At 42.2% G+C, this 144,179-nt stretch overlaps 1 protein-coding gene across 1 annotated transcript; it reads right to left on the minus strand.

Moving 5' to 3' along the window:
- Positions 1 to 1,026: 1,026 nt before the first annotated feature.
- On the minus strand, positions 1,027 to 121,212 carry LOC126092718 (orexin receptor type 2-like). The gene is made up of 7 exons (XM_049908441.1): positions 121,162 to 121,212; positions 109,610 to 109,757; positions 72,300 to 72,576; positions 69,610 to 69,756; positions 62,570 to 62,682; positions 33,819 to 33,885; positions 1,027 to 1,330 (listed from the first exon to the last, which is right to left on the minus strand). Exons 1-7 carry the CDS (start codon positions 121,210 to 121,212, stop codon positions 1,027 to 1,029), a joined length of 1,107 nt encoding a protein of 368 aa, XP_049764398.1.
- Positions 121,213 to 144,179: the final 22,967 nt, after the last annotated feature.

Below are 144,179 nucleotides of genomic sequence, written 5' to 3' on the forward strand. Positions count from 1 at the left end.
TAGCACGGAGACAGCACTAAAATAACTGGGCAGTCGACATCACAGGATACAAACAATTTCACAAACACTTAGACAAAGAAGGCGACCAGTGTTGAAAGCAGTGGCTGTGCAACCACAAGTATGAACCACGAGTTGAGACACACACCGCCAACCTATAAGTGATCAGCAAGCAAATACACGTCGTCTAGTAAGACGACCAACCGATGATCAACCAAGACCATCCCCAGTCAAGCCATGTGTGCCGGTAACGGTCGGGCGAGTCATGGCTACCAGAACCTCACAGCTGCTCCAACCCGACCGAACTTCTGCCACGTCCAAACTGTCCGACTGCCAGGTCCGAACCCCACTGCAGGTGCGTTCCAGCTGACTACATTCCCCGGTCCGAACTGCACTGCTGGCGCGCTCCAACTACCTGGACGACACATGACGACCAGGAAGCAATAGCAGTCCAACAAAGATAATACGGCAGGGCCTATAGCGATATGCGCTGCTGCTGCCGCTCACGGACAGGCAAGGCAGCAACTCAGTGACACCAGTAATTGAAAACTAACATCACGAGGCGGCAGTACGGTAAAAACAGGGTGTTAAATAAGATATGGCACGAACACGAACCACGCACGGCTCGCTATTTAAGGACTGCACACTGAAATTCGCTTTAAATTTCGAGCTTCTCTGAAACTTTTCCTATCTTGAGGATTGGGTTTTTTTAAATTTAATACGTTAAACCGTAATAAGGAAATATAAAATGCAAGCAGAGAGACTGATGACATCGGTCTAGTCCCTTAACCCTGAACCAATCAACAAAAATCACTAAGGACGATTCCCAGTTACTCCAGGAAAAAAAAATCGTTTGGTATCAAAGGTATCTCTGTATCAGTGCGACAACTCGCTCTCACGTTTTGTCCAGCCCACACTATGCAGTGTCACTGCCAGTGTGCGGTGGTGACGTCTTGACTCGCGTACGTCACTGGAATCGCCGGCGAGCATGTAGCGGCAATTAACAGAGCTGCCACGTGCTCTCCCCATTCATCCCGCGGGGTCACTCTGCCGCAGGCGGCCGCTTCTTGCCGTTCTGCCGCGCCCTGTCCCGTGCTCTGGCTGTGCCACTCTCCGGCCCAGCAGAGCCGGCTTACGGTCGTTAAATTTAACTGCTGCCCCGCCCTGCCGATCCGCCCACGCGCATAACGCCGCTGCCGCCGCCGCCGACGCCGCCGCCTCCGCCTTCTCTCTGCTTCCGGATTTTATTTGGACGCCGCCGCGCGCTGCCGTTGTTTTATTTCCGGCTATTCGGCGCGTACGCAGCGCGATGTATCCGACGCGTGGGGCGTACCTGTGCCGTACACCGTGAATAATGGCGCAGCGTCTCCTAACGCCGGTGGCAGCAACGTTACAACCCGTCGTGTAATTCGTTACGCCGTCCGTCCAATCATTCATTAAAACAAAGTCTGACGCCGTAGTAAAGTCACGCGTTGTAGCCGGAGAAATATGAGATATTAATGAAAATTTACACTGAGTGAGCAAATCTCAGGCGCAGGTGAAGACACGTTGTGCTGCCGTGTGTCCTACTCCATACGACTGTGATCCATTTGCTGGCAAGAAACTCGCACACAGTCTTCACTTTGTGGGCTGGATCATTGTAGTGCACGAGCGACCAGGAAACTGCCTCTCGGTGTTCGGCGAATCCGATGAATTCTCACCCACAGATGATGGCAGACTCAAAAAACCTCTTGTTCTCTCACTGTTCCACCGCCGATTTCTGACAAGTGTCGGACATTTACTGTTACACTCACGCTCAGGACACAGTCTGCAGTGAAGCTAGCACTTTGAGCTTCTCTACAGCTACTGTTGAAACTTCAAGGATCGTAACGCCACACCCCGCTGCGAGCTAACATTGCAGTTTGGAATTTCACACAGGCAGTTATAACGGAACTGGGACACTCTGTTTATGTAACTGGATAACTACTGGAACGATATGTTAATTGTGATGTCACGGCCAGACACCACACTTGCTAGGTGGTAGCTTTTAAATCGGCCGCGGTCCATTAGTATACGTCGGACCCGCGTGTCGCCACTATCAGTGATTGCAGACCGAGCGCCGCCACACGGCAGGTCTAGAGAGACTTCCTAGGACTCGCCCCAGTTGTACAGCCGACTTTGCTAGAGATGGAACTGACACATAGCGCTCTCATTTGCCGAGACGATAGTTAGCATAGCCTTCAGCTACGTCAATTGCTACGACCTAGCAAGGCGCCATTTATCTTTTGCTGGTTATCTTATAAAGCCTGTACCGTCAGACCTATGTTCTCCAATTATGGAATAAAGTTAAGTATTCTACCAGTTACCTCCTGTTTGCTAGTCTTATTTCTCTGACCTGTTCCAGACCTCACGACCGTTTGCGTGAGCTTGAACAGCGTGCATTTCGGCCTCCTCAAGAAACACGGTGTTGGCACTTATGTCAACACCTCATTAATTACAAAATATTTCATGTTATTAAAGATGTATGGCCAGAGACTCTCTCTATCGGACCACGCGTCTAGAAGCGTCCAAGGTGCTCCTCCAGGCGGGTGCAAAACGAATGTCCGCAACGCAAAATAATAAACGCTAAAATGAAGATTTGGCCCGGTCTGACTACCCCCTGTAGCAGATCTTAGGATCTCTTAATTCTGTAAATTATAGTATAAACATAAATGAATGATGAAGGCAACTAATCATACTAAATGATAAACGTTTTTCCTGCTTATATATTTATTGTAGATCAAAAAACCTTTATATTACAAAGTTTACATTTACTAAGAAAAATTACTAATCAATTGCCTACCTCTGCCCCGTATTATGACTGCATGGGCTAATATCAATAACGCGAAATGACTGACATCATCTACGGGCCAAATACTAGAAGACACTACTTTGAAAGATGATCTGCGGTGTTATGGAACCTCAGTGGAAATAAACTAACGTGATCACAGCTGTTGAGCTTTTATAGCCCTAAGCAATTTGCAGTATCACCGTATGTACTGCGTCCGGTCATGGTTCTCGTACTGGTCTGCGACGATGGAAGAACTCTAGCCACAAATAAACTCTTTCGAACACTAGGACCGCAGAAGGCGGTCCTCTGACTAATATACTATGCTCTAGTACTGTCTTCTCCTCTCTGTGTTCTACAGACGAGAAACGCAAACTCCCAGCCACAAGGACGAAGTTCAGATAACGTCTCAACGTAAGTATAGCCAGAGGAAGTGCTCTCCATTACTGAACGCTGCGTACTCTACGACGACTCCCAATCCGGAGGAGAAGTCCAGAATCGTATAGATTCGCAAGAGTACAGCACCTAACTGTTATAACTATAAATTCTTCTGAGAGCAAAGACAGCAAGTCAGTCGATACCAACAACGCTCGAGCGACTGTCACCCACGTGCGCTCACAACGGAAGACCTCGTCTCTCCACCGCTGGCCTCCCAGCAAGGCTCGGCTCGGCTCTCGTAATTCCGAAAAACGAATCATATTCCCGAAAGCACGGAATATTCTCCCTCTATACAGATTCTTCCGAACGCCGACCAACCATATTTTAGTCTTTTGTCGTCCAGCACGGAAAGATTGCGAGGAAAAACCTATACTCGTACAATGGTACGCTTCTGAGTAAAAATCCTTCGAAATAACCCAGCCTGTGTGGTTTCCGAGGTGCCGCTTCTTCGTCCCTCTCACCTGCGTCCCAAGATTTGCAGAGTTCAGAAGTGTTATCCAGTTATACTTCCGGCCCTACTACAATAGCGGCCGATAGCGGCAGGTCGCCCCTGTATTGTGTCTTCGTGCTCAGGTTGTAAGCGTACTGTCATATCGCTGACTTAGTTGTGCAGTAACTTTGCGGGCAGCCGCGTCTGCAGAGTAGAGCGCGGGACACGGAACTGTTATGTTGCGTTGCGTGTAGCTCTGCATGTGAGAGGTATTGTTAGTATGGAAGTTGAAGTGGTGCTACAAGTGCTATTACAATAAAGTGATAAAATAAGCAAATGATTCAGACCAAAGTGCGTCAATAAGTAATTTAAAAATGAGCAGTGCTGCTGATAACGTATTTGTGTATCCTCTCGTTGCGTGTCGTACCATACAGTACCAATCATCTGCGCCGTGTTCGATCCCCGAGAATGAACTAATGTCAATCAGTAACACTATTTACCACAAAAGAGAGTATTTAAGTGCCAGTGTCTTGTAGCGAGCGTATGAACGTGCGTTCGATTATCGCGTTCTGCATCATCAGTAATCAGCCGCGCCGCGACGGTTACGCGCATGCTTGTACAACTGAGAACTGTGAACTGTAAATTTAACTTTGTGAACAGTGTTAAGATTTATTACTAGTGTCAAGGAGAACTGGTACCAGATATCTGTGTATGCGTGACGAGCTTAAGAACTTCCGTGCGATCGTTCGGCTTCCGCATTATCAACAACCACCCGCGTTTTGTCGGTTACGCGTACTCTCGTCCAAGTGATATTGTGGACAGATAATCATCAAGATTGTTAATTGGGATAAACATTTACGACTTAGAGTGTAAACACTGCAACCTGTGATTTCTTATCGTCTCAGAATATAGTTGTTCATACCAGATGTAGAACAGTGTTGTGCTTTGACGTTGAGTGGGTCCTCTAACTTGCTTGCATATTACATACATAATTTCAGGCAAGCCAGCAGCAGTGTGGAGCAGAGCAATACGACTGCCGCGGGATTACCAGGTACGTGGTGTGGATAGGGCGCACGGTCAAGAATAGCAGAAGTGGAGAAAACCGTTTTAGGTACCCAACTCCCATTAGTACTCCCGGACATGTTACATGGCGACCGTGACAGGACCTGCAATTTCGGATAAGAAGTGCCGTATAATTAGCTTGGAGTGTGAACTAATTGCGTATAAACAGTGATTGTTAGTTTATATTATTGAGTGACGTCACGTGAACTGTGGGATGCGTACGTCAAAGAGCTTGTGACACAGTGTATATACTCGTCCTGTCCTTGCCAGTGCAAAGAACTAGTGCTACAAAGTAAACATACTCCGCGGTGGTGCCCTTTTGACGACGCTAGCGGCATCTATGTGCGAAAGGGAACAGTTATTTGGCAGCCATTACGAAGACGACGCTAGTGGCACCTATGGGCAAAAGTGAAAACTTTTTGGCAGCCGTCACCGTATACGACGTAAGCGTCGCCTAGGAGCGACACAGCAAATATTACCACGCTTTGCAGAGAGGTTGCAGTTCTGACAGCCGGACGGCGTCAACTGAGTCGGCGCTACGCAACAGTCGCGACTACGGAGCCAGCAGACAACGCAAAGTTAAGTCGCGCATCACAATGTTACCTCACGCAACTGACGCAATGACAGTAATTAACTGGCAGTGCAGATTGCGTTCTATAACTACGTTATTACAAACAGTAACAGTTGAAATACTTTTGTTCACAAAATTGCAAACCATAATTTCTTTGCCGATCATACAGTAAAGTAAATGTCACTGCCAGATCCTGTATACTTAGTGGTCTAAATTTTTACCAACAGTTGATACAACTGCAGAACTATATCTACGTTAGCTTATATTTCTTTTTTTTTACGTGATCTTATATGTTATGTGTGCTTCTGAGCACGAATTATAGCATTGAGTGCATACGGCGTTGTAGTTTGGTTGTGGCTATTGCCATTCATTCTGTGCTACGAGTGTGGTGATTTGTTTATTGCACGCTTGAATGACTTATCTGTGGTTCAATACGGCAAATAATGAGGTTGGTGCAAGTGCAGTAGACAGAGAGGTGAAAGTAGACTCTGTAGGCGAAAGTAATCAGGTGGCAACGGAAATAGAAGCAAGGAGTAGTGAAGTGTCGGATGCCGGGTTAGGGGACAGTAGTCTATCAACACAGATGGGAAGTCCTAATGCAATGTCGTCACCAATCATGGAGACGCCTAGACGGGATGAGTGTAAACTTAGGCCTGACCTGTCCATCGTTGACATGCTCAAAACTTTAATGCAAGATAACAAACAATTAAGGCAAGATATTAAGCGATCAGTAGAGCATGAGTACAAATAATTAAGGGAAGATATTAAAGATGAGTACAAACAATTAAGGGAAGATATTAAACGATCTATAGTGCATGATTACAAACAAGTAAGGGAAGACATTAAGCGATAATTAGAGCAGATAAACGAAGGACTCAGTGAAAAGACCGACGAAACTAATGAGGCTCTAAAAAAGCGGGCTAAATCAAGTCATCAAAGGATAAATGAAGTTATCATTGAACTTGAGCAGAACGTTGCAGGCAAAAATAATCGTTTTGAAATAGTAGAATCGGATGTTGAAGAAGTGAAGGAAGAACTTACGAAAAGGGTTGAAGTTTACGACGAGCCTTTCGAACTACTATCGATGCTAATCAGTACCAACTACTTTGGGATTATATCGAGTAAACAGGGATGCAGTTTCTAGTCAACTCATGGATGTTTTGCCGAACTCAAAGATATATTAATAAGTTCTATGTCAATACCCGTTAAATGTCCATCTTTTAGTGTTCTTGTATGTAATACGTATTTTCACAGAACCCAGTTGTTCTAATTTTCCTAGTGTTAGATTCGAAGTATCGATTCTGATTAAGTAAGAGTATTATCACAACTTGGGGACTTATTCACATATTATTCCCAGCTGCAGGTTGTCAGTGGCAGGCCTGATTTATTTCACTTTTAGACGTGAGCACTGCAAGCACAACATAGACGATCATCACACCTACACACGCCATATGTACAACCACAATCGGAGTAGCGTTGGGTCATTTAAGGTGTAACAATGAGGTGTCAAATTTATTTTTTTTTTACTCTAGGGAGGTCATTTCCTCAAAGATACTGTAACAAATCTCATATTTAACATGACTAATTATCTCTTTTAATCAACAATACCGCAAAGAGAGCGTGCACATACTGTGGCATCTGCAGCTCGCTAGCTAAATAGTAATATGGCCGATTTCTGCAGAAAACACTCTGTTAGGTTTAGGTTCTAATCTCGCTAGAGAGATAAACATATCTTTTACTTCTTCTTTTAGAGAACTATAAGCTTCCAGACTGAAAACCATTAAGGAAATCTTAATTTCACCACATTTCATAAAAAAAATGGTTCAACTGCCTCTTAGCACTATAGGACTTAACATCCGAGGTCATCAGTCCCCTAGAACTTAGAACTACTTAAACCTAACTACCCTACGGACAACACACACATCCATGTCTGAGGCAGGATTCGAACCTACGACAGTAGGTACTTCAATAATTGTCACTCTGTATATTGTAGAGTTTCTAGTAAGCCTTCCTTTATATGGTTCTGAATTCAGTCACTAGATTGAAACAACTTCAAGGAAACTTCAGGTTTTCCTAGTTACACTATCCTCCATTTACAACACCCCCCCCCCCCCCCTATGCTTGAACGTTACACTCACCTTTTGCGAGCTGCAGAACACAAAATGTTAGTTTTCGTAATGTTGAAAATATTAACCCGGCGGCGGACGCGTGGCGGCATACAGTGCCGCCAATTTTGTTTTCGTTCAATGATTACTTCAGCGCGCCGAGCACACAACAGTGGTGCTAGATATGCTTCGATTGTTTAGTCACACGCCAAACTGCATTACTGCGCCGTCATTATACCCACCATAACAGCTGTTACTCACCTGTGAAGTGGACGACTGCACCGAGAAGGCACTGTGTACCGCACGCGCCCGGTAATGTAAGTACATGTAGCCGTACCACTATCGACTGTTTTGATGATTAGAAGCTTTATTAACATGCCTTTGGTATTAGAATTATTTTATTGTCTCCCAGGTCCGCACACAGGAAAGGACTAACACCAGAAGAAATTGAGCGTCTTCTTCTGCAATCATCTGACGAAGAAGATTATGCAGATTTCTCTGACAGCGATGAGGAAGCAGAAATAATTGAAACTGCAGATCATTCCAGCGAATCTGAGCAGTCATCCGTTGACGGGAATGAAGTGAAAGGAATGTCACATGATGACTGCCATTTTTATTTTGGTAAGGACCAAGAAACTTTGTGGATAAATAATTCGTTAGCACTACTAGGGAAACCAAAACGTAAGAATATAATCAAAGTCCTACCTGGCCCGAAACGCAATGGTAGAGAAGCTAAAACTGAAACTGAAAGTTTTCTCAATTTGTTTGATCCTGAGATAATTGATTATGTCGTTGCAAACACAAACAAGTACATAAATAACAAGAGATCATCTGTGAATTACTCAAGGGCTAGAAATTGCAAAACTACTTCTGCTTCTGAAATAACGGCTCTTTTAGGAGCACTGTATCTCATTGCTGTACAAAAAGGAGGACGCACAAATGTATTAGAACTGTGGACATTAAGTGGAACAGGAATGATTATTCTAAGGGCAGTATTTAGCTACAAGCGCTTTCTGTCCTTGCTCCGCTCACTCAGGTTTGACAATACGTCTACAAGAAAAGAACGACTAGCAACTGATAAACTTGTTGCCATCCGCAATCTCCACTCAGCATTTCTGAACAGCTGCAGAAATAACTACAGTCCAGGGGAGTTCACAACCATTTCGCGGACGTTGTGGTTTTGTTCAGTGCATTCCTAAGTATGGATTGAAGTTGTATGCATCGTGCGATAGCAAGACATTTTATACTTTTAATTTTGAAGTATTCCGCGGCAGACAGAATCCTGGCCCATATGTTGCGTCTAACCAGCCAATGGATATTGTGAAGAGATTGGTTGAGCCAACCAAGGGAACTCACAGGAATGTAACTACGGTCAACTACTACAGTAGTTACCCTGTAGCCCAGCATCTTTTAGAAAATGGGCTAACGTTCATTGCAACATTGAAAAAGAACAAGAAGGAAATTCCTCCGGAATTTTCGCCCAACAGATCGCGAGAAATTGGAAATTGTCTTTTCGGATTTCAAGTTGACTTCTGTCTTTTTTCGTGCCAAACAAAATGGAACAAGGCTGTGCTTTTCCTGTCGTCAATGCATGCAACTGCTGAAATCGACACCGCTACAGGCAAGTCTGTTGTAAATTAGGACTACAATGCAACAGAAGGTGGAGTAGGTACTGTGGATTATATGTGTACATCGTACTCTACACAAAGGACCACAAGAAGATTGCCCTTAGCATTGGTTTTTTGTTATCTGGATATTGCTGGGATAAATTCCCAGGTCTTGGTTTTTTGCAAACAATCCAGAGAAAAGATTCAGAAGAAGAACCTACCTAACAAACCTGGCCTTGGCTCTGATGGAGTGTCATTTGAAAGAAAGAGCTCAGCTCTCTACTCTACCACGAGATAATCAAGGATTTCTGTCACCTCATCAATCAATTCCCGCCAATCACGATAAGACTGTAAGAAGGTGTGGGAGGTGCCACCTTTGTGGTGGTAAAAAAAAATAAAACTACTGTCACTTGCAATAGCTGGAAAAGAATCGTTTGCAAGGAACATTGCCACAATGTTGTCACATGTAATGATTACAGAGCTTCTCCGGAGGAAGAAAGTGTGTGATTCTTGATATGTATTTACTGATTACATTATTCTTTATTATTACTGCAAAGTTTTTATACATATTACACGTTTTTGTAAAACTTGCCTTAACAATGCTAAAAATCGAATCATATCTGTGGTTATAATTTATTTAGAATTTGTTTTTAAAGTAGCGCTTAGGAAATATCCTAGTAACGTATGTCAGATATTCTGTAACAATTTTAATTTTCCCGTGGACCTTGGATATATGTATACAGATCATATTAAAAGTTGCTGTTAAGGGTGATGTTATAAACAATAAATAATTAATTCCACCAAAAAATTAAAAGAAACTCCTTTTTTATGTATTTAAATGTAGCGCCCGCTGACGCAACAATCTTAAGGGCGCGTGCCGCAAGGTTAAACAAACGTAAACGAACACCATTCTCTATCGTTTCGATTAACGACGTGATTGCTAATTAGTGGCACATAACAATGTATTAATTTAATTATCATAAAAGATACAGTGGGGTTTCATGCGGCACCTTTTCTGCTGCTCAGTAAGAACAAAGAATCTTCATATAGTGATAATATGCACTGTAGGTACTTTACATACAAGATGTTAGAATTGTAAGAGCAGACGTTGTGATCATTGGTACCGACTTCAGTGTGTTACTTGTTTCTTCTGAGTGTAACATTCGTCCCACAAATGTGTCACATAATTTACTACCTGATGTTTTCTGCACTGTCGTAATTGCACCACTACGTGGACTACTCCTGTCAGTCTAGACTGACCGTTATGCATCCACGTGTCAATATTTCGACACGTGAACTTCTGCCCAGGGGAAAATAAGCATTAATGACTTGGTCTTCCCACATGTTCTTGGATGTACTAACAAACCTAAAAACATACTACTCCTAAGACGTATGACTATTATCCTGTAAATGAAGTAGATTCTAATGTCATGTTGTTCAGTACACTGTTCTCAGTCACCAAAAACAAAATAATTCCCTAACACCCTGTACATAAAGCATTACAACTTTTGGATTATTTGACGATTTATTTTAAATTTAAAAGAGTATATCTGTAACCAGGCGATATACCATCAGATCTCCGGTAAAACAGCATCCACAATGTCCCAAAGAAAGCAAGACCCGTCAAGTGCGAAAATTGTTGGACGCTTAGCTTAAAAGGTCATACAGCCAACTTGTTGACAAGAATAATATACAGGAGTATGGGAAAGAAAATTGAAGATCTGTTACATTAGGATCAGTATGGCTTTAGGAAACGTAGAGGCACCAAGAGGCAGTTCTGACATTGTGGTTGACAATGGAAGCAAGACAGAAGAAACATCAAGACACCTTCAGAGGATTTGTCGAGCCGAAACAGCGTTCAACGCTGTCATATGGTTCATGATATTTTGAAGTTCTGATTAAAAAAGGAGGAAGCTATAGGAAAAGACGGATATACTATGCGTATAAGAACCTAGATTGAACAATAATAATGGAAGACCAATAATGTAGTGATCGGATTAAAATCTGGTTAAGCAATGGTGTTGCCCCTTGCCCCTGCTGTTCAATCTATACATAGAACAAGCGACGACGGAAGTAAGCAGATACTGGGACTAAAATACAAGGTGAAAGGACATCAATGACGTGATTCGCTGACAACATTGCTACCCTCAGTGAAAGCGAAGAAGAATTACGGGCTCTGTTAAATGAACGAACAGTCTAATGATACTGAATATGGACTGAGAGTAAGTCGAAGAAAGACGAAAGTAGTGAGAAGTACCGGAAATGAGAAAAAACGCGAAAGTTTTCAGAATTTCGGATCACAAAGTAGATGAAGTTAAATAATTCTGCTATGTTACGAAGTTCTGCTACATAGGCAGCAAAATAACCCATGACGGACGAAGCAAGATGGATGTAAAAACCAGACTAGAACTGGAAAAAGGGCATTCCTCGCCAAGAGAAGTTCGCTAGTACAAACATGTTCTTATTTTGATGAATAAATTTCTGAGAATTTACGTATGTGTGAAAACCGAAACACAAGAGAATCAAAGCTTTAATGATGTGGAGCTATAGGTGAATGTCGAAAACTAGGTGGACGATTAGGTAAAGAACTAGGGAGATCTCCGCAGAATCGGCGAGCAAAGGATGAGAGAGTCAGTGATAGATACATTTGTTTTTGCATGACATTTATAACTTGAGGTTAATTCATGTCATTGGTATTTTACTGAATGCTACTTGTATATACATAAAATCTCTGTGCCTTGATGGAACTTCATGCAAACTTCACCGTTGGAGGGAAGCTGTCTAGGAAAGACCCGTTTCCATGTCCTGGCTTCTTACAGTTTTAATCAATCAAGAAGTATCACAACAGCAACCACCGTATTCTAAATCCATACACTGTACCAGTATGACGATACTATAGCAACGGCGCGTGATACTTGTAACGAAGGTTGTACACGAATAGAATTTGTTGTGTCCCATTTCCTTTACTGAGAATTTCATTGAAGCCTACCACCGATCTTTTCATAAATATATTTAATGTTTGTACGAAATGTTCGAAGTATGCTAGCAGTATTCATAGTTGTGTCTTCAAGAGCTAAACGTTCACCGTTTAACTGAGTGTGAGTTGCCTTTCTTCAGTGTAGGTTAAGAAAATGGGAGCACTTCTTAAGTAATAACACTCCTTACAGTATATTATTTATCGATGACGATTTCCTAAACACAAAGAACGGTGTCGGTTTTTTGGGGAACTATGGAATCCTGTCTCTTTACTAAGAAATGGAACGTACTTTTATTATGGGTGATAAAATAGACTCGTAGCCGGTTGCTGCCGCTCGTTGTATTCCCCTTCAATTACCAGCGACTGCTCGGAGGAAGGAACTCAAATTGAATAATCCACTTCCCCGGCGATTCCAATCTCATAAGATCTCTTCGCTGGTATCACTTGAGTTGTCAGTGTTCCGGAAATAGGGCACGGTTTATTTGAAACGACGACATTTCAGTTCTCAAGTAGCAAACACTGAGACAGCTATCCGAAACTAAGTTTTAGAGTTTTTGTCGTTTCATTAACGGAAACTCGCAGCACATAAAACAGACTTCAGAATATGAATTTCGTTACAAGGAACACGCCATTCTTCGACTAGCCAACAAGCACGTTGAATTCTATTGCAGCGTCGAATGATTCCCGAAGCAGTTTTACGTTACTTACTTAAAAGAGCTCCCCAAACACGACGCATTTTAGAGCTCTTTCACCAAGAGCGATACAGGTTTATTATAGCACACATGTTTTACGGAGATAAGTACGTCTCACCTGACGTGTTGCGTTCACATTTAGACTACACTCCTGGAAATTCAAATAAGAACACCGTGAATTCATTGTCCCAGGAAGGGGAAACTTTATTGACACATTCCTGGGGTCAGATACATCACATGATCACACTGACAGAACCACAGGCACATAGACACAGGCAACAGAGCATGCACAATGTCGGCACTAGTACAGTATATATCCACCTTTCGCAGCAATGCAGGCTGCTATTCTCCCATGGAGACGATCGTAGAGATGCTGGATGTAGTCCTGTGGAACGGCTTGCCATGCCATTTCCACCTGGCGCCTCAGTTGGACCAGCGTTCGTGCTGGACGTGCAGACCGCGTGAGACGACGCTTCATCCAGTCCCAAACATGCTCAATGGGGGACAGATCCGGAGATCTTGCTGGCCAGGGTAGTTGACTTACACCTTCTAGAGCACGTTGGGTGGCACGGGATACATGCGGACGTGCATTGTCCTGTTGGAACAGCAAGTTCCCTTGCCGGCCTAGGAATGGTGGAACGATGGGTTCGATGACGGTTTGGATGTACCGTGCACTACTCAGTGTCCCCTCGACGATCACCAGTGGTGTACGGCCAGTGTAGGAGATCGCTCCCCACACCATGATGCCGGGTGTTGGCCCTGTGTGCCTCGGTCGTATGCAGTCCTGATTGTGGCGCTCACCTGCACGGCGCCAAACACGCATACGACCATCATTGGCACCAAGGCAGAAGCGACTCTCATCGCTGAAGACGACACGTCTCCATTCGTCCCTCCATTCACGCCTGTCGTGACACCACTGGAGGCGGGCTGCACGATGTTGGGGCGTGAGCGGAAGACGGCCTAACGGTGTGCGGGACCGTAGCCCAGCTTCATGGAGACGGTTGCGAATGATCCTCGCCGATACCCCAGGAGCAACAGTGTCCCTAATTTGCTGGGAAGTGGCGGTGCGGTCCCCTACGGCACTGCGTAGGATCCTACGGTCTTGGCGTGCATCCGTGCGTCGCTGCGGTCCGGTCCCAGGTCGACGGGCACGTGCACCTTCCGCCGACCACTGGCGACAACATCGATGTACTGTGGAGACCTCACGCCCCACGTGTTGAGCAATTCGGCGGTACGTCCACCCGGCCTCCCGCATGCCCACTATACGCCCTCGCTCAAAGTCCGTCAACTGCACATACGGTTCACGTCCACGCTGTCGCGGCATGCTACCAGTGTTAAAGACTGCGATGGAGCTCCGTATGCCACGGCAAACTGGCTGACACTGACGGCGGCGGTGCACAAATGCTGCGCAGCTAGCGCCATTCGACGGCCAACACCGCGGTTCCTGGTGTGTCCGCTGTGCCGTGCGTGTGATCATTGCTTGTACAGCCCTCTCGCAGTGTCCGGAGCAAGTATGGTGGGTCTGACACACCGGTGTCAATGTGTTCTTTTTTCCATTTCCAGGAGTGTATTTTCGTTAGCGTACTGCATCCAAAGACCGCTTGATTATTTACGGGCTATGATAGGGGAGATGAGTAGATCAGCCATAGTAACCCCAGTAACAAGGAGGAGTTGTGCGAGATAAAAGGAAGATGGTAGTGGTGTTTCTATATCTGAAAGATGACGCCTATTCAAATTTCGCGCCAGTCGTGCAAATCAGGCAGGCTTTAAATGATATCATGAGCGTTTCTTCTCTTTGAGACTAGACGTTGTGAGTTGATGTTGGTAAAGAATGCCTTTAAGACCACGAAGACGCCATTATTGAACGAGGTCATGTAATAGCGTTACGAGAAGCTGGCTGTTCCTATCACGATATTGCAGGAACTTAGGAACTTAGCCACTGCACACGATTTCTGGCAGCGGTGGTCACGGGAAGAAACGACTGCTTGGCACTACCGACAGGGAATACCTTCGTGTACGGAGCGGCGCATTGTTGCGTCTGCAACAGCCATTCTTGTAGCCAGAATGAGATTTTCACTCTGCAGCGGAGTGTGCGCTGATATGAAACTTCCTGGCAGATTAAAACTGTGTGCTGACAGAGACTCGAACTCGGGACCTTAGCCTTTAGCGGGCAAATGCTCTACCAACTGAGCTACCCAAGCACGACTCATGCCCCGTGTGGTGTCACCGCCAGACACCACACTTGCTACGTGGTAGCCTTTAAATCAGCCGCGGTCCGCTAGTATACGTCGGACCCGCGTGTCGCCACTGTCAGTGATTGCAGACCGAGCGCCGTCACACGGCAGGTCTAGAGAGACGTCCTAGCACTCGCCCCAGTTGTACAGCCGACTTTGCTAGCGAAGCTACACTGATAAATGCGCTCTCATTTGCCGAGACGATAGTTAGCATAGCCTTCAGCTACGTCATTTGCTACGACCTAGCAAGGCGCCATTTATCTTTTGCTGGTTATCTTATAAAGCCTGTACCGTCAGACCGATGTTCACCAATTATGGAATAAAGTTAAGTATTACATCAACTACGTACTTTAATTGCTATATCAATTACATTGTAATGTTCCAGACCTCACGCCAGCCTGCCTGAGCTAAGCGCGTGCATTTCGGCCTCCTCTAGCAACACAATACCCCGCCCTCACAGCTTTACTTCTGTCAGTACCTCGCCTCCTACCTGCCAAACGTTACAGAAGCTCTCCTGCGAAACTTGCAGAACTAGCACTCCTGAAAGAAACGATATTGCGGAGACATGGCTTAGCCACAGCCTTCGCAATATCCTTTCTTTCAGGAGTGCTAGTTCTGCAGGGTTCGCAGGAGAGCATCTGTAAAGTTTGGAAGGTAGGAGGCGAGGTACTGGTAGAAGTAAAGCTGTGAGGACGGCTCGTGAGTCGTGCTTGGGCAGCTCAGTTGGTAGAGCACTTGCCCGCGAAAGGCAAAGGTCCTGAGTCTCGGTCAGGCGCACAGTTTTAATCTGACAGGAAGTTTCAATTCTTGTAGCATTTCGAATCGAAGTGACACAATTAATCGTTACAAATCGGTTACTTCAAGGACAGCTCCGATCCAGAAGACTTGAAGCGTACATTCCATTGACCCCAAACCAGCGCTATTTGTGACTTCAGTGGTGTCAATGGAGATCTCATTGGAGGGCGTAGTGGAGGTGTGTTACGTTTTCTGATGAAAGACGGTTCTGCTTCGGTGCCATTGATTCCCGTATGTTGTTTAGTAGTAGGCCTGTCTGTTTGCGGCCTAGACACACTGCACCTATACCTGGAGTTCTGGTCTGCGATGCGGTTTCGTTCACGGCAGGAGCGCTCTCGTGGCTATCCCGCGCACCCTCACTGCAAATTTGTAGGTCAGTTTGGTGATTCGACTTGTTGTAATATCTTTCATGAACACCATTCCAATGTGTGTTTACCATCAGGATTACTCTGGGTCGCATACAGCTGTTGGAACCCAACACGGTGTAGAATGTGTCATCATGTCGCCTTGCCATCTCGACCACCAGATCTGTCTCCAGTCGAGCACGTACGGAACCTCATTGGACGACAACTCCAGCATCATCTACAGTCCGCATTAATCCCAGCACGGCCAAGTGCAAGGCATGGAACTTATCCCACAAACTGATACCTGCCATTCGTACGAGACAATAAATACACTTCCGCTTGTTTTTATTGAACATTCTGGCTGTTACACAGGTTACTAACGTACCGGCATTTCACATCTGCAAGGGTAGTCTGTCACAAACTCTCCATTTTCAGATGAGTCAGCTTCCTTTGAACCGTGGCTTCCAAAGTAATTGTTCAATCGTCAGCTGAGCTATATTTTGATACGGTGTTAATTTATGCTGAAGACTTTATTGTGTGGTCAAATGATTCTAAATATGAAAGGGAGATGATTATATTGTGTAGGATTTTTATGGATTTAGGTCAAATTGGTGAGATACTGAATGGACGTGGTTAGCATGAGAACGGGAGTGTTATAAATGTAATAATTTTTTATCATAATTTCGTGAAAATAAAATTTTTATGGAGTATTGTGGTTGTGGACATCAAAGGGTTGCACCGAGAAAAATTGAATGTGCAATTGTATTTTATGTGGATAACGAGTATGGAACGTAATCAGATATCCTGTAACGATGTTTTAAGTCATAGTATTTAGATTATCGACTTGCAGATGTTTTAGATGTTGAAATTGTTTCAGCTATTTATATATATTTTAATTCTACTTGAGGACAACAAAAATATTTACAAATCAGGTTTTAGGTTTCACAGGTAATGACCCTCTTCAAGCCTGACCGTGAGTACAAACATTACGTTAGTCATATCGAATCACCATTTTTTGATTTGTTAATATTTTTGTGATCCTCTACTAGAATAAAAATATATAGACATTTTCTATAATCATTGAGAATACTGAGTAATGGAATACTTCTAAATAGTTCTTAAAACCAATTTTTGCACTGCTTTTGATACCAGGTTTGATGTGATTAGCTCATGGAAGCTGAAAACCGATTATTTAATTGTAACAAAAGATGCTCCTGGCTGTCAATATAAGTTCACAATGTCAGGCACAATGTCTAGAAAGGAAACAGAAAGTTAAATTGTGTATCATGTGTGGACAGCTGATTGTGCAAGCACGTTTAATGTCTTTGGCATGAAGTGAATCAGTTTCATGCAATCTTATGTTGTAGTCGAAAGTATGTGTCAAATTTAATATTTGAAAATAAGTAATATATAAAATATTGGTCCAGTGCTGCTATCTATGACTGTTGAAAACATTAGATACATGATAACTATATCACAAGGTATACATTTAAGATATTCTGCATAGCAAAGTCCGAGATCTGCGTGTCTCTACATCCAACCGTCTGTAATATCCAGTTATATCTTGACAAAATATATACTCGGTTTACTTTATGAGACGGAAATATACGTTATCGTTTTACAGTTAGATGATATAATGAGAAGACTAGAAAAGGGGAATCATTATATAGGCGCAGCTGTACGTAAAGAAAATGGCAGAACTGTAGCTCATGTACGAAAGAGAACACTCGCAGCACACTTGTACAGTCAATACTGGAATATTGCTGACGTGTTCGGGCTATGTATTTGTCCTTAATAACTATGAGTGTATACAGAATAGAGTGAAGCAAATGGTCACAGCTTCGTTTGACTGGCAGGAGAGAGTAACAGGATTGCTGAAAGAACTTAGCTGGCCGCCACTGGAAGGAACACATTGTACAGTTCCTTAGAAATTGCTTCGAAAGTTCCATGAACCAGTTTTAACGCTAAAACAACGAACATTTTACAGTACTCGACACATAGATCCCATACGGATCACTAAATAAAGTTAGGCTTATAAAAGTCTGTAACTGTTCATCCATAACTCAATTCTTTTTTCTTCCAAGTAAGTTACGTAACTGTACAATACTTTTATTTATGGATGAGTGCGAACCAGTCAAAAATAATGGCTCTGAGCACTATGGGACTTAACTGCTGTGGTCATCAGTCCCCTAGAACTTAGAACTACTTAAACCTAACTAACGTAAGGACATCACACACACCCATGCCCGAGGAGGATTCGAACCTGCCACCGTAGCGGTCGCGCGGTTCCAGACTGTAGCGCCTAGAACCGTTCGGCCACTCCGGCCGGCGAACTAGTCACAGTCTCCAGTATAAATTAAGATAAAATGGTTTTACAGGCTGCGACGTAGCCTTGAGAAAAAGCAGTGGTTTTGAAAGTAAAGACCTCGTTTCTTTATTTTCCGTTTGATAACAAAAATTGTCGTCAGACGCTACGTGGTGGCCCTCTTCTGATGTTTAAAACACAATCTCGTAAAGAGATGTAAAGTAATGCTTTGCTTTATATTTATAGACGATGCAGTGATATGTGGTTAGTGAGTATAGCTGTCGACAACCACTGAGTACCATATTGGGAGTAGATGTGCAATTAATCTCTATCACATTTCAGTGCGATTGTCTACTTTGGTTAAGAGGTCCAAAGATTTGAAATATGGATTTAGTGACTGACAGCTGTCAGCTGCTCAGTTCTTTGTTTTCCAATTAATTACCTAATTAACTTAATACGCAGTACTTCTCGGTTGCTACAGTTATTCCTCCTACTTACATTTCAGTTTTTGTTAGCTGTCACTAAATTACTTTCTTTCCTAATTCGCTATCTTCTTTCTACGCCACCATGATCTGTTTTTTGTGTATTTCAAACAATTTTGCATTCGTGGTATACAATATTAGCTGAAACGAAGAAATTTCATTTATGATACAATTGGAAAACAAAGTAGTGCTTCAATATTACAACTAATGTAATTCATAAACATTTATTTGAGGTTAAAGAGATAACAGACATTAAAATACATCTGTTGATATGTTGAATTATAACGACACTTCAGCGTAATTTCCCCAGATTGTATTTGTTCGATTTTGTGGGTGAAAAATGATCGTTCAATTGACTCAACATCGTTACAGAAAAGTAATAACTACACCATCAGCTTTAAACATAAAATTAATTTTTACATAAGAAGGTTACACAGTTCAACCACACATTAAATCTGATCCACCACAGACACTGAACAACAACTATGTCACTATTGATATTAATACATTAACAGTACGAAAAGTTTCTATAAACTGTCAAACAGTGTCAGACTGTTTAGCAAAGATAACTCTTTTGGTTATCATACATGATTCATTCATTATCTTTCGACAGGTTAAGCTGTAGTGTGAAAAATATTGTTAAAGAAGAGTAATAATAATATGATAATTTAATAACAAGTCTGTATAAAATTCTTACCATTGATGTTTGAAGATAAGGAAATCCTGCCTAGCGCACGATCGGTTTGAAGAGAAATTAGCTCGAAAATATTTTTATCAGTTATAAATTTTACAACAGCTCAGCACATACATTGTACACCGTAAACAGGAGTGTACGTTATAGAATATGAGAAATGTACACATTCTTTACTTACGATAGTGCTAATAATAAAAATAAATTTAACGTCTTTGAAAGACGTAGTTCTGATGAATAACGTATTTACATATAAAAATATTGATTGTTCGTAAAACTAAACATTAAATTTTTTTCATTGTTTGCACATAAATTCTTAGCGATATTTCGATCAAACGACAACTACTGAGATAAGTATTCCAATTGCATGATTTATTTCAATCAGTACGCAGAGATAGTTCTGCAACCATATTCTTTTCTTGAATACTTTTATTTATTAATACAATAAACAACATCTGAGATTCAGTGCAAGCACTTCCGGAAAATAAATTTTTCAAACACACACGCACACACACATATCAGTCCTTTCCAAATAGTGATTTCTCCCCATATCCTCTCGTCTTTCAAGTCTCATTTAGTTTCCAGTCTATTCTGATGCCGTTCTTATGGCACATTTGAAAAATAGCATAGCTCTGCAAAGCAGTTTAACACTGGTGATCATGGTTTATTAAAAAGTATATACTCATTTCCACTCTGTGACAAATTTGGCAGTCAGCAGGTTACTAAATAGTAACTTATACTGCTAAGGTATCTGTCAATCTTCACTTTGCGTAACCAAGACGGGATGATTTTAGTTTTGGTCACGTCTTCTGAAGAAAATACTGTACTGAGGTAGATAGCATAATGGACTAACACTCTGCCGCAGACTCGTTCCTTGTTAGTGAGTAACCAATTTTATATGGATTCAAGACATCGTCGTGAAAAATCGTCCTATTAATTTCCAATCCGTCGAGAAGATTTCTAAGCTAAACACTGCAAGAACTCTCTGTGCTTTGAATCATTAATATTCCTTTTACTAATTGTTTTAATTTACAGCACATTACTCACCGACCCAATTCGAACTTGTCACGTTAGATGTCAACATCAACGAATGTATCTGATAGGATATGTCACGAACGATGTTAACTATCAGTTACAACCTTTTGTGAACCCCTGGACACCTCAACGTTTCTGTTCTCCTTGGCTGAGAGAGAATCAGAATACTGATTCGTTTTTGTTTCCGATAAAATAATGTAAGTCACTATTTTGTTAGAAACACATTTGCTTTATATTGCATTGTTAACACGAGGCGTGTTTGATATGGTATAGTAACGCACACAAAAGACGTTTGCTTTCATGTTTGTTACTTTTAGGATACATGCAGTGTTTACAAGCAGTCCACTTGTGTAGCAAACACAAATTTTACCACCGTTTCATAAACTCAAAGCACACAAATCAGTAACTAGAAATGCTGCTACTGCATATTCCATTTCTCAAACACAAAGTGGACAAGAAACTTCAAAAAGTAAAAATTATAAGGAATTTGTTGATGTATTAGTATTAGACGTAACAATAACTACGGATTTGATTTATCTAACACAATTTAAAAAAAGGGTTAAAATCATATCCTGGAGACTATCTCTAATAGTTTTCCTAGCGACACAGAACTTAAACATCACAACTGAGTATAGTGACTCCCACTGCTAACAGTACTTTCGTTCAGTGTTCTTGGAAATCAAGAATTTTTCAGGAAAACGTGTAAGAATGTAGAATGTGGAAGCTGGTAATGAGGAGGGTCCGGGAGCTGTGGTTCAAAAATGCTGTCGCTAACGGGCAGTGAAAGCTAAAGTTTAGCGCTTAAGTCCCAGTCCGGCACACCCATTTAATTTGCCTGAAAATTTCGAGGATGTAGTATGCTTCTACACTGTTTCACTATTTATCGTACCACGTCTTAGTACTTAGTTAATAATTAAATTTAAGAAGTTTACTGTTCTGAACACCGTCTGAGGCTTAGCTTTTAATGGATATTATACTATCCCGAGTGAAAGTGGAGAAGAATTACATGATCTGCCGAACAGAATGAACAGTCTAATGAGTACAGAGTATCGATTGAGAGTAAATCGCAGTAAGAGGAAGGTAATGAGAAGTAGCAGAAATGAGAACAGCGAAAAACATAACATCAGGATTGATGGTCACAAAGTCAATGAAGTTAAGGAATTCTGCTATCTAGGCAGTAAAATAACTAATGACGGACGGAGCAAGGAGGACATCGAAAGCCGACTAGCAATAGCAAAATGGGCATTCCTGGCCAAGAGAAGTCTACCAATAACAAATATCGGCCTTAATTTGAAGACGAAATTTCTGAGAATGTTCGTCTGGAGTACAGCATTGTATGGTAGTCAAACATGGACGTGGGAAAACCGGAACAGAAGAGAATCGAAGCATTTGAGATGTGGTGCTACAGACGAATGTTGAAAATTAGGTGGACTGATAAAGTAAGGAATGAAGAGGTTCTGCGCAGAATCGGAGAGGAAAGGAATATAAGAGAACACTGATAAGGAGAAGAGACAGGATGATAGGACATCTGTTAAGACATCAGGGAATGACTTCCGTTGTACTATAGGGAGCTGTAGAGAGCAAAAAGTCTAGAGGAAGAGAGAGATTGAAATACATCCGGTAAATAACTGAGGACGTAGGCTGCAAGTCCTACTCTGAGATAAAGAGGTTAGCAAAGGAGAGGAATTCGTGGCGGACCGTATCAACCAGTGACAAGAGTGATGACACAAAAAAATGCTTTTCTAAATACATATATTGAGCTAAGGACACTGTAACTTACCAAATTGTTCATTTGGTAGCCTACATCATATAAAATTTCTACTGAAATGGAAACCTAACTTGGAAACTATAATTTTTTAGAGTATGGTATTGTAGGCGACTTGCCTACAACAAATAATTTCATAGCCGTCCGGTATAATGAGTTAACGAAGTAATATTTATTAGTGAAAACTCACAATGAGAAGAAACTAAAACAACAGAGAAGTAACAAAAACTAGGAGATCCTATAGTCTTACGGCAAAGATAAAAAACAACACATGACCAAAAAAAAAAAACTCTCGCGCACTTTTGATCTCACTTTGCACCAGACATGAAAAATATCACTGCCACACAGCCCCCCCCCCCCCCCCCCCCATTAAAGTGCGGAGTCCCAGGGATATCTTGATACTTGAATTTTATGCGACGTCCAGCTCTGGTGTGCGTCGGGTGTCTCGGGGGCGGTGACGTTGTTGTTTGTGGTGGTGATTCACCTGTCTCGGACGATGTACTGAGCGGTGTTTGGGTATGCTCTGCGTCCATCAAGTGTTGATGCACAGGCGTGGTGTCAGAGGTCGGAGAGGGTAAAACCCATGCTGGCTTGACACGTTCAATCGATATCTTTGTCGGAACACCATTGTACATTATGTCCACGGTATGCTTATTTCTACTCAGCACCTGAAATGGGCCCGTATATGGTGGTTGTAAAGGCGATTTGACTGAGTCTGTTGGCAACATTACGTGAGAGCAATTGTACAAGTCTTTGTGTACAAACACCTTACGGTTACCATGGCGAGATAGTGGCAGGCAACGTATATTTGTGCAGTGACGTTTTAGCTGCTGCACCAAGTGTGTGAGGCCCTCTGATCCAGGTAGTAAGGTTGGTACTAAATAATCTGCAGGAATCCGTAGCGGCTCGCCGTAAACCATCTCGGCAACTGATGCACCAATATCGGGTTTGTGAGCTGTCCGCAGGCCTAACAACACTAATGGTAATGCTTCCGTCCATCTCTCTTGATGACACATCAACGCTGCTTTGAGTGTTCTGTGCCATCGTTCGACCATACCATTACTGGCAGGGTGATAGTCAGTCGTGTGGTGGCGTTGGAAACAGCACATTTTGGATAGCTCGAGGAACAACGTAGATTCTAACTGACGTCCTTGGTCAGTTGTGACATGAGGGGGGCATCCAAAACGGGCAACCCACGTACACAGAAACGTCTTAGCAGTAGTTTCGGCTGAAATATCGACTATTGGAGTTGCTTCTGCCCATCTTGTGCACCTATCTATGGCCGTAAACAAATATCTGTAACCCTCTGACTGTAAGAGAGGTCCAATCAGGTCCACGTGAACGTGTACGAATCTAGCAGAGGTACCTTGAAAATCTCCAATATCAGCACGCACATGTCGTCCTACTTTGTTGACAAGGAATGCAGGAACGTACCCAAAGGCGCGCGTCTCTTTTCCTAGAAGGCCACACATAGCGGTCTGTCAGCAGCTTTATTGTAGCGTTGGCTCCTGGGTGCGATAGTGTGTGGACACTGTCGAATGCCGTCTTGCTCAATATTTCTGAAATGAATGGTCTTGGTCTGCCTTGAGAAAAGTCGCACCACAGCTTCCGCTTGGAGTTAGGCACCAGAATTTGCTCGAACTTCAGACCTGTAGACGGGTCGTTTAACAGCTGTCGTAGCTCTGCATCCTTGGTCTGTTCCACTGCAAGTTTATCATAGTCTATAATTTCTGAAATCCCGCAAATACGTGAAAAATAGTCAGCCACTAAATTTTCTGCGCCTCTTAAATGGCGTGTATCTGTCGTGAACCGACTTATGAACTCAATATAACGGAACTGTCTTGGTGAGCATTTATCACTGGTGTTTTTAAAAGCCGATGTTATGGGTTTGTGGTCTGTAAACACAGTCACTGGTCTAGCCTCTATTTGTGGGCGGAAGTATCGAATTGCTTCGTAGATCGCGAACAATTCTCTGTCATACGCGCTCCACTTCTATTGTGCAGTCTGTAACTTTTTAGAGAAAAACCGTAGTGGTTGCCATTGCCCTTCTACACGCTGGTGCAGCGCCGCCCCTATTGCTGACTGGCTCGCGTCTACAACAATAGCTAGCTCTGCGTAGTAAACTGGGTGAGTGAGCAACACTGCTTTGCTGAGGCTTCCTTGAAGATCATTAAATGCTTTGTCCATTTCTTGTGTCCACTTAACTATTCGTCGACCTTTGGCGTCGTGTCCCTTGAGTGCATCAGTGAGTGGTGCTTGCACCGCAGCCGTTGCTGTTAGGTGACGTCTATAAAAATTTATTAATCCCATGTATCGTCGTAGCTCTTGGTAGTTTGTCGGTTTCGGAAGGGCCTGTATCGCCGCGATCTTCTCTGGCAGAGGCAATATACCTCCTGATGACACAGTATGGCCGAGGGAAGTGACTTGGTTCTTGTGCATGACGCGTTTATTTTCGTTTAAAACGACTCCGTAGTCAGATAGACGCTTGCGAAGTTGACACAGATGCTGTTCATGTGTTTGACTATCCGGAGAGAAAACCAAAATCTCATCAAGATAAGCAAAGTAAAATGTTAATCCCTTTATCACCTCGTCGATAAATCGCTGCCAAGTCTGTGCTGCGTTCTTAAGGCCAAAAGGCATAAATAAAAACTCGAATAATCCAAATGGTGTAATCACTGCTGTTTTATGAACATCTCTTGGAGCCACCGGTATCTGGTTGTATGCTTTCTTGCAATCGAGGACGCTAAAATTTTTCGCGCCGGCCAAAGCACATGTGAAGTCCTGTATAATAGGTACTGGGTATCTATCTGGAATGGTTTTAGCTGCTGCACCCAGTGTGTGAGGCCCTCTGACTCCAGATCAGAAGGTTGCGTGTTCAGATCACGTCGGAGTCACCAATTATGTAGGCGACTTGCCTACAACAAATAATTGCATAGCCGTCCGGTATAATGAGTTAACGAAGTAATATTTATTCGTGAAAACTCACAATGAGAAGAAACTAAAAACAACAGAGAAGTAACAAAAACTAGAAGATCCTATGGTCTTACGGCAAAGATAGAAAACAACACATGACCAAAAAAAAAAAAAACTCTCGCGCACTTTTGATCTCACTTTGCACCAGACATGAAAAATATCACTGCCACAGTATATTTCACAAAACCTTCTATTCTTATGTCTTTGACATGGAATTTGTGTTCGATAACAATTTTTAGCGCTTGTCAATTTTTGAATGAGGTATCTGGGATGGTTACGAAGCCTTTCGCAATTGAGTCCTTGGATAAAAACTTCTCGTTTGCCATGTCACATTCGAATAACGTCCCAAGCTTTCGGTGACTGCCTCCATCAACATCGCCAGGGACTAAGTGAAGGGTATGAATAAATATTGGTAGCATTAAGCGAAATATGTAGAGTTCTGAAACTGCGGTGAAAGTATTTTATATCTTATAAACACTGGAATGGTACTGAGCTCTGGATCAACTATAGGTAATGGTATTTGCATAAAAATGGATGCGTGTGTGTGTGTGTGTGTGTGTGTGTGTGTGTGTGTGTGGGTGGGTGTGTGTCTGTGTCTGTGTCTGTGTCTGTGTGGTTTCCAATATAGCTCTGGAATTCCTAGAGCAATTTCAACAAATCTTCGTACACACAAGACAGTATTTCAGAAGAAAATTATAGGAATTCTTATTTGTGAGGGTTGGGGAGGCAAAATGGTAACATGTAACCACAGCTCTGGCGCAGTTGGAACAATTTCAATCGAACACGCTTTGTACTAGTGACTAATTGGAAGCAAACTAAAATTTTCAAGGGTGTACAGGAGGTGATGTGTAAAAATTATCAGTGTCGTTAAATATTTGAAGATAATAACTGCTTCTAAAAAATGCCGCATTTACATAATCATTTCACAAATCGCGAAATGAAGTAAAACGAACGTGCGTAATGCACCTAAATACAGCAGATGGTTTCTCAACCTAATAACGACTTGCTGTTATGGAAGTATCAGTGCTGTATTAGAAACGCTCTATTTCCTGAATTGCCACTTGCATGACATTAAGCAGTATGTGTCCTCGGGGTCTTTCATAGAGGCATGTCTGAATAAAATCTTCTCGGTTTTTTACTCGAATTGACGCGGCTTGAAAACGGAGAAGATTTTATTAATTAATCAGTACGCTTTTCAGAATTTCACTGCACATTTGAGCGTGAGATGAAAAGAATCTGCCTGAAACTGTATGCTGGAATGGAACTCGAACTGGGACTCCTACCTTTGAAAATAAAATTGGGTTTCAGCATTCCGTCGTAAACGAGATTACCGAGCACAATGTCCGATGGGAGAAGGAAGTAGACCGTGACTCTTTGATTGCAGCCATGTGGTTAAGTGACTTAGTCGAACTACGGAAACCACGGAGAACCTGAATCGGCACGGCCTTACGGTGATTTGAAACACGCTTCTCCCAAAGCACAATCCAGTGAGCAAACTACGGAGCCACCTAGTATGGAGTTCATTTTTGTTACCCTTGCAAGGCCACACTCTACCATTTAGTTTTATTGATGATTACTAAATATGCGTCATATATACGCGGTACAAGTAATAATACATAGTAATAAATTCCCATGAAGAAAATTACAGGAGCATAAAACGCATAGGAGGCATAAATAAACAACAAAAATTGATGTCATCCTCTCAAATGCAAGTCCTGCGTCTTGCCCACCCAGGCACCTCTATCCATCTTGTGTTTCATGGAAAATTCTTTAGTGACAGATATACTCAGACCTGTCTCACTGCTCGTCTTACAGCTTCAGTCCCTTGGTGTCCCTCCATTACGTACACCACTGAAGTTCTCACACACGCCTTCGTAGAAATCGAAAGGTAACAGCCGCCTCCCGTATTGTCATGTCGATTCTTCGCAGGTGAGTAATTTTTATTTAATAGTAACAGACAGATTATTTACTACTGCTCTTTAGTGAAATACGTGCGTTAAACAGCCACAAGTTGAAACGATGTAACAGAGGAGAGTTTGAACTCGAATTCTCATATGTATATTCAGTAACCATGCCCTTGTTCCTTGTCTACAAGAAGAAAGAAGAAACTGAATGGAGACAAATATCTTTTTATTTGGGCCAAAGTTGGCAAAGCTTGTACATCACATGCTGATACAGTACCGAACAAACACTGAACATGGGAAAGGGAAGGCGGCTCTAGTCTTATGAACCACTTCAGAGGATCGTGGTAAAGCAAAGAAGGAAGAGTGGAATTTTTCTGTCGATGACAAGGCCGTTAGGGAAGGAGGACAAGCTCGAATTGGAGAAGATTGAAGAAGGAAACTGGCAGCTTCCTTTCAAGGAAACAACGCCAGTATTCAATTTAAACTATTGGAGAAACCATGGAAACGTACTATGAGTTCTTATGAAATATGCGACTCCAGTAATGTTTCATATATGAATGGAATGTCAACAAGTGCTATGTAGCACCCTCACATGCCGATCTGACGTACATATGGGGTAGTGCTGGTTAACTAACGAATTTGGTTCGCTGACAAGTAAAAATTTCTAACTAAGGTACTAACTACAACTAAACTGACTGGCCATTGTGACATGTTCGTGATGTGGCATCATTAGTACGCAGGATGAAGGTGCATGTGGTCAGCACTAGAAACTACATCCGTTTGGCAACCTAAGTGAGTGGTAGTTGATCTCGAGTGGTCGCTATCCAAGTGTTTCGATCGGATTCACTCCCAGGTGGGAGAAAACCCTGACTGCGACCTAACGAGCTCTTGACACCCAAAGGGAACATGGCGGTTAGCTGTGAAGCCCCAGTCCTACAGAACAGCAACGAGCTTGTGCACACTGCGACTTTGCCGGGGCCCAAGCGAAATACAGGTCCCCGTAACAAACGTGTGACGTAAGGCTAATTACCTTGCCCTTCATACTTCGCGAACTCTCGGGTCCCTGGAGGGCCCAAGGGAAATCAATATGGCAACGAAAAATGCCCAGTAAAGGTCCTACCTTTGTCGTATGTTATCGAGCGCCATCATGCATTTAAATGTTCAGTCAGGAATTGCTAAATTTGTTTGAAATAGTTAGCCGTTCCTCGACAATTGCTGCTAGCATTAGTAAGACTTGCAGCGTCACGCGCTATGACGCACGCGACGCAGCCTGTCTTTTTTGTGGACCTCAATCTTTGAGACCTATGCCCATCAGCGAGATACCGCACTGTTATGCTTGCCGTGCACGTATCTCTCTGTCAATAGGCGAAGTAGTGTCGGTCATCCTTGGCTATGTCCACTAACCTGAGCGAAGTTCATTCGCCCTGTCTTTCGGACAGCACACCGATCAGGCATGCACTTCCAGTGCTCTAGTCGGAAAGCCGTTCCCCTGACGGCTATCGGTTTTACAGACGTTGAACCCGCTATTTCTCATTCAGGTAGCTTCTCAGTTCGCATCACAAGAGTGACCCCGTGTCCTCCGAATCGCAGTCAGAGGCGCTGACCACTGAGCTACGGAAGGGGACCTATGCATTGCCTTCGGTTATTGTCGGTACTTCCGTAGGGGCGAAGAAGAAGTCGCAGGCTCGACACAGGAAACAGAGAAGCTAGTAATTTGACGGGAGCAGATGCATTGCACTCCGAAATGTTAATTTTGAAACTTTCGTGCAATACTGTGAAGAAAGGCAAGAGGCGCTCATTTGATGAAAAACGTAGGAATAGACTATCATGCTGTGTACTGAGATATGCTTCACATACCACATAGGGAATCACTTTCTGTGGAAGAGCTACTCCGTTTGTAATCGAGAGTTGAATTATGTTTAGTTACGCTAAAATTGGGAATTTGGAAAAAGAGAAATCTATGACTCAATTTGCCTGAAGAAAGGAATCGAAGAGAGAGAGAGAGAGCAAGTTATGGCTGGGGTAGGCAGATTCAACATCGTGTAGTCTGGATTAGTATTGCGCAGTTAGAGGATAAACTGCCATGGATACCTGCTTAAAACCAGTCTTTGGGCTTAAGACCACAACAACAACGTACCAAACATTCTGGCTAAATACCTTATAGATAAGTGCCACACTACAAAGCCGAAGCTCTGGGCTTCTGCCTGAAGTCAATTCTATGAGTTTTTCCTGTCGTTTGTCCCTTTCTTCATATTTGGAAATTATTTTGGAGTGAAAAGAGTTTAATGCATAAAAAATTCCCGGACTTCTTGTCAGGTCAGTACAGGGCAAAACTTTGAGCTTTGAAAGTTTACTTGCGTCGTCTTAATCAGAGGCAGCTGGCTTCCTAAACTGCTGCTGTGGTGACCTTATGTAGACCACAGAAGGCTTCTGATTGGTCGGTAATTACATATTGCTGTCGCAGATGGTGTCAACGTCTGCGCTGGCGGCGCCACCGCTCCAGTAGCGAAGAATGTCTCTTTTCCTTCTCTGCATCGAGTACTCGCTTGCATTGAAGCGGCTCAAGTTCTTCCCGCACATTATTATTCCCACAGTCACTTTAATTAGAGAATCCCATATGTAGAACCATGGACCAAAACTTTTGTTTCGTCCAATAATATTTTTGTATTTTTTTTTCATAAACCTGTGGTCAGCAACTGCAGATTTGCCCAATTCTCGATTTTTAATATGTCGTTGATTTTCTACACAGCGGACAGGAATGGTACGGATGGACAGACCGATCCTGATGCAGAAACTGTCCTTAACTCGGTGTTGCATCTCCTTTATCTTGTTAGGAGGTCGGAAAATAGTTCATATGTTGTCTTTCTAGGACCATCTATTTTTCTGAATGTAGCGCCATAGAAAGGAAGGAATACAATCAATAGCTCATCACGTGACTGTTGAATATTTTCACGTTTTCTCTTCTTGAAGAATGCTGGCATCATATGACATAAACCACAGCCATTTCTTCTGTAGACGTACTTCATAGGAACGGCCATGGTTCACGTCTTATGAAATCAGCATTGTCCAAGAAGAGAAAACGTAAAAATCTTGAACAGTCACGTGATGAGCCACCGATTATATTCCTTTCTACGGCACTACATTCAGCAAAATATGGAGAGACATGGGAAGACGAAGTATAAGACCTATTTTCTGACCTAAGAAGGTAAAGGAGATTGTACGTCCTCTTAAGAACAATCTCAGCCTCAGGATCCTTGGGATTTACTTGTATAAAATCCCTTGTTACTGCGGTAGCAATTGCATCGGCCATCCCATCCGCATCGTTTTTGGTCACAGTGCAGAATATCAACGGAATATTAAAAATCAGGAACTGGAGAAACCTGCAGTTGCTAACCACAGGATTATGAGCAAATAAAAAATACTGACGAAATAAAAGATTTTTCCCATACTCCTTCGTACTGAAATTCTTAAAGAGGCTATAGAAATAAGAAAGTGCGAGGAGAACGTCAACCATCACAAAGGATATGGTATTTTGCGGCACATAGAAGCGAGTTCTCGATGCAGAAAGAAGCAGCGACATTCTTCGCAATGTTTGTGCTACTACGGGAGCCGTCGCACCACCAGAGCAGACGTTGACACGATCTGCGACAGCATTACGTAATTACCGACCAACTAGAAGCCGTCTATGGGCTATATACGGTTACCACAGCAGCAATTTAGTCAGTTGCTCCTAACTATGGAGGTGCTCCTGAAAAGTTTGAGGTTCCACCCTCGACTAATGCGGCAAGGAGTCCGAGAGTGCTTTATTCATCAGTACCGTCGTGGAAAACCTCGTTCTCAAAATGGTTTTATGACCAAAATGAAGAGGTGAGCTCGTCTCTGTTTGCTGAGGCGAGAGATTTAAAAGGGATACTATTTTTAAACGTAGTTTACTTGCAAACGGTACATTTCGGAACATAGGTTTGTTGTAAGACTTCATTTACTAAGTCCCCTCTACAGCCTTACAAAACTGATTTTTTTTTCCATGTCTTTCGTCTCAGTAGCACTGACATAAAATTCTGCTGCAATCGAGACGGACCAAATAAAAAAGTCACACAATTTGCTCAGTACTGAAGTTGTCGAACTACCGTCCGGGGGCAGCACGCCTCGGATAAGCAACCTTAGGATCTGTAAAACATCGTGTATGGTTTAACTGAAAGGTTGCGAATGTGTAGCAAGTGGATTCTCATTACCAAGCGACCTGGAGCAGCGTTAATGAAGTGCTCACCTAATCGCATTACGTTTGCAGACCTCCTACATGGCCTTGTGTCGCAATTTTACCGACCAAGAATGTCCAGAAGATATACTGGTGATGAGCCATGTCGGAAACGCCTCATTAATATTTTTGTAACAAGTGGATTCTTATTATTTAGCGACCAGTGTGCTCAGTTCAACAGGTACTTACGCCACAAGCACTTAAAGGGTTAAGTACAGTGTCGAATGTGATCATGAGTGCCACCTTAATTCAGCCAACCCAATTTCTTGTAAGTTTTGTAAGATGGCAAGAACTATGCCCCTTACATGAAGTCATTGAAGATCACCTAACTCACGTTGAGCGAACAGTAGGGCTGAACAAAAATGACTGACCAGGCACAATTCATCTTGTAGAGGGTATAGTATGGACGTATTGGAATAATTAATGTCGGGTGATGGTTTTAAAGTAATTCACACGACATGAAAACTTTGTAGAAATGCGTCGATTTACTGGAGGCTAGTTTATCCCAGGGAAGTATTCGAGTCACTGTGGCCGGCCGGCTGAGGAGTGGCGAAGGGAAGCGACAATAGGCAGCTTAGGGCGGCTCAAGCTCTGAGAAAGCGCTAACAGGGCGTGGCTTCCAGCTGCCTTAAGATGAGTGACAGTGAGTGGGTGGTTGACCCCATGCTGGTGTACTGGAAAGCAGACAGAGAACTTGTACGCCTGTTGATAAATGTCCGTCATCCCGTTTTCAGTGAAACATGCGAGAAAGCCGCGCAAAGCTACAGTGGAGCGGTCAACACAGGTCAAAATATGCGTGCTCGCGACTATAGCAACTTCACACTGAATTTACGGTCCGCAGAGTCTGAAGTAAATCAGGTGAAGAGCGACAGAATGAAATACGCTGGCCTCCGATGGGAATGTAGGGTCAAGGAATCTGAAGTACTCTCCTGGGAGTCAGAATTCCAGAAAAATTTGTGTGTTGTGCAGACGCTAACCTTGATGGATGGCCTGGGAGGAGCTAAATAGCAGAAGTTGAGAGGAAGGGAAATTTTGTGGGAATTTGTTCACTTCCCAGAGCAGGCATTGGTCGGCGCTGGGAAGCGACGCATAATTAACGCGACTTGCGCTGCAATTGGCGTAAGTGATTTTGCTGGAGGTGAAACCGAGGCAAAGAGCGGACTGGGAGAAGTCTCTGTAGTAGTCTTCCGTTCCCAGCTTGCCTAGAGTGCGGACATGGCGTTCTTTACTCAGGTTGCCTCAGAGAGAGCGAGCATCTCTGCAGTTTAGGAATTAGCAAACGGAACGATTGAGCTTGGAGATAGAAAGTTTTCGTTCAGCTATGTACTGAGCAAGATAGCTATAAGTGAATAGACGACCGCAGCCTTGCAGTACCACGAGGTCGGTCGACGTCCACATAACAACGCCGCACCGCCATACTGAATTCGGTGATATTGCGCCCGCTCCGACCACTGATTAATTTATTGGATCACGTCGGCAAAGTTTCCACGAGGGTTTCGTGGGCCGTACATTGTAGATTCTTCTCGCACATCGCATTACGCCTGGGTCAGTCGATAGGACTTACTTTTGATTTATCGTGCTTTACTCCACGCAAACGCAATTCATTACGACTGCCTGTTAGAGGAGTCATGTAATGTGATGATTGAAGGTCGTGAGTTAAAATAAATCTGTGCTAATTGACTGCATCTGTTTTAATCAAGTAGTTGAAATCCCAAGTCACTTTCTTAATTAATTTTATGTTCAACATTTGCATCTAGTGTTCAATAGCTGAATATAACATCAATGTGTACCCCTTTTTAATTAAAAGGTATCAATTCTGAATCAATTAATGTCAACACTGCCACCGCAGTTCAATCAGGAGTCACAGGGCCTTATTACTTTTTTTGCGTTATCCGACATTGCAGCAGTTTTGCACTCTCTGTTGATCTGTTAGTCAATTACCTGGGGTGAACACACACCAAAACCAGATAAGTGACGGGTGGGGTGTTACAGTTTCTATCCACGGCGATAAATTTCTTTCAACTAGGTTGACGCCCGCCTGCTCTACAGCGCAGGTGAGTGGGCGCCGCCCCCCCGGCGCTACTCGTACTGCACGGAGCCGGCGGAGGCGGAGGTGGCCCAGGTGAAGCGGTGCGGGTGCTGGAGAGGCGGCCGGTCGGCGGCGCACGCGCCCCAGCTCTGCAGCACGACGCGCCGCGCCGGGGGGTGTCAGGCGGCCGGCCGGTACAGCGAGCGCATCTCGAGGCCGGAGCCGGTGGCCGAGGGGCACGCCGTCGCCGTCGCCGCCACCGACGCCGAGACGCGGAGGCGGGCGCCGCCGCGGCGCAGCACCAGCGGCGCGGGCGCCGGCGAGTAGCGGCCGCCGCCGCCGTACGCGCACTTCCAGAACAGCCGCCGGAACTCCAGCCGGAACTTGCCTGCAACACGGACCGCGGTTCGCTACAGTCTCGCGCACTTGTCGACATTCGACGTTTAACCCTAGCAATACCGAGGCATTTTCCAGAAGATACATTACCAAGAGTTTGGGGAGCGGGGTATTTTATCCCCACCCCAAAAATAAATTAAAAAATAATTGTTGTTAAATTACACTGAGGTGACAGAAGCCATAGCGCATCTCCTAATATCAAAATGTAGACTTTCACGGCCTGAAATGTCATGTCCAGAAGCTCTCCTGCGAACCTAGCAGAACTAGCACTCCTGAAAGAAAGGATACTGCGGAGACATGGCTTAGCCACAGCCTGGGGGATGTTTCCAGGAGAGTTTCTGTAAAGTTTGGAAGGTAGGAGACGAGATACTGGCAGAAGTAAAGCTGTGAGTACCGGCCGTGAGTCGTGCTTCGGTAGCACAGTTGGTAGAGCACTTGCCCGCGAAAGGCAAAGGTCCCGAGTTCGAGTCTCGGTCAGGCACACAGTTTTAATCTGCCAGGAAGTTTCATATCAGGGCACACTCCGCTGCAGAGTGAAAATCTCATTCTGGAATTCTGTGTTGTTTCCCAACGTTTCGTCCCCGTCTGCGGGAGACATCTTCAAGGGGGTCGGTAGCTCGATGGAAGGTCCAACACACCCACTGGCTCGCTACTGACTGCCGCTAAATTCCGTGTCCACGCGCTGTTGCGGAGCATGCTTTCCAGCCAGGTAACCGTCATATTCGTTTCGAGGAGACGCAAGTACTAGCGGCCACAAGCGGATATTATGAAAGGCTCTACAGGGAGGCAATCGAAATCGGTAAATACCCTAATAATTTCAATCGAAAGGAGGAGGGCGTGAAATTAAACGGTATATGGATGCCGGTGTTGAAGAAGATGTGTACCAGCCGTCCACTACTGGGTGATGGCAACGGCGATCGACGGCAGCGGACAGCGGCCAATTGCACTGACGTTTCCAAAACACGTGACGTCACGCCGCGGCGCGGACCCTGCATGTAGCGGCAGTCAGTAGCGAGCCAGTGGGTGTGGTGCACCTTCCATCGGGCTACAGACCCCCTTGAAGATATCTCCCGCAGACGGGGACGAAACGTTGGGAAACAACACAGAATTCATCAACCGACCACGGTGTAATAGCCCTGATAATTATAACGGATATGATCTCCTAATATCGTGTCGCACCTCGTTTTGCCAGGTATAGTGCAGCAACTCGACGTCACACGGACTGAACATGTCGTTGCAAGTCCCCTGCAGAAATATCGAGCCACGCTGCCTCTACAGCCGTTCATAAGTACGAACGTGTTCCCGGGGCAGGATTTTGGGCACGAACTGACCTCTCGAATACGTTCCGTAAATGTTCGATGGGATTCATGCCGGGTAGTTTGGATGGCCAAATCATTTCCTGGAATCGTTCAGAATGTTCTTCAAAATAGCTGTAAACGACTGTGACCCGCTGACATGGCTTGCTGTCATGAGGTCCATGAATGGCTGCAAACGGTTCCCACGTAGCTGAAAATAACGATTGCCATTCAGTAGTCGGTTCTGTTGGGACTGAGGACCCAGTCCATTCCATGTAAACGCATTGTGGAGCTACCACCAGCTTGCACAATGTCTTGGTTACAACTTGGATCCCTGGCCACACTCGAAACGTACCATCACCTGAAATCTGGGCTCAGCCGCGTGGGATTAGCCGAGCGGTCTTGGGCGCTGCAGTCATGGGCTGTGCGGCTGGTCCCGGCGGAGTTTCGGATCCTCCCTCGGGCATGGGTGTGTGTGTTTGTCCTTAGGATAATTTAGGTTAAGTAGTGTGTAAACTTAGGGTCTGATGACCTTAACAGTTAAGTCCCATAAGATTTCACACACATTTGAAAAATCTGGGCTCATCTGACTAGGCCACGGTTTTCCAGTCGTCTAGGGTCCAACCGATACGGTCACGAGCTCAGGAGCGGCGCTGAAGACGATGTCGTGCTGATAGCAAAGGCACTCGCGTCGGTCACAAGTTGCCATAGCCCATTACCGCCAAATTTCGTCGCACTGTCCCAACTAATACGTTCGTCGCACGTTCCACATAGATTCCTGCGGTTATTTCACGCAGTATTGCCTGTCGTTTAGCACTGATAACTATACGGGAACACCGCTGCTCTCAGTTTCTCACCGAACGAGGTGACGCTGTGATTAGCACTCTGCTCTCGCATTCGGGAGGACGACGGTTCAATCCCGCGCTCGGCCATCCTGATTTAGGTTTTCTGTGATTTCCCTAAATCGCTTCAGGCAAATATCGGGATGGTTCCTTTGACAGGGCACGGCCGACTTATTTCCCCATCCTTCAATAATCCCATGAGACCGATGACCTCACTGTTTGGTCCCTTCCCCCCAAATCAACCCAAGCCAACCTTCTCCATTTTTAAGGGAATGCCGTCGGCCACTGTGTTTTTCGTGGTGAGAGGTAACGCATGAAATTCGTTTTTTTTTTTTTCGGCACACTCTTGACACTGCGGATCTCGGAATATTGAATTCCCTAACTATTTCCGAAATGGAAAGTCCCATGCATCTAATTCAAACTACAATTCCGCGTTCAAATTCTGTTCATTCCAGTCGTGCGGCCATAATAACGTCGGAAACTTTTTCGAACGAGTCACCTGACTACAAATGACAGCTCCACCAATCAACTGCCCTTTTATTCCTTGTGTACGTGATATTACCGCCATCGGCGTATGAGTATATCGCTATTCCGTGACTTTTGTCAACTCGGTGTATATTAATAACATACATTTTAAAGAGCTACTGATCTGTATGTTTGGTCCAGAATCTGAAAATACCTTTCAACACATTCTTAAAATTCGAAACATTTTTCATGACCTACTTCATGAGCAACGTAAATATTTTTTTTTTAAAATGTAAACTCAGTTCCTTGTTGTTAACATGTAGTCGTAACATACTTTTAAAGAGAAATTGATATGTAAGTAGGGCCCTCAACCTGGAAGATTGATCTGAATACAACATTCATTGCGGAAAGTTAGATTTCCTATGGAGAGCTAAATTTTGGCGTTGAGTTTAAACGAAAATTTTAAAATATAAAGCAACTAGCTAGATTACAATATTTTCAGACGTAGACATAAAGTACCCCCCCACCCCCCAATCCCACCTTGGTATTGCGAGAGTTAAGGCGCAGTGCACAAGTTGTCTGGCGACGGCGCAGCACCGACGTCACGGCACCGACGTCGCGTCGGCAAAGTGCACTGCATAGGTCTGCGAGGAAAAGTGAGTCGAAATTGCTGCTGAATAGAATATGCTGCCTAAAGCAGACCGAGACAGTCATGATTTCGATGTTTTACGACTCGTAGATGTTCAACAGTCAAGAAGTTATTGGACATTTCCAGTGTCGTTGAAAAAGGAGAAGAAATATTATCATATAAAACATCCGTTCCGACTACTTTTACTATATTGGCCGGATATGTAAAAAGAGTTTCTATATTATGACAGATAAAGTGAAGAACATCATTCAGAGCAAATCATGTAACTGCTTGCTGCCAAATGCGATAAAATTTATAACGATTACTACACAAATCATTTATCCAGAGGGACTGAGATATTCCATTTCAAACCCCTCCATAAGAAAGTTGATAGGAGAGATGACAATAACTACCGACCTGTTCCACTGCTGACATCATTCTCCAAAGTTTTTGAGAAGCTGGTGTGTTCCAATATAGTAACTCACCTGAGCAACAATAATAAAGTCAGCAAATCACAGTGAGAATTTCAGAAGAGTTGTTCTACTGAGAATGCTAGTTACATTTGCACTCACGAAATTTTACAAGCATTAAATAAGTAAATAGTGCCAGTTGGTATTTTTGCGATCTATCTAACACATTTGACTATGAAAATCACAATATTCTCCTCGATAAATTACAGTTTTATGGGATTGTTCTGTCTAGCCAACCAGTGGAAAATGCCATATCTGACAAAAAAATGCAGAAAGTTATACTTACTAATTCAACCAATGAAGTCGGGGGCACTATTCTGACTCGAGAGAAATCACGTAATGAGTTTACCATGGCTCACGCTTAGGTCTACTATTGTTCCTCATATGTGTAAACGATCTTCCATCTAACATACAACAAGCAGAACTCGTTCTTTTTACACATGCCCCAAGTATTGTAATTAATCGAAGCAGACATGCAGAAACAGAAGAAATTGTAAACAGTGTTATTAAAAGTATCCTTGACGATTTTCTGCGAATGGTCTCGCCCAGAATTTTGAAAAAAAGAAAAAAACGACATACTCCATTCCGCTCTTCTAGAGGTACTACACCAATCATAAGTGTAACACAGTGTGAGGAAATAACAAATAGGGTGGAATCTTCAAAATACTTAGATGTTCACATTGAATAGAATTTAAATTGGAAAAAAGCACATTCCGGAGATCCTAAAATAGCTCAGTGCAGCCACATTTGCACTTAGAATAAATGAAAATCTTAGGGAGAGACAAATCAGTAAGTTGACATATTTTTCATATTTTCATTCAAAAGTGACTTGTGATATAATGTACTGGGGGCACTCATCTTGAAGAAAGGTTTTCATTGCTCAGAGACATGCTGTAAGAGTAATATCTGATACACGATTATCTTCTAGAGATCGTTTAAGGAGAATGGCATTACGACTACTGTTTCACAGTATATTTATTCCGTCATGAAGTTTGTTGTAATTAATCCACTGCAGACAAAAGTAATAACGATGTACATAATTACAATACCATAAGGAAAAATGACATTCATTACTCCACACTAAGATTGTCTTTAACAAAAAAGGGGTGCGCAGTGTTGCAACAAAGTTTACAAAGAGAGATAAAATCTCCGACAGATATAAAAGTAAAAATTGAAAACAAACTTAAAAACCTTCTGCTTGACAACCCATTTTCATCTACAGAAGAATTTCTATTATTTTAATGTTGTGGGTAGGAAACACTAACTCACATCTCGTATTTTATAAGAAATTAAATGTTCAGCATACAGAAATATTTAAGAAATTAAGTTTTGTATGTAAAGTGACGCATTTCACATCATTACGAATTATCACGCAAATGATCCATGATACATACACAAAGATAACACACTAACTACGCAATGTGGAACAAGTCCAACTGTGTCGGCGGGCTGGACGATAAACACATAAAGAATGATAGTACCTGGATGTTCGGGACGCTATAACATCCACTATATATATATACATTTTTTATTACGAGTGGAATATGAACTTGTGGATAATATTCATTTAATTATGTAATTATTTCTTAAAAAGATGATAATTATGTAAAACAGAGATAATATTGGTCTCACATTCTTTGTTAATCTATGTCATTCTTTTCTTTTGTTTTGTACCCTTTTGTCGTCTTCTTCTGATGTACATCGCCGACGCAAGATGCGAATCGATTTGAGGTCTGTTAAATGAAAAACGTTTAATGTAAAATTATTGCACTTTTATGTTCATTTGCTGGTAAAAACAAATAGAGCCAAATGCGTTAAAACTATTTATGATTAATTATTGAAAAATCACTCTATCTTTTAATTATAATTTTGTATTAATTGTTTTATCATATCTGCAAGAAGCGCAGCCATTGTTAGTTGCAATTATATAGCAACTTTGTCTGTACTTCTAGTTGAAAATGGCATGGATTTGTGTTAAACTAATTTGTAAAAAAATTTATAATTTTTTTTATTGGTGGCATCAATTTAAATGATTAACTATTTATTGGGAAAAGGAAAATCTTAATTAAAAAAGAAATCCTCTATCTTTTGTTGGCCGCCATCTTAACTTTTATTACAGCGGCAAATTTAAATTACTTGAAACTACCAACAATAATACGATGTGTAAGAAATAAATGTAGACCGGTGGTACTGATTTCTATTTATAATTAATCGAATCAGAGTGCATTTTCTAAGAACAGTGCTGATGGTTTTTATTGTTGAACAAGATTTCATTGCTGATGTATTAGGCCAAAATTAAACTACGGACGAATCATGGAGAAAAATATTTTTTGGTAGCATACGTCAGTGTTGTGTGCGGGTGGTATTCTGTGGTTCCTTTTCATGCTCAATTTGCTAAGAATAATTAAATCCATCGAAGACAAAAAAATTATAAAAGCTCTGATGTACGATCTGAAATTTTAGTGATATGAACACAGCTTACAGTCAACATTACTACACTACGTCAGGTGGAATTCTTGTGCAATTTGAACAAAATAATTATCCGGGAGAAGTTGTAGTTTGTTGTACATGTGTATAATATTTTCAGTATCATTTACAAAATCAAATCAACGCAACTGTTAAAAAAAAAAAACACAGTGAATTCAAACCGCGGAATACCATAGAGTATCGTATCATCCATATTCATTGCACTTGTCGATGTTGATGATACACAAAAAACCGTCACAACGCCTCATCAAAATACACATTTTTTTTTTTTTAGATATGTTCTTCACATTCACAGATGATTAACATTTGTAGTAGTGGAGATTGCTGGATACGGAGTCATCGTCGATAGACCACCTCTTTTATGTTTTCACGATTAGTTCCGCTCTTCTGGCAGTTCTTGTAGACGAAAGAGTTCGGAGATTTTAATTTTTCCTCCTATTTCCTGCATGACACTGTTGTTATAATACTCCACATCTTCCTGGGTGTAGGCTGTCAGTTCTTCTGCAGCACATTCTTGTGGAATTTCTGTATAGAGCTTTAAGCTGACAACTTTTGCAAACGAATTGCCATTAAAGGTTGTTATCCCGTCGGTTTTTAGCTCTGAAAACGGTTGTTCTATTGCTAAGTGTATGACATCAAGCCCACCACATTTCGATATAATGCGTCCAGCCTTTTTAAGCAGATCCAAAGAGGAATGGAGTTTGATAAACAGATTTTTCATGTGTCCTTTAACGTAGAAAACGTGTTTCAATGTGCCGTTTTCGGCCAGGACTCCAACATATGGCAACTTACCACTGATCTTTACAGTAAATTCTATTATCTTGTATTCCCCAGTCGTAGCCAGATATCTCTATATACTGTGTTTGGAGCTATACGTAAACCTGGCCTGCACAACTGCCATGGCCTCTTCCTTTTCCATTTGCAGCTTATATTCTTCCTTCATGGCAGTTATCTTCTCCGTTTTGTCCTGTTTTCTTTTATTTAATTCTATGTCCTCCGTTTCTAGTATCCATTTCAGTGCACATAAAATATTAACTGTACATAAAGGTGTAATTTTTTAATGGGGAATGGCTTAAGTCAGTGTAATAAATCTACTCTTTTTCTTATTACTTGTGGAATAATGCTTGCTCCTGAGATGCCTTCCTCTTCTTCTATCTCTATTAGCCACGCAATCTTCTTTTCCTTTATATTTCCTTAATTATGTTTCATCATGTCTCTACTCTTCTCCTCCCTTCACCATCAGTCGCCCTCATACTCCATGCTGCTAGCACTCCTATCTAAAATCTGTCTCTTCAATAAAGTCTAATTATAACAGTACTTATGATCTACTAATATAAACTCTATATGTATGTATTCTTCCAGGTGTGCCTTTGTAATCGTTTATTTCACTTTTTGTACTAGATGTAGTTTAACATGCCTACTAAAACATATGAATGTAAAATAAGTAGAATGCCTGGTTAGATGTCAGAGAGGGCCTGATGGCCCTAATCTTGCCATGTTAAATAAATAAATAATGTTTCTCGTGTCAACCAGACCCATTTCTGCTGCATCTATATCAGATGGTGTTGTGGAGAAGAATGTTTTGGATTGGGAAAAATAAGTTCCTCCTGCTTTAACATAAAACTTCTATATAACAGTTACATCTTCCTTATTGGAGTCATAGTTAAGAACCACCACGTAGTTTACAGGTGGATAGTTAAAAATGTATGCAGACAGAACATTGATGATAAGCTTCCTCGGTCTAGAGGTTCTGGAAGACTTACTTGTACACCTGTCAATTTTCGGTTATTCTCATTACACCAGTACACAAACTGCAGTACGTTATTAAACATAACACAACAATTGTTCTGTACATTATCCGTTAATTGACGCCACATGGAAGCGAGTGGCACGGAGTAAAGTGGAGCACATTGTAAATGTTGTGTGTTGGTGTCTAATACACGTAAACACTCTTGCATGGGGTCGAATACACGATCCATTCTGTACTTGTATTTTGTAGCCTCCAACTTGGTAGTGCTGTGCTGCTTAGCCAAGGAAGAGCTAAATGTTTCCCGTAGTCCCATGTCAGGACACTTTATGAAATGTATAATGTGGTTACCAATATCTTTCTTCACACCTGAACTTGTGATTTGACATATAAATTTGTTACAATCTTTTCTCCACAGTTGGGGCTTAACCGCATTGGACACTCTATTCCACCAGTCTTATCGTTATCCACAATGACATAGCTGTTTCCCTGGCGATCTCCATCCATGCAGAAGTCGACGGTTGATATTAAATAACCGCACATCTCCATTTTGTTAAAAATGCTCAGTATAGCTTTCCAGAGGTGTATAGCATCCACTGTTCACATCCGATCACGGCTCAGAAATTATACTATGCTCGCATCGGTCCTATAGAAAATGACCCTTAGTAACGGGGAATACCTCTTACAAGAATATTGACAAATGCATAGCGGTGGCGTTTAACATACTAAATTACACTTCATGCTACCAATGATCCCGTAAACAGGACGTCCGTCAAGCAGATGTATACACGAGGATTGTAATACCTCACAAAAACCTGTCCCTAACTTAGAATCACCGCAGTTATGAAACTGAAGACTCTGTTTTATGCCCAAGATGCGGGAGGGGATGGAGTACGTCACATAAATCTTTGCTCGTCTAGAGAAAAGCGCCGAAACAGAATGGACATGTTTCATCACACATGTTATTGAAGTCCTCTAATGACTGAGAGGTTTGCTGTTAACGACTGCAAACACGAGTAGACATGCTCTAAGTCACACACAGAATAAGCAGTTGTATACGAGTCGAACACAGGTTATTTCACACAACTAATGCATCTCGACAGCAACAGATAAAAATGGTCGATTGACCAGCAGACACATCTCCCTCTCTCTCTAGAACGCTTCCTCAGTCTACCATTAAATCACACCTCGTTCCAACTCCATGTGAACCAATCACTCTAACCACACTCGTTTATCATTTAATGCAGATGCATGTAAGTTTAAATGAAGATGCTTGTCTTTTTTCCAGGAAAGCATCAACGGCGGTAGTCAAGTTGAGTGTATCACCATTACTTCAATAGAATGTTGCCTCGAGAAAAAAATTACTATTTCCCTGGTTCCCGGTGCTCCCATGTCACCGTTTTCTCGTATTTCTCTTGCTGTCACATACTCATCCCCATGTACAAAATTTTACTGCATCAAGCACAAGACATGCGACTGCTCCCTCCATTTCGACGTATTTTCCATCAATTTATACGCATGTTTCGTCATTTTTCGCAATTTGATTTCATTTCTAGTCGTGTGATCATGACATCGCTTCTCATACAGTTACAAAAAGTGGGTTACTATACTTTCAGCTACCTAGTTTCAACTAGTTTTCAAGGTCACCTGGCTACCCATTGCTTCAGAGTGCGCCTTACCCTGCCAAAAATTCATAAATAGTCTCCTTTCCAGATAATCCATAAGCGTATTTTTCATTATTACTGTGCAAAATAGCAGAAAGGGGATAGTCGGGTGACCTTGAAAAGTAGTTGAAACTAGGTATCGGAAAGTATAGTAACCCATTTTCGTACCTATATGAGTGTTTTATGCAATCTGTTTGACTGCTTTAAGTTGTTAAGCAATTGGTTCGGAAGGTTAGTGCAAATGGCATAGGACGACAATTCCAGCGTCATCCACAAACAGCGTTAACTCGCCTTGTATGGACTGAACAAGTGCAATAGGCATGGAACGTCATCCTACAAACTGACATCCGGCACTTGTACAACACAACGCATGCACGCTTTCATGCTTGTATTCAACATGATGGCGGTTACACCGGTTATTAATGTACCAACATTTCACATTTGCAATGGCTTATGTCAACCATACATTAACTTGCTATTTTGAAATGTTAATAATTTGAACATGTTACCTAGAGAAATCTATTTCCGAAATTTCATTACTGTGCATTAATTACCTTCTGGTGTCATTTTTTCCAGTCTGTGTTTCGTTTATACCTGACATAAGTTATTCGTAACATATTGTTAAAACGTGTTTGCACCTGTTGGCCTTGCGACTAGTCGCCGTGCGGCTGCAGCTTGCCCCACATGATAGTTGAGGTGCCCCGTGTGAACACAGGAGTGAATGGAATCACTCGCACTCACGTCTTGAGGAAGAGGCACGCAGCTACACGTGGGCCTCTACTTGCGAGTAGGGCAAGCACAGTCGCACCACGATGATTTGCCAGGCGCACAGGTCTAAACACACTTTCAGTGTTGTTGAGAGTGACGTTGTCTGCTGCACTGCATTGTATACTCACTTCCTGTTTTGTGAGAATTCCTTCTGGCAGTGGGTGGCCGATCTTATTTCGCTTTCACTGTTTCTGTCTTTATGCGACTCTTTATGCGATTACTCTAGTGAGAAACAGTCGACCTTGGTTTATGTTTGTCGAAATGTTGATCACATTGACATGACCAAAGGATCGTTTGCAGACTTCACTAGCTATAGCTTACAAATTATATGAGACGTACATTTGTGCATAGGCTTCAGCGGTCGTTTTGCACAAGCGCTGTCGTGCAGTCGTCCTTCAAAAGGGAGTTCCCATCACGTACGTTGTCTCCTCCCCTACGTCGTCGTTGGTGCAGTGACACGTCAAGTTAGTTTATGTGCTTTTTACTTGTCGCGACAACGTTGCTACCAAACGCACACAGAAGTGGCGTGGCGCGGACATGTGGCAGAGTCGTTGCGGGTACGTGGCTTTGTTTAGAGTCACTAGCGTGTTTAACACAACGTGCACAGAGGTGGCGTGGCGGCGACACGTCTCTTCGTCGTCTGCACCACAACCGTTTGCAGTCACCGGTGGCGCCTGAAGCGACGTGTGGCGGACTCGTCCAAATAGTGCGCTGCTGTTTTCAGTCTCGGGTGAAATGGGGTGGCGTATGGTATGACGGATGTGTGGTGTGCGTACTGTAAGATCTTCGGTACACACACCATCAGATTATTTGACTTGTCGCTCTAACGAAGTGGGCGAGTGTCTGCAATATGTCTCGTGGTGTTATTGTGGTGTGTTTATCTTCCGCCGTTAGGTCAGATGATTAGAAATGCCACTTGCACGCTTAGAGTAGCAGATTGACGGTGACCAACTTTAGACAAAACTTGATTAACTTTCTCACACACGCTTATTAAAATAATAACAAGCCTAAAAGTTACTTAACTTGGTTCTGGATGCTATTTACAATTGACAATCTGAAGTTCCTTTGGTCTTGGTACGTTAATCTTATTCTCACATATCTCTGATACTTGACAAAGTGTCTATACATTTATCTATTTATCTTCATGGCTATGTACAGAAATATGATAATCTTATTAGGCACAGACTGAAACTTGACTATAGAGCGGTACAGACTAATGCAGACTGGCACAGACTTGTGCAGACAAATGCAGACTGACTAATCGGAGGTCTGTACACTCGTTATAATACCTCGCGTGTTCAGGTATCACCACACAAGTGTGATCCGCGAGGAGAAAACGTTCTAAGTTAGCAGAAATCTCATTGGCTGCGTTACATATTAATATGCGGATCGGCGGAAGCAGAATTTGGTCCGTCTCTAAGGCAGCGCCATCTCGTAGCGCAGAGACGGACGAGCGCTGCGCCTGCGCTGTTGTGCTTAGTGGGGCGCGCTCTAGCGGGAAAGTTGCGTACGCGCTGACTACGCGGAACTATGTACACAACAGGATGATAAGACTGAACAAAAACTTCGTTACTATAATTACGATCAGTTTCTTCATCCATGATACCATGTGGCGCACACAGAGTTTATAAGTTTCATACGCAGCTGAAACCATAAAACGTGTTTATCTGATAAAATCAGTTCTTATCAGACACATTTTACTCTAACATGCTGATATGTTGGTTGCAGGCCATCGACCAGCCTCCTTCTTACCATCACTGGCATCGAGATAGAAACAACTGTCATCAGAAAACACAACAAATCTTCATCCTCGTCTCCACACCACTTAAGTCGCAAATGGCAGTGGTTCGGGGTCAGTGGAAAGCACGCTACAGCAAGTCTGGCTGGCAGCTGTTCTTCTCAAGTGACCGCTTTGGAACAGTTCGGTCTGACTGAGCGAGGTGGCGAAGTGGTTAGCACACTGGATTCGTATTCGGGAGGACGACGGTTCAATCCCGCGTCTGGTTATCCTGATTTAGGTTTTTTGTGATTTCCTAAATCGCTCCAGGCAAATGTGGCAATGGTTCCTTTGAAAGGGCACGGCCGACTTCCTTTGCCCCCCTCGCCCTAATCCAATGAGACTGATGACCTCGCTGTTACGTCTCCTCCCCCAAACAACCCAACCCAACAGTTCGTTGAGTCACTGTGGTGCCGACTGCTGCTCAACTTGCTGCTGCAAATGCAGTGCGATGCGCCAGAGTAAAACGCCGAACACTGTGGTCTTCTCTTTCGGTAGTAATACGTGGCCGTGCGGAGCCTGGTCGTCTTGCGACCGTGCATTTTCGTCACCACCGCTGCCAGAAATCATGTACCGTGACTACGTTCCTGCCATGTCTTCGTGCTTCTCTTAGCTCTATTACACGACATCTTTCAAACTCAGTGAGATATTGATAATGGCGTCTTTGTCCCCTTAAAGACATTCTCAACACGTCCAGTCTCAAAGGTAACTAACGTTGACGGCCGTTACCACCGCATCCTTGTAGTGGCGCTACTAGCGCCAATCTTATGCGACCTTTAATGGGCATCACCTTCAATGTAGAAACACTCCTACAAACTTTAGTTCATCTCGCACAACTCCTTCTAGGTGCAGAGTTTTCTTTCCGTCAGTGTGTTCCTGTCTCTTCTTGTTAGCTTAAGTCCCATAGTGCTTAGAGCCATTCGAACGATATCTTTATTAAGTAACTCGAGCAGCTCTCTGAAGCCTCGTTGCTGATATTTTTGCTTCTTTTTCCACCAAAAATGTAGCGGCTTTCCAACATAATCAAAGCGTTTGATAATGAACTTTCTGAGACCTATGCTGCGTGAAGACAGTGATGCCAGGCTATATAGTAAACAGATGGCAACGACAGTGCTCGACGGATGCAGATCGTCAGGCGCCAGGCAATGTGGCGGCTGACCCTTTGATACAGCGGGTTGGAATCGGTCAGCGCTCACGACGAGAAATTGTTTCTGCGCCGGCAGGCCGGGGTGGCCGAGCGGTTCTAGGCGCTACAGTCTGGAACCGCGCGACCGCTACGGTCGCAGGTTCGAATCCTGCCTCGGGCATGGATGTGTGTGATGTCCTTAGGTTAGTTCGGTTTAAGTAGTTCTATGTTCTAGAGGACTGATGACCTCAGAAGTTAAGTCACATAGTGCTCAGAGCCATTTGAACCATTTTTGTTTCTGAGCCGGTGCCACTTTATTTTGTGGGAGCTTCACTGTCTGCACGTAGCCGCCACGTCACTTCATTCTCCGTAGCGATAGAATAACGCTTTAAACTCCGTACCTCCTACAAAAATCACGTACAAACTCAAAAACTCACATACGATCTCTACAGTACCCTATGCGTGTCTAAAAGCTACTCTTATTTTAAATAGAACCAGAGCAACATATTTTAGAAACTTGTAAAATGTGACAGCCTAGGAAAAAGCTTCAAATTTATATCATATCCTCAGAACAGTTCAACTCATTGAAATACTTTCACCGTCCCCGGAATGAAGATATTTACATTTCCACATTTATAAATGCTTCTGTGGTCTAGGGTTCAAAATGGTTCAAATGGCTCTGAGCACTATGGGACTTAATATCTGAGGTCATCAGTCCCCTAGAACTTAGAACTACTTAAACCTAACTAACCTAAGGACATCACACACATCCATGCCCGAGGCAGGATTCGATTCTGCGACCGTAGCAGTCGTGCGGCTCCGGACTGAGCGCCTAGAACCGCTAGACCACCGCGGCCGGCTGTGGTCTAGGGGTAGCGTCTTCCAGTAGTAAAGAAAATTTTCTGACTCCCGAGTTCGAACATCACCAGTGCTTATAGTCTGAATAAAATCTATCATCAATGGTGGCCGAAGACTACCGGCAGAAGCTATCACCCTCGTTCTACCAACGGCGTTGTCAAAAGGGGTGGAGGAGCGGGCTGAAGATCAGGGCACTCTCTTGCTCTTAAAATGGGAAACTGTCCCTAAAAGGTAGAATAATCAACAATGATCAACGGCAAGAGGATGCAAAGGGCAATGCAAACCAGTGCATTAAAGACACATAATCTGCATCTACAGGATATATGGCATGTGCAAAAGTATCATGATCACGTCTTCATTGGCAAAAGATTCCGGACTAGTCCCCCATTCCAATGCCTGGGGAGGACTGCCGAGGGGATGGTGCCCATGAGCTAAAGATAAAACAACCAAGGGAAGGGTAACGTTCTACATATAAGGCCGTGAAAGCTAGCAGTTTAAACACGGTAAGGAAGCTAGAAATTCTGAAAAGGAAAACGTCAATCCTCAGTCTGGATATAGTAGGGGTTCGTTAAGTAACGTGAAAAGAATACAAGCATTTCTCGACAAATGAGTATAGTGTAAAGCTAACAGCAGCAGAAAATTATATAATGAGAGTAGGATTCGTTATGAATACGGAGGTAGGACACAAAGAGAAATACTGAGAACAGTTCAGTGATAGGATCGTTCTCGTCGCAACTAAACCGACACCACCAACGATAATTCAGATATCATGCCGACGTAGCAAGCAGACGAACAAGTGATAAAGAATGTTTACGAAGATACTGAAAGGGTAACTTTTAGTACTTAAAGGCAGACGAAAATCTAATAATTGTGAGGAACTGGAATGGAAGGAGTAGAAGAAACGTTACGGGAGATTATGAGCTTGGTAGCAGAATCAGAACTAGTTCAGTTCTACAATAATTTTCAGATAGTAATACTGAATAATCTGTTCAAGAATCAGAAAGGGGGAAGTATACTAGGAAAACTCCGAGATACGAGAAGATTCGAGTCAGATTACATCACGGTCAGGCAGAGATTCAGGAAACAGATACTTGATTATAAGGAGTGCCCAGGAGTGGATATAAACCGAGATCACAACCTAGTATGAAGTTTGATTTGTTAGGAAGAATCAATGCGCAAATAAGTGGGATATGGAAATACGCAGGATTGAAGAGAAACGCTTTAAGTTCTCTGATGCTATAGATACTGCGACAGCGAATAGCTCAGTAGGCGGTCCAGTTGAACAGGAATAGGCATCTTTAAAACGGGCAGTCACAGAAGTTGGAAAGAAAAACATAGGTATAAAGAAGACAACTGCAAAGAAATCACAGATAACAGAAGAAATATTTCAGTTGATCGACGAAAGGAGGAAATGTAAAAATGTTGTGTGAAATTCAGGAACACGAAGTACAAGTCACTTAGGAACGAAATAAATAGGAAGTGCAGGGAAGACAAGGTGAAATGATTGCACAAAAATCGTAAATAGATAGTAAAACAAATGTTTGTCGGAAGGGCTGACTCAGCATACAGAAAGAGCAAAACAATGTTGAAAGTATAGGCAAGGGCGGTGACATTAAGAGTACAATGGGTAGTCCACTTTCAAATGCAGAGGTGAGAGCGAATAGGTGGGAAGAGCACACTGAAGGTCTCTATGATGGGGAGGATGACGTAATAGAAGAGGAAACAGAAGTCGAGTTAGAGAAGATAGGGGACTCAGTACTAGAAGCAGAATTTAAAAGAGCATTGAACGACTTAAGATAAAGGAAGTCAGATATGATAGATAACATTCCATCGAAAGTACTAAAATCATTGGAGAAAGTGGCAACAAAACGACTGCCTCTTCAAGATGGTTTTCCATAATGTATGAATCTGACGAAATACCATCAGACTTTCACAGAAACATCACCCACACAATTTCGAAACAATTGCGAGAGTTACCGCACAATCTGCTTAAAAGCTCATGCAAGCAGGTTTCTAATAATAATATGCGGAGAACGGAAAATAAAATTGAGGATCTGTTAGATGACGATCAGTTTGGCACCAGGAATGGTAAAGGCACGAGAGAGGCGGTTCTCTGCAGTCATGGACTGTGCGGCTGGTCCCGGCGGAGGTTCGAGTCCCCCCTCGGGCATGGGTGTGTGTGTTTGTCCTTAAGGGTAATTTAGGTTAGGGACTTATGATCTTAGCAGTTAAGTCCCATAAGATTTCACACACATTTGAACATTTGAGGCGGTTCTGGGGTTGCGTTTGATAATGGAAGCGAGACTGGAAAAAATCAAAACACGTTCATAGGGTTTCTCGACCTGGAAACAGCGTTCGACAACGTAAAATGGTGAAAAGTGTTCGAAATTCTGAGAAAAATAGGGTGAGCTATAGAGAAAGAAAGGTAATTTACACAACATACAAGAACCAAGACGGAACAATCAGACTGGAAGACCATGAACGAAGTTATCGGATTAAGATCTATGTAAGACAGGGATGTAATCTTTCGCCCCTAATGTTCAATCTGTGCATCGAAGAAACAATGATAAAAATAAAAGAAACGCGCTGATGAAATTGCTACCCTCAACGAAAGTGGGAAGAATTAAGAGATGTGTTGTATGTAATGTACAGCCAGATGAGTACAGAAAGTAGACTGAGAGTAAACAGAAAAAAGACTATTGTAATAAGAAGTGGGACAAAAGAGAACAGCGAGAAACTTCGCATCAAAATTTGGGAACACCAAGTAGACAAAGTTAAGGAATTTTGCTACCAGCAAATGCGGACTAGGACTGGCAAAAAGGCCATTTCTGGTCAGGTGAAGTCTACTAGTATCAAATATTGGTCTTCATTTGAGGAAGACGTTTCTGAGAATGTACGTTTGGAGCGCAGCATTGTATAGTATTGAAACATGGCCCGTGGGAAAAGCAGAACAGATGAGAATCGAAGCATTTGAGATGTGGTTCTACAGACGAATGTTGAAAATTAGGTGGGCTGGTAAGGCAAGGCATGCGAAGATTATTCGCAGAATCGGTGTGGAAAGGAGTATATGGATAACACTGACAAGAAGCAGGGACAGGATGATAGGCCATCTGTTAAGATATCAGGGAATAGCTTCGAAGGTGCTAGCGGAAGCGGTAGAGGATAAAGGCTATAGAGAAAGACAGAGTTTGGAACACATTCGCAAATAACTGAGGGCGTTTGCTGCATTTCGTATCCTGAGATGAAACGGTTGTCACAGTAAAGTGTTTCTTTTTCTCTTCTTCCCTTCAGTTTCTCTTTCCACTTCACTGTTTCTCTTCGAGAACATTCTTCACTGTCAATAAGGATTTCTCGCAATCGGTTCATCCGCTTCCTTCTGTCAACTACGCCAGAGGCCATATCACATCGGGCATATGCGTTTGCCCACTTGCGGCAGATATGCCCAGCACTCACGTATTGGTTGCTGGATTGGTTTCATTCGCTGGATAACTGATAAATGTTGGTATCTCCGATGATCTGCATTCTAGTCTCATGTCATTACACAAGAAGGAGAAAAATCCTCCGCCGAATAACATCAAGATTGTATGGACCATGAAATTCTTCTGCTGCCTTCTCTACTGTTCCTGTTCAACTGCAAGCACTTCTGAATAAACCATCACAGTGGTAGGTACACTTACCCGAAACTACACTAGTTGACAAATGTACATCTTACGTCTCCCGACATGACAGACAGCTGCCATCGTGTGCACAAGACAGACTCAATAGCTAATTCAGTTAGTCAAATTATAGTGACTGCTTAAAATTGCTTAAATTATGTGATGTGTTTGTTACTTTTGAACCCATTAAAAAGTAAGATTAGAGCAGCACCAGTATACTGTTTCCTTACGGAAAGAAAGATTATAGCGAAAGCAAGTTGCCCTCATAATTGGCGTACACCACAGTAACGTCATTCAAACATTTTCCCGCTATCGTAAGATACAAATCTCTGAAATGCTGTCACCAGTGATCAACAACACAAGTACTGCAAATAATGGTAACAGTCCCGCTGCTCGAGTGAGGCCTGGAATTTATGATTGGATAAGCTGGAAAGAAAATAAAATTATGCTTGATTTTCTGTCTTTCATTTCGTTGTCATACAAAAAGGCGACGCTGAATTATAAATCTAATAGATTACGCTTATCCATTACGGACATTTTAGAACCGTGACTGTATATTGAATGTAAACAAGTTATATAAAACTGCAAGCAGTCCCTTTTCTGAATAATTATGTTTTATTGTATGAACCGGTTTTCGAAACTTTTCAGGTTCATCTTCAGATGGTTTCAGGAAGTTACATCATTATTGTTAGCATAATGTTGGGTGCTGGCTTGCGACAGTATAGACGGCTTTTTTCGGTTACTGTCCATCTGTATGCCTCCATTTTGATGTCCAGTTGTTATACTGGCTTGCGACAGTGTAGACGGCTTTTTTGGTTACTGTCCATCTGTCTGCCTCCATTTTGATGTCCAGTTGTTATATCAAAATAGAGGCAGACAGATGGACACTAACCGAAAAAAGCCGACTATACTGTCGCAAGCCAGCACTCAGCATTATGCTAACAATAATGATGTAACTTCCTGAAACCATCTGAAGATGAACCTGAAGAGGTTCGAAAACCGGTTCATGGAATAAAACATAATTATTAAAAAAAAGTGACTAGTTGCAGTTTTGTATAACTTATTTACATCTAATAGACTTGCCAGGAAATCGAGCTATGCTTTATTGTCTCTCATTTATTGCGTTGACACGCAAAAGTTCAATGAGTTTCTGCAGAAATAGGTAACATAGTTGTTGCATTCCTACAGTTACCGTGCAGTTGTCGTTTGGCAGAGCAGTCGGACATGATATGCGTGAATGTATAGCATCTGACCAACAGTGTTCGGGCGTCCCTACATAATAAAGAAGGACCACTAGATGGTACGAGAGGCGGACCCGATATAAAAGGAAGCGGAAGTTGTTGCGTCGACAGAAGAGAATTTGTAACAACAGAATATGTCGGACAGAAGAGGTCAGTGACTTAGAACATAGACTTGGCACTGTCACCTGAGTAGTAATAAATCCGTCAGCGATATTTTAACCTTTCTGAAGCTGTCTGTGTCGACTTCTGCGAGGTGACTATGAAGTGGAAACACAAGGAACAATCATAACTGAACCAAGACCAGGTAGAACTCACGTGCTGACGGACAGTGGCCGTTGAAAATTGTGGAGGCTAGTTGTAGAAAATCGCATGAAATGAGTGAAAAGATTATTCGTGAGTTCCAAAGTGCTGCCAGCAGTTCAACTAGCACAATGACTGTGGGTATGGAGTTAAAAAGAACTGAATACAGTGGTCTAATAGCTCCTCATGAGCCACACATTTCCGTAGTCAATGCTAAACACTACTTGCAGTGGTGTAAAGACCAACGCCACTGGACAGTCGATAACTGGAAACGAGTGACTTTGAGTCATGAGTCATTAGTCAGGCTGTCACGCTATATCGTAAGGCAATCCTATGGAAGGGTCAGAAATTGGCGAATGACTGAATATCGTTATTTGCAATCGCATGTAGTGCGAACTGTGAAGTATAGAGGTGATGATGTTACCTTAGAGGACTATTTTTTGTGCTTAGTGTGTAGTTCTCTTACTGCGCCCGAGAAAACGTTAAATGCAGAAGGATATGAACACATTCTACAGTAGTTTGTACTGCGAACAGTAGAGGAATATTCAGGCTTCAGTATTACAACGCCTTCTCTCGTATAGCACCTCATCTGACACAAATTACTGTGGACAGTAACACTGCTAAAAGTGACTGGCCTGACCCGAGTTCCAACCTGAACCCAATGGAATACCTTTGGGGTGACTTACAACGTCGACTTTGCTGTTACTGAACACTACAAACTTCTTTCGTTTTGGATTATGGTGTCATTCCTCCACAGACAGGCACATTATCGAAAGTGTTCCCAGCAAAGTTCAAAAGCCGTCATCAATTGCGAAGCGTGGATACGTACGAGGATTGTCCAAAAAGTAAGTTCCGATCGATCCCGAAATGGACACCGCAGTGAAAACCCGATGACGCTTTGCACATATGTGTTGCGTAATGTCTCTAGTATGACCGTTGATCGCATCAAGAAGCTCTTTTCAGTTGTGAGCGCACTGTGAGCGAGTAAAGGTGCCTAGAACAACGATGTCTCCCCCCAAGTAGGAGGGCCTGCTGAGAGGCTGCGCCTTAATGAATGCAGCCCATCTAACACAACTGCCACGCACTTCTTCCTTCATGGCAATTCTCAGCCGCACTCTGCAGGTGTAGTGAAGACGCTCCTGCAGCCATTTCTATGGGAAGTGTTCGATCATCCACAACACAGACATAACTAGCTCGTCCTGAGTATCATCTCTGTTCACATGAAACGCGGGATACAAAGACAGGCTATGCACTAAGCACCAGGCTATGCATTATAGACCGACGTAGTGAATTATCGAAAAGCACTGGCGGCTGCCTTCTATGACGATGGTGTTGGAAATTTGGTATAACGCTCCGACAAATGTCTAAGTCGGAGCGGCGACTATGTAGAGAAGTATCTGGTAAATGTAGCTAACTCTTGCAAATATAATTCTGATTTTCACTGTGGTTTCCATTTAGCGACCGATCGGAACATACTTTCTGCACAACCCTCGTATTAACGCCAACTAATAGGTGTCCGGATAGTTTTGATCAGATACTGTATATTATAGCTGCTAGAACTATCTAAAGGCATATAATGACTTCCAAGACCTCAGTTTTTGGCGGGGTGGAGCACGACCATATTATTTCTGAGGCATTAGAAAGCTATTAGTTCCTGCATCACTCAAGAGCGTCACTGCTGCCTAACTATGTAATGAGTTGGTACCTAACTGTTCCAGTTGCTATAAAGTCCTTTACCTTGGAATAAAAGAAAGAAAATTTTAAGCATTGGGATGGTTATTTATCAATTTCTGGAAACTTACATAATCCTATGTCTTATTGTACGTAGTTCGTTTTTATCTGGTATAAAAACGTCAAGTTCCTCTCAGGTCCACATACACGATATTTGTTCTTCGGTACAAATATACACATCTTAGAATACCTATTTGGATACTTCGCTCTGCTTTTAAATGTGCAGCTTCTATTAAAATAAAAATTATTAACTTCATTTGTTGTAGTAACTGTAAACCTGCTGACATGACAGTCAAACTAAGAATTCATTGCTAAGAATCTCTAACATAGACAAAACAATTTCCTAAAAAATTGACGGTCAGAAAATATGTAGTGAGGTAATAGTTATTCAGGATTTACCAAAACTTTTGGGTCAGAATTACACAGATTTCAGAAGACTCTAAACTGAAAATTTTGGCATTTTGAACTAATGGTCGTAAACGAATATTTATTTTTAACTGAGGTAAGTATATTAAGCTTTATAGCAACAACAGAAACTCTTATAATTGTTCAAAGTAACGACCACCAGTTACAATGCAGTTATGCATTGGACTTGACCATTGTGGGAGTTGAAAACACCTTCAGAATTGAAGGAAGCCTCACCAGTGGGTAGTACAAACTGTAGCAAGTGCTCCACTTTAAATACAGGTGATGATCCGTTAAGGGACTCCACACCAGTTGAAATCCTGAAATTTTAAATTTTTGTTGTTTTCGTTGATCTTAATCTATTGAATATCCCTCTTTCAGTGATACTTAATACATATATGCTATTGCTTCATTTCTGGTTTATTCATTCACTCAAACAAAACTCTGCGTGGGCGTTAAATTTTTTCCAAGAACCTCAACAGCTGAAGAAAGTAAGATACGTCAATGATCTAGAAGAACCCAAAGCTTTCAAAGCAGTTGAGGAAGCCATATGGAGAAAACGTAACTGTCAATAAATTGGGGTGCATAGGTAACGTACAAAAGCGAATTGGTACAAAGATGCGACGACTGAAAATTACACATACTCACAGTACCTATCACAGTTAAAATCCAAAATTATTATGACATGCCCATCGGGAATAACGTTAGTAGCGTAGAAGATACGATAAAAGCTGTGTGAACAGTTTCATTTCACCTCTCTCCAATATGGGTAAACTCAATCATGGCCTTTGCCCTCCATAAAGTGATTCATGGTGCAAATACAACAGAGCACAGCAAAAAGATGAGAAATTTAAATACGGACTAACTATACCATTTGCCATATTGAAGATCTTGAAAGAAACTTTCAGAGATTTGTCAGATGCAAGACTATTGAAGAAATGTCTTGATGGTCGCCCTCAGAATCCTAAAGAGTCCATCAACAGCGTTAACTGGGCCATAAATCCAAAGCTAATGTTTGCACCAATTAGTACACTGCATTTTGATGTCTTTTACGCTGTCTTGACGTTCAATGAAGAAAATATTGCAAGGTGTAAAGCCCTGAAAAGACTTTTACAAACTGTTGGTACTTTCACGGTGAAACAAATATTGCAAGGTGTAAAGCCCTGAAAAGACTTTTACAAATTGTTGGTACTTTCACAGTGAAACAAATGTTAAATTTAGATAAAGAACGAGTTAGAGCATCAGAGAGAGCTATTGGAGACATTGAAACAAGGGCAAGACAACGCAGACGAGCAGAAAAAAGGACATTGAAGATGAGCTCTTAGGACCTGGAATATGTTGATAGCCTTAATGGCTGTTTCCCGTATGTTGTATTTTTTTACGAATAAAGTCTAATTTTTCTTAGCTTCTGTTTGCCAGAATTTGTTCAAAATTACTGGATATACTCACGTGAGTATTGCACAAACACGGCGGTTGTTCCCAGTTTGTAAACCTCAAAGAAGTTCAAGCCTTACACAAACAGAAAGATGTAGACAGTTTTTTTTTTATTTTCACGTACACTATTGCAAAAATAATTATTATCTTAAAACTAATCAATATTTTTAGAAATTCTGTTAAAGTTTTAAGAAATGTGTAATCTACAAGCAATAATTATTTTCTGATAAAGGCAGTTTTCATATGAATAAATTTTACATTAGTTAAGGTATGGATTACCAGTTACCTGGACCTCCTGAAGAGAACTAAAACCTATAGCGACAGTCATTTGTCTCCGTCGGTTGCACAAGTAGTTTATGATAGCGATAAAATACTGCTCCACTGGTACTCTCTACGTCATATTTTGTAAAGTGTATATTTCACAGGGTGTTTATAGATGGCTCTCCTGCTATATGACCGCTATACTCAAAGCGATCAGAATCTATTCTCCCTCTCCAGCGGAGTGAGGGCTCATATGAAACTTACTGGCAGCAGATTAAAACTGTTTGTCAGAAGACTGACGACCCGGCCTCACGGCTCCACTTCCTCCAGTATCTTTTCTCGTAACTTCAAACTCCATGCAAGTCCTCCTGAAAACGTTACAGGACTGGCACTCTCGTAAGAAGGAATATTTCGGAAAACTAGCTTGCTCAGCCGGTAAGGCAGTTACCAGCGAAAGGCAAATGCGCCTGTTTCGAGTCCTGAGCCACACAAATTTAATCCGTCAGGAATTTTCAGACACGTAATTTAACGGCCGTTCAGTTCTTCGTCCTTACCTTATATCTCATTGTGGCTTAAACAACACAGTTTCTTTCTAGTTGCTATCCTCGGCGGCAAGTTCCTTCCAAATAGGATCCATTCGTGTTGCAGCATTTTCCTACCCGCATTTGTTCACCTTACCGGTCGCTACAACACTGAGTCTGCAAGTTTATAAAACGAAGAATATTCCATCTTCGATAACCAGTCATAAACTGCAAACAGTGCAACTCTAGCGTTGCCATATCAAACGACTGCAAACTGTTTTCATTTGTGTGTGTGTGTGTGTGTGTGTGTGTGTGTGTGTGTGTGTGTCTGTGTGTGTGTGTAAGTTTATTACGTGTCATTAGGTAGCAGAATGTACGAGGGTTGCCCAAAAAGTAATGTACCACATTTTTTTCTGAAACAGTTCTTTACTACACATAATGAGAACTACACACGCGAAAGAATGGTTTTTTATATACACATCCTATTTTTCCACGTAACTTCCATCCCTTTCATGTCCTGTATGCCCTGTCGGTACCAATCCTTGTCCTGGAGGCGGAGCCAGTGCTCCACTGTGTGGATCACCTCCTCGTCGTTCTCAAAATGTCTTCCACGAATAGCATCCTGTAATGACCTAAACAAGTGGAAGTCCGAGGGGGCTAGGTCAGGGCTGTCAGGTGTGAGAGCCGTGGATGATCTCCCCGACCGCTGCAAATTGTGGAGCTCCGCCGAACCGCCTTCTGATGACCTCGCCCTCCGTGCACAGCGACTGTACTTCTGTCGACGGCAAATGCCCATAGACTTTGCACAAGCCTTTGTGAACATTCGCCATAGTTTCTTTCTTTGTAGTGAGAAATTCAATGTCGGTATGTTGTTTGTAACATACTTCACCCACAGACGGCATACAGCTACGCTATCTGTCGGAAGTGAGGGAAACTTAGCGCGCTCCGTCAGGAGAGTTCAAATAATACGTAAGTAGCGATTCGCGTTCGAAGCACTGTTGCCGGCTGAGAAAAAAATGCATTGCATTACTTTCTCGGCAACCCTCGTATAACATTCTCCAGACGAAAGCGCTAAAAATTTCAGTAAATACAGATTACTTTACGTATTCCGCTATTTACAGGACATTGCAGAAGAGTTTACAGTTTAAATACTGAAACTATGGATCATCTGACGCAGTGGAAAAATCGCACTTAAAAAGGCGTAACAGCAACTACTTCTGCATTTAAGAACCTAGAAACTACAGAGGTATAAGTATATTAAATTCAACGTATAAACTATACACTGGTAATCAAATAAAGTCAATAACAGAGGCACTATTGCAAGAACAGAAGGGTTCTGAAAAGGAAGAATTTGTACTGATAATGTATTTACTACGGAACAGGTAATAGACAAGAGAAGAGAATACGACTTGCCCACCTATGTGATGTTTGTAGATCTAGAGAAGGCCTTCGATAAAGTGAGACTGGAGATCTACATAAAAAGTTCATATAAAAGCACATGCTTCAGATTCAATTTATGTATGAGCCATTCAGTGAGTAATACAAGGGTTTCTAGTGTCACACACGGTTTGAAACATTTGTATGGATGGATGGAAGGATCACGCAACACCTGAATTTAAAGTAGGAAGGACCACTTCAAATGCGCTGCCATATGCTAAGGACTTCGCTATTATGCAAAAAATTGAAGATAGTCTTCAAAGAGCTATTCATTTACAACATTATATTTGTAAGGAATATAACTTTCAGACTTCTAGCTCAAAATCAGCAACCATAGCATTTCAGGCCAGACATTCACTAAGAACAAAGATCATTTTCGATGACAGAATTTTAGAACAGTTTAAATATCTTCATTATATAGGCTGTAATATCTCGTTTGATTGCGACAGGCAGATAAATAATACAGTAAGAAGATACCAGGCAATGTGCAGAGCAGTTTGAAGAACACTGAGAACATAGCCGACCGAAATGCAACTGAAGCTGTACCAGTTCATGACAGTGCCGGTTATTCTGTACGGGTAGTTAAATGTGGACATTAAAGATCACAGTCATATAATAGCCGTAGAAATGAAATTCCTTAGTGCACTACTGTGACAGACTTCTTGCCAGGACGTACAGAATCATTTACAAAGACTGGTAATGCTGGACGAATGTAGAAGCAAACCGGAATAGTATTTACAAAGAATAGACAATTTAAGGATTCCAAAAATAGCAGTGCCAGACCTATTTGCCGAAGAGACCCAGGAAGACTGACGCAAAGATGCATTGAATTCAGAGCTGCTCGAAGAGCCTAATAGTAAAAATGACGATGATGATGATGATAAAAGCCATAATTATAATTTGAACGTACCTGAGATTGGTATTTACTTTTCCAAATTTGCCATTGGCTAGGCATGTTAGAACAACAGAATTCCTGACTGATAGAACAAAATAAGATTTATGTTATGTTAATAAGGAATTTCTTTTACGTTCATATTTACAGAATGTACAGACCACCAAAACAATTTTAATTTCATTTCCAAATTAAAAACACTACAGAATTCCTGGAATATAAGAAGGAACTTGAGAAAACTTAAGTCAAAGGACACACCGTACAGGACAGTGAATGTTTCAGGCTACTGATCAATACTGCAAAATTTCCTGATCAACAAAAAAGTTTACAAACTAGGAGGGTGATGTCAAATGGACAGTGGCAGGTCATCAGCCAACGAACGAAGAAGTTCTGGCAAGAAAAAAATTGTACCTTTGTTTTAGGTTCCAAGCGGTCTATAATCGCCAAATTCTGTTATAGGAAAAAAGGAAGAATCAAAACCTGTATCTCCTACGTACCATTGTGGGTTGACGTATGACGACTGCTATTTTGATGCTGATATCGTGGATATAGAAATCAGTATCAGTACATGGTGTAGTCTAGAGAGACACTGAAGTACTGTGATGGTAACTGTAAATTCTACTTTCTCAGCTACCTCATCTTTAAAGGGAGATACGGTTGTTTATTTTCCCTGTGAACCAGCTAATATTAGCAGACTATCTGGAGACACGCAGTTCCGTCGCCTGTGGACACAGTTTGCTATAATTATCCGCTGTTTTGCAGACCACTACATGCGATACGACCGCGCTATCGCGACAGACCGTACAATTGCGTAGCTAAATTTAGGATGATCTGTGTATGTCCCGTTTTACTTGGGCCGCGCGCCAAATGTCCAATCATTGCTCTGAAGTTAACACTGCACTGAGCTCCGTCTGCTGGCTCCATCCTGTCTTAATCTAAGCCACAAGTAAGGCTTAACTCTCATTACATTATCACACTTTAATTTTGCTTTTATGGGTCATGTATTATTAATGTATTTATTCTCTCGAAAGCCACCGATGCCTCTCTTCCCCCAGGACCGTATTACGAAGAAATTGCTCCGATGTCGTCATACAGTAGCTTCTAAGCGAGCTGCGGATTACAGTCATGTCCTTCGTGTCCAACCCATGCCTCATTATTCTCAAGGACTCCATTTATTGTAGTTCAAATGTTTCAACTCCTAGTGAGATCAATGGTACTAGACCCCATTGAATGTTCCAATCCGTACTTGTCCTGCGTATCTCTAATGCTAATCGCCTCTTACGACATACATCCCTTCTCTCGACCTGTCCCAAAACGCACACCACATCCTCTCTTAATACCTGCACCTGCAATCGCGCACGCATCCAAGCAACTCACCTACGAAATATTATCAGAAGCATAATGTACCGTCATCCTTATAATTCTGGATACAAGACATGCCACCATTTCATTGTTTTTATTTATTCAGTTATCTTACATAAAGGCTGAAAATCGCTGCTCGCTACCATCTCACCGACGCATCGTGTAAAAACCAGATAAGTAAAAAAGAAATCGACGCATCCACTCCACATGCTAGCCTTTGGGTCCTGTCATTCAGTGATCTCATTCAACTCCTACAAACCAGCCAACCAAACGTACAAACATCCAAGGAAGAATATTAGGAAAAAACAATTCGTACACTCTGTCCTCTAGACCTTTACCTCACAATTTACAGACGTACACTCTAAAACAATTCGAACTGACACTCAATGAAAAATTATCTACACATGAATCAGTATGAGCAAATTTCGTACATCTCCAAATACTCAAAATCCTATCCCAGGACTTACCCCATCTACCAGATTAAAGGCCCTGAACCATATCTGTCCTACCAATTACAACCTACTTCCACCTGTCCTGCTTATCTGAAATCTTACTAATTTCCATATAGCAACAATTAGATCAATCATAAATCTGTATCTATCTTCCATTATTCATGTAACAGTCTCTCCAGTACTTCTCGCGTATTAATTTCTATCTACAGTTACCAGAAACCATCACAGTTATCATCATTGAGTATTCAGGGTAAGGTTGCAAAAAAATTCTGTGTTTGAATTGAAAATGAAAATGTCACCCTGTGTTGTCTTCTAAATCTCAGCCACCTCACAAAACAAATAATTCCCAAATCTTCAGCGCAACTATAACCGACAGTTCCCATCTAAAAACCACCTTTCAGCAGATAACCAGTATCCAGAGCTATATCTACGCAAAGCCAGCTTACAATATATATAATTGAGGCTACTTGCGGTCTCGAAAAACTAACAGTTATCTTCTCCCCTATGCACATCACTACTCTCGAAGCGTCTGCCATTGTTAGGAAAATCTCAAGCACTCCCGCGTTTGCTCCACGAATCTCTGAAGGAAAAACGCAACCCTCCGTTGAATTTTCTCTACCTACTCGATTAATCCCACCTGCGAAGGCAGCAAGCAGGAATCAGTCTTACAAACGTGTTTTAAGTCATTTCTTTCGTGGATGAGACACATGTCCCTAAGATTCTTCGAGTGAATCTCAGTCTTGCCTTTCGTTTTCTTATAGACCGTTGTTGGTGAACTATAGAAAAATGTCAGAAATCACAAATACGGTAGGCCATTTCAGTTTCTGCGATGAAGGCGAAAAAAAGTTTGTACTCACCGCTCATGAAGTTGTAGATTATGGGGTTGACTGCTGAATTAGCGTAGCACAGCCAGTGGGACAGCATCGAAATGATGCTCGTCGCATCATTCTGCGGAATGTCCATGGTGTACCTGCGCATGCAGAAAACCAGATTGAGTCATCTCTTCATATTGTAGGACAGTTAACTCCTAACCTCGCTTAAAATAATTTCACGGGTACATACTGAAGGAGTAAATGTTGGGAGGAAAGTTAAAAAATAGCAAAATGAAATTCAGTATTCTTATGCTGTTTTCTTTAATTGCTTCACTTTTCTAAGAACACCAGGAAAGTGAGAACAATTTATGACCTATGTTTTAAGCAATAATCAAAGGTATCTCAAAATTCCAGGAATATATAAACTATTTTTAGTAGTTTATATATTTCAGTATAGTTTATATATTTCAGTATATGTCAAAACTAGCATACATACTTTAAGGGATGGGCGGAACTTGTTAATTACTAAAGTAGTAAGAACCGCCGTGTAATAACATGGAAGCCAATGCACTATAGATAGCATATCTGACAGTGGATAAGAATGCAATCAGAATTGTGAAAATTACACAGATTAAAGAATCACCGTTTTAACTTTTTGGAAAGATCATTGTTATATAGAGCAATAATAGTGAATAAAACTTAAGTAACAATCAAAAAATTCAGTATTTCAATGGTGAACTGATATATTTTTTCAGTCTGTTACTACTGTACCAAAAGCGTTGTCTAGTGCTCCCCCAGTTGACATTCAGCGAAGACGGTAACAGTTTTGCACAAATGTGTCTCATGATTACTTATGCATGTGAGGTGAATCACATACCCCACGCCAGCGCAGAATGGCCGCGCGGTTAGAGGCACCATGTCACGGATTGCATGGCGCCTCCCGCCAGAGGTTCGAGTCCTCCCTCGGGCATGGCAAAGTCCTTAGCATAAGTTAGTTTACGTAGCGTGTGAGTCTGGGGACCGATGACCTCAGCAGTTTGGTGCCTTAGGAATTCACACACATTTGAACATATACACCAATGATTGTCAACGTTTTTTGTCCAAGAGCCGATACTGACATTGCGCGGCGGTAACTCGTGCCGTATAGTACCAATTTTGTTATTATTTGGTAACCTCCCTAAACTAAGATATTATGAGCCCCAGAAGACTACCTACAGAAAGGTGACGATAAATTGGCTGCCGGCTCCCATGTAAAAAGTCAGCACTATTGGTAATAATTTTTGTCGCCTTTTCACTACTTCCGAATGCTGCAACCCTCAGTTGTGACACAGTAAGTGCCTGACAAAGTGTTAATGTGTTGTCTGTGTGAGCAGACGATTAGCTGATTAATAATTGTAATTCACTTAGATTTAAATGCATTATGGATTATGAAGCACGCTCACAAATACTAACTAAAAGTCTTGAAAGTAATTCCTCTTTTAACTTATTGCGTTTTATTGAAACTGCCTTAATTTAATTTAATTCCTCACTCCAAATACACCGACGCAGAAAAAATCGCGACACCAAGAAGGAGTTGTGCGAAGTAACCGAAAAGTAGATAGGCGTGTTCCTACATCTGAAAGATGATGTCTATTCAGATTTCGCGTTAGTCGCATAAGAGTGGCACTGATAGTGCCACTATGAGGATGCAAACAAACTTCACTTCAAATATATGCCGTAACGGTCTAGAGCGTTCTCCTATGAGATTGGACTTGGTGAGTAGATGTTAATTATGAATGCTTTTAAGGTGAATGAGGCCATTATCAACATCTCACTGAATTCATCAAGGTGGTTAAATAGGGCAGAAAAACTGGGCACAAATGTAGCCAATGTACATGACCGCTGGCACTATCGAGAGTGAAGACAATCTCGTTCGCCGTATGGCCCTGGCGCATCGTACTGCGTCTGCAGAAGCAACCTGAGCAGCAGTTGGTGCCACAACGAACTGTTACAAATCGGTCACCTCAAGCACATCTCCGACATAGTCGCCCTATAGAGTGTATTCCACTGACCACAAACCACCTCCTTTTGTAACTTCAGATCTCACTGGAGGACAGTATGGAGGTCTATTGTGTTTTCTGATAAAAGCTAAATCTGCCTTTCTGACAGTTATGGCCGTGTGTTGTTTAGAAGGAGGCCAGTTGACGGCTTGCAACCAACCTGTCTGTGTGCTAGCCACATTGGACCTACACCTGAAGTTATGGTCGGGCGTTCGATTTTGTATGACAGCTGGAGCCCTCTTGCGGTTATCCCACGCACCTCGACGTCAAAATTGTTGGTCAGTCTGGTGATTCGGCCTATTGTGCTTTCTACTGACGCTCATGAACAGAATTCCAAGAGTGTGTTTTCCAACAGGATAACGCTCTCCCACACACCGCTGTTGTAACCAACATGCTCTACAGAGTGTCGATATGTGGCCTTTGTCTGCTCGATCAATGGATCTGTCTCCAGTCCATCACATGTGGGTCATTATCAGACGTTAACTCCAGGGTCATCCGCAAACAACAGCAACCGTCCTTGTGCTCACCTACAGTACAACAGGCATGGACCTCCATCCCATAACCCGACACTCGGCACCTGTACGACACAATGCATACACGTTTGCTTGTGGTATCAAGTACTGATACCAGCCCACTGGCGTCATAGCAACAGAAGTGCAAGTTTACTTCAAACTCCAGTAACGGACTTGCGGGATCCGGCAGATCCAATGGAGCACGCCCGCTGGCCCACGCCTCTAGCGGCTCGGTACAACGACCGCCCTCTGCTGCCGTAATATAATATGATCAACGGCAGCGGGTCACACCCACTCTCTCTCTGAGACGCTCCGCAAAGTGACGCTACACAGACCCCGCCTGCTCGCGGCTACTTCATCACCGTCTGTACTTTAGCCTGGGATACTTCGTCCGCAGCTCGTGGTCGTGCGGTAGCGTTCTCGCTTCCCGCGCCCGGGTTCCCGGGTTGGATTCCCGGCGGGGTCAGGGATTTTCTCTGCCTCGTGATGACTGGGTGTTGTGTGATGTCCTTAGGCTAGTTAGGTTTAAGTAGTTCTAAGTTCTAGGGGACTGATGACCATAGATGTTAAGTCCCATAGTGCTCAGAGCCATTTTACCGATTTTTTTTTTTTTTTTTTTTTTTTGATGCTTCGTCTTGTATACATTGTGATAGCGGGACTCTGTTTCTTGCTGCTCTATTTACACTGAGTTTTCCTTCATTCTAAGAAATACAAGTGAATCTTCTGTTTGCCGTGTCACTTGTTCGCTAATCATTTCTGCTCCTGTCCAGCTTTACTACGATGACAGTTGCCGCGTAGCTCTGTACCCCATCACTCCTTACCGTTGTGTAAGAAGTCGTACTCAACATCGTTTCCTTGCATCCAACTTTCTGGTGGTTACACCAAGTATTATTGTAGCAGCATTTCACATTTGCAATGGCTTATTTTGGAATTAACATTAACCTGTGATCTTGCAATGTTAATCATTTACATGTGGTACCTAGACAAATGTATCCCCATAATTTCATTACTCTACATAATTAGATTTTTGTTGTTGCGTTTTTTTCTCGTCAGTGTATGTACAGTATTTGAAGAGGACCATCTATATAATACGCATTCAAGAATCCCCATTACTTCCATTTGAAATTTGTACCATAGCTGTTGATAGATGAAAGTCGCAAATGCCCATGAGTTGTTCACTATTGAAGAACAAACGAAAATAAGTTCCCCTTCTGACGTCGCCTAACCTCTCAGTGGCTGCGCTACTTACCCTTCTGCCCTTGAGATAAGCGACCAACCCCACTTAGCTCACGGCCGAATTCACCAACATCAAATAAAATTAAGAACATCTTAAAATATTACTGTCTCTGCATCCTCGTTCATCACTGAGCAGGAAAACTACGCTCCTGAGAAGCTCTTGATGTTTTCAGATTCCAATATTTATTATAAAATACGGCTGATAACCACGAGTCGCTCTAGAAGTTAACTCGGGCCTTTCTTTTATACGAATACACTATTAGATTAAAAGGAGACGGACATATGTTAGTTACATTATTATGGGAATACGCTTACCCTTCGGCTTTACGACGACTTGGATTTTTCTGGGGACACTTTCAACAAGGTAAATAAACGCCTCTGGAGTAATGGAAACCCATCCTTCCTCAAGAACCGAAACTAGATAAGGTAGTGATTTTGGGCACCGGTGTCCGGAGCTAAATCGACGTTCTAACTCACCTCAGAGGTGTTCAGCTGGGTTCATGCAAGGACTCTGTGCAGACCAGTCCACATCAGGTCTGTTAGTACCCACAAACTATTGCTTAAAAGATGCTTCTTTATGACAGGGTTCATTGTCATGTTAATAGCCATCGGCTTCGAACTATTTCTTAATGTACACAATGCTGTAAACTGTGTTCATACTATCTCCATTCAGTGTTTTGTGAACACATTTGTATCACAAATAAATGGTTGAAAACAACATTTTACTAAGGTACGTTATTCCGTTTATCCATCTATCGGAACGCCGCTATTATGAAAAGTACAACGCAGATCAGGTTAGCACTCGACTCATGTTAGTCTCTGCAAGTCCACCTTTGAACAAAGTGGTTGAGCCGTGTGCAGCTCGCGTTCATGCCGTTTGATCTTTGGCATTTTGTCACATTGAGTGGCGTCTTGTTTCTTCCTTACTTACTGGCGTAACAAAGTTGCTGGCTTGCCTCTTTGAGTGGCAGCAGCAGCGCTTATCAAAAATGGTTCAAATGGCTCTGAGCACTATGGGACTTAACATCTATGGTCATCAGTCCCCTAGAACTTAGAACTACTTAAACCTAACTAACCTAAGGACATCACACAACACCCAGTCATCACGAGGCAGAGAAAATCCCTGACCCCACCGGGAATCGAACCCGGAAACCCGGGCGTGGGAAGCGAGAACGCTACCGCACGACGCTGCGGACAGCGCTTATCGATGCTAGTACTGTAGTACTATCTTTGAGGGACCGCTAGTATTTCCGGGTGATGGTGCTGTGTGTGGCAGTCAGTCGGTAGGGACGGAGCAGCGAGGATCTCAAGGCGGCGCAACGTCGGGCCAGGAGCGCTGGCAGCGTGCACGCGCTGTCGGATCGTGAGGCGCCAGCAGCGAGAGCGACAAAGCTGGACACTGAAGTTGAGTGATCAGTTAACCTGTTATGAAGCTTCAACTATTGTGACATCTCTTCGTTCATTTGCGGGTTGTTGGTCCCTGGGCCGTTCGGGCTAGCAGCAGCGTATGATGTGTTGGGGTCAGCGAAATCTTTCAGTTATCTTCTTATACTGTGATTAATTATTTAGTTGACTGTTACTTATGAGTGAAGTGCACCAGCGGTATTTTCTGCCCTGTGGCCGTTAATGCCCCAGTTATCTGCCCTGGTCGTTAGCGTACTTTTCCGGCAGTGTGCCTTTCCTCGTCGTGTTGATGCTGTCAGGCACGGCGTGTAGTTCCACAGCCTGTTAAGTTGTTTGGTTCGTATTTGCTTAGAATGGTTATTGTTCCCTTGGCTGTTTTTAAACGGCAATTTCTGAAGACGTAGTGCTGTTCGTAGTCTCGTTCTTGGCCGATATTTTCGATCGTTATGCCGTTGGTCGGACGGAAAGGAATTAGTTGAATTGTTGGTCGGTCATTGGGCCATCCCTAGTTTGGGTTGCCATCCAGTTATTTAGCTTCAACTCTTGGCTGCCTGTCTGACCTCGCGTTACGTTTGAGCTGCCTTCTCAGGCCGACCCTTGGAACACTTCTGACCACCACTTGTTCTGTTTGTCTTAGATTGTGATTTTCATTTTAGTTTGAAGTAGTGTGCGAGACCTTAAGCCGTTTATTAATTAACTTCTTTTAAATTTTACAAAAAGACCTTCAGTCGTGTTAAATTAAAATTTTGAAAATCGATTTTCTTTAAAAAAATTTTCCTTAAAATTTGTTCTATCTGAAATTGTTTGTAATCCAGGCCCTAACCCGTTAGTTGATCGATGTGCTATGTGTGGGATTCAGCCGAGGATTTACGTGAACTCAATTTGATAACGCCTTGAGCTTTGTGTATTCTTTAAAGGAAATTTTTTTGTAAGCAGGAAGGGGTTCATTTTAAATTGTTTGTCTGACTTGTTGTTCAGGCCTTCAGCAGTTGTTTCAAATTTGTTTGAGGCCTTCAGCCGTACAATAAGTTAATATTTCTTTAATTAGGCTTTTAGCCATTCTGTTGTAAGTTTAAAAAGAAATTTCTTGATTAGAAAAATTGTTTATTCATGTGTTTTAATTATAGTTGTTCTTCAGACGTGTAGTGTAGGGCTTCAGTCCTAATTGTTTTCAATTACATGTTTTTTTTAATTTACCTTCTATTTTTAATTGCTTTTGATTTCTGCGCCAGGCCTTCAGCCATTCTTGTTTTTGGTGTCGTTTTGGACCTTCAGCCGAGAAAGCATCTCAAGTTCTTTAACTAGGCCCTCAGCAGTATTGTTTAATTGTGATCTCTTAAAGCAATGTGTAAATGAGTGGTTCTTAGAAGCATAAAGATGTGTGTTTGATTGTACAACTCACAGTAATTGTTTGTGGCCCCATCCACAATCATAACCTTATCCTGTTCGCTCTCTGAGTACCTACCAACCTGGTTCCAGCGGTTGAGGGACAATGTAAAATAAAGAACACCTTCAGCTATCTCTGTTTTGAATGTAATTTATTTTATGGTCGGTTTCGAGGTTCCACTACGCCATTTTCAGGCCCACTGACCATCGTGCACGAGGAATCCAACCTGATGTGCAGTCGAAATTGCGGGCTATCATCAAGTAACCGGTACTCGTAGAGTTCTGATTTCAACAATCGACCTCTTTGTTCATCAGTTGAAGATTGCTCTTCAGTTGACAAACGAAGAGAACGAGACGGTGGAATACTCTTACAGTTCGCAGCTTCATAGCCAGAGTTGCTATGACTAGCCCGGCCCTCGTGGAGCTGTGTACTGCACTCTACGCGCCACGAGAGGATTGGGCGACGTGTTAAAGCAGCAGCGCGCACCAACCTGCTCGGCAGACGTACCTGAGGATGTTGAGCAGGTGGACGGGCAGGTAGCAGAGCGCGAACATGACGACGACGGCGACCAGCATCTTGGCCGCCTTGCGGCGCGACCGCAGCTGCACCTCGGTGGCCGCGTTGCTGCTGACCGTGCTGCGACGGCTGCTGCAGCTCGCGGACGACGGGAGCGCTGCAAAGAAGCGACCGCCCGCACCTGAATCCACTCTGAATGTGTGATTGTGTGCAGTACTCAACATTTGTTCTTACAACGGTACCTCCCCATCACACCACCCTCAGATTCAGTTATAAGTTGGCACAGTGGATAGGCCTTTAAAAACTGAACACAGATCAATCGAGAGAACAGGAAGAAGTTGTGTGGAACTATGACAAAAAAGCAAAATATACAAACTGAGTAGTCCACGCTCAAGGTACGCAACGTTAAGGATTATGTCAGCTCAGGAGCGCCGTTGTCCCGTGGTAAGGAGCGCCGTGGTCCTGTGGTTAGCGTGAGCAGCTGCGGAACGAGAGGTCTTCGGTTCAAGTCCTCCCTTAAGTGAAAAGTTTATGATGCAAAAAAATAAAAATAAAAAAATAAAAAAGAGATTGATGTGCGAAGGATTAATGCCCGTCTGCAGTATGTGAGGAAATTTTTCCTCGAAGCAAGTTATCTTAGTGACGAAATCAGAAGCAACATATGTATCACAGCACGCGACATCATACTTGAAAGGAAGATAAATGAGGGCAGAAAAAAAAATTGAAACGAAATTCCCTAATTGTGACTGGAAAGCTGTCTGGCGGAACATCAACTATGCCGGGCTATCTACAGACGCTATTTCCGCATGGTACAAAACAGTTAACAATGTCATCAGCACCAACGAGAGACTATATGGCATCGGTTTAAACCAGACACACCTTTGTGGAAAATGCAATCTGGTGGATACACTCATCCACAGATTCACCTGTGGCGGCAATGTGAATAACTGGAATTGGATCAGGCAACAAATCGCCTTACTCACCAGATCCTTGACGGAATATATAACGCCATCGCTCCTCCTGAGACCAGATATGACATACTTTCCGAAATTAAAAACCAACGCCATTAGCTGGTTACTGGGAAAATACGTTAGTTATATCATCAACAGCCTTGGGTCGGACAACGAGATAGAATTCCGCGTTTACGTGAAGTGTGAATATGCAAAAATCAGCACGTATCGCAACCACAAGAAGTACCACGGCAACGTGCTGAAGATCATTTTTGAAAGAATGGGTGTCGGTTAAATATGTGGAACCACTACAACCCTTTGAACGAGAACGAACAGAAGAAAATTAAAAGTCGCTTGTGTGCTTATTATTATTTACTATTACCTTGCTTCCGGAACTTCTATTTTACACGAAGAGTGTTTTCAAAACCTCGTGTTCGACTTACGAAGTATTTGTGTGATTCAAGAAGAATTGTTAAGTTTTATCAGTGTTCAGTTTCTACTCAGAGAAGAGGTTTCTTTGTCTTCCTTACATCGGAGAATGGGAGTTTTGTGAAAAAAAAAGTGGTTAGCGTGAGCAGCTGCGGCACGAGAGGTACTTGGTTCAAGTCTTCCCTCGAGGGAAAATTTTAATTTTTTATTTTCAGACAATTATTGTCCGTCCGTCCATCCGTCCTATGCGAGGTGACTGCACCGTAGAATAGGGACTTATAATCAACTTTGCTCTCCAAAATTCCAGGACATGTTCAGATTTGCTTGGACACATGCAGGATTTGACGGTCTACACAGGGAAAAATTTGAAAACGTTAAAAACATATGTTTTGACAGAGCACAGGGAAAACTGTGCGACTGTGAAACTCTTGCATTAATTTGTTGCAGTTTATGTGGCAAACTCTTATGTTTTCATCACTTTTTGGGACTGATTATCACATCCACAAGAAAACCTAAATCGGGCAAGGTAGAAGAATCTTTTTACCCATTCGCCAAGGGTACAAGTTAGGTCGGTCGACAACATATTCCTGTCATGTGACGCACATGCCGTCACCAGTGTAGTATAGAATATATCAGACGTGTTTTACTGTGGAGGAATCGGTTGACTTGTGACCTTCCGATCAAATGTTTTCGGTTCCCATTGGAGAGGCACGTCCTTTCGTCTACTAATCGCACGGTTTTGCGGTGCGGTCGCAAAACACAGACACTAAACTAATTACAGTGAACAGAGACGTCAATGAACGAACGGACAGATCATAACTTTGCGAAAATAAAGAAAGTAAACTTTTCACTCAAGGGAAGACTTGAACCAAAGATCTCTCGTTCCGCAGCTGCTCACGCTAACCACGGGACCACGGCGCTGCTGAACTCACACGCTCCTTGATGTTGCCCATCTTGCGCATGGACTACTCAGTTTGTATATTTTGCTTATTTTTTTCATAGTTCCACACAACTTCTTCCTGTTTTCTCGATTGATCTGTGTTCAGTTTCTCAGCCTAACCACTTTTCCAACTAATAACTATATCTGAGGGGGTGCGATGGGGAGGTTCCCTTGTTAGAGCTTACAAGCATGCGACGTGTTCGATTACTTTTCCCCTGTGTCAACAGAGTTTCTGAAATGCAGCTGTACTTTCTCCCTTCCCTCAGCGGTGGCGCAGTGTCTTGTTCAACAAACAGTAAGTGTTTTCACGTGTCAGACATTTACCACGTACCGTAGGGATTGGTGCTGCGGCCGTTGGCCACGTACCGTAGGGATTGGTGCTGCGGCCGTTGGCGCTGACACTTCGCCTACTGGACGTCTCCTGAGCCTGCCCTGGTATGGTGTCGGAGCGCCAGAGGACGCGCACGATCTGGTAGTAGGCGACCGACATGAAGAGCAGCGGCAGCGTGTACAGCAGCAGGCTCTTGGCGCCGTGGAACACCATCTCGGAGTCGTAGCTCCAGGTGCTCTCGCACTGCGTCAGCAGCACAGAGTCCCAGTCGCGGCCGCGGGCCCTCAGCACCACCAGCTCCGGGATGTCTGCAAGCAAAGAGATATCGGCTACAGCCATATAAACACCTGATTCAGGCATACTTAGTATCATATGCGAGCCCCATTCGAGATGCTGATGATGCCCAAGCATCGCAGAGTGGATTCCAGATTCAAAGTGTTTGATAGCCAATCTGATCCCTGACCTCTAAGATGCCACCTGAACTAACGTGGATTGGTGGAAGATCGGTCCAAAGTAAGCCCATCTCACACGAGGGTATCCACTAGGGTCAAGACCAGGTGACCTGGTGAACAGGGAGGCGACACGCAGAAGTACTCTCATGTACGAGGTGCATTCAAGTCCTAAGGCCTCTGACTTTTTTTTCTAATTAACTACTCACCCGAAATCGATGAAATTGGCGTTACTTCTCGACGTAATCGCCCTGCAGACGTACACATTTTTCACAACGCTGACGCCATGATTCCATGGCAGCGGCGAAGGCTTCTTTAGGAGTCTGTTTTGACCACTGGAAAATCGCTGAGGCAATAGCAGCACGGCTGGTGAATGTGCGGCCACGGAGAGTGTCTTTCATTGTTGGAAAAAGCCAAAAGTCACTAGGAGCCAGGTCAGGTGAGTAGGGAGCATGAGGAATCACTTCAAAGTTGTTATCACGAAGAAACTGTTGCGTAACGTTAGCTCGATGTGCGGGTGCGTTGGCTTGGTGAAACAGCACACGCGCAGCCATTCCCGGACGTTTTTGTTGCAGTGCAGGAAGGAATTTGTTCTTCAAAACATTTTGGTAGGGTGCACCTGTTACCGTACTGCCCTTTGGAACGCAATGGGTAAGGATTACGCCCTCGCTGTCCCAGAACATGGACACCATCATTTTTTCAGCACTGGCGGTTACCCACAATTTTTTTGGTGGCGGTGAATCTGTGTGCTTCCATTGAGCTGACTGGCGCTTTGTTTCTGGATTGAAAAATGACATCCACGTCTCATCCATTGTCACAACCGACGAAAAGAAAGTCCCATTCGTGCTGTCGTTGCGCGTCAACATTGCTTGGCAACATGCCACACGGGCAGCCGTGTGGTCGTCCATCAGCATTCGTGGCACCCACCTGGATGACACTTTTCGCATTTTCAGGTCGTCATGCAGGTCATCCTGCAGATCCCACAGAAATGCCAACTCTGGAGGTGATCTGTTCAACAGTCATACGGCGATCCCCCAAAACAATTCTCTCCACTTTCTCTATCATGTCGTCAGACCGGCTTGTGCGAGCCCGAGGTTGTTTCGGTTTGTTGTCACACAATGTTCTTCCTTCATTAAACTGTCGCACCCACGAACACACTTTCGACACATCCATAACTCCATCACCACATGTCTCCTTCAACTGTCGATGAATTTCAGTTGGTTTCACACCACGCAAATTCAGAAAACGAATGATTGCACGCTGTTCAAGTATGGAAAACGTCGCCATTTTAAGTATTTAAAACAGTTCTCATTCTCGCCGCTGGCGGTAAAATTCCATCTGCCGTACGGTGCTGCCATCTCTGGGACATATTGACAAGGAACATGGCCTCATTTTAAAACAATGCTCATGTTTCTATCTCTTTCCAGTCCGGAGAAAAAAAATCGGAGGCCTTAGAACTTGAATGCACCTCGTATTTAGAGTGTTCATCAAGCTATTCTGACTCGATTTGGGAGAGGTAAGGGATGTGTACTGTATTTGTGAATTTTCAGAGTACCATTGATAAAGTACATTCATGATTATAAATTAAGGAAGTGTCATAGGGGTTTGAAGGCGTGCAGTGATACATTGACCAAGAGCATCTCAGACTTGCTCGATGGGGTTTAGGTCTGGAGAACAGGCAGGCCACTCCATTCGCCTGATATCTTGTGTTTCAAAGTACTCCTCCACAATGGCAGCTCGGTGGCGCCGTGCGTTATCATCCATTAGGAGGAAGGTGGGACCCACTGCACCCCTGAGTGGATATACTGGTGCAAAATGACGTCCCGATACACGTGACCTGTTACAGTTTCTCTGTCAAAGACATGCAGGGGTGTACGTGCACCAATCATAATCCCACCCGACACCATCAAACCACGACCTCCATACAGGACCCTTTCAGGGACATTAAGGGGTTGGCATCTGGTTCCTGGTTCACGCCAGATGAAAACCCCGCGAGAATCACTGTTCAGACTATACCTGGACTCGTCTGTGAACATAACCTGGGGCCAATGTTCCAATGACCATGTACCGTGTTCTTGACACCAAGCATTACGCGTTCTCCTGTGACCAGAGGTCAGTGGAATGCATTTTTCAGGTCTCCGGGCGAATAAACCGTGTCATTTCAGTCGTCTGTAGACTATTTGTTTGGTGACAACTGTTCCAGTGGCTGCGGTAAGGTCCTGAACAAGGCTACCTGCAGTACTCTGTGGTCGACTGCGGGCACTGATGGTGAGATATCGGTCTTCTTGTGGTGTTGTACACTGTTGACTTCCCATACTGTAGTGCCTGGACACGTTTCCTGTCTGCAGGAATACTTGCCATAATCTTGAGATCACACTTCGTGGCCCACGGTGGGCCCGTGGTACGACCTGCTGTGTGTGACCAGCCTCCAGTCGCCCTAGTTTTCTACCCCTCATAACGTCTTCAATATGTGTTCTTTGAACCATTTTCAACACACACTCACCATTAGCACGCTGAACTCGTCTGCACACTTACTCGCTGCACCGTACTCGGACATGCATCAACACACCTCTGCGGCCAGCGCCACCGTGCGACGACCGCAGGTCAGATGAACCGCATGGTCATACCCCGAGGTGATTTAAACCCGCAAACCGCCCACCAGAGCGTTGTTCCACCATGTATCAGCACTATCTTTTATTTATGAGCATGAGTGTAGATGTTCATGAGAGACAGTAGGCCTTACGAAAATAACTGCAGAGACTCGTCTTTCGTGATGAATCAAGTTTGGTTACACCATAAACGGTTTCAAGTCAACCATAAAAATGTCACTTCAACGTTACTCCACAAGAGCATTAAAGTTGTCAGTATCATAGAAACGCTAGGCACCCGTTGACGCTACCACGTTGCCCGTTTTGTGTAAACGCTGCGTGTTAGTCCGCGACCGCCTACTTCTTTACAGTTGTGCTGCGTTACCGCCTCGACTACAGATTCTGTTTATTAAAGAATGTTACCTAGACGACTTCGTTTACCAAGTGCGTCATATAGTGCCGTTAAATAAGCAGAGGCTCTGAAATTACTACAAAGGACGCGTGAGTTTTACGGGTAAGGAAAAGAAGTTGTTTCTGTTCATGGGAACACGTCGATTCCCACTGACGAAGCGCACCTCGAATATCCCAGGACTTAGTCAAAGAACTGTTATAAGGAAAGGGGTACTACTTCAAGATTTGCAAGATACTAAAGTAAACCTTGTGGAACAAAAGTCTCTGTGGAGAAAACGGTGCTATTTAAGTGCTCCTACAAATAAGGAAAACAGCCTAGTCCAGTTACAGAGCTTGATTCGCTCCAAAGGGATGCAGTTAGTCGGCAAATTTGCGGATATTATAGAAGGAAAGAGCGTGAACACCTCCAGCGGGAAGACGTCACTAAAAGTGGTATTAAAAATTTGAGCTTCCGCTTTAAAAAGTTAGACGATGGAAGCTGTTGCTCGAAAAAGCCTATATCGTTGCGGCTCTTATTATTTTCTGACATAAAATTGTAGGCAAAGACATACATTCTGCTATATGCTTAGATGAAACCAGGGGCAACGCTAGAGAAGCAGTTGATAAATGCTAGACAGATGATAATCCGCATAACAGAAGGCAACGGCCAACGGTAAGAGGACCCCGATTAATTGTGCCCATGCATGTTCTTCAAAAGGTGACGTTGGTGACGAGCTTTTAGTTTTAAGATCGAGAAGGACCTGTGACTGCCATGAGGATATGGGCCACCCACAATTTCTGTAGTGATCAAAAAATTTGTTGCTTCAGTTTAGTGTTCCGATAGTGTTTTTAGTGGATAATGCACCTTATCGTTTTGTGGTGTTAGACAGAACTCCAATAACTAGTGACCGCAAAGAAAGTACGGTGCAGTGGTTACAAGAAAGAGGCATTGCTGCGGCCATGAGCATGATAAAGCTGCTGTTATATTCACTTGTAAAACGAAATAAGCCTGTGACTCTTACATATGTTGTAGATGAAACTGCAAAGGAGCAGGGTCATATGGTAATTTCGCTACCGCGTTATCATTGCCATTTTAATCCAAATTAATTGGTCTGGACTGATGACTAGGTTAAAATTCGAAATGATAACAACGTAAGAGGAAAAACTGCCACTTGAAGGTCTTGCTACTGTAGACGCCACCTCATAGAGGAAGCAAGTAGACTATGTTGTTAAGCTTATTAGAGAAGCACGGACTATAGGCGGAATTACAAATGAGAAGAAACAGTTAATGATTTCCCTTTATGATGACGATGGCGATGACTACGGTTTTTGCGCCGATTCTGATGATAGTGAAGAAGAATTGGATGGAGTTGTACCACTGATATCGTAAATTGGTGAGTGTAAAAGAATACAGAATTAACTCTTTCTCTCCGCAAGCGAAAAGGCTAAGTCTCTTTTTCTTTATTTCGTTGTATGATTGTGGATAACGTGTTTCTTGTTATGCTTAGGTGTGCATTATAATACGACGTTTTACATACTGCTTTTACGGAAAAAATTCGGAACGACTTCTCATAGAGATTGTCATTAACTTCTGGTATTATTTATTTCCCGATTTCATATACTATCAAACGCTTTTTCTCCGTAGTAGTTCTCTGCATTGTTAGAAGAACATTCTTTCCTGCACTTAAGTATACATTATGATGCAACGCCTTTTGTACATGTTGATTGTAGCCTATATTTACAAAAGATACTTCGGAGCCATCAGCTGTGGGCGTGTGCGTTGGCAGCTATTGAAACCTTGCAATCGCAGTGTAGCAAACTATACGCGAACTGTCAAGTGACATTTTTAGCGGACCGAGTGTATGAAATCGTACTCAAATCTACACACCTTTAATGATTGTTCATAGTATTGTATTGTATTGTATTATGGCTGTGGTAAGAAAGAAAAAAACTGAATGTGGTGAAGTATCAGGTATTGTTTGCTTCATAAGATCGACTTTAAGGTATTATTTACAATTATTGGCATCTATTGGTTTAATCATGGTAAACACGTCATTCTGAGAAACAAAATTTATTTTTTCCTGATATGTCAAATGCTGAACACTACACACGGTTTACCTATAGCAAATAGCTTCTACGGGCTATACAGGACGTATACAAACCAAAGAGCATGACTATAGTTAATGTTTAAAGATTAGCGCTGTAGCAGAGCTTTTTTTCAACAGTTGCATTTTCGAATGTTGCACACAGAAGGCAATAAATATATATATACTGATGTAAATAACGTTACTTATAAGGAACGTAACGTATGTTCCTTATTGCAAAATGTGCTATTTATATGGTCCATAAAACTAGATTTCTACTTAATTTTTCTTCTCAATTTTCTATTAATTATGTATAATACGTTTAGTTTTGCTTGTTGTTGTTGTGGTCTTCAGTCCTGAGACTGGTTTGATGCAGCTCTCCATGCTGCACTATCCTGTGCAAGCTTCTTCATCTCCCAGTACCTACTGCCTACATCCTACTGAATCTGCTTAGTGTATTCATCTCTTGGTCTCCCTCTACAATTTTTACCCTCCACGCTGCCCTCCAATTCTAAATTTGTGATCCCTCGATGTCTCAGATCATGTCCCACCAAACTATCTCTTCTTCTAGTCAAGTTGTGCCACAAACTCCTCTTCTCCTCAATTCTATTCAATACCTCCTCATTAGTTATGTGATCTACCCATCTAATCTTCAGCATTCTTCTGTAGCACCACATTTCGAAAGCTTATATTCTCTTCTTGTCTAAACTATTTATCGTCTACGTTTCACTTCCATACATGGCTACACTCCATACAAATACTTTCAGATATGACTTCCTGACATTTAAATCTATAGTCGTTGTTAACAAATTTCTCTTCTTCAGAAACGCTTTCCCTGTCATTGCCAGTCTACATTTTGTATCCTCCCTACTTCGACCATCATCGGTTACATTGCTCCCCAAATAACAAAACTCCTTTACTACTTTAAGTGTCTCATTTCTTAATCTAATTCCCTCAGCATCACCCGACTTAATTCGATTACATTCCATTATCCTCGTTTTGCGTTTGTTGATGTTCATCTTATACCCTCCTTTCAAGACACTGTCCATTCCGTTCAACTGCTCTTCCAAGTCCTTTGCTGACAGAATTACAATGTCATCGGCGAACCGCAAAGTTTTTATTTCTTCTCCATGGATTTTAATACCTACTCCGACTTTTCTTTTGTTTCCTTTATTGCTTGCTCATTATACAGATTGAATAACTTAGGGGAGAGGCTACAACCCTGTCTCTCTCCCTTCCCAACCACTGCTTCCCTTTCATGTCCCTCGACTCTTACAGCTGCCATCTGCTTTCTGTACAAATTGTAAATAGCCTTTCGCTCCCTGTATTTTACCCCTGCCACCTTCAGAATTTGAAAGAGAGTATTCCAATCAACATTGTCAAAAGCTTTCTCTAAGTCTACATATACTAGAAACGTAGGTTTGCCTTTCCTTAATCTTTCTTCTAAGATACGTCGTGGGGTCAGTATTCCCTCACGTGTTCCAATAGTTCTACGGAATCCAAACTGATCTTCCCCGAGGTCGGCTCCTACCCGTTTTTCCATTCGTCTGTAAAGAATTCGCGTTAGTGCTTTGCAGCTGTGACTTATTAAACTGATAGTTCGCTAATTTTCACATCTGTCAACACCTGCTTTCTTTGGGATTGGAATTATTATATTCTTCTTGAAGTCTGAGGGTATTTCGCCTGTCTCATACATCTTCGTAACCTGACGGTAGAGTTTTGTCATGACTGGCTTTCCCAAGGCTGTCAGTAGTTCTAATGGAACGTTGTGTACTCCGGGGGCCTTGTTTCGACTCAGGTCTTTCAGTGCTCTGTCAAACTCTTCACGCAGTATCATATCTCCCATTTCATCTTCATCTACATCCCCTTCCATTTCCATAATATTGTCCTCAAGTACATCGCCCTTGTATAGACCCTCTATATACTCCTTCCACCTTTCTGCTTTCCCTTCTTTGCTTAGGACTGGGTTTCCATCTGAGCTCTTGATATTCATGCAAGTGGTTCTCTTTTCTACAAAGGTGTCTTTAATTTTCCTGTACGCAGTATCTATCTTACCCATAGTGAGATAAGCCTCTACATCCCTACATTTGCCCTATAGCCATCCCTGCTTAGCCATTTTGCATTTCCTGTCGAAATATTTCCTCCTTTCATCAATTAAATTCAATATTTCTTCTTTTACCCAAGGGTTTCTACTAGCCCTCGTCTTTTCACCTATTTGATCCTCTGCTGCCTTCACTATTTCTTCCCTCAAAGTTACCCATTCTTCTTCTACTGTATTTCTTTCCCCCATTCCCGTCAATTGTTCCGTTATGCTCTCCCTGAAACTCTGTACAACCTCTGGATCTTTCAGTTTATCCAGGTCCCATCTCCTTAAATTCCCACCTTTTTCAAGTTTCTTCAGTTTTAATCTACAGTTCATAACCAATAGATTGTGGTCAGAGTCCACATCTGCCCTTGAAAATGTCTTACAATTTAAAACCTGGTTCCTAAATATCTGTTGGACCATTATATAATCTATCTGATACCTTTTAGTATCTCCAGGCTTCTTCCATGTATACAACCTTCTTTTATGGTTCTTGAACAAAGTGTTAGCTATGATTAAGTTATGCTCTGTGCAAAATTCTAACAGACGGCTTCCTCTTTCATTTCTTAGCCCCAATCCATATTCACCTACTATGTTTCCTTCTCTCCCTTTTCCTACGCTTGAATTCCAGTCACCCATGACTATTAAATTTTCGTCTCCCTTCACTAACTGAATAATTTCTTTTATCTCATCAATTTCTTCGTCATCTGCGGGGCTAGTTGGCATATAAACTTGTACTACTGCAGTAGGCGTGGGCTTCGTGTCTATCTTGGCCACAATAATGCGTTCACTATGCTGTTTGTAGTAGCTTACCCGTACTCCTATTTTCTTTTATTCATTATCAAAGCTACTCCTGCATTACCCCTATTTGATTTTGTATTTATAACCCTGTATTCACCTGACCAAAAGTCTTGTTCCTCCTGCCACCGAACTTCACTAATTCCCACTATACCTAACTTTAACCTATCCATTTCCCTTTTCAAATTTTCTAACCTACCTGCCCGATTATGGGATCTGACATTCCACGCTCCGATCCGTAGAACACCAGTTTTCTGTCTCCTGATAACAACGTCCTCCTGAGTAGTCCCCGCCCGGAAATCCGAATGGGGGACTATTTTACCTCCGGAATATTTTACCCAAGAGGACGCCATCATCATTTAATCATACAGTAAAGCTGCATGTCCTCGGGAAAAATTACGGCTGTAGTTTCCCCTTGCTTTCACCCGTTCGCAGTACCTGAACAGCAAGGCTATTTTGGTTAGTATTAGAAGGCCAGATCAGTCAATCATCCAGACTGTTGCCCCTGCAACTACTGAAAAGGCTGCTGCCCCTCTTCAGGAAACACACGTGTGTCTGGCCTCTCAACACATACCCCTCCATTGTGGTTGCACCTACGGTACGGCTATCTGTATCGTTGAGGCACGCAAGCCTCCCCACCAACGCCAAGGTCCGTGGTTCATGGGGGTGTAGTTTTGCTTAATAAAGATTTATTTTGAATTAGTCATAAAAACTTAACACACTGGTGGCTTACGTTGATAGCAATGCTACGTGGGGAAAGGTGCAGAAAGAGTTTGAGAATGCAAGGGAGGGAGGGGTGTTCTGAGGTGGTGTTGATTTTAGATGATATGCGGTGATGTGTGGTTATGAATTAAAATCTCTGTGTTCCAAAAGGTATTTATTCCCTTGTCTACACTGTGTAGGATGTGAAGGTTGGTTTTTATGTTTGTAATGGAGTTATGTGGCAGGTGGGAACAAAATTGGATTTATTTAGAGTTTTAAAATGGAGTGCATCAATATGTTCTTTCTTTTGAATTTCAAAGTTTCTTCCAGTTCGCCTTATGCGGTAGCTGGAGTAGCTGTCACAAGTTTGTTTATATATACCAGACTTGTGAATAACTGGGTTGGCTGCTTTAGTGTTAAGAAGTATTTTCTTTTGTTTATTTCTTTCTTTGACTTTGTATGGAGCGAGGTAGGACATTCTATTACCGAAAAAAGCGATACTGACATATTTAATTTGCTCTGCTGCTGAGGACTGCTTTGTTGATGATGTTTGCGTGGTTTTAGCATCTAATTTGTCAGCTATGAATGGCTCATAAGAAGAGTTGCAATATATTGTTGAGTTGTTTATATTTTGTAGGGGATACATATAATGTTGAAATCAAAAATATTAACTCCATATTATGTTTATTGTTCAACTGTAAACTGCTTCTTTGGATGCGTATTATTATTTTCTTTTGCTAAGTTATCTATTTCAGTGGTTGTATTATAATACAACAAGACGTCATCAATGTAATATTTATAATAAATGATTAAGTTCTTTTCTGTCTAGTTTGATTTAAGAAATCTGTTGCTTCATCATTAATATAGACGTCAGTAATTAGGCCAACTGAGCACTGCGCTTTGTTAAACCAGCATTCAGATGTTGATTTTGTTATGAAAGGTAAATAAATTGAATGTAATACTGAAATAGTACTAACTCGAGCAAATTCAAGTTCATTACTTCATAGATTTCTACACTACTTTTTATGATGCAGTAAGTTATCTTTTATTAGTCTGAGCGTGTGTGTTGTACATACAGGGTGTTACAAAAGGTACGGCCAAACTTTCAGGAAACATACCTCACACACAAATCAAGAAAAGATGTTATGTGGACATGTGTCCGGAAACGCTTAATTTCCATGTTAGAGCACATTTTAGTTTCGTCAGTATGTACTGTACTTCCTCGATTCACCGCCAGTTGGCCCAATTGAAGGAAGGTAATGTTGACTTCGGTGCTTGTGTTGACATGCGACTCATTGCTCTACAGTGCTAGCATCAAGGACATCAGTACGTAGCATCAACAGGTTAGTGTTCATCACGAACGTGGTTTTGCAGTCAGTGCAATGTTTACAAATGCGGAGTTGGCAGATGCCCATTTGATGTATGGATTAGCACGGGGCAAAAGCCGTGGGGCGGTACGTTTGTATCGAGACAGATTTCCAGAACGAAGGTGTCCCGACAGGAAGACGTTCGAAGCAATTGATCGGCGTCTTAGGGAGCACGGAACATTCCAGCCTATGACCCGCGACTGGGGAAGACCTAGAACGACGAGGACACCTGCAATGGACGAGGCAATTCTTCGTGCAGTTGACGATTACCCCAATGTCAGCGTCAGAGAAGTTGCTGCTGTACAAGGTAACGTTGAACACGTCACTGTATGGAGAGTGCTACGGGAGAACCAGTTGGTTCCGTACCATGTACAGCGTGTGCAAGCACTATCAGCAGCTGACTGGCCTCCACGGGTAGACCTCTGCGAATGGTTCATCCAACAATGTGTCAATCCTCATTTCAGTGCAAATGTTCTCTTTACGGATGAGGCTTCATTCCAACGTGATCAAATTGTAAATTTTCACAATCAACATGTGTGGGCTGACGAGAATCCGCACGCAATTGTGCAATCACGTTATCAACACAGATTTTCTGTGAACGTTTGGGCAGGCATTGTTGGTGATGTCTTGATTGAGCCCCATGTTCTTCCACCTACGCTCAATGGAGCACGTTATCATGATTTCACACGGGATACTCTACCTGTGCTGCTAGAACATGTGCCTTTACAAGTACGACACAACATGTGGTTCATGCACGATGGAGCTCCTGCACATTTCAGTCGAAGTGTTTGTACGCTTCTCAACAATAGATTCGGTGACCGATGGATTGGTAGAGGCGGACCAATTCCATGGCCTAAACGCTCTCCTGACCTCAACCCTCTTGACTTTCATTTATGGGGGCATTTGAAAGCTCTTGTCTACGTAACCCCGGTACCAAATGTAGAGACTCTTCGTGCTCGTATTGTGCTCGGCTGTGATACAATACGAAATTCTCCAGAGCTGCATCAGCGCATCAGGGATTCCATGCGACAGAGGGTGGATGCATGTATCCTCGCTAACGGAGGACATTTTGAACATTTCCTGTAACAAAGTGTTTGAAGTCACGCTGGTAAGTTCTGTTGCTGTGTGTTTCCTTTCCATGATTAATGTGATTTGAAGAGAAGTAATAAAATGAGCTCTAACATGGAAAGTAAGCGTTTCCAGACACATGTCCAAATAACATATTTTCTTTCTTTGTGTGTGAGGAATGTTTCCTGAAAGTTTGGCCGTACCTTTTTGTAATACCCTGTATATTGGTGCATAGGTGCATAGGTAGAATGTAAATCTTGCTAATCTGGATATTGTGATGTTTCTGGCCCTGTGAATCACTAAATCACTGTTGTTTATGATACCTGATATCTCTGATCTTATGAATCAATGTTCTTTATGGAGTATTTATTTGTAAATTTGTATGATCTACTGACATTTTAATGAAGTTTTTTAGTGATTTTGTATCTAGGAGGCCGCGCGGGGTAGCCGAGCGGTCTAGGACGCTGCAGTCATGGACTGTGCGGCTGGTGCCGGAGGAGGTTCGAGTCCACCCTTGGGCATTGGTGTGTGTGTGTGTGTTTGTCCTTAGGATAATTTAAGTAGTGTGTAAGCTTAGGGACTGATGACCTTAGCAGTTAAGTTCCAGAAGATTTCACACACATTTGAACATTTGTATCTAGTACTACACACTAAATTGGCACCTTGGTGTATTGGGTGTCCAGGTTCGTGAATTTTCGGCTGATCTGAGCTTTGGGGCTGTTGGAATCATTATTATGCAGTGTTTTGTCTCTGTGGATGCTGGAAGGAAATTGTAGTTCTTTAATAGGATTTCTCCCTTATTTTAGGCTCTTGCATCATTCTCCGATGAACGTTTATGATCAGCATCAGAGTTCCTTACGTTCAGTTTCATTCTAGGCAAACATTCCAATTCCACATGCAGTACTAGATTTTTGTTCGAGTTCTCATTTTCCTTAGAACTTGTGAGGATCAATATCCAATTTCTGTTCCATCATCTCAGTTCACAAGCTGTTAATCGAACTGCTTTTCCAGTCACTAAATAATACTATGGACATTAATGTGAATATAGGATGATTTCTTGATGTCTTTTTAAATTTATAGTGATGTACTACAGTAGTACAAGTTTATATGCCAACTAGCTCTGCAGATGACGAAGAAATTGAAGAAATGTTTGATGAAATAAAAGAAATTATTCAGATAGTGAAGGGAGACGAAAATCTAATAGTCATGGGTGACTGGAATTCGAGTGTAGGAAAAGGGAGAGAAGGAAACGTAGTAGGTGAATATGGATTGGGGCTAAGAAATGAAAGAGGGAGCCGCCTGGTAGAATTTTGCACAGAACACAACTTAATCATAGCTAACACTTGGTTTAAGAATCATGATAGAAGGTTGTATACATGGAAGAACCCAGGAGATACAAAAAGGTATCAGATAGATTATATAATGGTAAGACAGAGATTTAGGAACCAGGTTTTAAATTGTAAGACATTTCCAGGGGCAGATGTGGACTCTGACCACAATCTATTGGTTATGACCTGTAGATTAAAACTGAAGAAACTGCAAAAATGTGGGAATTTAAGGAGATGGGACCTGGTAAAACTGAAAGAACCAGAGGTTGTACAGAGTTTCAGGGAGAGCATAAGGGAACAATTGACAGGAATGGGGGAAAGAAATACAGTAGAAGAAGAATGGGTAGCTTTGAGGGATGAAGTAGTGAAGGCAGCAGAGGATCAAGTAGGTAAAAAGACGAGGGCTAGTAGAAATCCTTGGGTAACAGAAGAAATATTGAATGTAATTGATGAAAGGAGAAAATATAAAAATGCAGTAAGTGAAGCAGGCAAAAAGGAATACAAACGTCTCAAAAATGAGATCGACAGGAAGTGCAAAATGGCTAAGCAGGGATGGCTAGAGGACAAATGTAAGGATGTAGAGGCTTATCTCACTAGGGGTAAGATAGATACTGCCTACAGAAAAATTAAAGAGACCTTTGGAGATAAGAGAACCACTTGTATGAACATCAAGAGCTCAGATGGAAACCCAGTTCTAAGCAAAGAAGGGAAAGCAGAAAGGTGGAAGGAGTATATAGAGGGTCTATACAAGGGCGGTGAATTTGAGGACAATATTATGGAAATGGAAGAGGAGGTAGATGAAGACGAAATGGGAGATACAATACTGCGTGAAGAGTTTGACAGAGCACTGAAAGACCTGTGTCGAAACAAGGCCCCCGGAGTAGACAACATTCCATTGGAACTACTGACGGCCTTGGGAGAGCCAGTCCTGACAAAACTCTACCATCTGGTGAGCAAGATGTATGAAACAGGCGAAATACCCTCAGACTTCAAGAAGAATATAATAATTCCAATCCCAAAGAAAGCAGGTGTTGACAGATGTGAAAATTATCGAACAATCACTTTAATAAGCCACAGCTGCAAGATACTAACACGAATCCTTTACAGACGAATGGAAAAACTAGTTGAAGCCGACCTCGGGGAAGATCAGTTTGGATTCCGTAGAAATGTTGGAACACGTGAGGCAATACTGACCTTACGACTTATCTTAGAAGAAAGATTAAGGAAAGGCAAACCTACGTTTCTAGCATTTATAGACTTAGAGAAAGCTTTTGACAATGTTGACTGGAATACTCTCTTTGAAATTCTAAAGGTGGCAGGGGTAAAATACAGGGAGCGAAAGGCTATTTACAATTATAAGAGTCGAGGGACATGAAAGGGAAGCAGTGGTTAAGAAGGGAGTAAGACAGGGTTGTAGCCTCTCCCCGATGTTATTCAATCTGTATATTGAGCAAGCAGTAAAGGAAACAAAAGAAAAATTCGGAGTAGGTATTAAAATCCATGGAGAAGAAATAAAAACGTTGAGGTTCGCTGATGACATTGTAATTCTGTCAGAGACAGCAAAGGACTTGGAAGAGCAGTTGAATGGAATGGATAGTGTCTTGAAGGGAGGATATAAGATGAACATCAACAAAAGCAAAACGAGGATAATGGAATGTAGTCGAATTAAGTCGGGTGATGTTGAGGGTATTAGATTAGGAAATGAGACACTTAAAGTAGTAAAGGAGTTTTGCTATTTGGGGAGCAAAATAACTGATGATGCTCGAAGTAGAGAGGATATAAAATGTAGACTGGCAATGGCAAGGAAAGCATTTCTGAAGAAGAGAAATTTGTTAACATCGAGTATAGATTTAAGTGTCAGGAAGTCATTTCTGAAAGTATTTGTATGGAGTGTAGCCATGTATGGAAGTGAAACATGGACGGTAAATAGTTTGGACAAGAAGAGAATAGAAGCTTTCGAAATGTGGTGCTACAGAAGAATGCTGAAGATTAGATGGGTAGATCACATAACTAATGAGGAAGTATTGAATAGGATTGGGGAGAAGAGAAGTTTGTGGCACAACTTGACCAGAAGAAGGGATCGGTTGGTAGGACATGTTCTGAGGCATCAAGGGATCACCAATTTAGTATTGGAGGGCAGCGTGGAGGGTAAAAATCGTAGGGGGAGACCAAGAGATGAATACACTAAGCAGATTCAGAAGGATGTAGGTTGCAGTAGGTACTGGAAGATGAAGAAGCTTGCACAGGATAGAGTAGCATGGAGAGCTGCATCAAACCAGTCTCAGGACTGAAGACCATAACAACAACAACAGTGATGTAAAGACACGTGGTTCGTTGAAGGGAACTTGTATGTAACACATGAGATTCTGCATTCATATTCGGCACAATAGCAGTGTATATACGCAGTGTTCATGTAATATGGGTCCTTAAGAAGTTACTTTTCGCTCCTGTTTAAGAACTACACTGTGCAACTCAGTTAAAGGCTCACTTTCTCGGAACCCCCTTGCGACTGCCTGCAACCTTCCTCCGTAACAGTGCAAAAGCATGGAACTCAACGCCTGGACGACGCTTCAAACATCAAGGTGTTGAGACGTGCGAAAAAAGGGTCAGACAACAAACGTTCATGTATCTTGTAACGTGGGTTCATGATGTCACATTGACACCAAATTTTGCCAAAATGTTGTCCAACGCCGCCGTTCATGTATCTCACGAGATGAAGGTAACCACAGACCCTCTCATCCACATTCCACCTCATTTATGGCGCCTTTGTCATGGAAGTCAGAACCGCGACGCGTAGAGTTCAAATCGCGGTTTTCTTATGGGTGGCCGAGGAAAATATTTCAGAGACCGTCATTCAGAAGCGACAAGAAATGGTCTCTTGATGTGGTTTATAGGGCATTGGGCGTTGGTTCCCGCTTATTTCGTGGTCGAAAACGATGAGTAACGGGATGACTTTCTTGATAACTACTTCGGACACTGCTGACAGCCGGCCGAAGTGGCCGTGCGGTTCTAGGCGCTGCAGTCTGGAACCGCGAGACCGCTACGGTCGCAGGTTCGAATTCTGCCTCGAGCATGGGTGTGTGTGATGTCCTTAGGTTAATTAGGTTTAACTAGTTCTAAGTTCTAGGGGACTAATGACCTCAGAAGTTGAGTCCCATAGTGCTCAGAGCCATTTGAACCATTTGACACTGCTGACATCTCCCCTGCCCCCCATCCCCCCTTCACCCCGGAACGTTTAAACGCTTCTCTAAGGACACCGGGGGCTGCCTGCATTCCGACTGCACCGCGCTCACTGTTTTTGGTCTCGTGTACAGATTGGAACTACTGGAGACCATTCACAACCATTTGCCGAATCAGAAAACGGTGCTTAAGCATTTTCATTCCTCTTGTTTCCCATCCTACTGTGGCGTGATCATGGGTAGGGAGGAGGGTTGCTATGGTGACTATTTCGTTAATAAAACGGCAAAGTGCTCCTCTAAGACCGCCCAGTTCGACAAGACACTCGGTGTTATCCACATACTTCTACTGAGAATTTTAAAAATTTGTCTGTACTGAGATAAACTGTGTCGTAGTCCTAGGCGTCTGCTAGCAGGTATCTGAGATCGGAGGGGTTGCCTGTCTGCTGGCAGCTAGGACCACTACAAGGTTGTCTCAGTACAGATACATTTTTTTTTAATTCTCAATGAAGGTGGGTGGGTGGTACCACCGAGGATGTCCTGAGATCTTAGAGAAATCCTTTGTCTGTTTATTCAAGTATGTATCGATGTCGTAACCTGCCACCCACCCCATGATCACGCCAGAGCAGGGTGAGGAACAGGAGGGCTGAAAATGCGCAAGCATCGTTTGCTTTTTCGGATCACATTCAGATTTCGACTAATGGTTGTGAACAATCCCTAGTGATCCCAATCTGTACGTGAGGTCAAAAACTGTAGTCTTGCTACACTTCGAATGGTTCCATGCTTTTGCACCGTTACAGAGGAAAGCTATAGACACTTTTGAGCCAAATTTCAAAATTCTGCGTAGGAATGGGAGACAATTGCGGGGTTAACAAAAAGCTATTCTGCTGTGTTGTTTATAAGGAGCAGTCAAATGCAAATACGACAGGTGGGAAAAGGGGCGGATCACTTTCGTTGGGAATTCAGTCCAGAATGCCACTGAGAAGGATTGAAACGCCAGGGGCTTTCAGCCGTGTCAGAGATTATCAATAATGTCGTAATTTTGTTTATCGCACTGCCAACTGTCGTTTTCTACCGCGAAATGTGTGGGAATCAGCGCTACAAGGAAAGGGGTGTTCTTTGTGTCATCCCATGAGACCTTTACTTGTCGATTCTGAACGGCTGTGTGACTGAAATATATTCTTCGGCCACAAATAAGATTTCAACGCTGGGCGTCTGGGCGTCGCAGTTCTGACTTGCATCGCAGATACGTCAAAAGTAGAGGTTTAATGTGAATGAGAAGGGCTGTGTGAGGAACTTATTGTATTACTCGTCTATGGCGCGGTCGGGGAGATTTTTGGTGAAATCTGGTAGCAATTCGACATCGTGAATCCACGTACATGACACATGAACTTCTGAAGTCTGGCTTTTTTTTTTAGCTTGTATCGATACCTTTCTGTCTGAAGTGTCTTCGAGCTCAAGGGTGACGTTACAGCGTACCACGTTTTTGTAAAGTTACACAAGAGTGTCGTTGGTACCTTTACGCCAAATTTCAAATTTCTGCTTCGGAATGGGCGTCAATTAAGGGGCATCGAGAAAGCTCATTTAATTCTTTTGCGAAATTTATGAGAGGAAGTCAAATTCAAAAGAGATAGATGGAAAAAAGTAAGGAAACTGTTTATAAATTCAAACGTGAGCCCCTTAGCTGTTAATACATTTATTTCTCTGTGAGTCTGTTAATACATTTATTTCACTCTGAGACAAGACAGTCAGGTCTTCGTAGAAAAATGCTTTCGATTGCCCACGCAACCATGATTGTATCCAGGTTGCACCTTTTTGTCCGAAATAAATCGATGGCCAATTATGTCTTCATTCAGGTCTCCAAGATATATAAATCTGATGGAGAGACATCGGGACTGTATGGAGGATGTGGGCGGGCCCACGTATTGCCAAGGTTGTTTGATCACCTTGGAAAATATAAGCAGGAGAGGCCTCACACATCTTCTATACAGATACGATTTATCTCCACGCTGTTTCCAAGTTTCTGGAGTCCTGCAGGGGCATATTCGTGGTCGTCAACTTGCTTCGGGCGTAGGGGTGCACGCCTGGATACAACCGCGTCTCCGTAGGCAACCACAAACGTGAAGGCATTGACTGTCTTGTTTCAGAATGGGATGGATGTATTAACAGTAACTTACTTTTTCTCACGTGTTTCTTTTTCACTTGACTGCCCTTATATGTTCTCGTACGAGTTACGTTGCATTTAAAGCGATGAAGAAAATAAATTTCCTTCAGCAGTAAGAGTACTCTCCTGTTATTCTTGGATGAGATTTTCAGTTAATTAGGTAAGTTTGCATTGAAATGGGACTTGAAGACTTGTGGCAGCAGACGGAGACTTGGATATTTTGCTATAAGATTAGCTCAAATTAAGTACTGTACGATATACACAGCATATACATCAGCATTGCACAGATTACACCTATACGAACTAACTCGAATAGACAGATGGCGAGTAGCTACAGGAAATCAGTTGTAAAGATAATAGCTCAAGCATTGATTTGGTTTAGCTTATGTTAAACCTCATTCAACAATTTCTGGCGCTGTGAGAAAATCCATGTCACCGAAAAATACACAGTTAACTGGACGGAATGCGTTTTTGTTCGCGGATGCATCAGACTTCACATAAACAGGAAGTTTTCACGACAATGATACAGGTGATCATAGTTGGTTATGAACTCACATATTACAAAATAAAGTAGCGACAGGCTTTTATAATAAGCGATGACAAGAATTTCAGTCCATCAGACTGAGGTAATGATACATCTACGAATGAATTTGGTCCAAAGAACTGTAATTTGGCCTAGACTGTTTGTTTTAAGTGGGTCAAGCCACAGTACACCAAGCAAAAGCAGATAAACATTTTTGGATCCCATTCACCGCTCCACTTGCATGGGTTCGACCTCGAAAGGTGTAATTTACTTTTGATTTACAGGTACTCACACCCGTAATCGTAGGTCAAAATCCCAAAGACTGCGCGTTTCCAAATTGCCTGGGGGATGATTGTTTCTCACATCCGCAGTTTTAAACCTATTAGTTATTCTGAAGGCGTTCTCTCGGTAGTGCTAAACGAGCAAGAAAATACTGTCAGCTAGACAGTCCTCAAAATCTACTGCTATATTTTACATCACACATCAGAATACCAATGAGTCAACCAATTATTCTCAGAACTATTTACCTATAAAACTAGGCCAATGTTTAAAAGATTGTCAGTAGAAGAGCGAAAGTTTGTCAGTTTTTTTTTTTTTGTCATCAGTCTGCTGACTGGTTTGATGCGGCCCGCCACGAATTCATTTCCTGTGCTAACCTCTTCATCTCAGAGTAGCACTCGCAACCTACGTCCTCAATTATTTGCTTGACGTATTCCAATCACTGTCTTCCTCTACAGTTTTTGCCCTCTGCAGCTCCCTCTAGTACCATGGAAGTCACTCTCTCATGTCTTAGCAGATGTCCTATCATCCTGTCCCTTCTCCTTATCAGTGTTTTCCACATATTACTTTCCTCCGATTCTGCGTAGAACCTCCTCATTCCTTACCTTATCAGTCCACCTAATTTACAACATTCGTCTATAGTACCACATCTCAAATGCTTCGATTCTCTTCTGTTCCGGTTTTCCCACAGTCCATGTTTCACTACCATACAATGCTGTACTCCAGACGTACATCCTCAGAAATTTCTTCCTCAAATTAAGGTCAGTATTTGATATTAGTAGACTTCTCTTGGCCATAAATGCCTTTCTTTCCATAGCGAGTCTGCTTCTGATGTCCTCCTTGCTCCGTCCGTCATTGGTTATTTTACTGCCTAGGTAGCAGTATTCCTTAACTTCATTGACTTCGTGACCATGAATCCTGATGTTAAGTTTCTCGCTGTTCTCATTTCTACTACTTCTCATTACCTTCGTCTTTCTCCGATTTACACTCAAACCATGCTGTGTACTCTTTAGACTGTTCATTCCGTTCAGCAGATCATTTAATTCTTCTTCACTTTCACTCAGGATAGCAATGTCATCAGCGAGTCGTATCATTGATATCCTTTCACCTTGTATTTTAATTCCACTCCTGAGCCTTTCTTTTATTTCCATCATTGCTTCCTCGATGTACAGATTGAAGAGTAGGGGCGAAAGGCTACAGCCTTGTCTTACACCCTTCTTAATACGAGCAGTTCGTTCTTGATCGTCCACTCTTATTATTCCCTCTTGGTTGTTGTACATATTGTATATGACCCGTCTCTCCCTATAGCTTACCCCTACTTTTTTCAAAATCTCGAACAGCTTGCACCATTTTATGTTGTCGAACGCTTTTTCCAAGTCGACAAATCCTATGAAAGTGTCTTGATTTTTCTTTACCCTTGCTTTCATTATTAGCCGTAACGTCAGAATTGCCTCTCTCGTCCCTTTACTTTTCCTAAAGCCAAACTGATCGTCACCTAGCGCATTCTCAATTTTCTTTGTGTATATTATTCTTGTAAGCTGCTTCGATGCATGAGCTGTTAAGCTGATTGTGCGATAATTCTCGCACTTGTCAGCTCTTGCCGTCTTCGGAATTGTGTGGATGATGCTTTTCCGAAAGGCAGATGGTATATCGCCAGACTCATATATTCTACACACCTACGTAAATATTCGTTTTGTTGCCACTTCCCCCAATGATTTTAGAAATTCTGATGGAATGTTATCTATCCCTTCTGCTTTATTTGACCGTAAGTCCTCCAAAGCTCTTTTAAATTCCGATTCGAATACTGGATCCCCTATCTCTTCTAAATCTACTCCTGTTTCTTCTTGTATAACATCAGAAAAATCTTCACCCTCATAGGGCCTTTCAGTGTATTCTTTCCACCTATCTGCTCTCTCCTCTGCATTTAACAGTGGAATTCCCGTTGCACTCTTAATGTTACCACCGTTGCTTTTAATGTCACCAATGGTTGTTTTGACTTTCCTGTATGCTGAGTCTGTCCTTCCGACAATCATATCTTTTTCGATGTCTTCACATTTTTCCTGCAGCCATTTCGTCTTAGCTTCCCTGCACTTCCTATTTATTTCATTCCTCAGCGACTTGTATTTCTGTATTCCTGATTTTCCCGGAACATGTTTGTACTTCCTCCTTTCATCAATCAACTGAAGTATTTCTTCTGTTACCCATGGTTTCTTCGCAGCTACCTTCTTTGTACCTATGTTTTCCTTCCCAACTTCTGTGATGGCCCTTTTTAGAGATGTCCATTCCCCTTCAACTGTACTGCCTACTGCGCTATTCCTTATTGCTGTATCTATAGCGTTAGAGAACTTCAAATGTATCTCGTCATTCCTTAGTACTTCCGTATCCCACTTCTTTGCGTATTGATTCTTCCTGACTAATGTCTTGAACTTCAGCCTACTCTTCGTCACTACTATATTGTGATCTGAGTCTATATCTGCTCCTGGGTACGCCTTACAATCCAGTATCTGATTTCGGAATCTCTGTCTGACCATGATGTAATCTAATTGAAATCTTCCCGTATCTCCCCGCCTTTTCCAAGTATACCTCCTCCTCTTGTGATTCTTGAACAGGGTATTCGCTATTACTAGCTGAAACTTGTTACAGAACTCAATTAGTCTTTCTCCTCTTTCATTCCTTGTTCCAATCCCATATTCTCCTGTAACCTTTTCTTCTACTCCTTCCCCTACAACTGCATTCCAGTCGCCCATGACTATTAGATTTTCGTCCCCCTTTACATACTGCATTACCCTTTCAATATCCTCATACACTTTCTCTATCTGTTCATCTTCAGCTTCCGACGTCGGCATGTATACACGAACCATCGTTGTCGGTGTTGGTCTGCTGTCGATTCTGATTAGAACAACCCGGTCACTGAACTGTTCACAGTAACACACCCTCTGCCCTACCTTCCTCTCAGTATATTTACTCCTTAATGAAAGTCCTAAATAATATATCTCTTTTTCCAACAAACAGCGCAGTTCATACATACAATACCAGGAACAAAAATGATCTGCACTAGGACTTAAAAGCACTTACTTTAGTTCAAAAAGGGGTCCACTACTCAGGAACTCTCATCTTCAATAATTTGCCAGCAAACATAAAAAATTTAGTTACAAATAAAGATCAGTTTAAAAGGAGCCTGAAAGACTTACTAGTAGCCAACTCTTTCTACTCCATTGACGAATTTTTTTAATAGAAACAAATGATGTATTGTATATACAATCATACTATTCTACTCCGTTGACGAATTTTTTAATAGAAGCAAATGATGTATTGTATATATATTCATACTATTACTATTGTTATTTCAGCTTTCTATTAAAAAAATTGACATGTTCCATATCCACAAGGATCTCCTCAGCACGGATCTATGGAACGAAAAACTAATCTAATCTAATCTAATCTAACATCAATACGTTTAAGTGCAGATAACCACACGCCACCATTTTCTGCGTCATTGTCGTTCATTTGCTTTCTTGAACTATATTGTTGACTGTGAAATGTGACACTTACGGCTCAATAACTTCGTTGAGAGGACTGACACCTCACAGTATGAACTAAAACTGCCACTTGTTTTTCTTCGAACACAGAGTTTTGAAGATTCAGGACAAATATTTAAATCTTCTACATTCGTGTGAGCTGTCCTGTTATACAGAAGGATGGAAAAGCGGTCTGATAACCGGTTAAACTTCAGACCGATCACGTCGTCGAGTTTTACAACAAAACCGTTGATCCACGAAAACAGAAAAAATTGTAGTAGGTGATCCAACTGATATTTCAAAATGGAAGATTGCGTTTACGAATACACAGACGCAAGGCAGTGTAGAATATGTCATTTCAAAAGCCTTCTATACTGACAAATTACATAAGACTAATAAATCGGATGTGTATCAGGTCTGGAGAATTTACTGCTCATCGCACATTTCAGATATGTGAGGTGTATAACACAGATAGAGGTTCATCTTATTACACGTTTACAATGCCGTTTGTGCTTAGGACGAGGAACCGTCATAAAATAAATGAATCAGAGTCTGCGTCAGTATGGGTTAAAGGTGCACTTCACTGTACTAAGACTAAAGTTGTTGGCGATCTCACGCATTAGAGCAAGTGCTGTAAAGAGGAAACTGGAAATACTTTTTCGCTGGTTTGGTCACCCTCCATAACTGCTGGTAAGAGTCCAACAAAATGTTAGAGTTAATACCAAAAAGCCTCCCAACCCCCTTCCACCCTTGATCCTTTAAAGAATCGAACTCTCATCTATAAAACATGTTCTAACACATGATTTCCTTACAAATGTGTATAGTGTGGATAATTTGCGCTCCGGTTTTAAGAGCTGTTAGTTTTTTGACGCGTCGCAATTTTTATGACGATATATCTCCTGAACTACTTTCGTATAACGATATAATTTTGCTGATACGTTCAGTGGTGTATGTGGAGACTATCTGAAAAATGTGTTGGGACTAGAGTTAGTAGTACAGAAGAAATGAATTAAAACGTCAAGCCTGACGATGAAGTTTTACGCAAGAAGGGCGAAAATGTTTTTTTTTTCTTTTTTTTTCCTTTTACTTTCTTGTGGGGAAGTATGAGGACGAAAGAGTTTAGAATAGGTTTGAAATAATGTGCGAAGTTGGTTGGAAATTGCGAGACGCTCCCATTCTCAAATACCGGAGGAATACAGTGTGCATAATTTGCGTTCCGTGAGTTAGGCTTCTCAAGATATACACACAGTTTCTAAGTTTAATACGGGATTCATTGTGTTAAACCTTTGACGTACGACTATACCTCTTAATGAGTGAATTATGATAGCATCTTAAAAATTTTAAATTCGTTGAAACTGAGAACGTTGTTGCCTCTGGAAGCCTTTAGATAGGTAACCTGTAACTGGAATCGGGTGACTATTTTAGCCGTTTTGTAATATAGATAGTATGCACAGAGGTGGTTTGATCAAGAACGTAATCAACAATTTTCCCTTAAAGTTACGCATTTCAGGTTTTAATTATTATTTGCGTCGAATTAAAAATTAGAGTTAGCACAGTCGCTGGTGGATAAACGCATTACACGAGGCCTGCAGGAGACACTATATTGCACAATACGTTGGTAGTTACATCATGGACGACATCTTAACCTACACTACTGACCATTAAAATTGCTACACCAAGAAGAAATGCAGATGATAAACGGGTATTCATTGGATTTTTACGCAATTTGGGGGCATAGATCCTGAGAAATCAGTACCTAGAACAACCATTTCTGGCCGTAATAACGGCCTCAATACGCCTGGGCATTGTATCAAACAGAGCTTGGATGGAGTGTACAGGTACAGCTGCCCATGCAGCTTCAACACGATACCACTGTTCATCAAGAGTAGTGACTGGCGTATTGTGACGAGCCAGTTGCTCGGCCACCATTGACCAGACGTTTTCAGTTGGTGAGAGATCTGGAGAATGTGCTGGCCAGGACAGCAGTCGAACATTTTCTGTATCCAGAAAGACCCGTACTGGACCTGCAACATGCGGTCGTGCATTATCGTGCTTAAATGTAGGGTTTCACAGGGATCGAATGAAGGGTAGAGCCACGGGTAGTAACACATCTGAAATGTAACATCCACTGTTCAAAGTGATGTCAATGCGAACAAGAGGTGACCGAGACGTGTAACCAATGGCACCCAATACCATCACGCCGGGTGATACGCCAGTATGGCGATAACGGATACACGCTTCCAATGTGCGTTCATCGCGATGTTGCCAAACACGGATGCGACCATCATGATGCTGTAAACAGAACCTGGGTTCATCCGAAAAAATGACGTTTTGCCATTCGTGCACCCAGGTTCGTCGTTGAGTACACCATCGCAGGCGCTGCTGTCTGTGATGCAGCGTCAAGGGTAACCACAGCCATGGTCTCCGAGCTGATAGTCCATGCTGCTACAAACGTAGTCGAACTGTTCGTGCAGATGGTTGTTGTCTTGCAAACGTCCCCATCTGTTGACTCAGGGATCGAGACGTGGCTGCACGATCCGTTACAGCCATGCGGATAAGATGCCTGTCATCTCGACTGCTAGTGATACGGGGCCGTTGGGATCCAGCACGTCGTTCCGTATTAGCCTGCTGAACCCACCGATTTCATATTCTGCTAACAGTCATTGGATCTCGACCAACACTAGCAGCAATATCGCGATACGATAAACCGCAATCGCGATAGGCTACAATCCGATCTTTATCAAAGTCGGAAACGTGATGGTACGCATTTCTCCTCCTTACACTAGGCTTCACAACAAGGTTTCACCAGGCAACGCCGGTCAACTGCTGTTTGTGTATGAGAAATCGGTTTGAAACTTTCCTCATGTCAGCACGTTGTAGGTGTCGCCACCGGTGCCAACCTTGTGTGAATGCTCTGAAAAGCTAATCGTTTGCATATCACAGCATCTTCTTCCTGTCAGTTAAATTTCGCGTCTGTAGCTCGTCATCTTCGTGGTGTAGCAATTTTAACGGCCAGTAGTGTACATGAGCATGTCTATCCACGAAAGTAAACGTTCAAGGAAGGAAAATCCTATCACAGCACTCCTTGTTAATAAAAATATATCAGAAAATTGAGAATGGGACAGGAACAAGACATGTGCCAAAAAGAAAAAGACGGAAGTGGACAAGATCAAAAAGCATATTCTGCAGAGTATATCTATGAGCGTAATTATAGGATTTTCATGCCTGATGCATAAATGAAAAGAGGTATTTGTAGATGCTCTAGATGTACAGCTGTCATAAAACCGGCTGTAAGGAGTGTAGAATAACATTTCAATGAGCAGAAACATCAGCCTGGCTGTGTTAATAGTGGTAATAACAACGAATGACAGAGGGTTATAACATGAGCAGTTCAAGCGTGAGTATACTTGATTCGTAGTTTCAATCAAGGAAAAAAAAATTCGTACGTATTTTGTCCGAAAGATGACTAACTACAATCAGTGTAATGAGACCTATCAAGGCGTTCAATACTTCTGGTGTATTTACGCAGACTCTCTCATTTCTGTAATGTGGAGAAGTGGAGAGATATTTATTGCCAGTCTCAGAGAAGTCCATATTTATACGGATGGTTGCGGAAACTCTGCTGTTTAGCATAAAATGTCGAATCGAAACACGTTTCAGTTGTCTAAATTTTCGTTTGTTATATCCCATGAACAACCAGTTTCGGCTCTACATTACGTCGTTACATGTCGATCAGGCGGCTTGAAGATGGCGTAATGTAGGGCCGAAACTCGTTGCTAAAATATAATAACAATCGGAAATGTAGACAACTGAAAGATGTTTTGATTCGAAATTTTATAGGTCTATGCAGGATGTAACAATAGCGTATGGCCAAATATAAAGGAAACATTCTTCATACACAGAGTAGTAAAATATGTTATATTACCATGGGTCTCGAAATGCTTATTTATTTAGCGTATGACTACATCACAAAAAATAATATTACAATTACCTCATACGACACACTAATATCCAGGCCACCAGTATAGATTGTAGATCCCCCCGTTATCACCATTAAATCTGCTGGAGCGCCAGGGAAAGCCCTTAGAGGATATTATGGAATTACATAGCAGACAGTCTGCTTTTCAGTTATTTTCTTCTATTGTTCAAAGAGTCAGTACACCTTCCGGCGATGGTTCTTATTCATCAAGTATCGACCAGATCTTGTGTGGCAGTTCGAAGCCAGGTGGCGTGGTCGATATGCAAGGCATCTTAAGTTGTTCCGCCGTAGCATCGCTTTGGAATGTGTGTTTCCAGCAGTCGACAGTACTGAAATCGTTTCCAATTAACGTTCTGGCGGTTTCCAGGTGTGAATAACGAGAGCGAGGCCTACCTTTGCTGACGCTTGAAATATCTGCGTGAACAGGGAGGTTAGGATATTTTTGTAGTTTCTTGCATTCCCGTAGAAGTGCACTTTCCAGCCGCAGAGATGGAGGTGGTATGTGGCTAAATAGACAGAACCTAGGTGTGGGTCTGATAGTACCATGATATGGTTGACCTGTGTATCAACAAGTTTTGTGTGAGCACAATTCATCCAGGCTGTTGAACAGTATTCCGCAACGGAGTACACCAATTCCAGAGCTGAAGTACGGACTGTTGATGCAGTTGATCTACATGACGGGCCACGAAGTATCTGAAGCATGTTATTTCGAAATTTGTTTTGATAGCGGTTTTTAATAGTCATTTATAACTGAGCGTTCTATCATGCGTGACCCCTAGACATTATGGATCTCTGATATGTCTGAGTAATCTTTCCGTGACAGTGCTCAATTTCTACTTCTCTTCATAAGCACATTAATCGTGGGAAGCACAAAGAAACAGAACGTACAGGCATTCGATTACATCAGCATCCGATATTCCTGCACAGATACACGTCTACGAATGCTTCAGCCGATAGGGTGTCGAGCCTCATTTTACAAATGTGCTGTTCGCCGATGACCCTTTGTTTCAACGTAATTAGATTGTAAATTTTCACAATCAGAAAGTATGGACTGTCGATAATCCTCTCGAAATTGTGCGAACTCGTCATCAACAACGTTTTTGTGTCAACGTTTGTAGCGGCTTTGTTGAGGGGTGTCACGTTCTTCCAGCCGGGCTCAACGGAGAAGCTTACCATGCTTTCTTAGCTAATACTATGTTTTGCTAGAATAAACGCCTTTACGAGTGCGACGAAACATGTACTTCAAGTACAATGGATTTCCTCCTCGTTTTGTTGTTAATGCTCGTAGGCTTCTAAATAACAGATTCCGTTAGAGAAGTGTAGATAAACGTGGGCCAATTTCTACGCCTCCATCCTCTGATCACCTAAATCAAGCAGGTTTTTATTTGTGGAGGATTGTGTTCGGAACTGCGGCACAAGATGTACTGAGTCTTCGTGCCAGTATTATTGAAGGCTGCGAAACCGTAAGCAATTCTCCAGAGACACATAAGCGGATAAGAGATTCATTGCGATAGCGAGGTGATGCAAGTATCTTAGATAAAGAAGGGCATTTTGAACATTTCATTTGATAAAAGTGTTTCATGTTGTGCTTATGTGTTCTTTTTCTGGATGTTTCCCATCATTAATGTGTTGAAGAGTTATAGAAACTGAGCTCTAACATGAAAATAAGGTGTTTCCTGACACATGTCCATATAATATACACTCCTGGAAATTGAAATAAGAACACCGTGAATTCATTGTCCCAGGAAGGGGAAACTTTATTGACACATTCCTGGGGTCAGATACATCACATGATCACACTGACAGAACCACAGGCACATAGACACAGGCAACAGAGCATGCACAATGTCGGCACTAGTACAGTGTATATCCACCTTTCGCAGCAATGCAGGCTGCTATTCTCCCATGGAGACGATCGTAGAGATGCTGGATGTAGTCCTGTGGAACGGCTTGCCATGCCATTTCCACCTGGCGCCTCAGTTGGACCAGCGTTCGTGCTGGACGTGCAGACCGCGTGAGACGACGCTTCATCCAGTCCCAAACATGATCAATGGGGGACAGATCCGGAGATCTTGCTGGCCAGGGTAGTTGACTTACACCTTCTAGAGCACGTTGGGTGGCACGGGATACATGCGGACGTGCATTGTCCTGTTGGAACAGCAAGTTCCCTTGAAGGTCTAGGAATGGTAGAACGATGGGTTCGATGACGGTTTGGATGTACCGTGCACTATTCAGTGTCCCCTCGACGATCACCAGTGGTGTACGGCCAGTGTAGGAGATCGCTCCCCACACCATGATGCCGGGTGTTGGCCCTGTGTGCCTCGGTCGTATGCAGTCCTGATTGTGGCGCTCACCTGCACGACGCCAAACACGCATACGACCATCATTGGCACCGAGGCAGAAGCGACTCTCATCGCTGAAGACGACACGTCTCCATTCGTCCCTCCGTTCACGCCTGTCGCGACACCACTGGAGGCGGGCTGCACGATGTTGGGGCGTGAGCGGAAGACGGCCTAACGGTGTGCGGGACCGTAGCCCAGCTTCATGGAGACGGTTGCGAATGGTCCTCGCCGATACCCCAGGAGCAACAGTGTCCCTAATTTGCTGGGAAGTGGCGGTGCGGTCCCCTACGGCACTGCGTAGGATCCTACGGTCTTGGCGTGCATCCGTGCGTCGCTGCGGTCCGGTCCCAGGTCGACGGGCACGTGCACCTTCCGCCGACCACTGGCGACAACATCGATGTACTGTGGAGACCTCACGCCCCACGCGTTGAGCAATTCGGCGGTACGTCCACCCGGCCTCCCGCATGCCCACTATACGCCCTCGCTCAAAGTCCGTCAACTGCACATACGGTTCACGTCCACGCTGTCGCGGCATGCTACCAGTGTTAAAGACTGCGATGGAGCTCCGTATGCCACGGCAAACTGGCTGACACTGACGGCGGCGGTGCACAAATGCTGCGCAGCTAGCGCCATTCGACGGCCAACACCGCGGTTCCTGGTGTGTCCGCTGTGCCGTGCGTGTGATCATTGCTTGTACAGCCCTCTCGCAGTGTCCGGAGCAAGTATGGTGGGTCTGACACACCGGTGTCAATGTGTTCTTTTTTCCATTTCCAGGAGTGTATATTCTTACTCCATGTGCGAGGAATGTTTCATGAGAGTTTTGCCATACCCTTTTGTTACATCCACTACTGGGTAGTGTTTCCCCAATAAACAAGTCATTTTGAACGCTTCAGTGATGTGGGACCTTGAACGGAATGAGGTAGGTACTTCACATACAAAAGCGTATCCTACATCTTCGAAAAGAGTAGATCGCGTCGCGTATGCAGGTGGATCGTCTCTTCATCAGTGTTGTCTGTTCCGGTCTCAGTGACAGTGAAAGGCATCAAAAGTTTCTCAACTTCCTCTGCAGCTACGTATGCAGTTCCTGAAGGTGTGCCGTGCTGTCTAATAGCCAGGCATCAGCCCCACTTAAACGGGATTCCAATAAGGGTGAGACGCGAAAGTCAGGTGCAGCCCTTTAGGAGTGGGTGTCCCACAAGCTCCCACGTTCTGTCGGTATCTGCATCCGAGTTTCTTGACTCTATAATGGCTTCAATACAAGTGTAGCATAGAGCACTTTTGGAGTGTTTCTTCCACCGTCTTTTTCACGTCACCAGATGTACTGGACGTTACACACACAAATAAATCAGTGAACAGCATTAATCAAATAATTACTTTAAATCTGAGTACAAGATCAACCACTATAGCTTAATGGGAATGGATATCGATTCTGTTTGATTTATATTTTTCACGAACTTGTCTAAAAAAAGGGGGACACTGAAGTACAGCACTTCTTGGAAGGCAAACTTACATCGGCGTTTCTTAATATGATGGACTCAGATGGCAACCAGCATCTGGATGGCAACGAATGGACTGTGGATATGCCACATGGATTATGACCTCGCTGAATAGCTTACAGAAACGAATAGTCTCACAAAGAAAATGTAGTTTTCTGGAAAGATAATACCATTAGAAGACTTTAAGAATAAATGAAGTGGGACGCTTTCATTTCTGACCTGGAGGGTTTTTTAAGTTTTGTAGGAACTTTCTGTCAAAGCAATTCATGCCGAGTGTAACACTGCAATAAACTTGTAGCATGATAAGCGTTTGACACTTCGAGTACAAGAATTTTCCCTAACAGTCAAATCTGATTAGTAATCCTTAAAATGTAATATAATGCAACTTTTCTTCCAGTATGTTCAAATATTAAACCTGCAAGAACTTAACTATCATGGACCAGACTCTCATAGAGAGGCAATAAGACTTCAAGACAAATAACAGTACTGAGATGACCTAAAAAGCAAATGAATAGTTCATTACTTTACGACAGAGTCAGGGCGTGGAACACATCAAAATCAGATGTTCCTCTTGGAAGATGGGATCGCTCAATATCACTACATTTAATGTGGCGGAATATTATGTCCACGGAATACACTTCACTTAAGTCGTTTGGTAATCATGTTGACTATGCATCCCCATGTAACACCTAGACACACTATCTCATCAAAAGTGTCGAGCCAACACTATGTAATGCGGAATTGGTCAACAGATGTCATGACAGGCGGACCTGACTGTACAAAAAAAGCACTAACAGCAGTGTGGGTCGGCCAGGAGAGCGCAGTCACTTTTAACATTGACCAGTCGGTGGATGTCACTTCAGTAATAAATTGTAAGGTTTTTACATTATTTTTATTTGCTTTCCAAAGTTACCTTATTCTCTCGCTACGGTCAAGCAGTAGCCGACAGCTTTGGTTGCCTGTAATTTTCCCGTCCCACGGTCCGGCAACAGTAAGTCAGCAATGGGGTAGGCAATCTTGATCACGCACCTCCCTCGTGTGCTGATGAGGTAACGCCATCTCTGAGACACTGAGCAGGTCACGCTCTGGAAATTTCTATGCCACCCCTGCAGGTTCCTCAGCTTCTGAGCAAGCAATCAGGGCGGAGGAGGCCATGTGGCCACGCTGGATGTACTCTGCCGCTCTCTGCCGGGGCTCTCTGTCTCGGTCGCGTGCCCTGTATCAGTAAACATCTCGTGCCCTTCCCGGTGCTGCGGCACTGTGGACTTTGTTTTCAGTAGCTGTCACGCAGTCGGACTTGTCCAAATGGCAGACACTGCTTTTCTTTGCGAACTATGTTTCGCCCATGACTGCGCGCTGGCTCACCCTCGCCTCCCTTGGCCTGACTTACGTATCCCTTTCGAATGCAGTTGTTGCTAATAAAAGACCTAGTAACTAAAACTGACCTAATGGTTTATTCCCACCCACTGCCTTCCACTCCGGTTATCCTCCAAAAAATATATCAGGACCATTCAACCCTTCTAAAACGCCCAAGCCGATTGTTGGTGGTATCTTTATGAAGTTGCTAAGCGAAGGAACAACCGCAGCTGAGCCAAGACTAGGCGGATCTCATATACTGACTGAACAGGGACTGTCGAGCATTGCAGAGAGTATTTGTAAAAAATCACATGAAATCATCGCAAGGACTCACAAGAGAATTCCAAAGCGCTACCAACAAGTCACACAGTACATGACCATGTGCAGCGATTTAAAATGAACGTAGTACAGTGGTCCAGCACTCTTCATTGACATACTGTCCCTGTCAGTGTTAAGCTACGCTTGGAACAGTTCAAAGAGCATCGCCACTGGACAGTAGATGAATGGAGATGAGTGATCTGGAGCGGTGCATCACGGTACACCCTTTGGCAATCCGATGGAAGGGTTTGAGTTTAAGGACAGCCTGGAAAACATTATCCGCCATTATGTGTAATGCCAACACCGAAGTATGGAGGGGGTGATAGGAGTGTTAATCGTGGTTAGGGCTTGTGAACAGTTTGGCAATATGGTTGCTTCTATCAGAATCGACAGCTAACCAAAACCGACAATGATAGTTCAGGCATACATGCAGGCGTCTCAAGCTGAAGATCAACAGTCAGAGAAAGTATATGAGGATACTGAACGAGTAATACTGTATGTGAAAGGAGATGAAAATCTAATAGTCATGGGGGACTGGAATGTAGGGGAAGGAGTAGAGGGAAGGAGTAAAACAAAAGGTCACAGGAGAATATGGGCTTGGGGCAAGGAATGAGAGAGAAGAAAGACTAATTGAGTTCTGTAATAAATTTCAGCTAGTAATAGTGAACACTTCATTGAAGAACCAAAAGAGGAGGAGGTATTCTTGGAAAAGGCTGGGTGACACGGGACGTATTCACTTAGATTACATCATCATCATCAGATAGAAATTCAGAAATCAGATACTGGGTTGTAAGGAGTGCTCAGGAGTAGAAATAGACTCAGATCACAATGTAGTAGTGATGAAGAGTAGGCTGAAGTTTAAGAGATTATTCAGAAAGAATCAATATGCAAAGAAGTGGGATATGGAAGTACTAAGGAATGATGAGATACATTTGTAGTTCTCTAAGGCTTTAGATACAGCAATAAGGAATAGCTCAGTAGGCAGCACAGTTGAAGAGGAATGTACATCTCTAAAAAAGGCCATCGCAGAAGTTGGAAAGAAAAATATAGGTACAAAGAGGGTAACTACGAAGAAACCATTGTTAACAGAAGAAATACATCAGTTGATCTATGAAAGAAGGAACTAGAGAATGATGAGGGAAATTCAGGAATACAGAAATACAAGTCGCTGAGAACTGAAATAAACAGGAAGAACAGGGAAGCTAAGATGAAATGGTTGCAGGAAAAATGTGAAGAAGTCGGTAGGACTGACTAAGCATACAGGAAATTCAAAACAACCTTTGGTGAAATTAAAAGCAAGTGTGGCAAGATTAAGAGTGCAGTAGGAATTCCACTGCTAAATGTAGAGGAGAGAGCAGATAGGTGGAAAGAGTACATTGAGGGCCTACACGAGGGGGAAGATTAATCTGATGTGATAGATGAAGAAACAGGAGAGGGTTTGGAAGAGATATGGGATTCAATATTAGTATCAATTGCAAGACTGCTTTGGAGGACCTAAGATCAAATAAGGCGGAAGGGATAGATATCATTCTAGGATAATTTCTGAAATCATCGGGGCTCAGTGGCAAGAAAACGACTATTCACGTTGGTGTATATGATGTATGTCTCCGGCGACATACAATCTGACTTCCGGAAAAATATCATCCACACAATTCCGAAGACTGCAATAGCTGACAAGTGCGACCACGCGGCTCGACTCGATTTGACTCTTTTGCTGGTAAGGGACAGTGGGAACACCCCCCCCCCCCCCGGGGGGGTAAACACCTATCAGGATTTGGATTGGTCCTGTACGGTTTACAATGTCATGCTGCTCCAGGCATGCACGGTGGCACATCATTTATACACTGCATAAAAATTAGCATATCAGTCTTCGTATCTGTTCCTCGAATATAGTCTTAGCGTTTACACCTTACCCCAAAGATTTGTACGTTCTCTGGTTTCTTAATGTGACACTCTGCGTTCTTTTATTTAGATAGGATGTAAACATGTTAGTAGCAAGATCTTTCATACCATAATATTTTAGCTTCAGTTAGTAAATCTTTCAGCTCCGATGCCTTAAAAAATCTTACACAAATAAAACAGCTTCAAACGTATGATTTCTTTATAAATGAGTTAATGTATTATGTATTTGAAGTTAGGCACATAGGCGAGAAAAATTAAGTAAAGGTTTGAAATTATGTTTAAAGTTTATCGGAAGTCGCTAAATGCTCTCATTATCAAATACTGGGTGAGTATACTCTGGGAAATTTGCACTTCGTTTTAAACAATAATTATTTGCATATCTCAATGCTTATGACGTCATATATCCAGAACTGTTTCATACAATGATATAATTTTGGAAGTACATTCAGTGGTATACGTTATGTGAATATTGTCTGCAAACTGTGCTACGAATAGAGTTAGTAGTAAAGAAATAATATCTTAAAATGTCAAACCAGAAGGTGGAGTTTCACTGCATGAACAACGAAATTGTAGTTAGCGATAAATATATTTCACCAGTTTATGGGGTTGTCAGCAGAACAAAAGTTGCTATAAGGCTTGAAACTACATGTAGAGTTGTTGGAAGTCACAAAACGCTCTCACTTTCAAATATTTGATGAGCAAAGTCTGGGTAATTTGTGCGCCATGAGTTACGCGGCCTCGCGACATACGCACGGTTTCTGAGTGTGATACTTGGCATATCGTGTAAAATCTTTAACGTGAAATCCTATCTCTTAATGAGTGGATTGTGACAGCATTTTAAATTTTTATATTCGGCCAATAGTTAAATGAAATGTTGGAAAACCAATTCTTTTGCCCGCGTAAGTCATTAGACAGGCAACCTGCAAGTGGCGCCGTGGATCGTGTACCGGGTTAGATATTGTGGTCGGCTCAATCAAAAGCCTTTGATATGCTGCAGAAAATATGGATTGATGATAATTTGTCATCTAAATACTGTGTAATATGATCCGTGGATGGCAAAAATTTCACTTTCTGTTTGCAATAGCCACTTTTCGATATAAGTTGTGGCTGATTAAATCTGTTATTATAGAATAAATAGGAAATTTTTATTAAGTACTACGGGAACAAACTGCTGAGGTCATCGGTCCCTAAGGTTACACACTATTAATCTAACTTAAACTAACTTACAGTAAGGACAAAAGACACACCTATGCACGAGGGAGGACTCGGACCTCTGACGGGAAGGAGCCGCGCGAATCGTGACGAGACGCCCTCGCCTGCACGGCTACCCCGCGCGGCTATAGAATAAATGTTACTGATTTTGCCTTCATTATCCTTTTTGCATTACCAGACTCACAAGTAATAAAGTGTTCCGGGCTATTATGACTCCCTCGAATGGATCTCACATTTAAACCCAGCGTCTCGTCCCCATCGGCGAAGGACATTTTCAAAGGGCGACCCAGCTTCTTTGGGTGTCCGATTCGCACCCTACCTCACTACTGACCACAGCAAAATTCCGCTTAGGTGTGCTTCTACGCAGCGGTGATGTCACACGTTTTGAATAGAAATTAGCCGTTGTCGATTTCCGTCGTCCGCTATTACAGGGCTATTACAAATGATTGAAGCGTTTTCATAAATTCACTGTAGCTCCATTCATTGACATATGGTCACGACACGCTACAGATACGTAGAAAAACTCATAAAGTTTTGTTCGGCTGAAGCCGCACTTGAGGTTTCTGCCGCCAGAGTGCTCGAGAGCGCAGTGAGACAAAATGGTGACAGGAGCCGAGAAAGCGTATGTCGTGCTTGAAATGCACTCACATCAGTCAGTCATAACAATGCAACGACACTTCAGGACGAAGTTCAACAAAGATCCACCACCAACTGCTAACTCCATTCGGCGATGCTATGCGCAGTTTAAAGCTTCTGGATGCCTCTGTAAGGGGAAATCAACGGGTCGGCCTGCAGTGAGCGAAGAAACGGTTGAACGCGTGCGGGCAAGTTTCACGCGTAGCCCGCGGAAGTCGACGAATAAAGCAAGCAGGGAGCTAAACGTACCACAGCCGACGGTTTGGAAAATCTTACGGAAAAGGCTAAAGCAGAAGCCTTACCGTTTACAATTGCTACAAGCCCTGACACTCGATGACAAAGTCAAACGCTTTGAATTTTCGGCGCGGTTGCAACAGCTCATGGAAGAGGATGCGTTCAGTGCGAAACTTGTTTTCAGTGATGAAGCAACATTTTTTCTTAATGGTGAAGTGAACAGACACAATGGGCGAATCTGGGCGGTAGAGAATCCTCACGCATTCGTGCAGCAAATTCGCAATTCACCAAAAGTTAACGTGTTTTGTGCAATCTCACGGTTTAAAGTTTACGACCCCTTTTTCTTCTGCAAAAAAAAAAAAAAAAAGTTACAGGACACGTGTATCTGGACATGCTGGAAAATTGGCTCATGCCACAACTGGAGACCGACAGCGCCGACTTCATCTTTCAACAGGATGGTGCTCCACCGCACTTCCATCATGATGTTCGGCATTTCTTAAACAGGAGATTGGAAAACCGATGGATCGGTCGTGGTGGAGATCATGATCAGCAATTCATGTCATGGCCTCCATGCTCTCCCAACTTAACCCCATGCGATTTCTTTCTGTGGGGTTATGTGAAAGATTCAGTGTTTAAACCTCCTCTACCAAGAAACGTGCCAGAGCTGCGAGCTCGCATCAACGATGCTTTCGAACTCATTGATGGGGACATGCTGCGCCGAGTGTGGGAGGAACATGATTATCGGCTTGATATCTGCCGAATCACTAAAGGGGCACATATCAAACATTTGTGAATGCCTAAAAAAACTTTTTGAGTTTTTGTATGTGTGTGCAAAGCATTGTGAAAATATCTCAAATAATAAAATTATTGTAGAGCTGTGAAATGGCTTCAATCATTTGTAATAACCCTGTACTATGACCCCATCGTGGTACACATCTATTCAGCACCTAGGTCCGAATGTCATTCTGTTTCACGGCCTCCTCACTGCTATTGAAATTTCTGTTGTGTTTTACAATCTCTATGGTCTCTCTGTATAGCCTTTCATGGAATCCGCTTGTGGCTGCCAGTATTGGAGTCCTATCAAAATGAATGTGATACTCTCTAGGCTGCAAAGTAAATTCCACAACAGCTCATTTGATGGGGACGAAACGTTGGGCTCAAATAGGAAATCCATAACACCACAGCATAGTAGCCCGGAACATTTTATTAATCGTGACTTTTGCTACCGTGAAAGTTTGCATTTTACGTAACCAAACGGTTTCTTTATTCCACTAATTAGATCAGTGTACTTTCTGTAGGGGGTATGACATAAATAGTTCAACTTGATATTGTGGTAGAGAGGTGCTTACCGAAGGCGAGCGACACAAACCAGATGATGCCGATGGCCGTCTTGGCGCGGTTGGTGGTGGAGTTGAAGCGCAGCGGGAAGCAGATGGCGTACCAGCGGTCGATGCTGATGAACGTCAGCGTCAGCACCGACACCGCCACCGACACCGTCTGCAACACACAGTTGCGGGCCCCCCAGTCAGTTAGCGCTAACAGAGAAAAGATACCTTCGTGGAAACAGATAACGTATGGCTCACTTACATTACTGGTCGTTTCATTTACCCTAATGCATGCGTCATGTTAGAGTAGATAACCTCGGTACAGCAAAGCAGCTTAAATCATTCAATAAAGGCCGCGCGGGATTAGCCGAGCGGTCTATGGCGCTGCAGTCATGTGGACTGTGCGACTAGTCCCGGCGGAGATTCGAGTCCTCCCTCGGGCATGGGTACGTGTGTTTGTCCTTAGGATAATTTAGGTTAAGTAGTGTGTAAGCTTAGGGACTTATGACCTTAGCAGTTAAGTCCCATAAGATTTCACACACATTTCAACATTCAATACAGGAAAGTCCTCCGATGCAGATCGTGTACCATTTAGTGTCCTTTCACGGTACGCTGTTATATTTAGTAGTCATATAAAACTCCTCGCTCGACGTAAGATCCACACCTAAAGGCTGGAAAGTTGCAGAGGTCACCCCGAAACCCAGGAAAGGAAACAGCTTAATCCGCTGAATTAAAGGCCCGTATTTCTATCGTCAATTTTTAGTGCGATTTTGAGGTATATATTGTGTTCAAATATTATGAACTACCTCGAATAATACGATGTATTAAGAAATAAAATGTCGTTCTTGTGAAACATAACCAGCTCTTTGTTCATATGAATTAATGAGCATTACCCAAAGGGGATCTCAGATTGATTCCAAATTTCTATATTTTCAGAATGCCTTTCACACCGTTACTCAGAAGAGACTTCTAATCAAATTGCGTGCCTACGACAGATCGTCTCAGTTTTGCGACTGTTTCCTCTCAGTTCGTAGTAACTGACGGAAAGTCATCGTATCAAACAGATATTATAATTCCCAAGGAAGGGTTACGGGCCTAATCGATATAAATGATTTAGGAGACAATCTGAACAGTTCTCTTAGATGTTTAGTAGATGATGTTATCAATTACCGTCTCGTAAAGTCATTAGACGATCAAAACCAATTGCAAAATGATTTAGACATGATATCTGTATGGTGTCAAAAGTAGAAATTGACGCTAAGTAATGAAAGTGTGAAGTCTTCCACGTCAGCACTAAAAGTAATGCACTAAATTTCGGTTACAGGATCATCATCATCATCATTAGCCAATTCAATCATTAAACGATGTGGCCTCTTCGAGTCGTGGATTCAGGTAGGCTTTCAGCAGTCTTCTCCAAGTGGGACGGTCTTGGGCAGTTCTCTGCCAGGTGTTACCAGCGATCTTCTTGATGTCTTTGTCCCATCTGTCTGGTGGTGTTCCTCTAGGCCTCCGGTGCTCTCTCGGACTCCACTCCAGTACTAGCTTCGTCCATCTGTTGTCTTTTCTTCTTGCGACGTGGCCAGCCCACTGCCATTTCAAGGAACCTACTGTCTCTAAGATATCATTAACCTTCGTCACAGACTGGATGTCATCTGCCCTTTTCCTATCCTTTCCTGTATAGCCGAGCATTGATCTCTCCATGGCTCTCTGTGCTGTCCTAAGTTTCCCTTTTGTAAATGAGTACAGTGTCCATGTCTCGCAGCCAGACGTCATCACAGGAAGAATGCACTGATCAAATACTGCTTTCTTCAGATTTACTGGCATTTTTTATCTGAATACTGTTGAATTCTTCCCAGATGCTTGCCAGCCAAGCTTGATGCGTCGATAGATTTCTGGCCTTATGTCTCCCTTCATATTTATAATCTGTCCAAGGTAGACATATTCACTGACCTCTTCTAATAGACTGTCCTTGACTTTCACATCTCCAGCTGGGACCCATTTGTTGGACATTACTTTTGTTTTGGAATGGTTCATGTTCAAGCCAACTAGCTGACATTCCGATGCATATATCACATAAATCTAAACGCTGTCAATTCAGTAAATCGTTATGAATAATTTAAACTGGAACGATCACTAAGATAATCTCGTGGGGAAATCAAACAAAAGACGCGACTTATTAACAGAATACTTAGAAGTTGGAACAGGTCTACTAGAGTGATCGCTTATGCTACGCTTGTCTGCCCTCTACTGGAGTGTAGCTGTGCAGTGTGGGATCCACATCGGACAGGATTGGCAGAGGACATCTTTTATTATAGTAAAATAACGGCTAGAGCGTTACGTATATGCTGCGAGACATAGAATGTCAATGATTAAAACATGACCTTTTCACGAAATCTCACTCATCAAGTTTCCCCTCCGAATACGAAAATATTTTTTTGCGCCAACCTACACAGGGAAAAATTATCATTGTAGTCAATTATTAGAAATCGGAGCTCACACGGAATGATTTAAATCTTCGTCTTTCCCGCACGCTGTTCGAGAGGGTGGAATAGCTTGAACGTGGTTCGATGAACCCACTGCCGGGCACTTGACTGTGAATTGCAGAGTAATCAAGTAGATGTAGACATGTAGATCAGTCATCACCTCATAAGTGGTGTCCCGCAAACTGTGTGCTGTCTACCGAGGGCTTTCTCAGAGAGAGGCAGCGAAAGAGGACAGCTGCCCCACCTTAACCCCCACCCCCACCCACCCCCCGAAGTTAAAATAAGCCCCTCAAACAAAACTCACATTTTTCCCCACCACACAGTTAACAAGTTCAGTATCAGTCTGAAGAAAGTCAGAACATGTAATGTGCATTGCATAGTAGAACGTTTGCCCAGACCCATTTATAGTGAAATCTTAAAAGTATTTCGCCTATCGCCACTACTTCCCTTGCTACTGAAAATACCTAATATCTCTAAGCTCTTAAGGCCTTCAGTAGCCTTAATTCGTGACGTTTACATTCGTTTTACCACTAGCCTCAAACGCCACTAAATATATGACATTGAAAATAGTCACACGTATCTAAACGACACCAGGCTGACAGCAGAATAACCGTAAACAATTTTTAAAAACCGTACTGTTCTAGTTAAAACGCAGTAGGTATTACAAAGTGATAATATTAGAAACTCATACCTTTTTTAGTATTTACGATATTATGCTTTGTCTACTCATCTAATCATCCCCTCCATGGATATTTTCAACCCACAACTTCTACATAAACCTAAGAACACCTTACATTACCATTTAATGCAGGTGTGAATAAATAAAGTAAAATTTAGAGTCATCAGCTAACCAGTCATTGAGTACATAAATTCCTTCAAGATGTAACGAGGCCAGTAACTACAGAAATTCCATTCTTCTGTCTTGTTTGTTTGCTAAGGAACTTGGAACAGGACTGTCCACCAGAGCCTTGGTTCCTTATTTGTGATCTCAGGTGGAAGATAACATTTACATTGAACTGTTTAATTAGTTTTCTGTGGAAGCATCCATTACTCATTCGCTGAAAATTTGATATACCAGTACTTCAACACACGAGCAATGCCACAAATATGAGGGTTGGAACTTTAATAGTGGCAACTATTTATTTACAGCTGTTACGAAATAGATACGTGTTTCAAAGTTTTACTGACCTTCAAAGTAGTCACAAACATTGTGCATAACCCGTTGCCAGCGAAGAGGAAGTCGTAGGATACTCTTAGCAGTGCCAGTTGTGTTGACAGTTCGAGCGGCGCCGTCTATTGCCCGACGAATTTGTAGCAGTTCTGAAGCGAACACCGTGAAGTGTTTCCTTCAATTTAGAAATATAGTTGAACTCAGGAGGGCTTATTCAGGGGAGTACAGTAGGTGGTATAGCACTTAGCAGGCCCATCAGTCAAACAAATCAGTAACTGCTTGCACTGTACGTGCTTGAGCATTGTCCTGCAAAATGATGGTCAGGTCCTGCAGAAAGTGGCATCACTTCTGTCTCTATGCTGTTCATTTTTGGAACACAATCTACGACCAGGCAGGACAATGATCAAGCACGTACAGTGCAAGCTGTTACTTATTTGTTTGACCGATGGGACTGCTAAGTGCTGTACCACCTACTGCACTCCCCTGACTTAAGACCTCCTGAGTTCAACTCGATTTCTAAACTGAAGGAAATACTCCACGGCATTCGCTTCAGAACTTTTCTTTTAGACAACATGGTTGTGTAGATAAAGCAGCGATTAGTATGATTAGTCAATTAATCAAAAACTGTCTTAATCGCATTTATTATTATTATACCGCCAACCGGCTTCAACCCGACATAGGGGTCATCTTCCGGGCGTTTACACCATTCGTCGACTGCTGGTGGTGTCACTCCTGTCTACATAACAGACAGGAGTGACATCACCAGCAGTCAACGAATGGTGTAAACGTCCAGAAGATGACCCCTATGTCGGGTTGAAGCCGGTTGGCGGTATAATAATAATAAATGCGATTAAGACAGTTTTTGAATAATCGCTTCAGAACTGCTACAAATTCGTCGGGGGATAGACCGCGCTGCTCGAACTGTCAACACAACTGCTGGTGTCTACTTTAAATGTCAGTAAAACTTTGAAACACGTATCTATTTTGTAAAAGCTGTAAATAAATAGTTCCACTATTAAAGTTCTAACCCTCGTACATTGTGGCTGTTAAGATTTATTAACATAGGAAGTCAAAAGTTATTACAAACAACGCTGTGTTGCAGGCACTTGGACCTGTGGTAACACATCTTGCAGAAGGAATACCACATTTGGCTTTGTCATAATCTTTAATTGGCTGCGACTGTTTTTGTGGCCCGCAGTTACACTCACCAATACATATACTGAGATGACAAAAGTCATGCGATAGAGATACGCACATATACAGATGGTGTTAGTATCGCGTACACGAGGTATAAAAAGGCAGAACTGTCATTTGTGCTCAGGTGACTCTGTGAGAAGGTTTCCGACCTGATTATGGGCGCACAGGAGGAATTAACAGACTTCGGGCGCGGAATGGTAGTCGGAGTTAGATGTACTGGACGTTTCATGTCTGGAATAGTTAGAGAATGCAATATCTCGAGATCCACAGTGTCAGTAGTGTGCCGAGAATACCTAATTTGAGGCATTACCTCCCACAACGGACGCAGTGGCAGACAGCCTTCAGTTGACTAGCGAGAGTAGAGGCGTTTGCGTAGAGCTGTCAGCGCTAACAGGCAAGCAGCATTGTATAAAATAACCACAGAGATTAATGTGGAACGTACAATGACCGTATCCGTTGGGACAGTGCGGCGAAATTTGGCGTTAATGGTCAATGGCAGCAGTAGACGGACGGGAGTGCCGTTCCTAACAGCACGACTTCACCTGCAGCGCCTCTCCTCGGCTCGTGACCATATCGGTTGAGCCATTGACGACGGGAAAACCGTGGCCTGGTCAGATGAGTTCGGTGTTAGTTCATAAGAGCTGTTTTTAGGGATCGAATGTGGCGCAGGCCCCACAAACCCATAGGGAAGGCACTATACAAGTTCGTGGTGCCACCATAATGATGTGGGCTGAGTTTGCATGGAATAAACTGCGTCCTCTGATCCAATTTAACCGATCACTGAGTGGAAGTGGTTGCTTTCGGCTACTTGGGCACTGTCTGCACCCTTTCATGAACTTATGTTCGCGAACATCGGTGAAATTTTTGTGGATGAAATTGCGCCATTTCACTGGGCCACACATGTTTGCGAATAGGTTGAAGAACATTTTGGACAGTTCGAGTGAATAATTTAGCCACCCAGACTGCCCGATATGAATCCCATCGAACATTTACGGGACATAATAGGGAGCTCAATTCTTGAAGAACATTCTGCACTTGCAACACTGTCGCAGTTATGAACGGCAGGGGACTTCCAAAGAATTGTTCAGTCCATGAGACGTCAATATGCTGCACTACAAAGGGAAAAACGAGTTGCGACAAGGTATTGGGAGATCTCCCGTAATTTTTGTCACGTCATTGTAATACTTTGTCATTAAATGCATTGATTTAGCAAAGAAGGGAGACACAGCCTTTAGTGGTAAAACGGCATTGAAATTGGCAGGCAATGCTGTTTTACCAGCGAAGGTTGGATCTCCCGTATTTCTTACGTCTATGTCTTTAATGACCTAAGTATTACGTACACCTGAGGATTCGTCTATAAGCCACGAAACTGGTCATCACCCATTAAAGATACAGCTGTACGTGATGTTCTTTCTGCAAGATGTCAAATGTTAGTGGTATAAGACGTGGCATGGGCGATACGAAAGGAATGAAAACTTTATTAACTAGCAATGGATGATGCTGGAGAGACATACTGTAAGTAGGCTGTTTATGTTTTCTTATTGGCAACGTTGCGTAGCGCACTGTATGAAAATCACTGGCTGTGCTGTGTGCAGTCTGTGGCTAGTTTGCATTGTTGCCTGCCATTGTAGTGTTGGGCAGCTGGATGTGAACAGCGCGTAGCGTTGCGCAGTTGGAGGTGAGCCGCCAGCAGTGCTGGATGTAGGGAGAGAAATGGCGGAGTTTTGAAATTTGTAAGACTGGATGTCATGAACTGCCATATATATTATGATTTTTCAACACTATTAAGGTAAATACATTGTTTGTTCTCTATTAATATCTTTCATTTGCTAACTATGCCTATCAGTAGTTAGTGCCTTCCGTAGTTTGAATCTTTTATTTAGCTGGCAGTAGTGGCATTCGCTGTATTGCAGTAGTTCGAGTAACGATGATTTTTGGTGAGGTAAGTGATTTGTGAAAGGTATAGGTTAACGTTAGTCAGGGCCATTCTTTTGTAGGGATTTCTGAAGTCAGATTGCGTTGCGCTAAAAATATTGTGTGTCAGTTTATGCATAGTCTTGTATTATTTTTCTAAGGGGACGTTGCGCTAAAAAAATATTGTGTGTCAGTTTAAGCATAGTCTTGTATAATTTTTCTAAGGGGGCGTTTCAATACTGCATATAGCCAGCATTAAATAGCCATTAAATAGCAAAAGCGAGTGCAACGATTAGCAGACTCTAGGCGAAAGTGGTACGCCGTTGCAGTTGCGATCACTGCAGGGCATAACATGCTGTTAAAATGGAAATAGTCACAGTCAGCTCACCGAGACCAAACAAGGAAGTGCAGGCCCACGTAAAGCGTTTCTAGACCGTTCATGGTGGTCTGAGATATTTCTGGAAACATTTTGGTGATTAAAAGGATCTCCAGTAGAGGCAAGGCAAAGCAACACTGTCAGGGAAAATTCCAATACCTTGAAAAAGCAATATGTAAACGTCAGTCGGAGTCAGTCTCAGCAGTAGCAGATGAGTGAAGCAGTGAGAGAGTTAGCGGGTGAGTCACACGGTCAGAGCCGCAGTCGTCACTAGGGAGGAGCTCAGTCGTTGGGCACGGCAGTTCGGTGATGCTTCAGTAAACCGTGAGAAGACTATATACATTCAAACGAGGCGCTAATTTTTCGATATATATCCAGCCGCAGTTCTTACACCAAGTTTCGAACTATGTCGTAAAGAACAGTTCTGCAGAGTTTGTAGAGGTAGCAAAGAGTAATAGTTTTTATGTGTGTCAGGTTATACTGAAGAACACGTGCCACCTTACACTTGTCTCTTAGTGTCTAGTTTCATGTGTGCGATGAAGGAACGAGCAGTGCTCCTACTACCTCATACCTCTATTCGAGTATCTGATGGTATCGTCAGGACGAGTCACTAGCAAAGCACTCGTTTCTAACAGTTTTTTTTTTTTGGTCATCTGTCTACTGACTGGTTTGATGCGGCCCGCCACGAATTCCTATCCTGTGCTAACCTCTTCATCTCAGAGTAGCACTTGCAACCTACGTCATCAATTATTTGCTTGACGTATTCCAATCTCTGTCTTCCTCTACAGTTTTTGCCCTCTACAGCTCCCTCTAGTACCATGGAAGTCATTCCCTCATGTCTTAGCAGATGTGCTATCATCCTATCTCTTCTCCTTATCAGTGTTTTCCACATATTCCTTTCCTCTCCGATTCTGCGTAGAACCTCCTCATTCCTTACCTTATCAGTCCACCTAATTTTCAACATTCGTCTATAGTACCACATCTCAAATGCTTCGATTCTCTTCTGTTCCGGTTTTCCCACAGTCCATGTTTCACTACCATACAATGCTGTACTCCAGACGTACATCCTCAGAAATTTCTTCCTCAAATTAAGGCCGGTATTTGATATTAGTAGACTTATCTTCGCCAGAAATTCCTTTTTTTGCCATAGCGAGTCTGCTTTTGATGTCCTCCTTGCTCCGACCGTCATTGGTTATTTTACTGCCTAGGTAGCAGAATTCCTTAACTTCATTGACTGCGTGACCATCGATGCTGATCTTAAGTTTCTCGCTGTTCTCATTTCTACTACTTCACATTGCCTTCGTCTTTCTCCGAATTACTGTCAAACCATACTGTGTACTCATTAGACTGTTCATTCCGTTCAGCAGATCATTTAATTCTTCTTCACTTTCACTCAGGATAGCAATGTCATCAGCGAGTCGTATCATTGATATCCTTTCACCTTGTATTTTAATTCCACTCCTGAGCCTTTCTTTTATTTCCATCATTGCTTCCTCGATGTACAGATTGAAGAGTAGGGGCGAAAGGCTACAGCCTTGTCTTACACCCTTCTTAATACGAGCAGTTCGTTCTTGATCGTCCACTCTTATTATTCCCTCTTGGTTGTTGTACATATTGTATATGACCCGTCTCTCCCTATAGCTTACCCCTACTTTTTTCAAAATCTCGAACAGCTTGCACCATTTTATGTTGTCGAACGCTTTTTCCAAGTCGACAAATCCTATGAAAGTGTCTTGATTTTTCTTTACCCTTGCTTTCATTATTAGCCGTAACGTCAGAATTGCCTCTCTCGTCCCTTTACTTTTCCTAAAGCCAAACTGATCGTCACCTAGCGCATTCTCAATTTTCTTTGTGTATATTATTCTTGTAAGCTGCTTCGATGCATGAGCTGTTAAGCTGATTGTGCGATAATTCTCGCACTTGTCAGCTCTTGCCGTCTTCGGAATTGTGTGGATGATGCTTTTCCGAAAGTCAGATGGTATATCGCCAGACTCATATATTCTACACACCAACGTGAATAGTCGTTTTGTTGCCATTTCCCCCAATGATTTTAGAAACTCTGATAAAATGTTATCTATCCCTTCTGCCTTATCTGACCGTAAGTCCTCTAAAGCCCTTTCAAATTCCGATTCTAATACTGGATCCCCTATCTCTTCTAAATCGACTCCTGTTTCTTCTTCTATCACATTAGACAAATCTTCACCCTCATAGAGGCTTTCAATGTATTCTTTCCACCTATCTGCTGTCTCCTCTGCATTTAACAGTGGAATTCCCGTTGCACTCTTAATGTTACCACCGTTGCTTTTAATGTCACCAAAGGTTGTTTTGACTGTCCTGTATGCTGAGTCTGTCCTTCCGACAATCATATCTTTTTCGATGTCTTCACATTTTTCCTGCAGCCATTTCGTCTTAGCTTCCCTGCACTTCCTATTTATTTCATTCCTCAGCGACTTGTATTTCTGTATTCCTGATTTTCCCGGAACATGTTTGTACTTCCTCCTTTCATCAATCAACTGAAGTATTTCTTCTGTTACCCATGGTTTCTTCGCAGCTACCTTCTTTGTACCTATGTTTTCCTTCCCAACTTCTGTGATGGCCCTTTTTAGAGATGTCCATTCCTCTTCAACTGTACTGCCTACTGCGCTATTCCTTATTGCTGTATCTATAGCGTTAGAGAACTTCAAACGTTTCTCGTCATTCCATTGTACTTCCGTATCCCACTTCTTTGCGTATTGATTCTTCCTGACTTATGTCTTGAACTTCAGCCTACTCTTCATCACTACTATATTGCGATCTGAGTCTTTATCTCCTCCTGGGTACGCCTTAAAATCCAGTATCTGATTTCGGAATCTCTGTCTGACCATGATGTAATCTAATTGAAATCTTCCCGTATCTCCCGGCCTTTTCCAAGTATACCTCCTCCTCTTGTGATTCTTGAACAGGGTATTCGCTGTTACTAGCTGAAACTTGATACAGAACTCAATTAGTCTTTCTCCTCTTTCATTCCTTGTCCCAAGCCCGTATTCTCCTGTAACCTTTTCTTCTACTCCTTCCCCTACAACAGCATTCCAGTCGCCCATGACTATTAGATTTTCTTCCCCCTCTACATACTTTCAATATCCTCATACACTTACCCTATCTGTTCACCTTCAGCTTGCGACGTCGGCATGTATACTTGAACTATCGTTGTCGGTGTTGGTCTGCTGTCGATTCTGATCAGAACCACCCGGTCACTGAACTGTTTACAGTAACACACCCTCTGCCCTACCATCCTATTCATAACGAATCCTACACCTCTTATACCATTTTCTGCTGATGTTGATATTACCCAATACTCATCTGACCAGAAATCCTTGTCTTCTTTCCACTTCACTTCACTGACCCCTACTATATCTAGATTGAGCCTTTGCATTTCCCTTTTCAGATTTTCTAGTTTCCCTACCACGTTCAAGCTTCTGACATTCCATGCCCCGACTCTTAGAACGTTATCCTTTCGTAGATTATTCAATCTTTTTCTCATGGTAACCTCCCCCTTGGCAGTCCCCTCCTGGAAATCCGAATGGGGGACTATTCCGAAATCTTTTGCCGATGGAGAGGTCATCATGACACTTCTTCAAATACAGGCCACATGTCCTGTGGATACACGTTACGTGTCTTTAATGCAGTGGTTTCCATTGCCTTCTGCATCCTCATGTCGTTGATCATTGCTGATTCTTCCGCCTTTAGGGGCAATTTCCCACCCCTAGGACAAGAGAGTGCCCTGAACCTCTATCCGCTCCTCCGCCCTCTTTGACAAGGCCGTTGGCAGAATGAGGCTGACTTCTTATGCCGGAAGTCTTCGGGCGCCAATGCTGATTATTTATCAAAATTTGGGCAGTGGCGGGGATCGAACCCGGGACCGAAGACGTTTTTTGATTATGAGTCAAGGACGCTACCCCTATACCACGGGTACCTTAACAGTAAAAGATAGTTACTCAGGAACTGGGCGTTGCTAGATTGATGGATAGAAAACCATTGAAGACACTTCTCCAAGCGAGATTAAATTATTGAAAAATAGAGGGTCTTAAATTATGTTGGGAAGTATTTGCACCCTCTTTCACTTCCTACAAACTTCTCTTATCCGTTTCAACATCACCTCTGCTAAATATCCTAACAGACGATCACACTCTCAGTCCATTAGAGGGAAATTAGCAGGTCTCAGCCCAGGGTGTCTTCAACATCCCGACTGCACCACTTAGGCAACATCTCCATTCAAGACTGGTGGGACGCGACAATATCAAAGGAACAGTAACGGAATCTGTTTTGTCGGGTAATCTAAATCATCAATACAGACGTAATAATACGGAATTAAATATATAATTTAGTGTAAGCACAGGCACACAGCACACACTTCTATTTGTCGTAAGATTTTTGGACCTTGAAGATTCGAACTCACGATAACGTCATGATCCTCGCAAATAGTATCATGAACACGGTTTAGACGCATCTTGGACATTCTTTATTGTGAGAACAGTAGTACGAAAATATGATACGAGTTAGCTGGGTAGCTAGTTACATGTTACACAGATTATTAACATGATTGTATCGGAACAGTAAGGAAAGGATCAGTTTATGGGCTACATATACATGATATGTCTGCTACAAGCTGGTCGTATGCAGGCCGCTAAATAGCGTATTAGCTTACATTTAAGAAAAATGAACGTGCTAGTCTTAAACACGAATCATAAGACTAACAATAAGCTTAATTTTTATTATTTTTTTAGGTACACATACTAACAGTTGTCAATCAAAAATTGATATCTGGAACACAAATTGAATAAAATAAATGATTTTATGTTATTGTTAATATTTGCTTTTTTACTAGTCATAATTGTTTTGTTACTGAACAAAGATGATGAAAGATTCTTTTGGTTGCATATTGGAAACCTTTCCAAGCCATTCATTTTTTATTCTAGTTTTGTAATGTAGAATATCTTTATCTTTAGTCTACTCATATTATGATGGGCTATTTTTTAGTAAACATGTATTAGGAGGGAGACGCTAAAATGTCTAGCTCCTAGAGGCATCTTCAATATGACTATGGGCGAACACTACACATTATTCTGACTCTTCAATTTTTTGCAACCACTACCATACCACTAATCACTTTAGTACTAATAATAACTGAATAAAATGTTCTTGGTTTTCAAAGTACGTCCATTGAGATAAAGTTCCAATAAGTATTTAAATTAACGTGGCTGGAAAACCGAGAACATTTTATCAAGATGTTGATTTATTCCATCCCAAGACTCATACGAAGACCTACCTACGCTGTTTATTACCTCCTCTTTGGGTTACATTAATTGTTTGCGTTATTTGGTTTGTTGTACATAAGTGAACATATGGTGTTCCTTTCATTTTCGGATAATTAATAATTAATTGAAACACGTTAATAACAACTTCTTCTATACAACTTTTTCCAGATAATTGAAAAGAGCCATTGAATAGGACTTCAGCGACGTTAATGTATGGAACTTGATAAAGTAGTAACAACATAACAATGTCACAAATCACTTCTACACCATCAGCAGAAGCGATCCCACATACGTCTCCGTCAAGTAACCAAATATAAGGAGACACGTAACACAGCAACGGTCCGTGTGTTTACCTGTGTGCTTGAGCCTCTTCAGTCACTGTGACACTGTGGTATTGATGAGAATATTTGCTCGTGAAGCAGTTCAGATTTTTACAATATAAACGACACCCGAAAACCGGATACATTTTTAGTTTATGGAGAATGTCGCTAAACTCTTACAGCAGCGACGCGATTCTATGCTAAAATATACACTACTGGCCATTAAAATTGCTACACCACGAAGATGAGGCTGTGTTATGGAAATGATTAGTTTTTCAGAGCATTCACACAAGGCTGGCGCCGGTGGCGACACCTACAACGTGCTGACATGAGGAAATTTTCCAACCGATTTCTCATACACAAACAGCAGTAGACCGGCGTTGCCTGGTGAAAAGTTGTTGTGATGCCTCGTGTAAGGAGGAGAAATGCGTACCATCACGTTTCCGACTTTGATAAAGGTCGTATTGTAGCCCATCGCGATTGCGGCTTATCGTATCGCGACATTGCTGCTCACGTTGGTCGAGGTCCAATGATTGTTAGCAGAATATGGTATCGGTGGGTTCAGGAGGGTAATACGGAACGCCGTGCTGGATCCCAACGCCCTCGTATTACTGCAGTCGAGATGACAGGCATCTTATCCGCATGGTTGTAACGGATCGTGCAGCCACGTCTCGATCCCTGAGTCAACAGATGAGGACGTTTGCGAGACAACCACCATCTGCACGAACAGTTCGACGATGTTTGCAGCAGCATGGACTATCAGCTCGGAGACCAAGGCTGCGGCTACCCTTGACGCTGCATCACAGACAAGAGCGCTTGCGGTGGTGTACTCGATGACGAACCTGGGTGCACGAACGGCAAAACGTCGTTTTTCGGGTGAATCCAAGTTCTGTTTGCCGGCCGAGGTGGCCGAGCGGTTCTAGGCGCTACATTCTGGAACCGCGCGACCGCTACGGTCGCAGGTTCCAATCCTGCCTTGCGCGTGGATGTGTGTGATGTCCTTAGGTTAGTTAGGTTTAAGTAGTTCTAAGTTCTGGGGGACTGGTGACCTAAGAAGTTAAGTCCCATAGTGCTCAGAGCCAGCCAACCAGGTTCTGTTTACAGCATCATAATGGTCGCATCCGTGTTTGGCGACATCGCGGTGAACGCACATTGGAAGCGTGTATTCGTCATCGCCATACTGGCGTATCACCCGGCCTGATGGTATGGGGTGCGATTGGTTACACGTCTCGGTCACCTATTGTTCGCACTGATGGCACTTTGAACAGTGGACGTTACATTTCAGATGTGTTACGACCCGTGGCTCTACCCGTTATTCGATCCCTGCTAAACCCAACATTTCAGCAGGATATTGCACCACTGCATGTTGCAGGACCTGTACGGGTCTTTCTGGATACAAAAAATGTTTGCTGCCCTGGCCAGCACATTCTCCAGATCTCTCACCAATTGAAAACGTCTGGTCAATGGTGGCCGAGCAACTGGCTCGTCACAATACGCCAGTCACTACTCTTGATGAACTGTGGTATCGCGTTGAAGCTGCATGGGCAGCTGTGCCTATACACGCCATCCAAGCTCTGTTTGACTCAATGCCCAGGCGTGTCAAGGCCGTTATTACGGCCAGAGGTGGTTGTTCTAGGAACTGATTTCTCAGGATCCATGCACCCAAATTGCGTGAAAATGTAATCACATGTCAGTTCTAGTATAATATATTTGTCCAATGAATACCCGTTTATCATCTGTATTTCTTCTTGGTGTAGTAATTTTAATGGCCAGTAGTATATTTTGATCCCGTCTACCCCTCGCGATGAGAGGAATGCAAGTAACAGCAGCTGTAAAACACAGCTGACATGTCACTAGGAAGTAGCTTGAATGTGTGAGCGGGACCAGCCAAAGGAATGTTCCAACGCATTTCATACTTTCCAAATTTCGTCCCGTTACCAGTTTCAGAATCATTTACGGTTACGAAAATTAGAAACTGAAGTTTTTTTTAACTCAAGATTATGTTTATAAACTACGGTAAAAACAGTCCCTACAATATACATTACCATTCAGATGAAAATCCAAGTCACCTGAGAGAAGTGTATAAGCAACGACATCGTTCTATCAAAGTGTGTTTTGTGTATTTCAAGAACCTTTCCACTTATCCCCTTTTGCCGATAAATCATCTATAATTCCTAACAGATGCGAAGTCGCCTTTACTGGAAGACATAACAGTGGACATCAAGCAATGCATGTGGTAGAAACATCATGTCCATTCGGGACAGATAATTACGGACCTTCTTAATAGATCATTTGGAGGTCGTTCAACGGTTATTTCAGGAAACGCAGAATCGTCTTCGTGCTGAGCACACTTAAACATGTTTCGAGAAACACCGACAAGACGTAACAAATGCCTCTGCTGGGATGTTCAGAAATTCAACGTGAATTATTGTGTCTCTAATAGCGTTATAGAATGCAGCAGTGCCAACGATTACCATTTTCAGTGACTGATAATATAGTCATAACAATAAACACACGAATCTTAGCTGAGTTATGTGTTTATTTACATTTGCTGCTGTAAGGCAAATGCTGCTTTTGATTGAGAGGCAGTGGACAGAGACACTAGTATCTCGTTATTGTTTAATCACATTCCACACATGATATTAGAATCGGTCCAGCGTTTATAAATTATTTAAAACGTCTAAATATTGGCAAACTGATCGTCAGTGGAGCGTACTTTCTCCACATCGCATGGACTTTTTCGCAGATTCAAGCTTCATATTTGAACAAAACAGTGCTTACCATTGTGTAATTTTCATTGAATGCCAAGCCGTTTGAAGACACGTGTATTTTATCTGAATTTGGCCCTATGTTCTACCAGAGGAAAAGTGCTCTTGATGGAGCAAGAAAAAGCCTATATGACTCCTATTTAAAATAGTCCGACTGAAAAGTAGAGTACTAGCTGCCTCATTTTACCTTCCTCAGCACAAACTCCCCTTACTGTATCTCACCCACCTCACTAGTCCATCGCTGCAAGTCGCTCATGAACGTCCACTCCCACTTCCCCATACTCCCTCACCCACTCAGTCCAACTCATCGTCACTATCTCATTGTTCTTCTCTATCACTGTCTCCTGTATCACAGCAGTAGTCTTCTTCGTTCTGTCCTACTAATCCCTCCTCCCACTGTCATTGTATCCCTCTTGCTCTCCTTACTGCTACTAGCTAGTTCACTCTTTACCACTGCTAGTGTTTCTTCTTTATTTTCTCTCGCTCTCTCTCTCTCTCTCTCTCTCTCTCTCTCTCTTTCTCTCTTTCTCTCTTTCTCTATCTCTCTCTCTTTCTCTATCTCTCTCTTTCCCTCTCCCTCTTTCTCTCTATCCCTCTTTCTCGTTGTCACTACAATAGACCCCATTTCCACTCTCTCCTCCTCTCTATTCCTATCCCAGTGGCACTATCTCCTTCACTCTTTTCCTAGCACTGTGCTATCACTGTCAGCTATGTTCCACTGCCACTAGGTCCCTCTCTTTCTCTCACACTGCTATTGTCTCCCTCGGTCTTTCTTTACCACAAACACAGTACACTATTTTCCAGCTTTTATTATATTTTTGTTGTTCCTGCTGCCACTGTCTCTTTCTCCCTTAGCATAAAAAATTGCGAAAATGTTCGCAAGTCAAAAATTTTGGAAAATTTTTAAAGGTGCTGGGGAAGGTAGAATGAGGCAGCTGGTACCCTACTTTTCAGTCAGACTCTGTCGAACAAGAGCATATTCGAATTCTTGTGCTCTAATAGGAGTGTTTTTCAGCTTGTTCCCTTCTCTCCCTGCTACATCAGGACATGACACTCATATGAAAACAGCTTTATGGGCCAGCAAAATTGTAATAGTTTATTTTGTGATACTGAAATAGAACAAAACTAATTTTACAACTCAATCCGGATCTTAGTGCACAAAAGTTGTACATGTGTATGAGTGCCACGACATGTGGGTCTCAGAACCCTTCTGATAATAACAGCGACACTTTTCTGCTTATTTCTTCTTGCTACACCACTTTATAAATTACATTTCCACCGCACGCTGGATTTTACGTGCGTATTATATGTGTGCAAATAAGCTAAATTTGAGCCTCTGCACTTCGTAAACGAATAAAAAATCAAGAAAATTTTCAATGTTACGTCAAAATGCTGCGCATAGCTCTCTTGGAATCTGCGCCTCGATTTCGATACCCAGACACCAAGTTTTTGATGTATTACTCTGTAACGGATAAAAATCTATGGAAATGGGAAGATGGCACTTCTAGATAAATTCCTAGAGAATGTACCATTAAAATTTGAGCCATTTTCTGCTGGTAGTTATTAAGATATCCGATACTGACGGCGAAAACATGGCGAAAAACGCTTTTTTCGAATTTTCGCAGGAACTACCTATGAACTAAACGGTGCCGCCATAAGCCCCTTAATGTGCACAGTACACCACTTCGAATTCAAAAAGGACCAACGGATTTATTCCACTTGTAGATGGAGGAAGTGTGTAATATTCAGACTTTGATCTGTACTGTAGGGTAGTTTCATTAAGGCGATCCTTCTTTTGGGTACACAGACGGTGCCAAGCCCAAGGGGTATCCAAAACACTTGACCTTACCATTCAATGGCCAATAAAACCAGAGGTATGAGCTCTAAAAAGTCCGGTTTTTATGCGTGGCCTCTTGGAACATTTTGGTAGCTCTTGCTGTCGCACACTTACTGATCACAAAGAAACCGCGAACGTAAATTTGACTACTGGACTTCAGATCGACCGATCAAGGTATGAACTTCACTAAATGCTTCTAAGCGCCTTTTTCTTCCAGGATAAGTGAGGTTAGTGACCACAGGAGGTGAAACGGCTTGCTGATAGCAAAGTTTAACAAACTAAATTGATTCCAAATCAACAAACGTTCAAATGATGGACCGTTCTTGTCAACTTCACTAACATGTAACATTTATAAAATCCGAACACTTTGGTTCTGTAAGGTGAAACTGTTTCCCACTATATTAATCATCCTTATTTAGCGAGGATTAGGTTAACTAAGGAATGCAACATGGATGCTCGTGTGCTCACTCCCCAAAGATTCAAACATTCAAGAATAACCGAAAGCAGATTTCATCACTTCCTATTAAAGCTTGAGTCGTCAAAACTGGCTTATGGCTCACAGCGAAGAGAAGCACGAAATTTAATTGGGTTCACGATGCACGAGGTGCATCGTAACCAGATAAAGTACAAAGTCTACGACACCAAAGTTATCACTTGCAAGATGCCAATAATGTTTCTGAAAAGTGACTTTAAAAACTATAGAAAATTCCTCATTCGAAAATCTGAGCCAACTCTCATCAAAAATCACATTGCAAATAGGCACAAATGTCATAAAATACGAGACATAACGCCTGGTTCCGTTGCTCAAAGTTTTCCATCGGTGTGACGTCTAAAATTTCAACAAGTGCTTGCCAAGTGCATGGGTCTGAGGAAAATTATGAGGGCATACCAGAAGAACGTCCAGGAAGATGGACATCCCTCCCCCCCCCCACTCCTCTCACATTGGTGTCCCACCCAGCTTCGGAAACTTAAACTAAACGGGCGTTCCCAAACCCTGCTACAAATCTGAACGGGAAAAGCCTACCCAATTTTATCACTGCGCTAGCGTTCGCGATTACTGTCATTCATAAAATCTAGTAATCATCCACGCTTAGGGAAGGTGGTTAAAGGTACATGGGATGCCGAATATCAACTGTCATCAAAATTAAGATAAAAATCAGTTAATAAAGTTCCCAGTGTGATCTCCTTTCCCCGACCCCCGCGCTCTCTGGGATGACAGGAGTATCGAGAAAACAGGCAGCAAAAAGACACTCTGCAGAACGTGATAAAAATACAAAATCCCATGCATCGTGGAGTCATCGCCACCTTTCAATATGACTCTGCGCTTAGAATGCTCTTTCAACTGTCCGTGGGATTGTCTTGCTTGTCATGACGATTTTCAGGAAGTTTTGACCATTAAGTGTGAATCTGATAAATGTACTCAACCTCTGTAATATGAATATAATCAAATTATTTGTAAGACTGTGTTTGAGACCAGAGATGAAGGTCTCAGTAAGTCAGATGGTAGTAGCAGCATGTGCGTTAGAGAATACACACATGTACTTGGTTTAAAAAGGATGGAAGCTGGGCTGTTGTGTAGCGGGGGGAGCATTATTAAAAAAGGGTTTTGTAGCAATATTTTGAGAAAAGATATTGAGCAAATGGTATTATATTAATGGAAGGATAATAAATGTCAACTTTTAAGCTAATCTATTCATTTGATATTTGAAAGTACGTAGTTTCTTATTGTTAGAACATTGATGTAGAAATTTTGTAATGAAGCACATGGCCTTGTCTTATAGCTGAAACAATTGTCAGGGAAGGCAGTTGCACACAAGAAAGCTATTAAGAAACATTCTGGTAACTTGCCTAGGTGTAAGAACTTCATGAAAATGTGTATTTTTGTCATGGCTTGAAGAAACATTGTTAAACTTTGAGTCTTTGTTCTCAGTTATTAATCACATTAGTTCCTCCATTTTCATTTTGCTTTCATGGCTGTTTGCACACGCGCATTGCACATCGCGAAAGCTTTTCTGAGAAGCATTTATGAAAATTATTAAGATACCGTCTTGCATTGCACATAGCAAGTACGTCAAATGAAATTTTATTTTTGATAGTCATGTTATTATTCCTAATAGTAATAAGTTATAGAGCAAATGAGCGTTCCATGTACACAGCTAGGCCAATAAATCTGATTAGGATCAAAATTCATGTCTGCTGCAGCGCACAGCGATTGTCAGAAAATATCTGTGAAAATAATATCGTATCAGTTCAGGGACTTATTCCAGTAGAAGATTTCAGTAAGGTGCTATCTTGTGAACTTTCAAGCAGTTTTGTCAGAAAGTCAGATGTATTGACTTTTTACCCTTCATCTGCTATGTAATTACATTACCAGTTCTGATACAAATATTGTTTGCAAGACTAAAGTTACAGATTATATATATATTCATTTATTTGTGAGTCATTTTGTTTTGCAGTCAAATGGCATATATACATTTGATTGAATACGGATTGCTTTCTCGCAGACGAACTGTTTGATGTACCGATTAGTCTGGATTTCGCATCGAGTAGCGAAATTTCTCAGATACCAAGTTGACACTTACGAACACGAGTTTAAGAATATCAGAAACTTTCAAATTGGTTTCATAATTTGGCAACTGAAACTATTTGCCTACTTACGCTTTGTCCGTTATAATACAGTGGAGACTGCATTCTGTTATATTTAATCGTTTTGGGTGTATTAGGGGTAGCCTATCTTAGCTGACTCAACTGGAACGAAAACTCTGCGGTACGATAACAGTCAAATAGGGTGAAAGACTGGTAGCTCTAAATAAATTAGAAACGATTGTTTTAGAGTCATGAGGCTTTCAAATGTTTTAATACTGACCTTCGTCTTTCCTCATCTTGTTTTAACCTTTCTAGGCATTCACAATCCACTAAATCCACCATAGTCTGTTTTGCATGTAGATAGAGTGATCAAAACGTTTCCATCTGAGATCGTTGCTCCAGTTTATATGTAACGTAGCGCGACCCCGAAGATGGTATGTAAGCACCGACATGTAGGTAAGGGTTTAGTGTGTTATTCATGCGTTTACGAGGTGTGTGCGGTAAATGCGGAAACGTGAACTATGGAAACGTTATTACCAAATTCGTCCAAACAGGACCAGTGTGCTCTTATTCTTTTTTTGGCTGCCGAAGGAAAAACACTGGCAAACATCCATCGTGGAACGAAGTATGTGTATGCAGCAGCATGTCTGTCAAAAACAATCTTTGTGGAATGATGCGCCAAGTTCCGTGCTCGTTGCGAGTCGGCAAAAGCCGCCAGTCGATCTGTGAGGCCAGCCTCACACATTACCGACCAACTCAAGCGGAAGGCACTCGAACACCCGCTCTGTAGTCATGATATCTCCCCATGCGATTATCACGTCTTCAGTCCCACAAAAAAGATCCGTAAGTATCAGTGATTCCTGTCTGACGAGGATGTGCAGCAGGCATTTAAGGACTTCTTCGCTCAGCAGGACACACTGTTTTACTAAACAGGAGTCTTCAACCGGGTATTTTGATGGGATGATTGCCACAATGCTGACGCTGATTTTGCTTGAATGGCATACCGATTCTGGACTGTACGGCCTTCAAACGGAAATTTTTGATGACCCTTCATATTTTTCTTTGTGTATTCCTACCATTCTTTTCCCTCTGCTGCTTCTTCCAGTGTGTAGTTAACCATTCTCATATTCTGTATCATATGTGCCTTAAACTGCGGCCGGTCGCTGTGGCCGACGGTTCTAGACGCTTCAGTCCGGAACCGCGCTGCTGCTACGGTCGCAGGTTCGAATCCTGCCTCGGGTATGGATGTGTGTGATGTACTTAGGTTAGTTAGATTTAAGTACTTCTAACTCTACGGGATTTATGACCTCAGATGCTAAGTCCAATAGTGCTCAGAGCCATTTGATTTGAACCTTAAGCACGGGATTAGCCGAGCGGTCTGTGGCGCCGCAGTCATGGAATGTGCAGCTGGTCCCGGCGGAGGTTCGAGTCCTCCCTCGAGCATGGGTGTGAGTGTTTGTCCTTAGGATAATTTAGGTTAAGTAGTGTGTAAGCTTATGGACTGATGACCTTAGCAGATAAGTCCCTCTTGCTGGTGAGAAACTTCAGTGGTCTGCTCTCCTTACTTGTTCTTTTTAGCATTTCTTCATTTTGCGTTTTATGCTGTTTCAATATATTTTATACTAATTACTTAATTTGTAGCCCGCCCTGCAAGCCGTGCGGTCTAACGCGCTGCTTCCCGAGCGTGAAGGCGTGCCGGTCCCCGGCACGAATCCGCCCGGCGGGTTAGTGTCGAGGTCCGGTGTGCCGGCCAGCCTGTGGATGGTTTTTAAGGCGGTTTTCCATCTGCCTCGGCGAATGCGGGTCCGTTCCCCTTATTCCGCCTCAGTTACAATGTGTCGGCGATTGCTGCGCAAACACTGTCTCCACGTACCACGCAAACATTTGGGGTACATTCGTTTGGTATTGTAAGTAGGCTGTTTATGTTTTCTTATTGGCAACGTTACCTAGCGCTCTGTATGAAAATCACTGGCTGTGCTGTGTGCAGTCTGTGGTTAGTTTGCATTGTTGTCTGCCATTGTAGTGTTGGGCAGCTGGATGTTAACAGCGCGTAGCGTTGCGCAGTTAGAGGTGAGCAGCCAGCAGTGGTGGATGTGGGGAGAGAGATGGCGGAGTTTTGAAATTTGTAACACTGGATGTCATGAACTGCTATATATATTATGACTATTAAGGTAAATACATTGTTTGTTCGCTATCAAAATCTTTCATATGCTAACTATGCCTATCAGTAGTTAGTGCCTTCAGTAATTTGAATCTTTTATTTAGCTGGCACTAGTGGCGCTCGCTGTATTGCAGTAGTTCGAGTAACGAAGATTTCTGTGAGGTAAGTGATTTGTGAAAGGTATAGGCCATTCTTTTGTAGGGATTATTGAAAGTCAGATTGCGTTGCGCTAAAAAAATATTGTGTGTCAGTTTAAACACAGTCATGTATAATTGTTCTAAGGGGACGTTTCATATGTCTACCCTTAGCCGAGGATACCTCACTGGAATCTTCTGATTTTTTGTTGTAGTTTGTGTAATTAGTGCAGCCTTTGTTTATTGCTAGTGCGTAATTGTAGAGAGAATTTCCTTTGTAGTTGTAGTTTTTCATTCTTGTACAGTAAAACAGTTGTGGCATGCATGTAGATTTGCACCAAGTATTTTGCAGCTGCGCTTGCAATTAACGAGATATTATTTTCAATGCTATGTTAATGTGTTTTCTTACTTTGCTCTTCAAATTGTGGTTTTCTGTGTTGTCGTGTGAAATATTGTGACAATAATGGCTCCAAAGTAAACTGAGAAATGACAGTGAAGACGAAAGCAGTGTGTTAGCGCCGCCGAGTAATGAATTAACTAATGTTCAAACTAGTAATTTGGTAATTGTGCCTAGGGAAATGGAGCGGCCTGCAAATAATGGTGTAGGCACTGAAACAATTAGTAAACTGGGAAGCATTATCGATCGATCGGTCGGCAACAGCTCGCCTCAGGAATCCGAAATGACAGGACACAATCTTGCAAATACTGTAGATTCAGGTTTTGCGTCCTCGCCGTTTTCTCAAATAAGTCAAGACACAGTTTCTGCTTGTCAAAATGTGAATGTTGCCGGTGCAAATGCACTGCTGAAAAGCATAGAGGAACAGATTCCAGACACTAATACATTATTATTGCAATTAATGCAACAAATGAAACAAAATCAGAGACAAACACAGCAACAGTTAGACACAATGGAACAAAATCAGAGACAAACACAGCAAAAGCTTCAAAAGTTAGACACAATGGAACAAAAGCTTCAAAAGTTAGACTCACTAGAACATACGCTTGAACAAACACGTGAAGATTTAACTACTGAGTTACATAAAATCGAATCGAAATGTCAAAAAGTCTGTAACGACGAAAAACAGAAATTTGTGAGCATTTCCAACCTATTTTTTCGCGTCATGAAAATGCATTACAAAATCACGAAGCTGCCATAAAAGAACTGCAAACTATTGTTCATGAAAATTACGACACCTTGCAAGCTAAAATTGACTCAGTTGCATCTACCGATTCGGTTACGCAACTTACAAAAACTCAGGAAAACTTAAAAGACACAGTAGATACGATTTCAACACAAATGGACACTCTGAAACTTGGTTCAGAAAAACAAACAGAGGAAGTAATTTCACTAACGGATAAAGTAGCCGAACTTTCAGATCAGTTCACTAACTTGTCTACAAAGGTAGATGATGATCTGAATGACACAAGACCTGTAGCCTTCACGGACACTGAAGAGTATGAACAAATTAGAAAATTCAAACGAAATCAAAATCAAATCAATACGCAGTACAAAAGAGAAATCCGAGAGGTACAAAATAAGTTGGCACAAGTAATACAAGAATTAGATATTTCAGAGGACACTCGCGCTCCAGTACGGGAAGAGGGACATAGAAATACGGAACAACCACAAATTAATAACACAGGACATTTCGGAAATTATGAAAGAAATTGGCAAGGCGCATTGGATTTTTAGATGGAACCGCCGAAACGAAGTAACAATGAGCGATGTGCGACTCGCCAACATGATGATTTTGACTAGAACCTGCTCATTACTACACGTAAATTCAAAACATTCTGACAATGACATTCATCCACAAGCATGGCTTCATCAATTCTCTCATTGTTTTCCTCCCAACTGGTCATTGGAGCACAGGTTAGAATTTATGTGTGGCTATTTAGAGAATGAACCAGCTGTAAGAATGCGATCGGTCATTCACGATTGCCACAGTGAAGGAGAATTTTATCATGCCTTCCTCTCAGCGTATTGGTCTCAAGTTACACAAGACCGAGTAAAACATAGTATCATAATGATGAAACGTTTCGAACAATCTGAATTTTCCAGTCTTATGAAATATTTTGAAGACATGTTGCATAAGAATCAGTATCTTTCAAACCCATACAGCCCCTCAGAACTCATCCGCATTTGCTTAATCAAATTTCCTGAACATTTACGACATATTATTTCAGCAGGACGTTGCAAATACGACATTGAAGCTTTTCAGGGACTGTTACAAGAACTGGAAATTGACACTGACAATCGCGGAACTCGAAAACAGGAGCACAACAATTACAGGTCACATCTGTCACAATTCCGCGATGACAGAAATAATACACGAAAAGGCTATTCTTACAACGTAAATCGTGACCAAAACAGACACCACCCATATGACAACCGTTGGCAGAGTAGTAATAATTACAGGGAAAGATCACCTCTCCACAGTAATGACTATCACAGAGACAACAGGCAATATGGGAACCAAAATAATTATTATCAAGGGAAAAAGAATAACTTTAGATGCAACGGTCCAGCGCGCAGTTACGATTCAGGGAGAAATTCTCCACCACGTGACCGACAAGAAAGAAACTATGGAATCTACCGACATGACGACAGACGATATGATCGTAACGACAGACCTGAATTGCATCAGAACTGGCGGGATTTAAACAGAGCAGGATCCTCTCGACAAGGTGAATTTGTAGAAGGAAGGTCTCCAAATCCCAATAACGACGCGCACCAACAAAGACACAATAGGCAATGACTCACACCGCTGGCAGCCACAAAACGTACTTATGAAACTGACGACGCAGCTGCCATAGCTAGTAATTACGTAAAAATGGAAGACATTAGGGACATCTTACTCCAGGAACGCGACATAAAACATAACAACATTGCATATCCTGTGATTCACATTACAGTAAATGACGTAAAATTTACGGCAGTACTTGACTCTGGCAGTCTCATTTCAGTAATTAGTGAAACAGCCCTTAGCAAATGCAACAAATCGAACGATTGTCCCACACTTCCGTTACGTAAGATTAAATTACAAGGTGCAATCTTTGGAAAAAGTGTAGATGTGCGCCAACAAACCAACTTAGAATTCTTTTGTCAAAGCCACAGCTTCTCTATGAACTTTCTTATTGTTCCATTATTGTCGACGGAAATTATACTGGGAGTAGACTTTTTGAATGAATACAAAGCAATCTTAAGCTTTCACGATGCTGAAATGAGTTTAGAGAAAGAAGGTAAGTCAATAGCTTTGAAATTTGAAGACTGGCCCTCAAACCATGATGAGGAAAGTAATCGGCTTTACGTTCTGTTAGACAAAAGTTCGGAATTTTCTACGGAACTAGACACTAACAATCACTCTGCAAGTACTGACAGGGATGATATCGACGGCATATTTGAAATTAATGAGTTAATTCAGAATAAAATTCAAACAATTGAGAATTGTAATGACACTGATAGGCAGGACCTTTTTGAGATTTTACAAGCACATTCCACAGTTTTTACTCACAAAACAGGAACAATCAAGGGATTTCAATACCAATTTCGTGTGCGTGAGCATACTTAATTGTGTGTTAGACCATACGTAATTCCAGCACATTATAGGGACCGTGTTAGAACAGAAATACAATCTATGCTTGACAAGGGCATTATTGAGCCTGCAGTAAGCTCATACAACAATCCGTTACATGTTGTTGAGAAGAAAAATGGATCGATCAGGCTTGTCTTAGATTCGAGACAAATCAATACTATCATCATTCCTGAAACAGACAGGCCGCAAACGTTAGAAGAACTTCTTCAAAATTTGAATGGGGTAAAAGTGTCGTCTTCTATTGATCTCAGATCCAGCTTTTATCAGATCGAACTTCATCCAGAATGTAGAAAATACACAGCTTTCCCTTGTTTCGGCGTTTGTTATCAGTTTCGGAAACTTCCTTTTGGTTTGAACATTTCTTCGGCAGCATTCATTCGCGGGCTACATTCCATATTACCTGAGTTCTTAAAACGTCACATCGCCTGATATGTGGACGATATTCTGATAGCAGAAGCCTCATGGGAACAACACAATCGCATTCTCAACACCGTGTTACATATTTTTGCAGAATCTGGAATTACAGTTAACTTGGAAAAGTCTGAATTTGGTAGGACAAAGGTGAAGTGTTTGGGACATATTATTTCTTCTGAAGGCATTCAGCCGGATCCTGAAAAGTCAGAAGCAATCAGAGGCATTCCAGTTCCATCCACAAAAAAACAAGTCCACAGTTTTCTAGGTCTCGTAAATTTTTACCGTCGTTTTCTGAATATGCAAATTCTTGTTACACCAAAACTTTGTTCTCTCACTGGAAAAAATACTATTTGGAACTGGGACGAACAAGCACAGTTGGAATTCAATGCTTTGAAAGAAGCGTTACTTAACGCGCCAATACTAGCTCATCCAGATCTGTCACAAGATTTCTGCCTTAGCACAGATTCTTCTAAAGTCGGTCTTGGTGCCCATTTATTTCAAGGAGCCATAGAAAGTGACACTACTGTTCAGAAAACCATTGCTTTTGCTAGCCGAGTGTTAACAAAATCTGAAAAAAATTATTCTGTTACTGAATTAGAAGCTTTAGCTATCGTTTGGGCATTTAACAAATTCCGTTTCTTTCTTTCTGGTAAGCACGTAAAAGTATTCAGTGATCATCGTGTATTACAATTTCTTATGTCTTCAAAATTAAATCATGACAGGTTAAAACGTTGGGCATTGTTTCTGCGAGAATTCCACTTCACAACAGTCTACTTTCCCGGCAAGGAGAACATTGTTGCGGACGCAATGTCACGCGCACCGGCTGGGCTTGAGAAAAGTAACACAGAAGGCAACCTCGAGAAATATTTCAGTATTCTTTACATTCAGAAAGTCGCCTTTGAAAACTTCATCACCACATCTTTAAAAGACATTGTTCATGAACAAGATAAAGATCCGATTTGGAAAGACATCAAAAGTAAATGGCATGAAAAGACACACACTGAGATTTGGCATTACTATCTGGTTAGAAACAACATACTGTTCAAACGCTGCACTGTTGATGACAACCTATGGGTACTTTACATTCCAGATGATTTTGTTAATAAGCTCATTTGGTACATTCATTTCAGCTACGCACATTTTGGTCCACGAAAATGTTATCATATTCTTCGGACGACTTGTTATTTTAACAATATGGAAAAGAGAATTCGAAGATTCTTGTCTATTTGTAAACTTTGTCAAAAGGCGAAACCATCTACTATCTCCCATCGTGCTTCGCTGTTTCCTATCATTCCTTCTAAATTAAAAGAATTTGCTGCTGTTGATCTCTTGGGACCGCTTGTCAGAACATCTAATGGATTTTCGTACATTCCAGTCACTGTTGAACTTACTTCAAAATTTGTTTCTTTCACTCCGTTACGTAAAGCCACTGAACGGTCGGTATCCAACGCCTTTGTTAAAAATTTCTTACGTGAAGTTGGACACGTTAGTAAAGTCATTTTAGATAACGGACCGCAATTCAGATCTGCTGTTTGGTCACGCATGCTTCGGAATCATAAAATCAAACCTGTTTTTATTTCATTGTACTCACCACATTGTAACCCCTCCGAACGGATTATGAAAGAAATCAATAAGCTTTGCAGACTTTATTGTCACAGAAAGCATCAGCATCGGGGCAGATATTTACACTTATTTCAAAACATGCTGAATGAAATGCCTCATGACTCCACTGCTTTACCACCTACTCTTGTACTGAAGAATGAAGAACTACCGAACAGAATCAGAGAGCTTATACCTTTCCCGAATACACGTAAACTTCGACACAAAGACATAATTGATTTCGCTATTATAAGTATAAAATCTGCAGCAGACAAAAGGAGAAAACTACACGGTACAGCAAATGCAAAGAAATTATATATTGGTCAGAAAGTTCTCATTAAAGCTCATTCATTGTCACATAAGAAGAAACACTTGAGTCACAAATTCTTTCTAGTTTACAATGGCCCTTACAGAATCCGACGTATACCACATGATAATTGCGTTGAAGTTGAAACTCTGCATGCTAGGAAGAGTAAAGGTTTACACCACATTTCACATGTAAAACAGTTTATTGAAAGATAATCTGCTTTTTAACTTTGTCTTTGCCATATAACTTTTCACTTTACATTACTAGTATGCTTTGCCAGACTTAGAATCTGTTAATATGCAACAATGTTTGAAGTTAAATATCCAGTCAAGAACCAAGAGAACTTATTTAAACAGAAATTACGAATGCATTGTTATAGTGAACAGACGACACAGTGTTATTGTGTGTGTACATTCTTGCTTGTTAGTTGCACGATTACGTAATGACTATAAGGCTCACATACTTAGAACATTTACCAGTACTGCTAATGGGATTTTGATGCAGCATTTTGGTTTACTTGAAAAGACATTCTTTACTTAAAGTACTTTCTGAGAGATACCAGATGACACAGTGGTTGGTTTATTTGATAGCTACACGATTATATCATGACGCTACTAATGTGTGACACAATTTACATTGTTGCTTTTGCGGTGTATCTGTTTTATATCTGCACAGTTTTTATGTATTATTCTGGAAAGTAAAACATGTTTTAGTAGTAACTTTTGTGGTATAGTTACAATGAGACAGCCTTTTCAGTAGCACAACAATATGTTACATTATAGTACTTTCTTCATCATGGCAATAAGCATAATAACTACGATATCTATACGCAAAGCATCTCACTTTTGTTTATGATGAGGTGAGTACATTGACTTCAGCAGAACTTTGCTTACAGAGGACGATAACTACGACACTTCAACAGAATTATCTAACAGCAAGATGCACATTTAGCGCTACAGGACACGCATTTCAGTGATTAATTTTGTACTTAAAACATTTATTTTTAAAGATATTTGAATTACAAAGAAAGTTTTCCGTGATACATTTCATTCCATTGCTGTAATCTATAACACCTGAGGGTATAATTACATTAATCCTCAGGGGGTACACGCTTACTTTGTGTATCATGTGTCTGGCAAGCACAAGGAGCCCTAGCTAATATGGTATTTGCTTACACAACTTTACACATCGGTACCATATTTCTCTAACACATAATTACACAGCTATCTGATCATTTAACTGAGAGAGACAAACATTTTTACTACATCAGTGACACATGTTTATGCAATTACAGAGTTGGATTACTTCACACTTACGAAATCGTATTTTGTCTGTACTTTGTGAACTGTTCATATTTTTTCGGACCCATTGTGATATTATGAGAGCTTTGAATGATATATTTGGTATGGGATCACGATTTTTAAAGTACATTTGAGGCTGATGACACTTTTGACATGAGGAGAGATTTTTATTTTAAATTATTGGAGGAAGCTACGACGATTTTGAGAGTTGACTGAGGTGTTAGGATGTTATTATTACGATGACTATGTGTATAATGCTGTTGCGGTATGTTTATGATCAATAAGCTGATGCTATATGAGTTATTTGATTATGCTACGTATCTGTTATGATGAAATATTGAAGAAGTGTCGACGAATAAGGTAAGGAATAATGAGTAGTGGTTAGGGACTCTGGTTTGTGAAAAAGGTTGTTGGAAACCAAGAATCGTACTTTAAGAGTTATGAAATGTATGTAAATGTGTGAATGTATTACAATGCCGACGAAAATTTTTTGGACACTGTTATATCAATAGGATTTTGTTTCTACAGATTTGTAATGCAAATTCTTGACCTGTGAAATATTTTTATGTGAGACTGTCATTGTAGCGGAATCTGCTGTCATAAATATTTCGGTAAGAAAGTTAAGTGACCACCTTCACGTAATGCGTCGTGGGTACCCAGCTGCGTGACAGACGCCTGGAAAATAGCCATTAGTGTGTGCCTTTCAGAGGTACAGGTGGAGAAGAAAAAAAAAAGAGGCCATTATCCTCGCTATTGACATTCCTTTGTAGAAAGCACCGTAAATACGACACCCTCAAACTTGAAAACATGATTACACTGTAGAGTTCTTAATTTATGATATTTACTGAAATGAAATGATGAGAAACACTTCATGTCTATTGTCTTGCTAGTTGAAAGATTGTTTACTGCATTATGAAATGCCATATGGCTAGTGAATGACGTTTCACGCCTTGCTTTGCCTATTTTGTTTAATATCAAGTTCCTAGCTGCACTGCAGCATTGGTTAAAACAAAATTTTATAGATGTACTAATATAAATATTTTATGCCTACAGATCCAGTAAAAAATAACTTTATGATGAATGTACTCCAAAAAAATGAGGGAGCGCAAAAAGACATTTCCACTTCACAGGAAACGCGTACATAATTTTTGTCAGTGACTTGGTAACTTGTCTGCTAGAGCAAGTTACAGTGATGCATCACTCTAGTGTTAAGATGTGACATAGGTATTAAACATGGCCATTTTTACTGTAATATTTTTTCTGCTTGAGCTTTGTCATGTTTAGATATAAATTATTCCATTTGCTGCTGCTGTTTGCCAGGCATAGTGCTACTAAATTTCACTTTACATTACTCTGTTAAGCCAGTTTTACTACGAATTTATTTTTCTTGTTTGCTGTGCATTGCCTTATATTAGCATTTGCATTTGCTTTGCTGATTTATGCTGCTTGCTTTGCCATTTGTATTTTTTATCATTGCTGTTTTTGTTGATTGTTTTGTGCTGCTGCATTGCCTCGTTCCTTAGTTTAGCATCTGAGCTCAGTAGATTTAAGTTAGCTTAAGATGGGGTAGGCTATATGAGAGAACGAGTTGTGATGAATTGGAAAAAAATTCATTGAGAAGCTATAAGAAAATGGTTTGGCCAAAAAAAGTATTTTGAAAGAGGATATGAGCAAAAAAGTAGGGTTTAGGGACAACAGGTTTAGGTAGGATTTTCTTGGAAATAAATGATGAGGTAAGATAATGGAAAATAAATAATGAGGTAAGAAATATGTGAACATATAAATACAGAAAGCAAGCTTGGATTGAATTTTTTTGGTGGAAACAAATGTTGAAATAAGACGAAAGATCTATGGAATGAAGTTTTGGGTTGGACTGCAGTACCAAATGTTACCCTGAAAACGAACCGTCTTTCCTTTTGCATTATTCCGCTATGTGTTTATGTATCCTTGTGTATTTGTCTTTTTCCTGTCTTTATGTGTTTAGCTAATAAGATTTATGTTGTAGAATTTTTCAAATACTATGTTATTTTCTTTGTCAAGATGTTTAGACATTATTTATTCTGTTCTGTTTTACTGCTCATGTGTGAAATTAATGTTTCGAAAACTATTCTCATTATTTTATAAATTCACTTATGTCATAATTCCTGTAACACTGATGTATCTGTTTATTTCTATTCTTTTGTAAAGCCTGTACTACTACAAATTTATCTGTATTGTTATGTTCTTTAATAATGTATTTTGTACCTTTGTTATAGTATTCTCATGTTATAAAATTGTAATTGACACCAGTTCATCAAATTTCTGATGGTCATAGTATATGGACAATATGTGAGAGGTAGGGAGTGTTAGTGTTTGTACATGTGTTAAAGATTCAACAAGGGACTGGATAACAGCATTGCTGGTTCTAAGGACAATTCCAAAAACTTTGTGAGTGCACAAGTGGTGGTTACGGACTTGCTATACTGTCTGCAAGACTCTTCGATGGTGATTGTGCACCTGCACAGTCGCAACAGATGGCTGCTGGCCATCTCTACAAGGACTACAGTGGGTCTACACCTTTGCTGACTCAACAGTACCATTATTTCTACAAGGACTGCAGTGGGTCTGCACCTCTGGTGGTCCACCAATACCACAATCTCTACCAGGACTACAGTGGGTCTGCACCTCTGGTGGCCCACCAATACCGTAATCTCTACCAGGACTACAGTGGGTCTACTCTGTGATGACCTACCTACCAATATTCTTCAAAACTTCGACTGACTCTGCGGTGGGTTTGCTCTGTTGTGGCCCATTACCTGTCTGCATGTCAAGAGTCAGCACTGTCTTTTCGTTGGAAGGACAACACTACTTCTTCAAGACTGCATGGAAATCCACTACTTCTGTGTGCATTTTCTTCTACTGCTCAGACTTTGAGAAAAACACTGCTATTTTACTGTGATGAACGATCAGGACTGTCTTTATGGACTGTGAGAAAATTTTAGCTTTTGACCAACATTGTATCAATAAGTGTGTGCATTTGATATCTTTGTTATTGTAATTATGAAAAATTTTATCAAATCATTATTGGCCACTGCCCAAAACAATTTGGAAATTTTTTTGTGGGGAGCATGGGGCCTATGTTTTCTTATTGGCAACGTTATGTAGCGCTCTGTATGAAAATCACTGGCTGTGCTGTGTGCAGTCTGTGGCTAGTTTGCATTGTTGTCTGCCATTGTAGTGTTGGGCAGCTGGATGTTAACAGCACGTAGCGTTGCGCAGTTAGAGGTGAGCCGCCAGCAGTGGTGGACGTGGGGAGAGAGATGGCGGAGTTTTGAAATTTGTAAGACTGGATGTCATGAACCGCTATATATATTATGACTATTAAGGTAAATACATTGTTTGTTCTCTATTAATATCTTTCATTTGCTAACTATGCCTATCAGTAGTTAGTACCTTCCGTAGTTTGAATCTTTTATTTAGCTGGCAGTAGTGGCGCTCGCTGTATTGCAGTAGTGCGAGTAACGAAGATTTTTGGTGAGGTAAGTGATTTGTGAAAGGTATAGGTTAATGTTAGTTAGGGCCATTCTTTTGTAGAGATTTTTGTAAGTCAGATTGCGTTGCGCTAAAAAATATTGTGTGTCAGTTTAAGCACAGTCTTGTATAATTTTTCTAAGGGGACGTTTCAGTATGAGGTATGAGACGTTCCCAGTGGGTTCCACTGGGGGCCGAACCACACAGTAAACCTGGGTTCGGTGTGGGGTGGCCTGCTGCGGCCTGTTGTGGGGTTGTGAACCACTGAGGGCTACGGCAGGACGAGGCCACTCTGTCGTTTCTAGGTCCCCAGTTCAATGAACAATGCAATGCTCTTAATTTTTAATGTTATGCGATGGCACGACATTTCTGATGCTTCCAATTTCTGCTTTTCTTGAGTTCTGATGGTCGACAGCTCACTTAGATCAATTAATCAAAAGTATGCAGACACCCTTATGAAATGTCTTCGTACATCCATAGTTGAAATGGAGGACAGTGGGACGTCAGCTGGTATAAATTTATATTAAGAATGACGAAATTCCTCCAGATGTATTTAAGGTGTCGATTTTATTTTGGCAACTATTTTAAACGTTGTAACAACGTCATCTTCAGGCCAAAACAGTTGTTGAAGTCAACTACATGCGGCTGATACTAGAAGTCAGTGGTGAGATACGGACGTGCTCTGTGTGGAAGGTGGTCAGTAATCAGCATGAAATGTGGAATTGACCACTAGATGCCGTAACAAACAGAACTGGCAGTATAAAAGCAGCGGGCCTTATTGTCAGTAGACAAGCAGGAACAGGACAAGGGGTCAGTCTAGAGAGTTCACTGACTTAGATAGTGGACTCGTCATTGCATGTTATTTGTGTAACAAATATATCGTTTCAACCCTTCTAAAGCCGTCAATGTCGACTGCTTGCGATGCGATTGTGAAATGGAAACGCGAAGGTACAAGCTTAGTTAAGCCAAAATGATTACAAAAATAAATAAATAAATCGGAATGAAAATGGCGGAAGGGATCACTCGTGAGTTTCAAAATATTACCTGCGGTCCAGCTGTCACAATGGCTGTGTGTAGTGAATTAATAAATATGGGGTACTACGGTCGAGCAGTTCCCCGTAAGCCATACGTTTCCGCAGTCAGCATTAAGCCACGCTTCGTGAGTTGTAAAGAACAACACCATTGTGACTGGAAACGAGTGATTTAGAATGATGAATCACCCTATATCCTTTGTCAAACAGATGGCAGTGCCAACAGTGAAGTATGCTAAACGCGGGAGGATATGAATACATTTTACAGAACTATGTTGTACGCACAGCAGAGGAACAGGTGCGAAGCAATATTGACTTGTATCACCATGGCAGAGCAACCTGTCATAAAGTATCATCTGTGAAGCAGTTATGTGGACAATAATATTCTCGGAACGTACTGACATGCCTAGAGTCCCCAGACGAACCTGATAGAACAATTTTAGGATGAGTTAGAACGTCAGCTTCGCTCTAGACCCCAGCGTGAAAATCAAACTTCGGCTTTAGAGCAATAATGGGCTGCCATTCCTCCACAGATATCAGACACCTGCCTGAAAGTCCTGCAAACAGAGTTCAAGTCACCATGAAGGCAAACGGT

The sequence above is a fragment of the Schistocerca cancellata genome, chromosome 7, assembly GCF_023864275.1.
Source record: "Schistocerca cancellata isolate TAMUIC-IGC-003103 chromosome 7, iqSchCanc2.1, whole genome shotgun sequence".
Lineage (NCBI taxonomy): Eukaryota > Metazoa > Arthropoda > Insecta > Orthoptera > Acrididae > Schistocerca > Schistocerca cancellata.

Coding starts and splice junctions, on each gene's coding strand:
- LOC126092718 (XM_049908441.1), bottom strand. CDS start 121,212: ATGCGTCTAAACCGTGTTCATGATACTATTTGCGAGGATCATGACGTT. Junction 69,757..72,299: donor AGCACCAATCCCTACGGTAC/GTGGCCAACGGC, acceptor GTCGTCCGCGAG/CTGCAGCAGCCGTCGCAGCA. Junction 62,683..69,609: donor CACCTGCTCAACATCCTCAG/GTACGTCTGCCG, acceptor CTGCATGCGCAG/GTACACCATGGACATTCCGC.